This window comes from Phyllobates terribilis, unplaced genomic scaffold (assembly GCF_046119375.1).
Source record: "Phyllobates terribilis strain yellow unplaced genomic scaffold, ASM4611937v1 Scaffold_1__5_contigs__length_1240528914, whole genome shotgun sequence".
Lineage (NCBI taxonomy): Eukaryota > Metazoa > Chordata > Amphibia > Anura > Dendrobatidae > Phyllobates > Phyllobates terribilis.
In genome coordinates, this window is record NW_027362761.1 from 801,048,095 (window position 1) to 801,169,668 (window position 121,574).

At 43.8% G+C, this 121,574-nt stretch overlaps 1 protein-coding gene across 1 annotated transcript; it reads left to right on the forward strand.

The window, feature by feature from the left end:
- The first annotated feature begins 13,492 nt into the window (after nt 1–13,492).
- CCNI (cyclin I) lies at nt 13,493–95,688 on the forward strand. The gene is made up of 7 exons (XM_073637089.1): nt 13,493–13,828; nt 33,923–34,079; nt 78,088–78,222; nt 83,795–83,869; nt 86,338–86,478; nt 89,907–90,137; nt 94,026–95,688. Exons 2-7 carry the CDS (start codon nt 33,966–33,968, stop codon nt 94,479–94,481), a joined length of 1,152 nt encoding a protein of 383 aa, XP_073493190.1. The 5' UTR covers nt 13,493–13,828; nt 33,923–33,965; the 3' UTR covers nt 94,482–95,688.
- Nucleotides 95,689–121,574: the final 25,886 nt, after the last annotated feature.

Below are 121,574 nucleotides of genomic sequence, written 5' to 3' on the forward strand. Positions count from 1 at the left end.
CATCAAAGCCAGCTGAACCCACTGATTTCAGTGGTCACTGACTGAACTGATTGGAATCTTCTTTTTTCCAGGCATATAAGTTGCTGCCAGATGACTCTCATGGTGGCTTAACTCGCATTGCACAAAAATTTTGCTCCTTGTCAAAGTGTTTTATGTCAGAAATCTGGCAAAAACACTTTGCTCAATCTTGGCCGTTGTCTTTTGTCTTTGAATTCCATTGTATAGTAGAAATATTGCAGATTTCATCAAAAGTAGGGTACAATGCGAGTTTCAGAAACCCCATTCATGTGCTACAGGAAATAAAAATCTATTTTAAATCAGTAACATGCCCAATTTATTGTGAATTCCATGCAAAATATTTTATGAAATGTAGTGGGAAATTCTTCATACAAATAAGATTTTGTGAGGGTTCCCCTGCAGTTAAGTGAATGTAACCATGATTAATAGGCTTTGAGACAGGAACAATGCAGTCACATGATACAGTAACAGGACTGCAAAGACATGACTGATGTTTACACAACCTACATATATTGATAACCCTTAACCCCTTCTGGCAGCTGAACTTTACGGTGCTGTAGTTGAAGCCCTGTACTGGTAGCCTGGTGGTCCCTGGAGAGGGTGCCCAGTATTTTGATGACAGCTGAGCTCTGACTCGAATGGCAGTGATGATTCTTAAAGCTCTGGTTTTGCTTCTCTTCTACACACACTCCAGTTCATAACGTCTGCCTACTATTTGTGTTGAAATCCCTAGATATACATGCAAATTGCCTCTTCAGAGGAAAAGAGGACTTGAACTCTATAGCGCCACCTATTGGAAGCAGCAATCCTACAAGTCACAATCAACCCTTTAAGGAGTCTTGCAATATGACTTAGGATAAAAGCTAAATCAGAATCTCAATTTGCAGACACGGTGTTTCGGGATGTTGGTCCTCGTCAGTGCAAAGTATAAGAACTGATTTGGCTAGATGAGAGGCTCTGGACTGAGGTCTAAGGGGTCTTAGAAACATTACCCCTTACACTAGATATACAGAAACTTTGGTACATTAGGAGGAATTTATCAAGACTAGCGACTTGTACTCCATTCTTGGACCTAAAGCCAACTGGAGTAATGAGTGCCACATTTTTGAAAGGCTCACGCCTCTAAATAAAATTGTCATTTCTTTGGGCTGTGCACCAGAAAATTAGTCTATGCCAGTTATAAATAGTAGACTTCACTTAAAACATATGCTAGTTTTCTGGCATACATTATAATAAATTTGTTGCCCGGTGGTAGGCTACGATCCATTTTAGTAAAACCAATCACTTGTCTATGGGACAGTGCAAAAGAGCAAAATTTGTCCAAAATTTTGTGCAAAAATACCACTTGTTACAAATATTGCGAATGACAGTTTTCTGGTGTAAAGGGAATGATAAATTCCCCTATTATGTACAAAAAGCAGCCTTATTATAAGCCATCACATCTGAGACTTTGGTATTTGTAGATTGAGTTTCTCAGTTCTGTAGTTACTGATAATGGCAGCTGACGAATGCAAGGACAGTGCAAGGTTGTTAAACTGCTAATGGCAGAATAGTTACTCCTCAAGCCTTTACATAAAAACATTATTTACAAATTATGACAAAATTCAGCAACCACTGATTGGCTGCAGTGGTCACTCACGGAGAACACCGTGAGAGACTGCAATTGTTATAGCAAACCCAGGCCACATGTAAAGTACAATAGAAGGATGGTAAACCCCTTTAAAAGAGAGGTAGTGTTAAATCATTACTGTGATTCCTTTATTCTTGTGATTGTGGGGATCCAAGAGATCGGGTTGTCATTTATGAAAGCCATAAGTGACACTGAAATGAAACAAAATTGCAAACAAATGGTAAAAATGAAATGGAAAACTCAAAGAACAAATAATTGAGGAGCTTTCAAAAAGGGAATGAACAATCCTCAGGGACCGGCTGTGCAGTTGCTGGCTGATAATAATTGATCACAGTGTTGCTCATTCTGCTCTTGTTGTATACAACCCCAACTTCAAAAAAGTTGGGACACTGTAAGATGTAAAGAAAACAAGAATATAATAATTTAGAAATCTCTTATAGCCATATTTTATTCACAACATAACATAGAACACAGATCAGAAGTTGAAAGTTTGACATTTTTTTATATAATTTAAAGGGGACCTGTGACAAAAAATATGGGGTCAATCTGCAGGTTAATAGTGTTATTAACCTATCTGGCACCCATACTTAGCCGAACGCTGTGGGGAGAAAATTAACTTTATTTCCCCCGGCAGCAGCGTGGTTTCAGTCACCGCTCTGGGAGGATATAACTGCGCCCCCAGTCCTGATTGACACTGACTTTGCATTGGGGTGGGCTGTCAGTCAGGCTCGGTGGTGCGGCTACAGTTGAATCACAGTGTTCACAATGATTTCCAGTAGTATTCCTGAGCCCCTACAGTTATTTGCACGACTGAATCATTCCTGTCTTCAATGCCTGAATGTCTTCCGCTTGAGGGCCAGCAGATCACGAGCATCCAACAACTGTCGGCCTTGTCCCTTGTGTACTTGGATTTCTCCAGAATCTCTGAATCTTTTGATGATATTATGTACTGTAGATGGCGGGATATTTAAAGTCTTGGCAATTTTTACGATCAGGAACATTTTTCTGAAATTGTTCCACAATTTTTAGATGCAGCTGTTCAGATTAGTAAACTTCTTACCGTCTTTGCTTCTCATTCACTCTGTGACTTAGTGGAAAATTGACCCTCCAGCTGTTTTTCATTAGTACTACCTACTTTTCCAGCCTCTTGTTAACTCTGTCGCTACTTTTTTGAGATGTGTTGCTGCCATTAATTTAAAAAAGGAGTTAATTTTTTTTTAAAAATTGGAAAAATGTCCGACTTTCAACTTTTGATCTGTGTACTATCTTCTGTTGTGAATAATATGAAAAAATATATGGCTATGAGATTTCAAAGTCATATCATTCTTGTTTTCTTTATATTTTACACAGCGTCCCAACTCTTTTAGAAATTGGGGTGGTAGAAATCAACAAAAGTGTTGTACATAATAACATTAATAATCATCATTTAAGAGGTTGTCCAGTACTAGTAACAATGCCCTCATCGATTTAAATTGTGTAAAGAAGTCTTTTTGTAATTACCTTGCGTGGTCTTTATTGCCTGTGAGCGGCGCTATCACTGGCTGCTCACCAGGCATCACGTGGCCCCAGCTGCAGCACAACATCCACCACGCACTTTCCCTCTCCTCTGCTTTCGTTGGGAAAGTGCGCGGTGGATGCTGGGCTGTGACGCAATGTGAAACCCCACCCACAGCTCAATCAGGGGAAGGCGTCACTGAGTCACGCCCGACTGCAGCCGGAACTTGATGTGACATCAGTGGATGTCGGAGCCGGCTGCAGCCTGGGTCACGTGATGCCTAGTGAGCCCCTTCATCCCCAATCCTGGTATGCATGGCCCCCTCATCCCCAATCCTGGCATGCATGGCCCTTTCATCCCTAATCCTGGCATGCATGGCCCCTCCATCCCCAATCCTGCTATACATGGCCCCCTGATCCCCAATCCTGCTATGCATGGCCCCCCTATCCTGGTATACATGGCCCCCCCATCACTGTACACAGTCCCCGTACTCCAGCGCTGCGTCCTGTCTGCCTGCAGCAGCTCACCTCAGCATCTGTACAGCGCATGACATCACTGACATGCGCCCTCAGACGCTGAGGTGAACTGCTGGGATATTCACTCCTCTCCACGCCGCCGGGAATATAGTAGTGGAGAGGAGTGAATATCCATGTTCTTTAATAGTGGGCGTACAGTGTAATCAGCACCGCAGCTCCCGCTGAGGCTCAGTGATCCTCCGTGCCCACTACTAAAGAGAATGAATATTCAGCCTTCTCCACACCCACAGGAGTGGAGAGGAGTGAATATTCAATCTCTAATAGCGGGCACACACAGTCACCGCAGCACACCATGTACCGCTGCCCTAGTCTGCACAGCTGACCCCCCCATGTCCATGAGGCCTCATTTATCAGGCCCCCACCCCCGCTGTCATGGTCCCTGTGGTGTCCTGGAGGTGGCTCGGTGTGTGGCAGCGTGTGTGCGGAGCCGCTGCTGAGCCCTGGGGGCCGCTGCTCCTGCCAGTTATCTCACCGCACGGACGGGGCACTTCTCAAGCGGCTCTCGCTGGAGCTCTGCATCTGCACTATCTCCAGCTAGCCCGGGACGTGCTGCTGCTGCATGGCAGCCGGGTGTGGGTCATCACTGACAATGACTACATGGCGGCGTCAGGATCCCAGACTGGAGAACTGAGGAAGGCGAGTAAGATGGCGGAGAGGATGAGAGGCAGCGGTACATGGTGGGCTGTGGTGACTGAGGCAACAGTACATGGGGGGGGCTAAGCAGACTGGGGCAGCGGTACATGGTGGGCTGCGGTGACTGAGGCAGCAGTACATGGGGGGGCTGCGCAAACTGGGGCAGCAATACATGGTGGCTGCGGTGACCAAGGCAGCAGTACATGGGGGGCTGCGCAGACTGGGGCAGCGATACGTGGTGGGCTGTGGTGACAGGGTGCGCCGCTGTTAAAGAAAATGAATATTCACCCCTTTCCACTCCCATGGGTGTGGAAAAGAGTGAATATACATTTTCCTTTAGCAGCGGGCACACGTGGTAGCTGCAGCAGCTGGCTGCCTGTGCACACCCCCCCTCCCCACCACCGGGGTATACATACCGTACGTATACACTCAAATATAAGCCGAGGGGGACTTATTCAGCCTAAAAAATGGGCTGAAAAAAAATCGGCTTATTCTCGAGTATATACGGTAATTATAAAAAGACTTGTTTACACTATTTAAATCGATAGGGGCAATATTAACAGTACTGGACAACCTCTTTAATGTACTAATTTTTATTAGGCTCTGTCCATGCTGCACCAAGAGTAAAACTTAACGCACATTTGAAATGTTCTACAAATGAGCATTAGACACATAGAAATCTATAATAAAAAAAACAAAACTATCAGAAGCTTCCAAGCACATGAAATCATCACATGGGCAGTCCATAATGGTTTAAAGGCACAGTAATTTTAGTGTATGTAAACTTTTGACTTTGCCGTAAGTAATAAAAATGCCTTAAAACATTCTCTCTCGCTCATTATTCTGGCATTTGGCAAATATTAAAAATGATAATAATCCTAATTCACCTAAAAAGGGAAAGGTTTATTCTGATTTCATGTCAGATATTGAGAAAAACATGCATGTGTGTCTTTTTATATAGTGTATGTAAACTTCTGGTTTCAACTGTATATACATATATGTATTCTTTTTTCAACTGTATTTGTTAGTCCACTTAGGTGACTTAAACTTGCGATTGTTTGATGGCTTGTGTGATATACAGCAATGCTGTGGCATATAGCAAATATCACAGTCTCCTATGAACACCAGCCAAGGCTGGCTTTCACAGGAGTGCTGTCATGGGACACCAACAGACCCCTGGCTGTCATGGCAACCCATCGACGCCCCGCGATCACGTCAGCCTATGGAAGCACAGAACAGCGCCTTCCGGCACATTGTTGATGCCACTGTCACAGAATGACAGCGGCATTTGACAGGTTAAGAGTCTGTTAGAGGCAGATGATGGCTGATTTGCCATCATCTGCCGGCAAAGATGCGGACTCAGCTTGCGAGCCCAAATCAGAGTCAGGAAGATGTACCCTCTATGTCATATGTCGTTAAAAGAACAGCAGGAATGTCCATGTTAAACTAAAGGTATGGGCAGTATCGCGCTGTCATATTGATTTAATTCATACCTTTAGTTTAAAAATCTGCTGCCTGGTTTTCCTTAAAGCACACCTGTCAGTAGGTTTGTGCTTAATAAACCACATACACTGTCAGGTGGGCGACATTACACTGATTAATATGATACCTTTGTTGATGAAATCCGTCTTGTGGTTCTTTTTTAATCTTTATTTTCATTACTGAGATAATGAGATTCTCGTGCTATCGCTTGCCGATAGATGCTACTGTGCACGACTGGGCACCATTTTGCTGGGGGAAAAAGAAATTTGCCTGCAGCAATATGGCTCCCGCCAGCCGCGCTTGCGCAGTAGCTTCTCTCGGCAAACAAGAGATGCTACTGAGCATGCGCAGGCCATTTTGCTACATGTAAATTTCTTGATTTCTACCACGATTACACAAGCAGTATTTAAAATAGTAGGCAGGTCACTGAAAGCACGGTGTCCTGTCAGAAGCCATACAGCTGAATAAAGAAGCAGAGCACCAGATAAAGCCCCTCCCCAAAGGCCACCCCAAAGCACGAGCATATTATTATGTTAGAAAATAAAGATTAAAAAAGAACCACATGACGGATTTCATCAACAAAGGTATCATATTAATTGGTCTAATGTCGCCCACCTGACAGTGTATGTGGTTTACTGAGCACAATCCTGCTGACTGGTGCACTTTAAATCTTAATGATAAATTTTGGTGCTTTGTGCTTTAGGACAGCACTTGTGGGCAGGACTGTGGGTATGGTCTTCGGCTCAGAGGGCCCCTCCGCTGTCTCTGTGGCTTTCATTTAAATTTTGGGCTGGCGCCATCTTAGCTGTGGGCTGTGGTCTTCATAAAAATGGCGTTGGCACATGCACAGATCAACGGCGGTCTTCAGGACAATGGCGCCGGAGGTGGCGCATATGCAGAATAAGATCTCGGCTTGTCACTGCAATTTAAAGGGGTTTTCTAATATATATATATTTTTTATCTTGGGGGCATTCTCTGCATAAAAATAAAAAAATTGAGCCCTTCTTACCTCCAGCCGCTCCAGCTCTGCCTCTCTGTCATTGCCCCAGATGCCTTGGTTGACACAGATGTATTGATGACATCACAACTACATGATGTTAACACAGAAGCCAATCACTGGGCTGAGCGAATTTGTGCCAACTATATCAGTATTATGGCTGTATCCCATGGCTGGCTGCATTGGCCACGTCTCGGACCTCTCCACTTGTAGCCATGTCAAAGAAGACAGGGAGCAATAGAGCGGCAGGGGGTAAAAGTATGGCTCATTTTTACAATTTTATGCAGAGAATGTCTATAAAATAAATAAATTATATATATATATATAAATAACTGTTTAACCCCATCCACACTGTCAGCCAAATGGTTCAGTAGGATGCTACATGCTTCACAGCTTACACAATAAAGTAATGCTTTTGAACTTTTGTAATGAAATTGCAAACTGTGTTCTCTGTGGGGCCAACTTTAATTGTATAGGGGCCACATACATATCTATATAAAGCTATGTTATCACCCTTCACCTTCATCTACTGTAGGAATAACACATTTAATTTTGCCCACTTCATAATTTACATCTACACTTTGTATTTATTTGGCTGCCCTTCTCTGAACTCTCTTAAAGTCTTATATAATTTTATTATAGCCCAAAACTAGACGGTATGATCAAGAATCCATTGCAGTAGTGTTCTATAGACTGGTAAGAGAATAGGGACAGTGGCTAAATATGGGCACTACTATATGGACACTGTGTAGCTCTGCTACAAATGCAGTTCATGGCACTATTATAAATGCAACACCATATGTATAAAGTACGCATGTTTGTTTTTTGTAACAATGCAGCTTTTGGCTATGGTAAAGCCACTATATATTCTCTCATCGGGGCAATTATGCCAATCACACTCTGATCAGAGTGTGATCGTAGTGTGATCCGATGCTCTCGGATGAGGAGAAGATGGAAGAAAAACATTTCTCCATTGTGTTAGTCTGTGGAAATCAAACCACACTCAGATGTCATCCGAGTGCAGTCCGATATTTTCCATGGACTCATTGACTTGCATGGCCTAGCGCAAAATTCAGACATACTCCGATTTTTCCCAGAACTGGCTCTGTCCAAGGAAAAAAAAATCAAACATGTGCACGGCCCCATAGAATAACATTGGTTTGGGTGTGATCTGATGTTTTGTCGGAATGCACTCGGACCGATAATATGGTCGTCGGCATGAGCCCTTTATCTGTGCTTTTTTGTGCTATAATGGTGAGAACTATTGCTCAGAAAACAGAAAGCTCCTAAAATGAAAATATTATTTCTAAAGGATATCATGCAACAGATTATCAGATGTGGGACAATAAATATTGCATGTTTTTTTCCAATCTCAGTAGATTCTAGTTAGGTATTATTAATCTTGCATTAGCTTACATGCAGAGGTTCTAACGTTCACAGGGTTAACATTGTGTCTTATGGTGTATATATTATGTGATGTACAGTACACACAAGCAGCAGTCATATACCCAGTGTTGTGATGCTGTAGGCGGCGGTGGGTGTCACCCTGCACATGGTGAGCTGCTATTGGCTGCTCAGACACACCTCTACCCAGCTGACAACACAATGGGCGCTTGTGACCTGGTGCTTCTCGGCTTCTGGCATGGGACTAGTGAGGGGTGTGTCTGCAGCTCTGGCTTCATGTAACACACATCACACAAGTCTGATCCCTCCGCTGCACTGAAGAAATAGTCTCAACCTGAAGAACATCAAGGGTAGAGGGTCTCTACTCCCTCCCAGCTGTGTAATAACACCATATAAAACCTTGTATACACAGCACTGTGGCTGACTGTAAGGTTTACTGCTTTGTTTTCCCTTTTATATCATGAGATAATCGTTTTTTTGTGCCGTAAATCATTGTACACAAAAATAAAAATATTTTGAATTCAAATATTTAAGAGACAGCTAATGGGAAACACTTCCTGTGAGGCTGCATGCATGGAGCTTCTACCAAGACACATAGAAGACGTCTCATCAAATCTTTTTTTTTTTGCCAGATTTCTGCGAGGTTGTGCAAAAAAATGCGACTTTTTGTGCTTTTACCCCATTCTTGTCCCAGCTCTGTCAAAGTGGGCAGAGCTGGGGAGGGTTGGACAAGACGACCCGCACTCGTTAAATTGATGAGCAGCGCTGTTCGCTATGCCACAGCAGGGACTGGAGTAAGATTTGTGTAGAGGCCATTACGCGCCTTGCCTGATTGATGAACAGGCATGGGCATCTAAATAAATCAGGAGTGTTTGCTCCAACATGTCCCGTGATAAAGACCGGCGAGAGAATCGCTGGTCTGTATGAATTGGGGCCAAAGAGTCTTCATGGCTCAATACTAGGGAGCCGTAGAAATTCCATGTATTACCATATTGCGATTCTGTTTGGCACCAAATTACAGATACACTTTGACAAAAGTATTGGGACACCTACACATTAAACTTACAGGAGCTTTTATGGCACCCCATTCTAAACCCATAGGCATTTATATGTATCTAGTCGACCCTCTGCAGCTAATACAGCTTCCATTGTTTCTACAAGATTTCGGAGTGAATGGGCTTTTTGCCCATTCACCCAGAAGAGCATATGTGAGGTTAGGCACTGATGATGGATGTGAGGATCGGCCTTAGGTCACAGCCCCACTATCAGTATTGGGTCAGTATTTTTTCTCAGGCGTGGAAGCCAAAACCAGGAGTGGGTGATAAATGCAGAATTGGTGACTTGTTTCTATTATATCTTTTCTCTGATTGTTCCTCCTGGTTTTGGCTCCCACTCCTGAGATAAAATACTGACTGAATACTGACCAAATACCAATAGTGGGGCCGTGGCCTTACCATCTCTGTTGTAGTTTATCCCAAATCTGTCCTGTGGGGTTGACCAATCTCTTGCCTACTTTGAGCTAGTGACTGGCTGCAGCGGTCATGTGCTATAGACGGGAAGTCACTATTGCAGCCATGTCAACTATCAGTACTGGAGAGTGGCAGCACTGAAGCAGAAGTTGGAAAGTAATGATTTTATTTTAAAACAGATCTAGTGGTCGGGAGATTTGACTTTGAAATGGGGAATGTGTCAGAACTTTCCATTGGAATCCCCATAAATCTTCATACATTTCTATTAAAGTAACTTTCAAACATATCTGTATAAATCTTAGAAGGTCGTTTACCCTGGAATTTCCCTTTTTTACCAATGCTTCTTTACGGAAGTGGATGCTGACTAAAATGCACAATAAACCGACACTAACAATATCATTAAAGTAGTTTTCACTCTGAAGACATTTATAGCATATTAAAGGAAACCTGTTATGTGAAAAAAACGCTATTAACCTGCAGATATGGGGATAATCTGCAGGTTAGTAGTGTTCAGTTGCCATGCAGCCGCCGCACTGAAAGCCCTGCTGCCAGGAGGAAATTAAGTTTATTCCTCCCAGCAGCTTCCGGCTTTCAGTCATAGAGGCGCGGCTTCTGTCACTGCTAGTACACAGTGAGCGACGGCTATAATTGTGCCCCGGAACTTACTAACAGCTTACTCTGCAGTAGATCAGTGCTAAGTCGGCTGTCAGTCACTATATACTGAGCGGTGACTGAAGCTGCGCCTCTATGACTGAAAGCCAGATGCTGCCAGGAGGAATAAAGTTAATTTCCTCCTGTGAGTCGGGCTTACAATGTGGCGGCAGAAAACGATTACCTGCAGATTAACCCCATATGTGCAGGATAATAGCTTTCTTTCATATAACAGGTTTTCTTTCAGAAGAGGGGTGACCAGTCCTTACAGCTCAATCTTCATTTATATCTGTGGGAGATGCAGAAAAAAAATCAAACACAATGATCAAAACCCCATAGTATTTAGGCAATGAAGCATATCCTACACTATGCCAAAAAAAACAGTCTCTACTGAGAAACTTTCTTTAAATGTTTTTTTTCCAGTACAGTAAATGATGTCATATTACTAGGATATGACCCATACAATCTTTAATGGGGCTAGTTAAGTGAAATCAATATAGTGTCATATCCTCCTCATCTTCTTTTTTTTAAAAAGTAACATGGATGAAATTAAATTCATTATTTTCCACCATCTCACTCAACCCCCATTTAAAAAGAAAAAAAACAAGTTATCCCCTATCCGTATGATGACATGTATGCAGCATGTATCCTATGTGTGAGTTGGGCATTGTTCAGTATATAAGCGATGCATATGTCCAGCACATAAATGAAGGGGCACACACACAAAGCTTGCAGAGGGACATTCTGTAGTTATTCAAGCTGTTTCTGGTGTAATTTTTGTAGCCAATGCCAGGAGTGTATATAAAAGAAAGCAAAAGCATGAAGGAAAACATTGGCATACACCTCCTGTCTATACAGCATCACAATCTGCATGTGGAAATCCATAGCAGAAAAATCCATAAGTCTGCATCATCTGGCTTTGCAGTAAAATGTTTAGAACGATTTCCCTGTACTTTCTATGGCGGCTGCTGAACTTATCATCATTTCATGTAAACGTCTCACTGTCGGTGCAATGTACAGGTCACCCATACATTCGAGGAGGCTTTCCCTGCTGGAACTGTCTGAATGGCGTAGTTTGAACCTGGCACCACATTCATTGGCCAAGTATATCATACTGCAAGTCTACGTTCCATTTTTGGGAGCACGGACAGGCAAGGATACCACAAGTTTATTAACAGGTGTGCAGTGCACCTCTAAATAGAGTTTTGTGTGCATTACTTACTGCTGTTTAGGACTCCTGTGTTCATCCCTCTGCCATCAATCCGCAAGGTCTAGCCTTTACTCGCCATCGGAATCAATGAGCCTTTGGCGTCCATGACCATATATGCTGGTGATGTATGAACAAGCATAATAGATATGTAAATTGCCCGGGCTTAATGGTTGTGCCTGGGAACACTTTTGATGGGTAAAAGCCAATACATGACGAAAACACTACATTAGCAAAAATCCAGAACAGCCTTCTGGCAAGAGATCAGGTTTTGCTTCAGAAAATGAACGCTGAAAAAAACATGATGTGTTAACATAGCCTTATTCATGTACATAAAGTTCAGTAAAAAAAAAAAAAAAAAAAAAAAAAAATATCTCATTCTGGTTTAGGCACATAAAACGCTGAAAACTTGACACCTTTGTTTTTGGTGTGTTTTTTTCACCACCCATTACTTCCAATGGGTGAAAAAAGCTAAGAAAGAAGTGACAGGCTCTTTTTTTGCAAAAAAACATGCAAAGCACAAAATCCTGAACAAACAACAAAAAAAACAAAACATGATGGGTGCATAAGATTTCTGGAATCTCATAGACTTTGCTGGAATGGCAAAACGCAGCAGAAAATTTGCATTAAAAAAAAAACAAAAACATAAAAAACATGATGTGTGAACATAGCCTTACAGTTTCAGCAAAGTGGATGGGATTTATAGAAACCTCATGCCCACTGTGCTTCTTTTTAGCACAGCATAAACTGACCTGCCGTGCGTGTTTCAGATCCACAGCATGTCAATTTCTCATGCGCACACCCTGAGTTTTCTGTGTGGATTTTCCCCATAGATTTGTATTAGGTGCGGAAAATCTGCAGGTAAAAAAGACGCACATGCGTCTGTAGTGCGATTCCGTGGTAGGAACTGATGTAATCCGCACCTAAGTATAGTAATACAGTTTTGTCAAAGCCAAATACCAGGAAGTATCAAAAACAAAGCAGCTTTATTTATAGCATGGCACACCAAAAAGAGACAAAAACGCAACGAAAAACTAAAAGTAACCTAATTTGCATAATAGGTGCAGAAATTTTGCAACATCGAAAACTCATTGTGTGAATGTAGTCTAAAATATCAAATTTCATGACTGTTCACCTGCTGCAAAATATCCCCCACCCCAGGACAAGCACCACCATCACAAGTAACCAATGTCTGCCCATCACCTGCCTGTGGTTTGCCACATGCCCATATAGGCCGGGTTCACACATTGCGGCTGCGGTGCAATTTTTGAAAGTCACAGCAAGGACGCGACATTGCTGCAAATTAAAAAAAATGCAGCCTGGGAGGGGAAAAATTGATGAAAATTAGCCAATGCCGGACGGTAACGGAAGCCCAGCGTGGTAATATACGGCTGCTTTACTGGTCAATCGTGGACTGTCCGCGCTCCACAATGGGAAACCTTCAGCTATCATTTACGCCTATTTCTGGTGACGGTTTACTAAACTGATCACTAAGCGAGCACCTTTATACAGCGCTGCACTCCAGGGACGGGCAGCCTATGGTGTAGGGCAAAATGTCTCAGGTGGCATATTAATAAACCACACATTAACCCTTGTCTGCAGCCTTCTCTTTATCAGCCTGACACTATAACCATGCTGGATGCCAGCTATATGGCAGCACTATGGGGCGTGGCTTATAAAAAGGGCGGGGTTCGTACCTCAGCTTACTGATAAACTCCCAACCCTCCATGCCTAATATTCCTATAGGTTATTTCTGCAATCAGCAAGAAGCCCCTTGAGGCCGGAGACCACCCCACATGTGTCATGTCGAGTCCTTACTGCTTAGCACACTGTAGAGCACACAGTGTATCTGGCCCTATCATTATACCAGCCGCTGTATACCTCCGCATTCCTGGCCGGAGCTATCTCCGCCCACATTCATGTTTATGCCAACAAGCTCCTCCCCCTTCTCAGCGTTCTCACAGCAGATATATCCTTCCTCCTCCGCCCGGCCCTTCTTTCCCTCCCCACCCCCTTAGGAAGTAAAGTAGTCCTCCCTTCCTCTTTCTCTCTTTTTTCCCCTCATTCTTCTGATTTTACACCCCATCTACTTCCTCTCCCCCCTAAGAAGGAGGACAAGATAACGTCATCGGGAGAGGCAGTAATCATGAGCCCCCCCAGCTTCCAGAAGCCAGGAGGACACCCCCTCATATAAATACATGGAGGACATTATTTTATAAAGAAATATATTGTTTTTTTATTTCATTTTTTTAATGGACCGGATGATCTCCAAATGCAACAGTGAAACCTACAGCTTTGCAGGGGAGGTGAGCTCTGACAACCACTATAGAGATGTCAGTCTGTCATTCCCATTGTCATAAATGGGATGTAGCTGTGTACTGTGTTCTCTTGTGCACATTATTGGCACTGTATAGATTGGCAATGTATGCATTAGCACTGTATCCATTGGCACATGATTGGCACTGTATGCATTGGCACTGTATAGATTGGTACATGATTGTCACTGTATAGATTGGCACATGATTGGCACTGTATAGATTAGCAATGTGTGCATTGACACTATAGATTGGCACATGATTGGCACTGTATCCATTGGCACATGACTAACACTGTATAGATTGGCACTGCATGCATTGGCACATGATTGCCACTGTATGCATTGGCACATGATTGCCACTGTATGCATTGGCACTGTATAGATTGATTGTATAGATTGGTACATGATTGGCACTGTATAGATTAGCAATGTATGCATTGACACTGTATCCATTGGCACATGATTGGCACTGTATCCATTGGCACATGATTGGCACTGTATAGATTGGTACATGATTGGCACTGTATAGATTAGCAATGTATGCATTGACACTGTATAGATTGGCACATGATTGGCACTGCATGCATTGGCACATGATTGGCACTGTATAGATTGCGACTGTATAGATTGGTACATGATTGGCACTGTATAGATTGGCACTGCATGCATTAGCACATGATTGGCACTGCATGCATTGGCACTGTATAGATTGGCACTATGCATTGGCACTGCATGCATTGGCACATGATTGGCACTGTATGCATTGACACTGTATAGATTGTGACTGTATAGATTGGTACATGATTGGCACTGTATAGATTGGCAATGTATGCATTGACACTGTATAGATTGGCACATGATTGGCACTGCATGCATTTGCACATGATTAGCAATGTATGCATTGACACTGTATAGATTGGCACTTCATTCATTGGCACATGATTAGCACTGTATGCATTGGCACTGTATGCACTTTCATTCTGTGGCGTTCACTGTATTAATTATTCACATGTATTATAGAATGGATTGCAAGCTCCTGAGGTTATTGGCATCCTGTACCCTGAGCTTATCTTATATTCTCAACAGAGGAGAATCGGTGACATCATGCTGATGTCAGGCAGTGAAGGATCAGTGACATCATAATGTCAGGCAGTGCAGGTCAGTGACATCATCATAATGTCAGGCAGTGCAGGTCAGTGACATCATCATAATGTCAGGCAGTGGAGGATCAGTGACATCATCATAATGTCAGGCAGTGGAGGATCAGTGACATCATAATGTCAGGCAGTGAAGGATCAGTGACATCGTCATAATGTCAGGCAGTGGAGGATCAGTGACATCATCATAATGTCAGGCAGTGGAGGATCAGTGACATCATAATGTCAGGCAGTGGAGGATCAGTGAGATCATCATAATGTCAGGCAGTGAAGGATCAGTGACATCATAATGTCAGGCAGTGGAGGATCAGTGAGATCATCATAATGTCAGGCAGTGAAGGATCAGTGACATCAACATAATGTCAGGCAGTGAAAGATCAGTGACATCGTCATAATGTCAGGCAGTGAAGGATCAGTGACATCATCATAATGTCAGGCAGTGGAGGATCAGTGACATCATAATGTCAGGCAGTGGAGGATCAGTGACATCATAATGTCAGGCAGTGGAGGATCAGTGACATCATAATGTCAGGCAGTGGAGGATCAGTGAGATCATCATAATGTCAGGCAGTGAAGGATCAGTGACATCAACATAATGTCAGGCAGTGAAGGATCAGTGACATCATCATAATGTCAGGCAGTGAAGGATCAGTGACATCATCATAATGTCAGGCAGTGGAGGATCAGTGACATCATAATGTCAGGCAGTGGAGGATCAGTGACATCATAATGTCAGGCAGTGGAGGATCAGTGACATCATAATGTCAGGCAGTGGAGGATCAGTGAGATCATCATAATGTCAGGCAGTGGAGGATCAGTGAGATCATCATAATGTCAGGCAGTGGAGGATCAGTGAGATCATCATAATGTCAGGCAGTGAAGGATCAGTGACATCAACATAATGTCAGGCAGTGAAAGATCAGTGACATCGTCATAATGTCAGGCAGTGGAGGATCAGTGACATCGTCATAATGTCAGGCAGTGGAGGATCAGTGACATCGTCATAATGTCAGGCAGTGGAGGATCAGTGACATCATAATGTCAGGCAGTGGAGGATCAGTGACATCGTCATAATGTCAGGCAGTGGAGGATCAGTGACATCGTCATAATGTCAGGCAGTGGAGGATCAGTGACATCGTCATAATGTCAGGCAGTGGAGGATCAGTGACATCATAATGTCAGGCAGTGGAGGATCAGTGACATCATAATGTCAGGCAGTGGAGGATCAGTGAGATCATCATAATGTCAGGCAGTGGAGGATCAGTGACATCATCATAATGTCAGGCAGTCAAAGATCAGTGACATCGTCATAATGTCAGGCAGTCAAAGATCAGTGACATCGTCATAATGTCAGGCAGTGAAGGATCAGTGACATCGTCATAATGTCAGGCAGTGGAGGATCAGTGAGATCATCATAATGTCAGGCAGTGAAGGATCAGTGACATCATCATAATGTCAGGCAGTCAAAGATCAGTGACATCGTCATAATGTCAGGCAGTGAAGGATCAGTGACATCGTCATAATGTCAGGCAGTGAAGGATCAGTGACATCATCATAATGTCAGGCAGTCAAAGATCAGTGAGATCATCATAATGTCAGGCAGTGAAGGATCAGTGACATCAACATAATGTCAGGCAGTGGAGGATCAGTGACATCGTCATAATGTCAGGCAGTGGAGGATTAGTGACATCGTCATAATGTCAGGCAGTGAAGGATCAGTGACATCAACATTTTTTTTGTCTTGTGTTATTTAGCGAAATACTTAATGCAAGCTGACCATAAAAATGTGGTCATTTATAGGAATCACACTGTGAACCATGTTCTTCCTAACCCCATGGTCATGTCCACCTTCCACCAGTTGCCCAGATATCTTGCGCTACATCTCTTCATTTGCATCTTTAAAGGCATCTGTCAGTAGGATTGTCCCTCGTAAGCTGTCTACATGGACATGTAGGTCATAGGAAGCTGAATAAAATGATACCTTGATATCTGCAAGCTGATGTTTTATTCCAGGGGAATGCACATTTTTCTTATATGTAAATGAGCTGAGTGGTGTCACTAATCTAAGTTCCTTTCCCCCAGCATTATACTTACGAGTCAACGTCTACATCTTTTATCAGCGTCGCTCCATTGTTTTCTGGGAAATCTATAAAGCCCCCTTCTCGCATAGCGATCTCGCTAGCGAGATTGCTGCTGTGTCATGGTTTTGGTGACGCAACAGCGACCTCACCAGCAATGTCGCTATGTGTGACACTTTGCAGCGATCAGGTCCCTGCTGTGAGGTCGCTGATCGCTGCAAAGTGTCCTGGACCATTTTTTGGTCGTTGGCCTCCCGCTGGCCAGCACACATCGCTGTGTGTGACCAGCGGGACCAACGATCTGGCTGGTAACCATGGTAAACATCGGGTTACTAGGGGCACGCGCACTTCGTAACCCGCTGTTTATCATGGTTACCACTCTGCTACGGTGCGCGGAGGCTACCGTTCACCTTAGCAGAGTCGTATCCATGATTAACATCGGGTTACTAAGTGCGCGTATGCCCCTAGTAACCCGATGTTTATCATGGATACGACTCTGCTAAGGTGAACGGTAACCTCCCGCGCACCGTAGCAGAGTGGTATCCATGGTAAACAGCGGGTTACTAGGGGCACACGCGCACTTAGTAACCCGATGTTTACCATAGTTACCAGCCTGCTCCTGCTTAAGCAGCAGGCTGGTAACGGGGGCAGGACATCGTGGAACGATTCTTTCCACGATATCGCTGCTCCCCTGATCACTGGTGACCCTGCCTGTTTGACAGCTCACCAGCGATGTATTAGCGATGCAGCAACGATCCCTGACAGGTCATATCGTTGTCGGGATCGCTGCTGCATCGCTTAGTGTGACGGGGCCTTTAGAGTCAGAACGAGGCCAAAATAGGGCTCTCATAGACTTGCATTGAAAACTTGTGACCGTCACCTCTGACTTCTGGTCAGTCAGGAGCTGCGGTCACAAAATGGCGAGGCAGCATCGGAAAGTTGTCGTTAACAGCTCAAGACAGCGGCTGGTGAATATAATACTATGGTCAGTGAACTAAGATTAGTTGCACCTTTCCAGCGCTGAAACAAAACAAAAACGCTGCAGTGGTGCTTTAACTCCTTTACAGCCTGTGCTGTATTTGTACGCAACAGGCTGTAACCCCCGGTTCAGTGAGGGCTCCGGCGCTGAGCCCGCACTGAACCGGGCACATGTCAGCTGATTCTTACAGCTGACAAGTGCCCGCAACAGCCAGGGGTGGAATCGCGATCAATCTCTGACAGCGGCATTTAACATCACCGCGCCAGAAGGACGTCACTTACCCTGCCCATCGGTGACCCCGTCACGTGATTGCGGGTCACCGATGCGTGGGCATGACAACCCTGGGTCCGCAGCAGACCCCAGTGGTTGTCATGAGCTGATCGCTATGAGCGCCACCTACACTGTGTGCAGAATTATTAGGCAAATGCGTATTTTGATCACATGATACTTTTTATACATGTTGTCCTACTCCAAGCTGCATAGGCTTGAGAGCCAACTACCAATTAAGTAAATCTGGTGATGTGCATCTCTGTAATGAGGAGGGGTGTTGACTAATGACATCAACACCCTATATAAGGTGTGCTTAATTATTAGGCAACTTCCTTTCCTTTGGCAAAATGGGTCAGAAGAGAGATTTGACGGGCTCTGAAAAGTCCAAAATTGTGAGATGTCTTGCAGAGGGATGCAGCAGTCTTGAGATTTCCAAACTTTTGAAGCGTGATCACTGAAAAATCAAGCGTTTCATGGCAAATAGCCAACAGGGTCGCAAGAAGCGTGTTGGCCAAAAAAGGCGCAAAATAACTGCCCATGAATTGAGGAAAATCAAGCGTGAAGCTGCCAAGATGCCATTCGCCACCAGTTTTGCCATATTTCAGAGCTGCAACGTTACTGGAGTATCAAAAAGCACAAGGTGTGCGATACTCAGGAACATGGCCAAGGTAAGGAAGGCTGAAAAACGACCACCTTTGAACAAGAAACATAAGATAAAACGTCAAGAATTTTGCCAAGAAATATCTTAAGACTGATTTTTTTAAAGGTTTTATGGACTGATGAAATGAGGCGACTCTTGATGGGCCAGATGGATGGGCCAGAGGCTGGATCAGTAAAGGGCAGAGAGCTCCACTCCGACTCAGACGCCAGCAAGTTGGAGGTGGGGTACTGGTATGGGCTGGTATCATCAAAGATGAACTTGTGGGAGATCTGTCCCTACAATAGAACTAAGCTAGATCCCTACGATGTAACGGGGAACCTGATCCTGCGATCAGACCCGCTAAAGTCCTCGGCTAGTCTGTACGAAGACCTATAGATGCAAGAAAGGGATCCCTACAAGAACTAGGGACTGGGATAAAGTTGGACACCTCCTAGCAGAAATTGTAGCAGAAAAAGACAAACACACAACATAGAACATAAAGGTCCGAAGACCTAGCTAAACTGACTGAGAAAGGTAACTAAGCACCAGGCTAGCTTAAGAGTAGAAATTACAATGAAGTCCAGCAAGGCCAGGAGGGCGGAGCAGGATTAAATAGGCAAAAAAGGTCATGTGACCAGCAAGATAGAAAAAACCTAACAGGAGAGTTCTAACACTTCTTCAAGCAGTGGTACAGGAAGAAGTCGGTATCGTTCAAGAAAAACATGATTTTCATGCAGGACAATGCTCCATCACATGCATCCAACTACTCCACAGCGTGGCTGGCCAGTAAAGGTCTAAAAGAAGAAAAAATAATGACATGGCCCCCTTGTTCACCTGATCTGAACCCCATAGAGAACCTGTGGTCCATCATAAAATGTGAGATCTACAGGGAGGGAAAACAGTACACCTCTCGGAACAGTGTCTGGGAGGCTGTGGTGGCTGCTGCACGCAATGTTGATCGAAAACAGATCAAGCAACTGACAGAATCTATGGATGGAAGCCTGTTGAGTGTCATCATAAAGAAAGGTGGCTATATTGATCACTAATTTTTTTGGTTTTTGTTTTTGCATGTCAGAAATGTTCATTTCTAAATTTTGTGCACTGATATTGGTTTACCTGGTGAAAATAAACAAGTGAGATGGGATTATATTTGGTTTTTATTAAGTTGCCTAATAATTCGGCACAGTAATAGTTACCTGCACAAACAGATATCCTCCTAAGATAGCCAAATCTAAAAAAAAAAACACTCCAACTTCCAAAAATATTAAGCTTGGATATTTGAGTCTTTTGGGTTGATTGAGAACATAGTTGTTGATCAATAATAAAAATAATCCTCTAAAATACAACTTGCCTAATAATTCTGCACACAGTGTAGTGGTCAGCTCTCATAGCACAGGACCATTTCTGCTACATAGAGGTGATCTGCAAAAGCGATCAGACAAGTGCTGCTTCTAGTCTCCTATGGAGACTATAGAAGCAAGTAAAAAGTGGAAAAAAAAAAGATTTTAAAAATATTAAAAAAATATAAAAGTTTAAATCACCCCTCTTTCGCCCCATTCAAAATAAAATAATAATAAAAAACCCACATACACATATTTGGTATCGCCGCGTTCAGAATCGCCCGATCTATCAATATGAAAAAAGAATTAATCCGATCGGTAAACGGCGTAACGAGAAAAAAATTCTAAACGCCAGAATTACGTTTTTTTCGTCACCACAACATTGCAATAAAATGCAATAACGGGTGATCAAAACATCGGATCTACCCCAAAATGGTATCAATAAAAACTTCAGCTCGGCGTGTAAAGAATAAGCCATCACCCGGCCCCAGATCCCAAAAATGGAGACGCTACGGGTCTTGGAAAATGGTGCCATTTTTTTTTTTTGTTAGCAAACTTTGGAATTTTTTTTCACCACTTAAATAAAAAAGAACCTATACATGTTTGGTGTCTACGAACTCGTAATGACCTGGAGAATAAGAATGGCAGGTCAGTTTTAGCATTCAGTGAACGTGGTAAAAAAATAAAAAAAAAAACATCTGTGGTATTGCACTTTTTTGCAATTTCACCGCACTTGGAATTTTTTTCCCGTACACGATATGGTAAAACTAGTAATGGTGTTGAAAAGTACAACTCGTCCCGCAAAAAATAAGCCCTCACATGGCTATATTGACCAAAAAATAAAAACACTATGGCTCTGGGAACAAGGGGAGCAAAAAGCGAAAATGCAAAAACGGAAAATCCCAGGGTTGCGAAGAGGTTAAATAGGTGTGTGACATGTAACCATCACAGTACAGCAGAACTGAACTTTGTCTCATAACAAACACCTTAGCAGCTGCAGCTCTCACAGCTCTGCTGTATTGCAGCCCTGTCTGCCTGTGAGATGGAAGCTGAAGCTAAGATGAACCTGCAGATGTGTCAGGTATAATCACACACAGCTCTGCAGTGAGATCAGGAGAGCAGAGAGCGGCCATTACATATCATACTGGTAACATCCCCTTCATGTAAAATAATCTCTGGAGGCAGATTCTCATACAGATCAGTGTCCGGCCCATAGTCCTGAACAGCTCATTTACATATGAGAAAAACGTGGATTTCTCTGGAATAAGACATAGCATCGCAGATATAAAGGAATTATTTTATTCAGCTTCCTATGACCTGCATTACCCATATAGATGGCTTAGGAGGGTTGATCCCACTGACAGATTCCCTTTAAAGAGGACCTTTCACCAAATTTTTAATGTTGAAATGGACACATGATGTAATAGTGGCCGCAGAGTGGAATAAAACCTAAAAGTATTTTGCATCAAATGATCTTTCTTAAGTCCAAGTGGGTATTATCAGATAGTTTTCACTCGGAGCATGTACTTCTTCTGTATCATGCTGACCAATCATAAGTAGGCAGCAACACCCTGGAGATAGAACACTCTACCACAATAGCTTTGAGCAGGTTTCCTAGACAGTCAGATGTAATGATACAGCCCTGATCTCCTGATTTAACCTCTTATATGATTATAAAATGCAGGGAGTAGCATACAGATTACCAATACCTTTCAGATAAGGTCTCTGTGGGGGGAGGGGCAGCACAGCTGTGTTTAGTTTTGTCACATTACAAACCCTTCTATCAGCTCACCTCCTCTTATAGCACTGTCACCTTTGCTGTACTGCCCATTCCCCTACATTGCCTGTCCGGAGATGTCAGTAATCACACTTATGCCAGTTCTGCGCACATGCAAATTGCCTTTTTAGAAAAAAAGAGGACTTGAACTTTATAGCGCCACCCATTGGAAGCAGCAATCCTACAAGTCACAATCAACCCTTTATCGAGTCGTGCAATATGACTTAGGATAAAAGCCAAATCAGAATCTCCATTTGCTGACATGGTATTTCGGGCTATTGCCCCTCGTCAGTGCAATGTATGAGAACTGATTTGGCTAGATGAGAGACTCTGGACTGAGGTCTAAGGGGTAACGTTTCTCCTTGTGGAGAGTGACATACCGGCTCTGGCATGTCAAGGTAAGGAGGCTTATTTGCCGTGCAATGCTCCTCTGGGAAATGTAATATGCAAATTGTCTCTTCAGAGAAAAAGATCTGCTTACAGGAATATGTAATCCTTCTGCAGTGTGAGGCTCACACCTTTCAGAGAAGGTCATGATATCAGCAGAGCAGGCTGTCATACGTCTCACACAGGAGTAGCCTGCTCTGCTGATATCTTGACCTTCTCTGAAAGGTGTTAGTCATCTGTGCTCTACTCCCAGTATGTTCTAATCATGCAGGAGGTGAGACCAGGAGATCAGAGCTGTATCTTTACATGATGGGGGCAGGTTCTTTTTTCTCCAGTGTGTTGCTGCCTGTTTATGATTGGTCAGCATCATACAGGGAGAAGAATTACATGCCTCCAGTGAAAACTACGTGATAACACTCATTTGGACTTAACAAAATTTAACTCATTAGGTGTCAAATACTTTGCTAATATCTCCGCACTGGAGCTGCAAAAAAACCCCCAAAAAACAAAAATAGTATTCATTCCTCTCTGCAGCCTTTATTACATCATGTCCAGTTAAACATGACAAATGTTGAGAGGTCCTCTTAAATTGTCACCAGAAGAACTTGATAGACCTAATGACATATAAACAACTAATTCTACAATATACCTTTGAGTATTTATTGGGCCTACGTGATTTGCTATAGAGAAAAATAATGTTGGGGGTGAGGAAGTGGAGGTTGGAGAGTCAGTTATCAAAACTTTTGAAAAAGAAATGTGAATTTGTTTCCCATAATAATCAGATTTAAGGTCTCATTTTTTAGAGGCCCTTTTGAAAAGAAATAAACAATTTGGTTATGTACAGTAGTTGGTGCTTATCCTCTCGCAAGACCTGGTCCATTGGCGACGTCAGTAATATGTGATCACTGAGCAGAAACCCTGAGAACCGCCTTATGCCTGACAGCACACATGGCTCCTCTTTTAATTAGCCGGCCAGTGATGTCACACTGCAATGATGACGTCGTATCAGGCCAGCTAATCTAAAGAAGAGCTATGGATGCCAGGAGGTAGGAGATGGTTCTCAGCGCTTCCGTCCAACGACCACAGAATACTGAACGTGGCCGCTGGACCGGCTCCTGCCAATCACCTCGCACCAACTGGAATTGATTGCTAGAAACACTCTATAGTTTTTCTTTTTTATTAATTCTGATAATCTTCTCTAATTTATGAAACCTTTTAGAGAAGAAAACAATGACTTTGGCAAACACTAAATTAGTTACCTTTCTGTTCTAATCTTTATTTGTACAGTTAGAGCTGTGAGCTGATTGGTTGCCACTGTCATTTACACCCGTTCTTATGCATAACTTTGCTACACTATAGTTGCACCCAATGAGCCCACCTCATACACCTGCTACTAACTTGCGCTGTACATGTACAGCTGATGTCGATAAGGGGTTAAAGGGAATCTGTCACTAGGGTTTTGTCATCTGTTCTAAGAACAGCATAATGTAGAGACTGAGACCCTGATTCCAGAGATGTATCACTTTCTGGGCTGGTTGCTGTAGTTTTGGTAAAACCACTGTTTTATCAGCAGCAGACAATCACTAGAGGACTATCTGCTAGGTAGCCATCCATATTCATGAGTTCTGAATAACCCTTCCCCCACCACTGATTGGCAGTTTTCTGCCTATGCACAGTGAGCATAGAAAGCTGCCAATCAGTGGTGTGGGCGAGGATACACAGACCTCAGCATTCAGAAAACTGGTAAATCTACAGCAGATAAAACTGAGATTTTATAAAAAATACAGCATCCAGATGAGTAAGTGATACATGGCTGGAATCAGGGCTTCTGCCCCATACATCATGCTGTTTTCAGATGGGGTAACAAAAACCTGGTGACAGATTCTGTAAGTAGAACTCCCACAAGCTACAGTAATATAGTAGTATACACTTCTCTTAGGCTCCCATGTTAAAATAAAAATATATTGTGCAGTTTATGGTTTTATACCAGCCTGACAGAAGAGAAAAGGATATTCCTTTGGTTTGCGTTGGGTGATTGTGGATCTATGGATCCGTTTTATGTATTCGCCTAGAGTTTTTCTGGTGTATACAGCAAATGGACCCTTCATACACAATGTAAATATATCCTAACCTGCAAAATCTCACATGGCATATGTCAGATATTTCCAGAAGACCCTATTGATGCCAAAGGAGTGCCGTTTTAGGTATGTGTCAGTATCTCTTTTTTTCTTTTTCAACGGAATCAGAATGCTATTTTTCCCTTTATATAAAAGTCAAACCTCAAAATAAGTATACCACACAGTGTTTATTATGGATTGGAAGCCTACGGACCATTTGTGCCACAGTACGTCCATTCCGTGACAGACATCAGTAACTCCCATGGGATCCTTGTATGGAAGCAGTGTGAACAATGCCCATAGCTGTACCTTTTCCTGCATTTTTTTCTGCTGCATTTCTTCAGACATTACATAAAAATAATTCAAATCTGAAAAGCAAATGCAAATTTTAGGATTTGTTTTACATTTCTTACCCTTCTCATCCTATGATGCCTCCACATACAGTATGATGCCCACACAGCCCCCACACATAGTATGATGCTCCTCCACACAGTAAATGTCCCCAATCCCATACATACACAATGTTTTCCCCCCTCAAACACAATGTGATGACCCCCACAGCTGCCTACACACATTATTAGTATGATGCCCTTGCAGCCCTCTACACAAAGTATTATGATGCTCCCACAGCTCCCCCAACACAGTATTATGTTCCAAGAGCCCCCCCCACCCCCACACACACACTCACAGTATGATGGCAACAAAACCTCAACTCACAGTATGATGGCCCCACAACCCCCTACAAACAGTATGCTGCCTCCACGGTTTCCCCCAACTACTGACTGTCAACTGAAAAAAATGGAAATACTCTTCTAACCGCTATTCCTCCAATGCGTTGGTGTGTAGCATGTGGACTGAGGCTATGCACAGCAGGCGCAATCTAGTGACATTGTCACACCTCCTGCGCTGCCCTCAGATGCACAGGCTGAATAGGGCAAGAGGGAGCCAACAGCTCCTTGTCTCACCATTATATGGGCGGCACGGTGGCTCAGTGGTTAGCACTGCAGCCTTGCAGCGCTGTGGTCCTGGGTTCAAATCCCACCAAGGACAACATCTGCAAGGAGTTTGTATGTTCTCCCCTTGTTTGCGTGGGTTTCCTCCGGGTTCTCCGGTTTCCTCCCACACTCCAAAGACATACTGATAGGGAATTTAGATTGTGAGCCCCGATGGGGACAGCGACGATAATGTATGTAAAGCGCTGCGGAATATGTTAGCGCTATATAAAAATAAAGATTATTATTATTATTATTATTATATACACCAGTATCTGTACCCTGAGAATGCAGATATTGGTGAAATCAGTCTGCCGGGTGGGGGGCCTCCAAATGGTCCGCGTGACACTTTCCAGCCATTTTGCTGTCCTGGACTTCATGCTGGGTAGGAACAGCAGAAGGGCCGCATTTTGCCCATGTGGGTGTTTCCTCTCTGTTAACAATAAGGCTCCAATTCATTGTACATGCCGGTCTTAATGAAAGGGCATGGGGGGTTTGAGAAACCTAATACTTTAAAAGCGCATGCCACTTAATTAAGTAGGTGCACCTTACAAGTGGTGTGCGTCTTACTAGAAATCTTACAGTAGTCAGGGACTGAAGTCACATTCCTGGAGTAAGGTACAACACCGCTCATCATGAATTAGACGGGTGGGTGTTGTCTTGCTGTGTCCAGCCTGTGCTTCGCCCTCTTTGGTCAAGCTGGTCAGGACTGCCTTCAAAACACCAAAGTCTCAACACTTCTTGCGCATCTCAAAAATCTTGTGACTTTTCAAAGTGCTTTATGCCAGAACACTGTTGTAAACGCTTTCATGTATCGGCCACATAATGTTTTAGTGGCACATTAATAAAAAAATGTTTTTTTGTTTGTTTTTTTTCAAGACACATATTATTAGAACCTGTGTAGACGTATTCTGCATTTTGATCTGTATTCTCTTTTAGTTCTGTAGCATATACATTTTACTATATGGCACCAATTCATATATACTGCAATACCGGACACAGCACGTGGACAAGAGTGGTGCTCTTTTTGGTTTTATGAAAAGGCATTCCCTTTCTAATCCTGGATAACCCTTGTAATTGATTATACTGCACATGCACCTAGTACTGGCACACCAGGGAATGGGTGGTCTGTCACTCAATACCCCGAATGTATTTAGTATGTGGCACTATCGCATTCTGTATTTTATGCATAGCTCTCATTGAACATCTATAATATAACGGGAGATGCATGTCTCTGTCTGAAGCCTTTATAGACTGTGCAAGCGCAACACGCCTACGCAGTCTGGCTCCAGACAGAAGCACACATGGAGCCGTTACAGGTAAGAGGAGTCTATGGCGCCAGAGATCGCGGTATGCATAGACACTGAACGCATACCGCGATCTCCGGCACCATACTCACCTGACCGGGAGGAGCGTTGCCGCAGCGCCTCTCTTAGCCGGAGACCGGGGCAGGAGTGAGGCGTCACATAGCGCTATCCGGCGCCATTTTACTGAAGACACATTTGCCGGACAGCACGCGCGTACTCTGGTGCCACACTCCTCCCCCGGCCTCCTGCAGAACAGGACACAGCAGCGCTGGAGGACAAGGAAGAAAGGTGAGTATAAAGGTTTATTTTTTTGTTTGTGTGTTCCGTGTGAAAGGGATGAGGGGTGCCATGCATACCAGGATTGGTGGGTGAGGGGGCCACACATACCAAGATTGGGGGATGAGGGGTACCATGCATACCAGGATTGGGGGATGAGTGGTACCATGCATACCAGGATTGTGGGGTGAGGGGACCATACATACCAGGATTGGGGGGGTGAGGGGACCAAGCATACCAGGATGAGGGGTACCACACATACCAGGATTGGGGGGTGAGGGGTACCACACATACCAGGATTGAGGGGGCGAGGGGACCATGCATACCAGGATTGGGGGGTGAGGGGACCATGCATACCAGGATTGGGGGGGAAAGGGATGAGGGGTGCCATGCATACCAGAATAGGGATGAGGAGTACCATGCATACCAGAATAGGGATGAGGGGTACCTTGGATACCAGGATAAGGGATGGGGTGCCATGCATACCAGGATAGGGATGAGGGGTGCCATGCATATTAGGATGAGGGATTGGGTGCCATGCTTACCAGGTTTCTGGGATGAGGAGGCCATACATACCAGAATTGGAATGAGGGGTGCCATACATACTAGGATGAGGGATTGGGTGCCATGCATACCAGGTTTCTGGGATGAGGAGGCCATAAATACCAGGATTGGGGGGTGAGGGGACCGTGCATACCTGGATTGGGGGGGTGAGGGGACCAAGCATACCAGGATGAGGGGTACCACACATACCAGGATTGGGGGGTGAGGGGTACCACACATACCAGGATTGGGGGGCGAGGGGACCATGCATACCAGGATTGTGGGGGAAAGGGATGAGAGGTGCCATGCATATCAGAATAGGGATGAGCAGTACCATGCATACCAGAATAGGGATGAGGGGTACCTTGCATACCAGGATAAGGGATGGGGTGCCATGCATACCAGGATAGGGATGAGGGGTGCCATGCATACTAGCATGAGGGATTGGGTGCCATGCTTGCCAGGTTTCTGGGATGAGGAGGCCATACATACCAGAATTAGGATGAGGGGTGACATGCATACCAGGATGAGGGTTACCATACATACCAGAATAGGGATGAGGGGTACCATGCATACCAGGATGAGGGATGGGGTGCCATGCATACCAGGATTGGGGGATGAGGAGGCCATACATACCAGGATTGGGGATGAGGGGTGCCACGCATACCAGGATAGGATGGTGTGAACAGGATGGGGGCAGCACTAATACCAGGAGGGGGGCAGCACATACCAGCATGAGAGACCATATACCAATAAAAATGCTTGCCACCCGGGCGTAGAACGGGTTCAATAGCTAGTTGTGTATAAAGCCATCAAGAAGGCAGTCAGTCTGTCCGAGATTCTTGGGCTGCTTCCCTGTAGCTACATGTTCTCTTGTCTATCATATAGATACTCCAACATTTGCAGTTTGTGGGACATTTTGAATTTATTAAAAAGAAAAAATCTTGCCTTCACTATATTTATTAGTTTATAAATAATTTGTGTTAGCTATGTAGTGTAGTTTGCCGAGAGATATACAGTCAAGTCCAGAAATATTTGGACCGCGACCGGATCTTCGTGATTTGCATGCCACTGCCTCTGGAATGGTGCTTTAAATGTAATTCCTCTACCCTCTGTCTCATTCTCACCTGCTACCACCTTCATCCTTTTCCAGCGTCGTTGCTGTCCGACAAAAAGAGACCTGTCGGCAGCCCCAGTGTTTCATGGAGCTCGCCGGAGTTCACTTTTCATTTCATCCGGCTGCTTCTGTCTTCAGTCACATCATCTGCAAACATCAGTGACATTGGAAGCAATGCCTCCTTCATGTTTTACAGAGAATGTGGTGTGTTTTGGATTATGAGCCGTTCAAAGCCTTCTCCATACTTATTTCTTCACATTATTCTAGTATAGGTTGATCTTGGTTTCTTTTGTCTAAAGAATGCTTTGCCAAAAAAACACCCAAAGAAGCCAGCCCAGTTCTGGAAAAGTCTAATCTGGCCTTTCTATTTTTAAGGCTGATTAATGGTTTGCACCTTGTGGTGAACCCTCTGTATTTGCTCACATTAAGTTTTCTCTTTATGGTAGACTTAGATACTGAAACACCTACTTCTTGGAGAGTGTTCTTCACGTGGGTGGATGTTCTGAAGTGTTTTTTCTTCACCATGAAAAGGATTTTGAGATCATCCACAACTGTTGTCTTCCATGCAGGGCTGTGGAGTCGGTAAGCCAAACCTCTGACTCGACTCCTCCATTTCCATGACTCCGACTCCCTCATACATGGCTCATGTTTAATTGATAAATTTACTGTAGCACAGATTCATCTCAGCTAAAAGTCTAGACCCTTAGATCAGGAATAGTACAAACATTTATAGGACATTTCATAACTTTCCCAAATTCTTATGAAAAAATATTCCCCACAAACTGCATTGAACTACTGTACCCAATTTATTATATATTTTAGGAGTCGGAGTTGGTATAAAATGGACCGACTCCGACTCCACAGCCCTGCTTTCGTGGATGTCAAGGCCTTTTTGAGTTCCCTAGCTCACCAGTGCCCTCTTTTTTTGCAGAATGTACCAATCTATTGATTTGGCCACTCCTAACATTTCTGCTATCTCTCTGATGGATTTCTTCTTTTTTTTCAGCCTAATGATGGTCTGTTTCTTGCCCATTGAGAGATTCTTTGCCCGCTTGTTGTGGATTCTCATCAACAGCTTCCAAATGCTAATACCACCCCTGGAATCAGCTCCAGACCTTTTACCTGCTTAACTGATGATGGATTAATGAGGGAATAGCTCATGCAGCCAAGAGCTTTTGAGATAATTGTCCAATTCCTTTTGATTCCTTTAAAACGAGGAAGCTACATATTAAGGAGCTGTATTTCCTAAAACCTTATTCCAATTAGGATGTGAATACCCTCAAATTGAAGCTGAGAGTCTGCACTTTAAGCCCTTTAAACTTTATTAATTATTTAACTGTATCTTAAATATGTTTTGGTAAACAGCTAAAATGCCAAAACTTGTGTCACTGTCCAAATATTTCTGGACTTAACTGTAGCTGAATGGAATCCTGTTAAGGGAATCTGTCAGCAGGATTTCACCCCCAAACAATTTGTATGTTCATGTAGCTCTTTAAAAGACAAATCCAACATTAACCTTTACATGGGCAATTCATTACTGAGAAATCAGCATTTGAGTTGATATGCATATGAGATTGTAGATCTAAAACCTCTATCACTCCAGCTTTGTTCTCCTCCCAGTGTCGCCTCCTCCTGTTTGACTGATGTTTCCTTTTCCTGAAGTGACACAACATAGTGGCTGTCAGTCAAGCAGGAGGAGGTGGCGCAGGGCTGAAAATAGAGCTGTAGTGACAGAGGCTTCAGATGCACTAAAACCCTTCAGCCTCATTTGCATATCAATTCAAACACTGATTTCTCAGTAATAGAGGAACAGACTGGCCATGTAAAGGTATTGCTGACCTGTGTTTGAAAGAGCTAAATGAGCATAGAAATAGTTTGTGGGGGAAGGGGGGTGAAATCCTGCCTATAGATTCCCTTTAGGCCTCATTGAGATGTCCGTGTTTCACATATGTGTTCTCTCCATGATTTTTACGGATTGAACATGTACCCATAATAGTCTATGGGAATGTTCCCGCATCCGTGTACTTTTTGCGGAGGGGTTTCTGTGCAAAAATCACAGAGAAATTCTGGTGACACTCGGATGCAAAGCATTGATGACGCTCGTGCCATTTCTTTTGCGTACAAGAACCAAAACAGAGTGACTGAATGAGGCCTTAGAGAGCGCTGGTGGGGAGTTCCTTCTCCAGAGACACAAACTCTTCCAAGTGGGTGAAGTTTGATCTGCACCAGTTTTTGAGAACCTTATTTTCTTCTTGTAGACATCAGCAGGAATTCGTAGCAAAAGTTTGCAGAAGTGGAAGTCCACAAGCCACAATATGATTCATGTCTGTTTTATTAGGTTTGTGCTTCCTTATAAGTAGAAGATACGCATATATGGTTGCAATAGACATTATATTCGGAGAAAACCTGGATACTCCCAGCAGCATTCTTGATACTATGTAAGGCTTGGTCTAGTGTATTTGAAAGAGGGATAGACAACTACTAGACACCTTTGGCGTACCTTAAAAGGGTTGCCTGGGTTGTAATTTGATGGGTAACCCTTTAAACCCCGTCATGCACATTAGATGGCTGTTGACTGAACAATGGTTTGGCCGGCAGCCATAATGGCCGTCTTTCCCATACACAGGAGCATTCGTTTGGACAAGTGCTCTTGTGTTCTTTGAGCGATCCAACACCAGATAGACTTCTTTCCGCGAGAACAAAAAGATTGTCAGTCCAAAATCGGCAATGCCGAATCCTTAACTTCCCCGATAATCAATTGTCCAGGGCACCATACACACTAGTGTGACGGCTGAACCCCTCGATAATGGCAGCTTCGTCCGGCATTAGTCTAATGTGTATATTGGGCCCAAGGCTCTGCTCATATCTATGTTAAAGCGGAAAGAGCCAACAGGCCCAACAAATGATGATACAAAATTTTTTTTTTTTGTCAAAATATATAAACTTTATTATCCAAATGCAGACAGGTAAGTTGGTGAGTAAACATACACAAAAACTACAAAGTGTATTAAAATGAGGCGCCTGGTGGAAACAATCTCTCCATAGTCCTGTGAAGAGTCATTAGGACTCTTGAGAGTAACCAATTATGTCATATAATATGGTGGAATGTAACACACTACCAAGTATCATAAAAATAGTGGATACATAATTCCAGTGTACACCGTGCACTGTGTACACATGTAAAGAGTAATATACCTGTAAACAGGAAGGTTACCCTGCAGTCACCACCACCCACACGCCAGCCCCGACGAGCGTTTCGGTAAACGAGCCTTTGTCAAGGGGTATATCTATGTTAAAGGGGTGTGTGTCACAGTTGTGGCCAAAATTACCGTGCAAAATAGCGTGACGTTCCTTTTTAAATTCATAATAGGGGCTTGTACTGATATGTCAACTCAATACCAATTCTGTGTAGTTTCTTAATGTTTTTAAAATGTTCCCATACTCAGGCCATTGATCTGATCATGGGTCTTATTAGGATGGGCCAATAATATCAGATTTGTAGGGGTCCGACAGCCATGCTTTCGGCAAGGCAGTGCAGCTCATTCAGTATTTGAATTGCTTTCTCTACCTGCTCCCTACCTTCTTAGTACTGTGGTGCAGGGGATTGCAGCACTGTCATATTGAAGTGACCGGGACAATGGTGCAATATCATGCACAGTAACTATGTGCATAGCGTGCAGTTAGATAGCACGGTGTAAACATTGAAGAGCCTGCAGCGCTCTCATGAGAGGCAATCCCTGGAAACAGCTGATCCGCAGCGGTACGGAGAGTCAGACTCCTTTAATCTCCTCCTATATGAGCCGATCTCACTGTTGACAACTACATTTAAGGAATTACACGTTTCGAATTGGAGGTCTATTGCAGATGTTTGTTTTTTTTGTATATATAATAAGTGATTTTTATATTGCTGAGTAATTTGTTGATTTTGTTTGTTTTTTTTGCACTTTTGCTTTTTCTTCCCCTTCTTCCAAGAGCCACAACTTTCTTTTTTTTCCCTGTTGACCTAGCCATATGAGGACTTTTGGTGGGATGGCTTCTAGTTTTGAAGGACACCATTCATTTTACCATTCAATGTACTGGAAAACGAAAAAAACAAGTGCAGTGAAATGGTGAAAAAAAAAAATGCAATTCTGACTTTTTTTGGGAGGGGTTTATTCTTACGGCTGTCAGTGTGCAAACAAAATGACCTGATAAAATGATTCTTCATGTAACTGATTACGGCGACACCAAACTTATATAGGTTTTTTTACTGACGTGATGAAAAAAAAATTCAGGTGAGGGCTTGTTCTTTCCAAGTTGAGCTGATGTTTTATTGATACCTTATTGGGGTACATACAATGTTTTGATTGCTTTTTATTACATTTTTGGAACATATTTGTTGCGACATTCTGGCGATCAGGTGGGATCTCCCCAGTGATTCGCTGGAAAGGTGATAATTACTTCTGGCCAGACTACCCCTTTAGGAGCTATACTGGTGTTGGAGAATACAGTTATCTTGAGCATCTGAACTGGTTGTAAAATTCCTCTTAATCCTGAATCCTAAGCAGAATGTGCATCTAAATCCTCTAACCCACCCCTCCCGAAAAAAGCTGTCTGGAATTGATGCCTAGTCAAGGCTCGTTAAAGAGTCAAAACTTGACTTCTAGTGTGACAATTTCTCGTAAGGTGTACTTGAGAGACTGTTTCTTTCGCTGTGTAAGAGGACTAATTCTAAGAGGTTACGTTTTTCCTTGTGGAGAGTGAAAAGCCAGGCCTGGCGTGTCAGAGTGAGGAGACTTATATACACCATGCATGCTCCTCTGGGAAACTAAGTATTGCCTCTTTAGAGAGGAAGAGGACTAGAACTCTAGTGCCACCTATTGAAAGTAGTAATTGTAATAGTCAATATCGACCCGATGGTAGCTAAAATTTGTACTGTAAAAGTGTATGGGAGGTATGGCCTTTCCCTTTAAAATTGTGCCTTACATCATGTTATTATGATCTTTATCTTAGTACCATTGTAGTCATATCATTTCTGATGTTTCCTAACCCTATCTGATAGCAATCTTTATTTTTTTGCTGCTTGTACATTGTTCAACATGTCCTCTGTCTCCTCTTTTGCAGGTAGCTGTATCCAGTTGGGTGGCAGGCATATCCAAGGGGTGCCATGAGGTACTCTGGGCCCCTGGAGAGCCAGAGACTGTCCTTTCTTTTAGAAAGGGCAGTCTCTAGAGAAGCCCAGATGTGGAAGGTGTACGTGCATAAGACGCCAGCCAATCAGGTATGGATTTCAGGTTTATTAAACTTTACTAATGTAATCATTTACAGTACAGACCAAAAGTTTGGACACGCCTTCTCATTTAAAGATTTTTCTGTATTTTCATGACTATGAAAATTGTACATTCACACTGAAAGCATCAAAACTATGAATTAACACATGTGGAATTATATACTTAACAAAAAAGTGTGAAACAACTGAAAATATGTCTTATATTCTAGGTTCTTCAAAGTAGCCACCTTTTGCTTTGATGACTGCTTTGCACACTCTTGGCATTCTCTTGATGAGCTTCAAGAGGTAGTCACCGGAAATGGTCTTCCAACAATCTTGAAGGAGTTCCCAGAGATGCTTAGCACTTGTTGGCCCTTTTGCCTTCACTCTGTGGTCCAGCTCACCCCAAACCATCTCGATTGGGTTCAGGTCTGGTGACTGTGGAGGCCAGGTCATCTAGCGTAGCACCCCATCACTCTCCTTCTTGGTCAAATAGCCATTACACAACCTGGAGGTGTGTTTGGGGTCATTGTCCTGTTGAAAAATAAATGATGGTCCAACTAAACGCAAATCGGATGGAATAGCATGCCGCTGCAAGATGCTGTGGTAGCCATGCTGGTTCGGTATGCCTTCAATTTTGAATAAATCCCCAACAGTGTCACCAGCAAAGCACCCCCACACCATCACACCTCCTCCTCCATGCTTCACGGTGGGAACCAGGCATGTAGAGTCCATCCGTTCACCTTTTCTGCGTCGCACAAAGACACGGTTGTTGGAACCAAAGATCTCAAATTTGGACTCATCAGACCAAAACACAGATTTGCACTGGTCTAATGTCCATTCCTTGTGTTCTTTAGCCCAAACAAGTCTCTTCTGCTTGTTGCCTGTCCTTAGCAGTGGTTTCCTAGCAGCTATTTTACCATGAAGGCCTGCTGCACAAAGTCTCCTCTTAACAGTTGTTGTAGAGATGTGTCTGCTGCTAGAACTCTGTGTGGCATTGACCTGGTCTCTAATCTGAGCTGCTGTTAACCTGCGATTTCTGAGGCTGGTGACTTTGAAAAACTTATCCTCAGAAGCAGAGGTGACTCTTGGTCTTCCTTTCCTGGGGCGGTCCTCATGTAAGCCAGTTTCTTTGTAACGCTTGATGGTTTTTGCAACTGCACTTGGCGACACTTTCAAAGTTTTCCCAATTTTTCGCACTGACTGACCTTCATTTCTTAAAGTAATGATGGCCACTCGTTTTTCTTTACTTAGCTGCTTTTTTCTTGCCATAATACAAATTCTAACAGTCTATTCAGTAGCACTATCAGCTGTGTATCCACCAGACTTCTGCACAACACAACTGATGGTCCCAACCCCATTTATAAGGCAAGAAATCCCACTTATTAAACCTGACAGGGCACACCTGTGAAGTGAAAACCATTTCCGGTGACTACCTCTTGAAGCTCATCAAGAGAATGCCAAGAGTGTGCAAAGCAGTCATCAAAGCAAAAGGTGGCTACTTTGAAGAACCTAGAAGACATATTTTCAGTTGTTTCACACTTTTTTGTTAACTATATAATTCCACATGTGTTAATTCATAGTTTTGATGCCTTCAGTGTGAATGCACAATTTTCAAAGTCATGAAAATACAGAAAAATCTTTAAATGAGAAGGTGTGTCCAAACTTTTGGTCTGTACTGTATGTATGTATGTATGTAATGCTTAAAGGGAATTTGCCAGCAGGTTTTGACTCTATAAGCTGACAGCAGCAAGGAGTAGAGACAGAGACCCTGATTCCAGTGAAGTATCACTTGGTTTACTGGATGCAACAGTTATGACAGAGTCACAGTTTTTCTCTGCTGCAGATATAGCAGAGCTCAGTTAATGCTCTGTATATAACCGCACCCACACCACATCAACATAGTGACATAGGGAAGCTAATCAGTGTTGGGGGCAGGGTTGAAATAGGTTGCCCAAGGCAGCTTGTCCTGTAGTGATAATCTGCTGATAAAACACTGATTGTATTGAATCAGCAAAACACAGATTAGTAAGTGAAACATCTCTGGAGTCAGAGTCTCTGCTCTTACATCATTGCACTCTCAGATTACATAGCAAAAACTTCTGACATATTCCCTTTAAATGTTGATTAATGAGGACCTCACATCTCTCCTGACATGTCTGTTTTAGCAAATACTTCTATCCTCCATTAAAATAACAATTCTGGGATATCTTTCTGCCACTGCTATTAGCGGCTGATCCTCTGCCATTGCTTTTAGAAATGTCTGATGAAATTAACAACTGGGTGTAACCATTCCTCTTGTCAAAGAGGTGTGTCTCCACACCGTCAGCACTGATTGGACAGTGTGAGTATTTCAAAGTACATCCCTCCTTCTGATAACACCTAGATGTTAATTTATTTGTGAATTTCTAGGAGGAATGACAAAGGAATGGTGCGACTTAGTGGTCTAAGGAAATAAATTCTGAATTGTTATAATATGGGAAATACAATTATTTACTAAAACTGAGATGTCAGGACAGATAGCTGGTCCTCTTTAATATTATCTGGACTCCTAGTACAGTAGACCAATATAAGTGATATGATCTCACCTATCGCCAAATACCAGTCATATAGTACAAGTCCACACATACAAATATAAACGAAATAGCAATGTGTAATGACGGCACACTAGTGAAACAGGAACAAATGCCTACAGCTGCAGTTATAGCCTAAACGCCATGGGTTGTACCTATTCAGGCTATTATTGCAACATTTTATATTCATGTTAAAATCACTTTGCCTTTCCTATATCTCTAATACTGCGCAAAAGTTGTGGAAAAAATGCTGCAAAATAAGGATGCTTATTAACCATTAACCAAATGAAAAGTGAGTGACCAAAAGAGAAATCTAAATCAAACCAATATTTGTTGTAACCACCCTTTGCTTTCCAAACATCTAGGTACACTTGCACTTAGGTTTTGAAAGAACTTGGCTGAGAAGTTGTTCCAAACATCTTGAAGAGCTAACCAATGATCTACTAAGATTTGATGCTGTTGTGAAGCCAAAGCCGGTCATAACAAATATTTATTTGATTTAGATTTTTATTTTGTTCATTTAGTTAATTGATAAAAATAAACTATTGACATTTCTATTTTGGAATGCATTCTTACTTTGCAGTATTTTTTCCACAACTTTGTTAAAACGTTTGGCACAGCACTGTAAAAATGTTCCTAAAAGTTATGTATCTTCCACATTGAATATCTCTTTGTATCTTTAGTGACGGCTTTGCTGCGTTCCTCCAGTTATATAATCCCACATGTGGCTATACTAAGTTGCCTTTTTATAGCCTTCAGATAATGTTTGCAAGAAGCATGGCTCACTGTGAGGAATTTATAATTATAGGTTTTATTAAAAGCTCTAGACAATGCGTTATACAGTAATGTAGCTATATTTTTTTCTTTACACTGCAGTTTTCAGATTTTGACAGTTTAGATATGCTCATACTTGCCCCTTGGCGTCATGTAAAGGGCTGGCTTGTATAATATAGTATGTGCTATCATATGTGATCCCTGAGACTAGAATACAGATTTTCTTATTATTTTCTTATTTCTTTGAGTGTTTTCAAGGATGCCAGTAACCGTTCTAAATGTAAAATATAGCCGTGCCACAAAATACTTTCACCAGGAAACATTTATTACTTTATGCCTCTCCTCAAGTGACCCCAAACTGACTTGTATAGAACATATATCTAAAATGAATACACAAAAAAACAATATCAGTATATGAAGGGTGGGTTCTTTGAAATGTATCATTTCTGTTTATTCACTGAAAATGGGCAAAGGAAAAAACAAATTTATATTAATATTAAGTAGAGAAATATACTGAAGGTACAAGTCTTTCTTTATTTCTAGTTCTTTGTAAAGTATAAAATGTGCTTTTTGTATGAAATCACTGTACAGTCACACCTGCAACATTGACTGCATAGCTATTAGGCTGCGTTCACACATTGCGTATTTGCGCGCGCTTTTTCAAAATACGCAATGTGCCTTGTGTTTGCCAGCAAAGTGAATGGGAAATTCACTTTGCCGTTCAGACACTGTGTGATTTACGCAGCGCGAAAGCGCAGCTGCGTAAAGAATTGACATGTCAATTCTTTACGCAGCTGCGTCCCGCGCTTTCTCCTATCGTGCCCATTATAAGCGATGGAATTACGCAGCGGTGTTCACACACTGCGAAATTCCAGCGCTTTTTTATGGAGGCGCAGGAGAAACTAGGAATACTCACCTATCCGATGGATGGGAGAGCCGTCCTGTCCCGCCGCTTCCAGCATCTGCCGGAGAACCGTTCAGCTGACTGTAGCTTACCGGCTTCCGGTCAGCTGATTTACAAGCCGGTCAGCTGACAGTCAGCTGATCGCTTCACGGCAGATGCTGGAACCCGCGGGACCGGACCGGACGCCTCTCCCATCCATCGGATAGGTGAGTATCCATAGTTTTTTTTCTTTTAAAGCAGTGTATGTACTGCAGCCAGAAGCTGTCTGTATATACACTGCTAGGGGGACACTCACACGACACAGACTGTACACACACGACACACAGACAGGACACACAGACACATACATTACATTACATTACATTACATTACATACAGGTGTCCATGCTCCTCACACTTCATTTCTCCTGCACCTCCGTAAAAAAACGCAGGAAAAAACGCAGTGTGTGAATGGAGGTGCTTTTTTTACCTGCGTAAAAAAACGCAGTTAAGTTAATTGGCAGTAGAGTTAATACTGCCAATGTCTGAAGCATGCTGCCCACAGATTACACAGATTAGCTGACAAGTTCACTTTAAGTGTCACAGAAACTATATGACTGTGCCATGCCTTTTATTGGCTCTCACCAGCCATGCCACACTGTGACTGTACTACTGCACTGTGCTTTTTGTGTCATCACCTCCACTCACATTATTACCTGCTATAGTTGCCGTGTCGCTGCGCTTTGCTGTGTCTGCCGTGTCGCTGCGCTTTGCTGTGTCTGCCGTGTCGCTGCGCTTTGCTGTGTCTGCCGTGTCGCTGCGCTGTGCTGTGTGCCGTGTCGCTGTGCTGTGTGCCGTGTCGCTGCGCTGTGCAGTGCTGTGTGCCGTGTCGCTGTGCTCATGGCCGTGTCCCCTGGGTGTTAGAACGGGTCGAGACCCAGGCAGGCGTTCGCCATGTTCTGGGGATCTCGGAAATATACACGATGTACAGATAGGACGTATAGTATCCCCATAACTCCTTATGGAATTATAGCTGACTCAACAAAACAGTTTAGGCCATATGGTATCCACATGGCAAACAAGCCTTTGTTCTGAACTTGGCTGACTCGAGGTGTGAGATCTGTCACTCACAGTCTTTTGACACTTGATTCCCCCCCTGCTGCTACTAGGCGTTCTGTTACAGCTGCACACTGAAGGGGTTTTTATAATCTTATGCCAAATAGGATACAAATAATTGACATGAAATTATATTTCCAATATTCTTCACAGGGCTGTCTTTGTGACTGGTACATGACAATTCTAGAGACTTCATAAGGGACCTGTCTTCCTAAACCATAAGCCTTGGGAATCAGTATTAAATAGTAACTCAGCATTTTGGGTTCTTATTAAAAGTAAATTACAATAGGGCAGATTTACTAAAACTACCTGTTAGTTGGCTTACTTTGCACCAGTAATTTGCATCAAAATTTTGGTTCAATTCTGACGCACAATATTGCATCTAAGACCGCATTACACATTAAAACATTTCTAAGACACATAATAATTATGGTGAAGGCCATGTAAGAAACTAAGCCAGAATTGTGGCATATTCAGCTTAGCCAGTGTTCAGAAATATTTATTTTTGCTTAATGGCTTACAGCTTTTCTATTGTGTGCGGCGTTTTAATGCTCTCTTCTGGGTCAACTAGTTCTTCTAGTGCTCGCTTCTAGTACCTGATCTTTACAGAATGCCATTTATGTACACAATCCATCACAAGTTTAACAATAGCAATGCAACCTCTATTCTTTTATTTTAAGCACCTTAAGACTTTAGTCACATCAAGAAGTCATTGTAGTAGCTTTTTTTTTTTTTGCTACAGAGTTTGCCTATAACCAATGTTTAGGTTCACCATTGTGATAGGGGATTTTTGAGATTTCGTTCAATTTGGGAAAACAACTTGGCTGTTGAGACAATTGTTCTGCTGAAATGGTGACGGACCATTACCGGAACATGCCAGTCCCATGTCCCTGTGTCATCACTGCAACAGGAAGTAGAGAAGAGCAGAAGACATTGCGGCAATGGGACATTAGCTACAGGAATCTGGAAATTAATTGTATTGAAAAAAATAAATGACCCTCAAGACAACTCCTTTATAAGGAAAGTGGTTACATTATTCATTCTGCTCAAACCACGGGCAGCATAAATCAAAGACTGGTTCCTACGTTACAAACATACATGTTTTATTATGAAACCTTGCGGCATTCCAGAGCAAATCTTAGTTGAAAGCGTAGCCGGGGATAAGGCGAATAGTCCAAGAGGTGTGGACCAATTGGCTTTTCTTCATCCCGCATTATTGACAAGTCATTCCCTACACACATACAGTAGGGAGAAGCTCTCAGTCTAGCTCAGTGGTGTCACATCTCCACCAGTACCTGCTCCTGCAACTTCTGTTTCTGTCTCCAGGTGCCGCCGTATTCACTCTGCTGGTGGCGCTGGTGATAGAAACATCTTCCAGAAGCTCTGGATGGTGGGCCCTGTCCAGCCACTAAGGTTAGACTGGTTGGGACCTGTAGTGCCATCCAATCTGGCAGTATGGATGCGTGTGCTTCCAGCTGAAGGGATCAGCTCCCTGCTCCAGTCAATTGGAGAGCAACACACCCTACTAAAGTTTCCAGCTTTCTGCTGGAAGCTGCCAGATATAGCTTAGTGTTTCCTGGCTAGGTGTGCAGCTTCTCCTCCTGGTTTGTTTAGTGTATTCTTTTTTGACCCCGGCTTGTTTCTGACTGTTCTTACAGATCCTGATTTTGTCCTTGACGTGGCCTCTCGTCTGTAACCCTGCTTGGTGACCATAACTACCTCTTAGAGGGCAGCCCTTTTATGGTTGCTTTCCACTGGATCCTATTGTAAAATCAGATCTCTGTACAAGGGTTAAAAGGTGTTTGGATTTCTCTGGAGTCTGCCAGACGGAGTGGCTTGTGCCAAGTCTGTCTGAGGCAGCCTTTTGAGTCTGTGGCCTCAGGCAGACCTTACAAGTGGGTGGGAGAAGTCGGTGGGGACATACCTTTTCTACTAGTCACCTCGTCCCTGCACATTTGTGGGTAAAAGTTATATATTTGTATTGCAGAAGCTGGTCTCTGATTCCTGCTGCCCGTGGATCAGGCAGCATGAATCATGTGACAAATTCACTTTAATAAGGACATGGCGCTTGCCATATTTGTAATTATTTTATCTTGTGTAAATGCCGCTCTTCTCCTGAATCTGGCTTTGTTTTTCTTTTGAGCATTTGCCTCTCTATTGCTGAAATATGGCCCCCTCTTCCCTATATGTAAATCTAATTTTGTTAGCCAAGTGGGTGTGATCCTCAACTTGCCTCTGTGGGCACCTTCTCAAGGGTCACATATATGGAAGATGGGGCCTTATCTAGGGAAAGGAACAAAAAAAAAATGAAGACAGCACAGTAGAATTTACACAACATAAAACAAGTGATAGGTCCTGTTTAAAGGGGTTGTCACATGAAAATAAGCAACTGTGTAATATATCTTACCAGACAAATCTGCTTCTTTCTCTGCCAGGACTAATTATTATCAATATTCTCAATTCTGAGGTAAAATCTGTATTCAGTGATGATAGACTTTCCCATTACTGAAATAGGAGATGGCAGCTGCTACTGATAAGAATCTATGTAGATAAGAGATGGAAGGTGGGAGGAGCTCTGTCTCTAGCTCCTCTTATCTACATAGATTCTTATCAGTAGCAGCTGCCATCTCCTATCTCAGTAATGGGAAAGTCTGTCTTCATTGAATACAGATTTTACCTATGAATTGAGAATTTTGATAATAACTGATCAATTTAGCCAGAAAAAGAAGCAGATTTCCCTGATAAGATATATTACAAAGCTGCTTATTTTCATGTGTACGATTGATTTATGAAATAAAAATGACGGTTACGCTTTAAGGTCACATTTCATGATTGTGGCAGCCAGATCAGGTCTTTTAACTCCTTTCCGATGTGTGTTGTAATAGTACGGCACACGTCGGGTCCCTACCTTTAGTGCGGCCTCCGGCACTGAGCCCGCATATTTCCGGGCACATGACAGCTGATCTGTATAGCGGTCATGTGCTCTTAACAGTCGCGGATGGAATCGCGATCCACCCGTGGCTATTAACTAATTAAATGCTGCTGTCAATCTCTGACAGCGGCATTTAACTCGCGCTTACTGGAAGCGCAGAACTAATCTCGCTCATCGGCGCGCACCGTCACATGATCGCGGGTCGCCAATGGGTTGGTGTGACAACCCAGGGTTTGCAGGAGACCCTTGCAGTTGTCATTGCCAGAGTGCTATGAGCACCACCCAGCGGTCGGCACTCATAGCAAATGAGCATTTGTGCTACACACAGGTGATCAGAACATTGCTGCTTCTAGTCTCCCATGTAGACTATTGAAGCATGCGAAAAGTGAAAAAAAATGTTTTTAAAAATATTAAAAAAAATCAAAAAAATATGAAAGTTTAAATCACCCCCCTTTCGCCCCATTCAAAATAAAACACATTTTTTTTTTTTAACAAACTTAGTTTTTTAATGTTTGGTGTCTATGAACTCGTAATGACCTGGAGAATCATAATGGCAGGAGGTCAGTTTTAGCATTTAGTGAACATGGTAAAAAACAACTGTGGAATTGCACTTTTTTTTGCAATTTCACTGCACTTGGAATTTTTTTTCCCATTTTCCAGTACACGATATGGTAATATCAATGGTGTTGTTCAAAAGTACAACTTGTCCCGCAAAAAAAAAGCTCTCACATGGCCATATTGACTGAAAAATAAAAAAGTTATGGATCTGGGAAGAAGGGAAGCAAAAAACAAAAGCGGAAAATGGCCAGGTCATGAAGGGTTTAAAACATTTTCTATCCTATTACATTTTTCTCTTCTACAAGACACCAAAGTGGAAAAAATATGAATTTGAAAAATGCTTGAATCTTCATATTAGAAGCTTCATTATCTCTCCGTAAGTAATATGCACAGGTTATTTGTTGTGTCTAAATGCTCTGTTCTCGAGCTTTTGTCTTCTATAGCGATAGATGTCTGTATAATCTGTGACAGAAGTGCCCAATGTTTTCGAACCAGCGGCTCGCGTATCGGTAGAATGTTCGCACAATCCACAGCCAGAACAGTTGCATTACATGTGGACCAGTCTGGGGAACGTATTATTCCAGGTCTGATTTTTCTAATGTCCTGAGGCACACTTTTTAGTAATAATCTGTATTATGTGCTTATGGGAAGGTTATATTTGCTTCTGCACGTCAGAACTACACAATTATGGTTCACATTGTCTAAATCCCAGTCATTAAATAAATGGCGTGTCTACCAAGAGTTTTATTGTTGTATATACAAGAAGCACGGAATATAATAAAGTATTTAGCATACAGGTCTGCGCTTGTGTCCTTTTATGCTATAGTCCATCTATGGAATTCTGTAGTTTTATGATAAATGTACCGTAACTATAATTTTGGTGCTGTTCTTGCTGGCAGCATAGGTTTCCATTACCCATGACGGTAATGGTGTGTTGCATTATTTTGCATGGTAAAAAAACCCCAAGAACAAAAAGCCCAAAAGATCCCACTGTAGGTCAATGGAATCCTTTAGAATCCACAACGTCCTCTTCACATATGTTTGGCGATCTAGTTTTGTTCCGGAAAGTCATGTGGAACTGATACCAGAGTTGATGCCCTGCTGTCCTATGGGAGCAGTTTTAGAATCCATTGCATTAACAACGACACTGCTTACACCATTTGTCAGACCAAAATGTCATCAGTTGTTGGGCTGAGGACGACTTCTTTATTTCACAATGTACGGTATATCCGTATGGTGGATTATGTCGCTAATAGGTTTCTCTTGTAAACAAAAAACACATTTTTATACTGTCTACCTTTGCATGAAATGCCATAATCTACAATGCTATTCCTACCACAAAAAGGATGCCAACTAGTGATGAGCGAGTGTGTTCTGTTAACTCTTTCATACTCGCCGAGTTTTTACGGTGCCTAACAAACAGGCATTCCTCACATGTATTAAAGCTGTCAAACAGCCGCAAATCATGCACACGGAGTGACTCAAACATCACATTCAAGCACGCCGAAGATACTCGGAAAACACCCTAGCATGTTCGCCGAAAGGGTTAACAGAACACGCTCGCTCATCACTAATGCCAACATATGCCGGCTCAGAGTATGCCATAAGGTCACTTCCACCGGGCTACTGAGGCTATGGATAGCTATGTCGTATACACCAGAAGCGAAGCTTTCTTGGCACATAGGCTGAACAAAGGATCAAAATGAAATGTGAACAGGCCCGATCTGCAGACCTTAACTAATGACAGGAGGGAAATCTTTCTGTTTTCATGTTGGATTGTTCTGGTGAAGTTGGTTGTTCTCTTTCTCTGCCCCTTATTAGTTGATTAGAATTCAAACTTTTTCTATAGCACCAATATATTCTGCAGCGCTTCATAATTGGGGGAGTAAAAAGTAAAACTGGACCAGTAATCAAAAAATGAGACTGAAGAGAAATCCTTGCTCTTAATGATTGGTGTAGACCGTAAAAATCAGACAAGTACTATCCGTCGTTTTGACGGATACTACTCTTCCCCATGTTATCATATGGGGCTGGGCACATATCCCTTTTTATTTTTACCTCGGATGGCACTTGTACATTCATGTATATGTGTCCATGAAAAACATATTAGACCTCACTCGAATGACAGCCGAGTTCTGTTGGATTTTCACGGACAGACTGAATGGAGAAGATTGAGAATTTTTTTTGTTTTATCTCAAATGAGAGAAAAATGGTCGTGTGATCCTAGACTGAAAGCTTACGGTCCAAATGGAATGGGATGAGTAACCTAATGGGTAACCGCAAATTTTATCAAAGGGACGCCAGAAAGACCAACATAAACAAAATGGAAACCTAGAAGTGTGTCACTAGAGATTTATGCTAATGCATGCCGCTACAGATTATTGTGCTTGTTTTGAAGCAGGGCTGTGGAGTCGGGAGTCGTGGAGCTGGAGTCGGAATCGGAGTTGGTATAAAATGGACCGACTCCTAAAATATATAATAAATTGGGTACAGTATTCAATGCAGTTTGTGGGGAATGTTTTTTCATAAGAATTTGGGAAAGTTATGAAATGTCCTATAAATTTCTGTCCTATTCCTGATCTAAGGGTCTAGACTTTTAGCTGAATGTAATCTGTGTTTCAGTAAATTTATCACTTAAACATGAGCCATGTATGAGGGAGTCGGAGTCATGGAAATTGAGGAGTCGGAGTTGGAGTCTTGAGTCGGAGGTTTGGCTTACCAACTCCACAGCCCTGTTTTGAAGGACTACTATGGCCACCATAGCTATTCATTTTCCTGGTGTCATCATGCTGACTTCATTATCCCTTAAGATTGGAATGGTCATTAATGGGAGGCTGTCAGCACAGAATGACTGTTCAAACCAAGTACATTCGCTCAGTGCACCCTTGGCATGGCCAACCATATAAAGGGACTTGGTTTGAATAGTCATTTTGTGCTGACAAAGTACAGGCGCTCAGTGCACCCTTGGCTTGGCCAAATATTTCTCCACCCTCCTGTTCTTTGATTGACAGCTCTGGCTTTATAGGGCCAGAGAAGAGCGAAAATAGATGGAAACTATGCAGGTGGGAAGGTGTATATAAATGAAGCACTGAGCGCCTGTACTTGGTTTGAACAGTCATTCTGTGCTGACTTTCCCTTTCAGTTCACTTTCCCACTTACTAGTTTTCCATCTATAAAACCAGAGCTGTCAATCAAAGAAGAGAGGTAAGTTGTAGAGATAGAGGGAAAACCAGCAGGTGGGAAGGAGCACTTAAATGTTTGGCCCACGATGGTGCACCCAGCGCCTGTTTTTGGTTTGAACTGTCATTTCATGCTGACAGACTCCCTTTAAAATTAACCTATGAGCAGTGGCGTAACTTGAAGTTTGTAGACCCCAATGCAAAATTTCCAATATGGCCAACTATCATGGGGTGTAATAGTACTGGTGTTTTTAATTTTTCATATGAGCCATTGGGACCTTTCGCTCCCACCCCCTCCCCTTAGGCTCCAGGGCATGGATGCAAATGCAACCCTTGGACTCACAATAGTTCTGCCCCTGTGTATGATCTTCTGATAGACTGAAAGTCTAGTAGGACTGAACCCTGGCTTACCTGAGTGCCTCCCTTACAGTTGATAGAATGACTACATGGAGGAAAAGTCTGAGCCTGTAATTTCACTTAAGCTTGGTGACCTCTTCTAGTTCCTTTTTTTTGATATCTTGTAAATAAATTGGAAACGGTTTATTCTAACAATTATAGATGAGCAGGTCCTAGACTGGTCTGTAAAACTTTGAGCTAGTCTAGAATCATTCATGTAGAAGACAGATTAAGAAACGGATACCCTTCGTTGCTCTTTTGGCTTGCACACAGCCGAAGTGCGTTTCTTTCATACAGGAAATATGGCTCACTTCCATCAATGGTTTTTATCCTCATAATATATTGCAATCACCATATTATACAGCACTGTGTACTTACAATTGCTCATTTTACCTTTCTACCCAGCTATTTCTTCTCTTTTCCATTAGGTCTATGACATGACGTGATTAAAACTGACTAGGTGAACCCTTCTAAGCTTTATGTAGAAACAGGAGGTCAATTTTCCCTGCATCACTGTAAAGTCCCTGAGCAGAGCACACAGAGCAGAAAGAAGCAAAGAATTAGCTGGGTAGAAAGGCAAAATGAGCAATTGTAAGTGCGCAGTGCTGTATAATATGATTGCAATATATTAAGAGGATAAAAACTTTGATGGGAGAAGTGCTTCTTTAATGTGCTATTGCAAAGGTTTCTGCTGCAGCAAGCTACCTCCCAGTACTCCTGTTTTGTATTTCTTCCACCCTGGTCATTGCTGCCTTTATTTTTACTTTTAGAATTCCTTTAATAACTATTGTATATCTCTTTTCTATTCTAGGCTCACAATACATATGACATTGTAAAGAAAGTGATAGTATTATTACCCCATAGATTGATTCCTCGTATTGCGGCTCTGCCCAGGATGAAGCTGTTGGACCTTTCATGATGCAGTCTATAATTAGCTGCCCTATACTTTACAGGCAGCTCCTTTCGGTTTGGAATGGGAACCAGAAACGTACTTTTTCCCACGTTCATTGCTGGATCATGCGGAGCTTTAAAGTTGAATCCCAGGCCACTGTTTTCAATTCATGTTAGAAGTAGACTCAAAAGGTTGTAGGGTCAGTGGCCTAAGTACACAACACTACTTTTATTATTTCATTATCTTTCATTCAGATTGGAGGGGCTTTAAAACCCGGTACACAGCACATACTACATCAGTTCTCTGCATCTAAAGTTTTCCATACTCGTAGTATGTATTGTTTTTTGTCAGCCATGTGGCAGACAACCGGATGATCATATTGTAAAAACTTTTCATTAATGCTTAAGATACTTCAGGCAAAACCCCTCTGGCATTTTCCTAAAGTGTCTTCTTCCTCAAAATCTATGCTGTTACGCCAGGGTGTGTAAAGCTATGTTCACATGCAGCATTTTTGCTGTGCCAAAAACTACCCTCTTGGCAGTAAAAATGCTGCATTAGGCTGTGTGCCCGCTATGCATTTTTTAAACGTTTCCGCAGCTGCAATTCCGCTGCAAAAAGCGTTTAAAAAACGCTTGGTAGAAGGCCTGCCATATTTCCCTATGATAATCCTCATGTGCTTTGCACATGCTGCGGAGATTTCCGCTGCGGATTATCATTGTGGAAAAATCTGCAGCACTACCAATTATTTTGCGGAATCACGGCGTTTTCGTCTCCATTGACTTGCATTGAATCACATAATATCCGCATCACTACATGTGCACATGCGGATATCATGCGGTTCAATGTGCGGATGGTACCCTGGTTTGGAGAAGAGGAGACTCTCCTCCAGAGCCGGGTACCATAGTACCTGTAAAAAAAAAAAAAAAAAAAGAATAAAATAAAAAATATACATTATACTTACCTTCTGATCGCCCCCTATCTCCATAGCAATCCATCCTGGCTCGCCGGCAGCTCACGATGGTCTAAAAGAACCTGCCATGACGTCATTTAGTCATGTGACGGGTCACGAGACCGCTGACGTCGGTGGTCGCGTGACCCGTCACATGACTAAATAAACATGGCAGGTCCTTTTAGAGCACTGCTAGACACCGGGGACACCGGACAGATCGGATAAGGACACCAGGGGCCATCAGAAGGTAAGTATAATATTTATTTTTTATTTTTTACCATTCTTTTACGATCACACTATATAAATCCATGCCGGTTGCATGGATTTATATAGTGTGACCAAGTTGACAAGCACTTTCCAAGTGATGCTAAAATCGCTTGGAAAGCGCTTGACAACCCGCATGCGGAAATGCATGTGAAGAACGCTTCACATCCGCATGTCCCTGGCAGGAAAAACGCATGTAAAATCCGTATGCGTTTTTTTTCTGCCAGGGAGATGCAGAAACGCTCAGGAAAAATCTGGAGCATTTCTGAATCGTGGGCACTTAGCCTTAGAAATGCCCTTTTTGCGGCCTTTTCACTGTTTTCGCTGCCTTTTTGTCACTTTTTTTTGCATCATTGTTTGGGTGCGGATTGCATGTGTGGTTTGTCTACAGTACATGTTTAATAAGGTTAGTTTTATTCACCAACAACACTTCAAAAACGTGTGTTGCGTTTTTTGTAGCATTTTTTTATTGCTTTCTATGGGTGAAAAATGCTGCAAAAATGCATCAAAAACGCTGAAAGTATTGACATTTAAAAAACACAGTTGTCCAATTCAGTAAGGAAAAGAAAAAGCAAGGTGTGCAGGAGATTTCTGAAATGTCATAGCTTTTGCTGGTACTGTAAAAAGCAGCTTTTAATTTGCACAAACCTGCAGCAAAAATGCTGCATGTGAACATAGCCTAAGATGTACCCTTAGTTGCAGAAGGCCTATAGAGTGGTTCTCTTCAAATAATAGTATTGAAATTGCAGCAAAAACTTTAGTGCGTTCTTGAGGCGTTTCTTTCGGGTTACGGTGTTGTACCTTGTACAGCATGATACAACATAAAGTCTTGGTGACCTTTGCATCCAGACAGGAGACGTGCTGCACCTTGCAACACTTGGAGACATCATCAGAATATTCCCCTGTGCTCTAGTTGTGGCAAGTGAACCTAGACCATGCACTTCCCACTAGAAATGATAAGATAAGGCGAATGCATGCCTTTTTACCTCCACTCAAGCAACCCCGAGAGTATTTTCAGCTGCGTTCTTCATGAATCAATAGTTCCTGCTTTCAGAATTAATAGGAAATGTTCTGTGTTACTGTGCGTTCAGGAAATATTTTTTTTTAAATATTTGTCTTCTCTCTTTTCCTGTTGGCACATCCTTATTTGAACCTAGAGGTAAACGATCAGCTGCAGAGCATATGGGTATAGTATTACACCATACACTGACATTAGGAAAAGAGTATGTAGACTTTTAATGAGAAGATGTTACTGCTGAGGTCCATCCTCCATGTTCACACCTTTGGCTATTTTCTTTTGAGACATTAGAGTGAGACTATGCTATAGCCATTTATTAGATCTTCACTAGTGATGGGCGAGCACTAAAGTGCTCGGGTGCTCGATGCTCGAGTCGAGCACATTGGAATACTCGGGTGCTCGACCCGAGCACCGAACCCCATGTAAGTCTATGGGAAACTCGAGCATTTTTCAGGCGGCTCCCCTCGGTGGTCTGCAGAGGGCCGAAAAATTGCCCAAATCGATGGAAACAGTGCTCAAATGACATAGGAACAGCATGGGGAAGACCCCTGGAAGCATTTCTGACTCCCAGGTCACTGCTGACAACAATGTTGTCAGAGGTATTACGCCACAATAAAACATACAAAAACGATACAAAAATGGATTTTCCTGGGAAATATGTTAAGGAACATCCTTTCCATTATGACTTATATATAAGGCAAAATAAATATACGAAAACAAAAATACTCCTCTACACCTTGGGCTATGTTCACACGTAGCGTTTTTGCACTTTTGCATTTCTTTCAACAGTGACAAATAAATTCACCAGGAGATGTCATTTTAACATTTTACAACCTTATCTGGCCATGTGGTGTGTGAGACATGGTCAGACACATCCTGTTTCATTTATGAAGGATGGACTCTGAAAGTCACAAAGCCTATTTTTATAGGGCCATCAGGCGGCCTTTACTATTCTTAAAGGGCCAGCAGTCGGCCCTCACCATTGTTAGAGAGCCATCAGCCGGCTATGCTTTGTTGTTCCCATTACTAAAGACTGGGTCTCTTATACTGTTATTGCATATGCAGTGAGTGGCAGGGCTGCCCAATATTTGGACGCACCTCAATACCCCTTTGAAAATTTAAACGCACCCCAATACCCCTTTGAAGAGACTTGGAGGAGGGCCTCCTGAAAACAATGTTCCCATTATTAGGAAGTGGGTCTCCCATACTGTTTGCCTGTGCAGTGAATGCAAGGGCTGCCAAAAATTTGGACCTACTCCAATGCCCCTTGGAATAGACGTAGAGGAGGGCCTCCTAAAAAAAAATGTTCCCATTATTAGGAAGTGGGTCTCACATAGTGTTGGCCTATGCAGTGAATGCAAGGGCTGCCAAAAATTGGGAGGCACTCCAATTCACCTTGGAAAAGACGTGGAGGAGGGCCTCATAAAAAAATGTTCCCATTAGAAAGGAGCGGGTCTCATATACTTGTAATGCCCATGCACTAAGTGTATGGGCTGACATACATTTACCCCTGGGGGGTATACATGAACATACTGTATAAAAATTTTTACGGGCATCATAAACACCCTTTAAAAAATTATGTGGGTGTTGCATCACGGACCACGGTCACCCTGGTGATATGGTGGTGGAGGATGAAGAGAAGGAGGAGGACAAGAGCAAATAGCCAAAATCAGGAAGCGTATACCCATGTGTGGGTGTGAAAAGGTGCATGGGAATACACCTCCCAAAAAACCCCACTAGATTTGAGTTTGTTACACTGCTATCATTTGGTGGTGTTGAGAAGTCTGGCCCAATCCAGCCCTTGTTCATTTTTATAAGAGTCAGCCTGTCAGCATTTTCAGTTGACAGGCGGATGCACTTATCAGTTATAATTCCACCAGCGGCACTAAAAACCCACTCTGATAAAACGCTAGTGGCAGGGAAGGCGAGGACCTCCAAGTCGTAGAGAGCCAGTTCATTCAACGTATCCAGCTTGGATACCCAGTAATTATAAGGCACAGAGGAATCACGGAGGACGTTGGTACGGTTTGCAAGGTACTCCCTCAGCATCTTCCCAAACTTTGCACTCCTTGTGAGAGTACCCCACTCCTCAGGGCCTGTGCGATGGGAGGGGCTGAGAAAACTCTCCCAGAACTTTGAACTTTGACAGTGTTCTCCTGCCTCTGCTGGATTGGAGTTGTCTCTCTCGGCTGTACTCCTTGGTTGTCCAACTAACTGTGACCTCTGCCGCCAGCATTTTCAGATGGGAATTTTGTAATAGTTCCGCAACAAGGGCCTTCTGGTACTGCCCCATTTTTGTAGACCTGTCCGCCTCAGGAATAAGAGATATAAAGTTCTCCTTGTAGCGTGGGTCTAGAAGTGTCACTAACCAGTAATGACTGTCACCCAAAATTTTGAGAACACGAGGGTCACCGGAAAGGGAGCGTAGCATAAACTCAGCCATGCGTGCCAGACTGCTGACATGCAAGACTTCCGTGTCCTCACCAAGAGGACGACTGACCATGCTCTCCTCCTCCTCCCTGTCCCCAGGCCATCCACGCTGAACAGACGATATGACAGTTGTGCAGGTAGTACTGTCTATAGCGCATGAAACTAGCTCCTATTCTTCTCCTCCTCCTCTTCCTCATTGTCACCCAATCCACGTTGGAATGAGATGAGGCTGAGCTGTGTGTAATCACCCTGTATGGTTCCTTGCTCCATATCATCGTGCTCCACCTGCGATGCATCCTCTTTGATTGTGAGCAGAGAGCGTTTCAGAAGACAGAGAAGCGGGATGGTGATGCTAATTATGGCTTCATCACCGCTCGCCATCTTGGTGGAGTCCTCAACATTTTGGAGGATGGTACATATGTCTGAGATCCATGGCCACTCCTGAGGTTTTATGTGTGGAGTCTGAACTGAATACCGACTGCCTTGTTGAAACTGGTAGTGAACAACTGCCCTCTTCTGCTCACAAATCCTTCCCAACTTCTGCAATGTAGAGTTCCAACGCGTGGGGACATCACACACCAGTCTGTGAGCCGGAAGCTGCAAACTCTGCTGAAACACGGCAAGGGCGGCAGAAGCTGTAGCTGACTTTCTAAAATGGGCACACAGGCGGCGTACTTTGACAAGCAGATCTGGCAGCCCCGGGTAGGTTTTGAGAAACCGCTGAACCATGAGGTTAAGCACATGGGCCAGGCATGGTACATGTGTGAGCTCACTTCACAGCCGCCGCCAGGTTCCGGCCATTGTCACGACCATGCCTGGCTGTAGGTTCAGCGGTGTCCGCCACAAATCTGCCTGCTCTTTCAGAGCTGTGCACAACTCTTCAGCGTTGTGCGGTTTGTCACCTAAGCATATTAGCTTCAGCACAGCCTGTTGCCGCTTGGCCGAGGCAGTGCTTCCAGCTTGTGACTGATGTGGTCATTTCGGAGATGAAGGCTGAATAGGTGGAGGAAGCTGAGGAGGATGAGGTGCAGGGGCTGTAGACTGTGGGGGCAACCCTGATTGACCTAGGGCCCACAATCCTCGGCGTCGGGAGGATGTGTTCCGTACCAAGGTCCGACTGGGTCCAGGCTTCCACTATGTTAACCCAGTGTGCCGTCAGCGAGATGTACTGTCCCTGCCCACAAGCACTTGTCCACGTGTCCGTGGTTAGGTGGACTTTCCCTGTAACTGTATTGTTGAGGGCACGGCTAATGTTATGGGACACATGCTTGTGTAATGCGGGGAAATAGTGGCGGCTGGGGACAGAGTACACGAGCCTAAAAGGCATTATTTGGAGTGCAAGCAGTTGCGAAATGTGTGAATTTAGTAGTGTGGCCTGTGGGGCGTTATCTGCGTATTTGCGCTTGCGTTCCAAGGACTGGGGTAAGAGGCATCTTCGCATGCACTATGGACAGGGGATTGGCTTGCACGCACAACAGCGGAAGAAGCAGTTGTGTCACCAGCAGACACTATTCCTGGACCCTGGGATTCAGCCCACATAGTCTAGTGCTTTGCTGCCATGTGCCTGATCATGCTGGTGGTGGTCAGGCTGGTAGTTTTGCGACCCCTGCTGATGTTGGCCTGGCAGGTGGTGCAAATAGCCTTTTTGGGGATATCGGCAGAGTCTTTAAAAAATAACCAGACTCAGGAAGACCTAACAGTTGTACTGGCAACTTCCGTCATGGTGGTGTTACGGGGAACGGTTGCCCGCCTTCTGTCTGCGACCACCACACTGCTTCTTTCTGCCTGTTGGGGTGCTCTGCCTCCCTCCCCCTGTGTGCTTCTGTCCTCGCTCTGCATGTCCTCCTGCCAGGTTGGGTCAGTTACTATATTATCCACCACCTCGTCTCCCACTTCCGCACTCTGGTCCTCTTCCTGACTTTCTGGCAATTGTGTCTCATCATCGTCCACCTCTTGTGACACTTTCCCACCGCCACCTTTGTATGACCATGGCTGCTCAAATATTTGGGCATTGCTACATGCGATCTCCTCTTGCCCCGCTTCAAGTGGACCGGGCGAGAGGCCCGAATCTATAAATGGAAAAGTGAAAAGCTCTTCGGAGTGTCCAAGTGTGGGATCTGTTTTCTGTGGGCACTCGGCATGGTGGGAGGAAGGAGGTTCAGGGTGAGGAATATGAGGTCCAGACTCACAGCTACTGAGACTTGACCGTGTGGAAGACAAGGTGGTGGTGGTGGTGGCTAAGTGACTGGAAGCATTATCTGCTATCCAACCAATAACCTTTTCACACTGCTGTGTGTTCAATAGTGGTGTTTTGCGGTCCCCTATTAATTCGAACAAGAAGGTCGAGCGAGAAGATGTGGGTGACAATTTCAGCTTGCCCATGGCCTCAGTCTCTGCATGCACCATCACCATCACGTTCAGTTCCCCGTCCCTTGCCACGTGCCTTGCCCATTTTAAATGGAGGACAATATCTTCCACGCTCACTACAAATGGCTGAATTTGGAGCGAGCTTATATGTGATCCGTGTGACGGACAAACCACAGTTTTAAATAGCTGGCCTGTAGGTAACTATTTTTAACAGCGCCGACCTCATGTCAATAAGTTCACTGACACACTGCAACAAAATTTCAATGGAGGCCAGAAATGGCAATATTTTCAGCTCAATTATTTGTGATCCGTGTGACGGACAAACCACATTTTTAAATAGCTGGACTTTTAGCGCTGTAATATGGAAAGGACCTGGCTGTATTCTACAGTGCCAATAAGCAAATGGCACAGAAAAATGGTGTTCTCTGGATTGCTTTTTAAGCAAATAATCAAGATTAAGATAAAAAATATATATTCCTGGCCCCTGATTCCTGGGACTATTTCTACAAATACCTGTAAAAGCACCAGCAGACAGAACTGGAGCTCTTTTATTATAAAAATATAAAACAAACCATAAAAACACACTACACAAAGAACCAAGACACAAACCCCAACGAAACACAAACAAATCCAAAATTATAATGTCCAGTATAAATTATAAAGCAAAGCAAAAAATGTCCTACAATGTTCATAACATAAAGTCCATTTCCCAAAATCCCCCCAGCAAGGGAAGACCTTAAACCTTTTTTTCAAAAAATATCCCCTTCCAACATTCACTCCACATTCATACCTAAACCCCCAAAACAAAACAACAAACTGGCCCACTGCCAAAAACAAAGAAATAGGCCACCTGGCCGAAACAAAACTTAATACACAGCAAACCTTTTTTTTGTAGTTTTTTATATTTTTTTTTTTTTTTTTTTTTTCCCCACCACCATTTTTTAAAACACCCAAGGTCCCACGAAAGTCTGTGGCCTTATCACAGCATCTCTTTTTAGGTCCCACGAAAGTTTGTGGCCCACAAATAACGGGTCCTTTTTCCCGCATCCCGTAGGACGTCCATTCTCCCAAAAACCCCTCCCCCTCCCCCCCTGAAACCCCCTCCCCAACCTACACTAAACCCCCCCGTGCGCAAATTACACATACATACAATACACAAAACTATACATGTATATACAGTACTCAACATAACCAAAGCAAACACAACATAACAATAGCACAATATAAACAAATGACCATAACCATGAACAAAAGTCAGACCCAAGTTCAGTACTTGCAAGCCCTATATTCGGGTTTCCAATACCGTAAAACAAAAAACTATAATGTGAGGGGAGCAGCCCACCACCAGGAAACTGGAGACTACCGAGGTTCTCACCCTAATCTAGCACACAAACACCCTGTCCCTCCCTATTAAAGAAAAAGAAAAACCTGTCCCTACCGCCCTACCAATCTATCCCTACCTGTCCCTACCTGTCCCTCTCTGACCCTCACTACCAACCTAATGCTAACTACCTATCCCTAAAGACTGTCCCTACCTGTCCCTCCCTGACCCTACACATCCATCTGACCCTACAAATAAATATAAAATATAGAAAGGACTAAACTAACCCTATCACAGACACACATACCCTAACTCTCCCTAGGGCACATTAAATGAGAACCCCCTCCATAGAAGGGAAGCCCTCCCTGCACCCAGCCTCTCATACTCCAGCGAGCGCACTTTTGCCAGGTCACCCAGGATGTTCCTAATCACCTCTTCCCGGGGGAGGACTTTATGCTGGGTGGACACTAAACACCGTGCATTCCACGTGTAAAACCTAGTCACTAAACTAACTAAGAAGACAGTGCCCTGATCTCAGCCACCAAGGGACCTGAATGCCCCATAGGCCCACTCCGCATAGGAAAGGCCTGCCAGCCTAGGCCAGCCAATGGAAGCACCCACCCTACTGTAGACCTCTGTATTAAAGGGACATTGAAGCAGGAAGTGCTCCATGCTTTCAAGCATGCCGCCACACTCCTCGCGGGGACAATCCCGGTCATCAGAGTTCCTGTACTTCAGGTTGCCCCTCACATACAGTCTCCCATGGAAGCAGCGCCAAGTCAAGTCCCAAAACTTCAAGGGGATCCGCTTAGAGTTTAATAACCCGAGCCCCACCTCCAGATCCCGGCTTGGGCAATCCTTGAGGGCCAGGGGCTTCTGGAAGTGGGTCAACAGAACCCTATTGTCAAGTAACCTCCTTGACAAGGTCCTGATCTCCCACACTCCCAGACCCCACCGGCGGATCGCCTTCACAACCAGGGTAGCATAAGCCGGAAGATGCCCATGAGGCGTGCGAAGGTCCTTCACCCGCCCTCCTGTCTCCCATTCCTGGAAGAAAGGCCGAAACCACCCCCTACAGGAGAATACCCACGGAGGAGCCCTCTCTAACCAGAGGTTGGCGATGTTTGCCTTAAGAAAGGTGTTTACTAGAAACACCACCGGGTTGACCATACCCAACCCTCCTAGTCTCCTCGTGCGGTACGTGACCTCCCTCTTGATCAGGTTCAGCCTATTCCCCCATAATAGTTGGAAGAACAGGCTGTAGACCCGTGTCCAAAGAGGTTCTGGCAAGATGCAGACGCTGCCCAGGTATATTAATAAAGGGAGCAAATACCCCTTGGCCAGGTTAACCCTTTCCCTCAGGGTCAAGGACCAACCCTTCCACTGATCCACCTTCTGGGCGGCAATCTTAAGTCTGCCCTCCCAGTTTTGCTGGGGATAGTCCCCCGGGCCGAAACTGATGCCTAAAATTTTTGCTGTGGCCTGAGGCCCTGGGAGGGTGTCCGGGAGATCGAAACTTGGATCTCCCCCTCCCAGCCAGAGACTCTCACACTTATCCCGGTTGATCATGGACCCAGAAGCCACCGAGTAGCGCTCAACTTCAGACATGACCCAGTCCGCCTCCTCTCTCGAGGATACAAAGAGGGAAACGTCGTCGGCGTACGCCACTACCCTCAAGGTGGCCTCTGGCTCCGCCCGGTCCATCCCGACTCCCACCAACGGTCCGCGTTCCACTCTCCTTAAAAAGGGGTCGATCGCGAACACGTATAACAGTGGGCTCAGAGGACAGCCCTGGCGGACACCAGACCTCACCTCAAAAGGGGGTCCGACCCAACCGTTCACAAGCGGAAAAGTCTCTGCCCCATTGTATAATACTCTCAACCAATCAACAAACCTCCCGGGCAGACCGTACCTCAGAAGGACGGACCAGAGGTACTCATGGTTAACCCGGTCAAAGGCCTTCGCCTGGTCTAAGGACAGCAAGTACCCCTTCCAGAGACCTGCCCTGCCCTGCTCCACTGCCTCTCGGACACCGAGCACAGCACTAAAAGTACTGCGGCCTGGAACAGAGCAGTGCTGGGCCCCCGAAAGGAGCCGGGGTGCAAACTTCACCAACCGATTGAAAAGCACCTTTGCCAGAACCTTTCGGTCCGTATTGAGAAGCGCTATGGGACGCCAATTCTCAATACGGGACGAGTCTTTACCCTTTGACAGGATAATCAGGGCGGACTTCCTCATTGAACCGGGAAGAATGTCCGAGGAGAGACATTCATTAAAAACCTCAGTCATGAGGGGGACCAAAGAGTCCCTAAAAGTCCTGTAAAACTCGGATGTTAAGCCATCCGGACCGGGCGATTTTTTGGGCCGGAGCCCATCAATGGCCCGTCTCACTTCCTCTTCCCTGATTGCTTCTGCCAAACCATGAAGAGAGGGGTCATCCCCTGGTTCAGGGATGGTTTCAGCCAGGAAAGCCGACATCTCATCCCGATCTGGATCCCTCCTTCCCAAGAGATGCGAGTAGAAGGATCTGACCACCTCCAGGATCCCTGATTTGGATCTGTTCAGGGAACCTGTACTGTCGATCAGTCCTGTTACCATCTTGCAACTCACTGACATCCTGCAGTTCCTGTAGGGGTCGGGCGAGCGGTACCTCCCGAAATCCCTCTCAAAAACTAAGGATGTGTGCCTATCATACTGGCACCCCTTGAGCAAGGCCTTCACCCTGGAGATTTCCTCACGGTCCCCTCCAGTCGAGACGAGCTGCTCGAGTTTCCTCCCCAGCTCCCGATACAGGCGGTACCTGTTCAGGCCTCTGAGGCTCGAAAGCTGACGGAAGAACCCCGCAACCCTTGTTTTGAAGATCTCCCACCACTCAGACTTACTGCTACAGAGACCCAAGAGAGGTACCTGGCTCTGAAGAAATTCCTCAAAGGATTGTCTCACATCCGCTTCTTCCAACAGGGACGAATTCAGCTTCCATAGGCCTCTCCCTATCCGGGGAGTCTCTGCAACATTCAAAGAAAAGGAAATGAAACAGTGATCGGAGAATTCCACCTCAACAGCGGACACTGCAGAAGAGACGGCTTCCTCCTTTAAAAAAAACCTATCTATCCTAGACCTACAACTACCCCTATGAAAGGTGAAACCCCCGTGACCTGGGGTGTGCCGGATGTGGACATCCACCAGGCGAGCTTCGCTTGCTATGCTGTTAAGGGTATTACTATCAAAAGCCAGCCTTCGGTCTCCGGGGCCTCCCCTATCACGGGGTCTAGTTATAGTATTAAAGTCCCCACCGAAGACCACCTGTTGGCTGGTAAAAAGATAGGGCTTGATCTTCAGGAAGAGACATTTACGGTCCCACTCTGACTGTGGACCATAGATGTTAATGAGCCGGAGCTCCTGTCCCCCCATGAAGACGTCAAGGACCAAGCACCTCCCCATTTCTACCTCGATCACCCGTCTGCATTCCACCGAAGCGGCCTTAAAAAGGACCGCTACCCCGCTATACGGCTCGGCCGCAAGAGACCAGTATGAGGGCCCGCACCTCCACTCCCTCCTTGCTTTGTAAATGGCCCCCATGTCCATTAGTCTGGTCTCCTGCAAAAATAAAATGTCAGCCTCAACTCGGTTGAAAAAATCAAAGGCCATAAATCTGGCCGCATCTGACTTTATACTGGCGACATTAATCGACGCCAGAGTCAACGGGGTAGGTTCTGCCATCATGGGTGATTGAGTTAGACGGCCTTCTTTTTGACCGTACCCCCAGATTTTTTGTGCTCACCTTCAGAGGAGGAGCCAGACTCTCCCCTCCTCTTTAGTGACACCGAGGTGTCCATAGCACCCGTCACCACCTTCCCAGTACCGGGTTCCTCACCCCTGGACCCCAGAGCAGTCCCCCCCCCCCCCCCCAGAGGAAAGTGAGCCCTCCGGAGGACGGACCCCGCCGCTCCCTGAAGGCACCTCAGATGTTACCGCCGGTCCCTCACCCCCGACCTCCGACACAGCAGAGTCATCGAGGGCATGGAACCGGTTGGAGAGGGGGATCAGAGGGGAGCCGGTGAGCCCTTCCGTAGGCACCTTAGTGGCCAGGGGGGGGGCCTTAGATGTTTTTGCCCCCTTTCGGTTCCTCCTCCGACTCTTACTGGTCTTACTGTCACCTTTTGTTTTAGGCTGCTCCACCACCTCCTCGTCCAGACTTTCATACTGGGAGGAGTCATCAGAAGCAGCCACCTCCTCCCTCTCCATCCTCCTGATCTCCTCGTTCACCGCCTCCTCCCCCAGGGCCTCAGGGGCACCGGCTGCCGCTTCCGAGGAGGGTACAGACATCACCCCAGTCGCCTGGGGCTTATCCTGCCCCCTACCCCCACGGCGCCTCACCTGATGCCACTGGCGGGCAGATGTATTGGCCACGCCTTCCTTCACTGGCCCCTCAGCCCCTCTCCCGCCCCCACCTCCAGCATCAGCAGAAGATGAACCGCCAGGGACTCCCCCATGGCTCACCCCTGCCTGACCAGAGATGGCGTTAGAAAAGGAGCGGGGGCAGCGGCTGTACGGGTGACCTAGGTCACCACACAGGTGACACCTAATGTCACCACAGGCCGCGGCAAGATGACCTACCCCGCCACACAAGGCACATTTCTGTACCTTGCAGCCCGCGCTGAAGTGGCGGGGATCACCGCACCTGTGGCAGACCTTCGGCTGCCCCTGGTAAAAGATCAGGATCCTGTCCCTCCCCAGAAATGCTGAGGAGGGGATGTGGGTGACAGTACCGCCTGAGACCTTCAACCTCATCATGAAGGTCCAGCCCCCTGACCAAATGCCAAACTCGTCCCTGTTCTTTTTTGGGACGTCCGTGACCTCCCCATAGCGGGAAAGCCACGTCATAATATCGACCCCAGAGAGTGACTCGTTATTTGTCAAAACGGTCACCCTCTTTACGCCATTTTGGCGAGACACCGCCTGCACGGCAAAGTCTCGCCAGCCGGGCTCCCCCTTCACCAGTTCAAAATTCGACCAGAAAAGCTCTAGGCCCTCCGGTCGAACAAAACTGATGTCAAAGACGGGGGTACCAAAAGGATGGATCAGGGCAAAGATGTCAGTCGCCCTGAAGCTCATCTTCAGGAGGAGCTCCACGACCCTCGATCTTGGCGGGCACGCTTCACTGCCCCTCCACCGAAGACGGACCACATTCCTCCTGGCCACCCCCTGCCCGGCTGTCGGGAGGGACCACACTGTCTCCCCCTCCCTTTTATCTTGGAAGGCGGCCAGGCCATGTCTATCCAGCCAAAAGGCCAAGTCTACCGCTCTTCCCTCTACCTCGATCGTCCGTTCTCCCTTTTTGAGGGCCTCGAGGAAACGGCGCCGCAAGTCACCATCCCTGAGGTCCAGAGGTGAGGAAGCCCGCCCTGAAGATCCCGAGCCTCCAGCTACTACCCCCGCAAAACTCCGGGGACCAGCAACCGGGGGGGGGCAGATGGACCAGCCCCACCCCCACTACCAACAGACACACCATTCTTACTCCCTTCCACAGACACCTCAACACTTGTATCTTCAATCACAGCCACATCCATACCCACGCTATCCCCATCCACGTCAGTAGTCACACCCCTCGCCCCACTCTCACTCACATGCACACTGGGGTCACAGTTTTTTTTTTTCTGCAAGCATTTTTTCCCTGCAGCAGCACTGCCGCCACCTGCTGGCAGCACCTTCCCTGCCGGGGGGTTTTGGGAACCTGGTGCTGCTGCCATTTTTGCTGGCGCCCCTGCCCCAGATAAGCCCGTGGGCACAGAGGACACCGACAGGCAGGCACCTCCTCCGTTGTCTGCCGCAGCCGTGGCACCACTGCTCCCAGCAGTAGCAGCTGCCGGCGCTAAGCCCCGCCCCTTTTCGGGTGGAGCCACGCCCACTTGGGGTGGGGTTTCCCCGCGAGGCCACGCCCCCCGCACCAGGCAGCACGGTGGGGGCCCCAGAGGCCACACCCACCGGTGCCGTGGGTGACAGGGAGACCAAGCCCCCCGCACCAGGCAGCACAGTGGGGGCCTCAGAGGCCACTCCCACCGGTGCCTTGGGTGACAGGGAGGCCACGCCCCCCGCACCAGGCAGCACAGTGGGGGCCCCAGAGGCCACTCCCACCGGTGCCGTGGATGACAGGGAGGCCACACCCCCCACACCAGGCAGCACGGTGGGGGCCCCAGAGGCCACTCCCACTGGTGCCATGGACGGCTGGGAGGCCACGCCCCCCTAAGCCGGCCGCGCCGGGACCCCCGAAGCCGACCCGGAACTGGGTCTACTCACAGGGGCCCCTGGACCAGCGGCACCAGCTCTCAGGGGCATAGCACCCCCTACCGTCACACCCTTCACCACAAACAGCCTGGCCACCCCAGCTCCGGCGGCCGGCCCCAGGCTAGGCCACTCCCCCTCAGCACCCAGCGGCGGTGGAGCCCCCCGCGCTGACCCATTACTGGGCCCCTGCGCAGGGGGCCCCGACCTCGCCACGGATTTTGCCAGGGGAGCAAGCCCCACCTTTCCTTTATGAGCCGGCTCTGCCGGAGCCGCAGGCCCTGCGCCCTTCACCTTACCAGGTCTCTGGGTCCCTGAAAGTGATCCAGATTTAGTGGATCCGTGCGTGAGGGACCCAGACACCCCAGCACACGCCGCCGGAGATGCGGCCCCGGCTGTCGGTGCGCCGCCAGCAGAGCAGGAGGCAGCGGCAGATGTACAAGCCGCGCCCTGCACGCCAGCACGCGCACCAGGTGCCAGGCCAGACCTCCCTTTTACAGGGGATCCAGCCTGAGCACCACCACAGATCACACCCACCGTCGGGCCGCCCTCCGCGCCATGCTCCATATCAGACACTTTGGACCCACTGCCTCCATTACCACAAACAGAGGCAGCGCTCTGCGTGCCATGGCCTATGTTCTCCCCGCTCCCTCGCTGTGGACCCACAACAGAGTCCAAGCCGGGGTGGGTGGCGGGTGCCGCACAACGGGACAGGGGGGCCCCAGAGAGGGGGACATACACAAATTTATGTGCAATAGATGTTTTCTTTTTTTTTTTTGCTTTTCTCTTCGTCCCCCTCCCGGGTGCCTCATCCTCGCAGATCTCATCCCCGAACGTAAGCTGACCAAAACGTACCGGGGACTCGATCTGCTGGATCTGCTGCATGATAAGGCAGCCCCCCTCACTGCTGCTACTCCCATCCTCCTCATCCTCCCCCTCGCTCCCGCTGCCCTCTGAAGGGCTAGAATCAGACTGGAGAGCCATCTGCTCAGGGGCTATCCCGCTATGCGATGCCTGGAGATCACTTACCAGGCCACCAGGCGGTGGGTAGGGTGCGACCTCCTCCACGCATACCTCTTCTTCCTCCTCCTCCACCGCCTGGCTGGGGCCCTGCGACCCCTCCAGAGCCCCACCGGTCATGGCTCTGAACCGGTCATCATTAAGCAGCTTCTCCATGAAGGGTCCACTGCCCGCCAAGATGGTGCTCCTGCGGTCTTCCAGGTCTTGAATGGCCCGCTTGATCTTCCGGACCGCGGCGGATAGCTCAGGCTTCTTACTGCCAGAGGCCCTCACGGACCTCTCCTGAGCCACCCTCAACTCCCCCCAGAGGGAACTTAGCTTCTTTGTGGCGTCCTCATACTCGCAGAGGTGCGCATGTATACGGGAGGCATAGGTGACGATTGCCTCCCTCGCCACCTTGGTACCCCAATCAGGGGGCACCGCTGCAGCACCTCCGCTCGTACTCGACCCACCTCCGGAGGGAGGAGCCGCCGCGGTCATAGCCTCGGGGGTCCTCCGGGTCCTCATGCCGGACCCCTTGCTGTCTTGGCCAGATCTTGTTGCCTTAGCCGGCTTGGTGTTTCTCCCACCCCCCGCCAGCTTGGACCGGGAGGTGGGAGCCGGGGGCCCAGCCCCGGAGGCCAGTCCCACCACAAGCTTTCCTTCCTGGGAAGGGGGCAGACAAAAAGTCCCAGATGGAAAAAAAAACCTCCCTTCCCAGGAGCTCTCTCCACAGCAGCCAAACAGTCCAGGAAGCACACTCAGCACAGCTCGCTGCAGGCTCCACCTCCACCACTTCCTGAATGAAGCTGCAACAGGCTGAACTGGAATGGACCCTCTTGCTATGTGCACTGCAGTCTGCTATATACCCTGCCTGCCTGCCTATATACACTGCCTGCCTGATATCTCTGCAGTTGGATTAATCCTCAGAAGGACTGTTAGTTGAGATGGATATGTGTCTCTAATATAGTTTGGTACACCGACACTAACTAAAAACAAGCAAATCTCTCTCTAGCTCAGCAGCTGCTCTCCCTACACTGCCTGATTCCAGAGTGACTGTGACGAGCATGGCGGCGCCAGGTCTGATAAAGACCTAATGACGCTGTGCGGCCAGCCAATCACAGTAATGCCACAACCAACATGGCTGCGGCATTACAGTGTTTGGAAGACAATCCCTGCATGTTCATTGGCTCTGTAAAGAGCCCCAAACATGCAGGGAGGGGACCCGAGCTCCCGCCGAGCAACCCCGGAAATACTCGCCGAGCATCTCGAGCAGTGAGATGCTTGGGCGAGCACCGAGCAATAGTGAGCATGCTCGCTCATCACTAATCTTCACGTGTCCCAATGTGCATGCTCGCTATGAGACAAAGTTTTATTGCCAAATTCTCCAGTGGTACCAAAGATCTTCTTGATTGTCCGTGTATTCTCACAGTTGCCACAATCTGGTGCTTACACTCCTTGTAGAAGAACGCCCACTGTTGTCCACCGACCTTCACGTAAGGATTCAGTCCACCATTGCCAGAGTTGTCCCATTAGCAACAGTTTTCATACAATCCGCATAAGAAATGCTCAGCCTGGGTTACACACAGTAATTATTGGCTCGGTCCAGCCAATTATGATAAATTGTATATATCCTATGAATTGTAGAACGTGTATACACTGATCAGCAAGGGAAACCTGTTATGGGGAATACCTGTCATGATTTTAGAAACACACTGCAGCATGAAGATACAGAGCTGAAATCCGGTCATGGTCAATATCTGTGAGTTTTCTCCCAAACTGCTAAAATTCTGCTTTAATTGGCCCCCACATTATCTTGCCAAATATTATTTTTTTTAAAAATGTTCAAAATGTTTTAACAATTCTGAGGTTTTCTGCTTTAGCGGTGATATGTCCATCCAGATGGCGCAGAAATTACAGAGAACGGCAGGGTGCCTGTTAATAGAGTGAATTGAATTTTATTCTTTTTCTTCATTGAAACCTCTGTTTATTATTGGCTGAAGAGTCCAGTGGGTGGTCCTGATCAGCGATTGACAGCTGTTTGTAAGCACACTAATATTATTATTATTTATTATTATAGCACCATTTATTCCATGGCGCTTTACATGTGAAAAGGGGTATACAGAATAAAACAAGTACAATAATCATGAACAATACAAATCACCGACTGGTACAGGAGGAGAGAGGACCCTGCCCTGCGAGGGGTCACATAATAGGTTATCAATTATTAAAGTGCCACTAATGTTAGTTGCCTATCCCTAGTATTATACTTACCAGCCGCTGTTTTCATCCATATTCAGCACCGCTCCGGTTGTCTTCTGTTGGTTGTGTGTCGGATCGCTCCAGTGTTTGCTAGGGGATCCAGAAGTCACAACTCAATGTAAGTCTAAAGGGGCCCGAACGGGGCCAGAATGGGGCTCCCATAGACTTACACTGAGAACTTGTGACCATTACCTCTGACTTGTGGTCAGTCAGGAGCTGCGGTCACAAGATGGCGCCACGGGATGAGAGCTGAGGAAAGCAGCTGGGAAGTATAATACCAGGGTCAGGGATCTTATGTTAGTGGCAGCACACCAGCACTGAAATGAGCATAGTTTTCAATGAATAAAATAAAATGTATCCTGAATCTTTTCCCACAAACCTGTATATAAAACTTCTCGGCTTCCTCGGCTCTATAAGATATTGGCCATATATTGCACAAACTGACAGACTCCCTTTAATTACCAAACATGCCATTACTAGGAAGTGAGTACTTAGCTGTGTCCATTGTCAGATAAAGGGATGGGGGAGGGAAACATTAGCCGATGCTTTTATCTAGTCATATCCAGTCATTCCACGTGAATGAGCTGTGGTGCTGCAGACACCGTGTGAACCACCAGCGAATGCTGCTGCAGCTCATTGCTATGTACAGTTGTGTGTCCATAGATGACCACAGAGGAGGCAGAAGAAACAAACATGGCATCTTGTGGCATTTCACTTGGGCTCTGTGGGCATTTCTGTTTAACTTGAACTTAAACTATCACTGTTCTGAAATGGTATAATAAAATTTACACAAAAAAAATGAAATGGGGCCCGCACACCTTTACTGTTAAATTAATATGCAGGTGCACCAATACGCTGTAGCCAATATACAAACATACAGGTGCATCTCACTAAATTAGAATATCATCAAAAAGTTAATTTATTTCAGTTCTTCAATACAAAAAGTGAAACTCATATGTTATATAGAGTCATTACAAACAGGGTGATCTATTTCTAGTGTTTATTCCTGTTAATGTTGATGATTATGGCTTACAGCCAATGAAAACACTGAAGTCATTATCTCAGTAAATTAGAATATTTTATAACAACAGCTTGAAAAATGTTTTTAAAATCCTAAATGTTGGCCTACTGAAATGTATGGCAAAAGAGAAAGAAGGGGATATCAGCTCACCTACTTAGAAAACAATTCAGATGCAGTTGAAGTTCAGACTTTCAGCTTTCATTTGAGGGTATCCACATTAAAATTGGATGAAGGGTTTAGGAGTTTCAGCTCCTTAACATGTGCCACCCTGTTATTCTAAAGTTATTCCAAAGTTCAGTTCTGGTACCAGAAATTTACCTGAACTTCAACCCGAACACCATTGAAAACAATGAGGACCCGAACTTTTGAGCCAGAAAATTCTCTTTCTCTCTATCTCTATCTCTAGCAACAGTCTTCCCCCGGCACCAGACACTAACTGTCCATTTCGAACCTAAAAGTTTGTGTTTGCTCATCTCTAATAGTGACCCATAACTTTGAGCTGTTTTTTTGTTGGTCTATGAAACTTCTTTCTGTTTAAGAAGTAACAACAAAAAAGTTACTTTCCATTAGCTGGATCTTAGTCGGCTTCATTCCTCTTCAACCACCTTTGGTCGCAACTGCCTGTTGCAGCACCATTGCCATGTAATGACTGCTTTGTAGCACCACCACATTCCCTTGGAGACTCTGAGCTGGTCAAGACCAGGTGTTTCACCATTGCTACATCGCTTCCAAAGCTTTCTGCGTTGACCATTGACCTGGACATGACCGGAAGCTTTCAGGGATGCCTACGGGACCACCAGGGAAAGCAAACAAACCTTAAGGAGACTTTGGCATGATCAATGACCCAGTGCTCCGGTCTAACTTCAGGCTGGGTTAGCTGTCTGTGGCGTCTTGATGCAAAGTACTTAAAAATTATATGGCTAATGTACAGCAATGGATAATTCCCATTAGTGGATGTAGTAGATAAAGCAGAACAAACCCCTGTTTTGTATAATCCTTTAGCCATGGAACAGCTGAGGCCTACATCTCTAATTCAGCCTGGACAATTTCTACCACAATTTCTAGCACAATATCATTATTAAGGATGGCAATAGTACATGGTTCCATATTTTTTGAACCAGTCTGAGCTATTGTGCTAGCTTATTTCCTGGGCATTAGTACTATTGTGCTCTTAATGTGCTCATGTAGGGACTTTTCCTTACTGGCTATGTTACAGTGAAAGCACATGGATCTGTGATAACGTTGTACATTACGTGTCTGACTATAGAATACATAGAGACGGGGACATCGCATGATTGAGCGCAGTGTAAACATGACTTATGCCTATCATCACATGGGAGAGCGTCTGCCTCATCCACTATGGACCCATAAGATAAATGGGCAATGTGTATTTTATCATCTACCAAGTACATTGAAGGCCTTTTTCACTTATTTAGATCTGTTCTTCAGTTTACTATTAGTATGCTACAGTGCCTACAAGTAGTATTCAACCCCCTGCAGATTTAGCTGGTTTGATAAGATGCAAATAAGTTAGATCCTTCAAACTGCAAACGAGAGTAGGTTTTATGAACAGAAGCATAAATCTTACAAACCAAAAAGTTATGTTGCTCAGTTGAATTTTATTAAATTTTAAACATAAAAGTGTGGGTCAATTATTATACAACCCCTATGTTTAATATTTTGTGGAATAACCCATGTTGGAAGATGAAATTACGACCCATCTTAAGATCCTTGATGGAGGAGCGGAGGTTCTTGGCCAAAATCTCCAGGTAGGCCGTGCTTTCCATCTTCCCATGGATGCGGACCAGATGGCCAGGCCCCTTGGCTGAGAAACAGCCCCACAGCATGATGCTGCCACCACCATGCTTGACTGTAGGGATGGTATTCTTGGGGTCGTATGCAGTGCCATCCAGTCTCCAAACGTCACGTGTGTGGATGGCACCAAAGATCTCGATCTTGGTCTCATCAGACCATAGAACCTTGAACCAGTCTGTCTCAGAGTCCTCCAAGTGATCATGAGCAAACTGTAGACGAGCCTTGACATGACGCTTTGAAAGTAAAGGTACCTTACGGGCTCGTCTGGAACGGAGACCATTGCGGTAGAGTACGTTACTTATGGTATTGACTGAAACCAATGTCCCCACTGCCATGAGATCTTCCCGGAACTCCTTCCTTGTTGTCCTTGGGTTAGCCTTGACTCTTCGGACAAGCCTGGCCTCGGCACAGGAGGACACTTTCAAAGGCTGTCCAGGCCGTGGAAGGCTAACAGTAGTTCCGTAAGCCTTCCACTTACGGATGATGCTCCCAACAGTGGAGACAGGTAGGCCCAACTCCTTGGAAAGGGTTTTGTACCCCTTGCCAGCCTTGTGACCCTCCACGATCTTGTCTCTGATGGCCTTGGAATGCTCCTTTGTCTTTCCCATGTTGACCATGTCTGAGTGCTGTTCACAAGTTTGGGGAGGGTCTTAAATAGTCAGAAAAGGCTGGCAAAAGAGATCTTTAATCCACACATGTGAAGCTCATTATTCTTGGTGCCTGAACTACTTCTTAATACTTTAGGGGGACCAAACAGAATTCTTGTGGTTTGAGGGGTTGAATAATAAATGACACTCTGAATTAACTTTTAACGTTTTTTAAAAAAAAAAAAAAAAAAAAAAAAAATTTTGCTGCAGTGCATTTCCCACATTTCCTACAAATGTCACAATGCCAAGTTAATTCCGCATGTGTCAACCAGCTAAATCTGCAGGGGGTTGAATACTACTTGTAGGCACTGTATATTTTATGTAAAAAAATTCCATTTTCTTATATTTTTAAGGCCTCATGCACGTAATTGTATAAGATATTGTGATGTTAATATAGATCCACTTAAACTACACTCATATTTTCTAAAGTTACCTGAATATATATATACAGTCATATGAAAAAGTTTGGGCACCCCTATTAATCTTAAGCTTAATGTTCTATAAAAATTGGTGTTTTTGCAACAGCTATTTCAGTTTGATATATGTAATAACTGTTGGATACAGTAATGTTTCTGCCTTGAAATGAGGTTCATTGTACTAACAGAAAATGTGCAATCTGCATTCAAACAAAATTTGACAGGTGCATAAGTATGGGCACCTCACCAGAAAAGTGACATTAATAGTTAGTAGATCCTCCTTTTGCAAAAATAACAGCCTCTAGTCGCTTCCTGTAGCTTTTAATGAGTTCCTGGATCCTGGATGAAGGTATTTTTGACCATCCCTCTTAACAAAACAATTCCAGTTCAGTTAAGTTTGATGGTCGCCGAGCATGGACAGCCCTCTTCAAATGATCCCACAGATGTTCAATGATATTCAGGTCTGGGGACTGGGATGGCCATTCCAGAACATTGTAGTTGTTCCTCTGCATGAATGCCTGAGTAGATTTGGAGCGGTGTTTTGGATCATTGTCTTGCTGAAAGATCCATCCACTTTGTAACTTCATATTTATCACTGATTCTTGAACACTATTGTCAAGAATCTGCTGATACTGAGTGGAATCCATGCGTCCCTCAACTTTAACAAGATTCCCAGTGCCAGCATTGACCACACAGCCCCAAAGCATGATGGAACCTCCACTAAATTTTACTGTGGGTAGCAAGTGTTTTTCTTGGAATGCTGTGTTTTTTTGCCACCATGCATAACGCCTTTTTGTATGACCAAATAACTCAATCTTGATTTCATCAGTCCACAGGACCTTCTTCCAAAAAGAAATTGGCTTCTCCAAATGTGCTTTTGCATACCTCAGCCAACTCTGTTTGTGGCGTGCTTGCAGAAACGGCTTCTTTCGCATCACTCTCCCATACAGCTTCTCCTTGTGCAAAGTGCCTTGTATAGTTGACCGATGCACAGTGACACCATCTGCAGCAAGTTGATGCTGCAGCTCTCTGGAGGTGGTCTGAGGATTGTCCTTGACTGATCTCACCATTCTTCTTCTCTGCCTTTCTGATGTTTTTCTTGGCCTGCCACTTCTGGCCTTAACAAGAACTGTCCCTGTGTTCTTCCATTTCCTTACTATGTTCCTCACAGTGGAAACTGACAGGTTAAATCTCTGAGACAGCTTTTTGTATGCTTCCCCTGAACAACTATGTTGAATAATCTTTGTTTTCAGATCATTTGACAGTTGTTTTAAGGAGCACATGATGCCACTCTTCAGAGGAGATTCAAACAGGAGAACAACTTGCAAGTGGCCACTTTAAGTAGCTTTTCTCATGATTGCATACACCTGGCTATGAAGTTCAAAGCTCCATGAGGTTACAAAACCAAAAAAAGTGCTTTAGTAAGTCAGTAAAAAGTAGGTAGGAGTATTTAAAACAAGAAAATGATAAGGGTGCCCATACTTATGCACCTTTCAAATTTTGTTTGAATGCAGATTGCACATTTTCTGTTAGTACAATAAACCTCATTTCAAGGCAGAAACATTACTGTATCCAACAGTTATTACATATATCAAACTGCAATAGCTGTTGCAAAAACACCAATTTTTATAAAACATTAAGCTTAAGATTAATAGGGGTGCCCAAACTTTTTCATATGACTGTATATATATATAAAATATTATATATATATGAAATAGCTGACAGCTATTATTTCTTACTCAACCATAAACATATTTTTATTTTAATGAGGAGAGAAGATTTGTTCACTGTCAAACACCGCTGTTGTTATAAAGTATTGATAATGACCTTTGTGTTTTCATTGGCTGAAAGCCATAATCCTCAACATTAACAGAAATAAACACTTGAAATAGATCACTCTGTTTGTAATGATTCTATATAATATAGGAGTTTCACTTTTTGTATTGAAGAACTGAAATAAATTAACTTTTTGATGATATTCTAATTTAGTGAGATGCACCTGTATCTCATACAGGATAAAACAAAAACAACTATTTTTATGTATTCTGCTCTTGTAAACATTGAATATTGTCTATTTTTCATGCATTCTTTGTTACGGTCTTGAATTAGTAAAGATGTGACAGAATAGAGCTGGTGAAAGCGTCACATTATATTACCAGTCACAGGACTGCCTTCTACTAAAGGCTCGCACACACACTGGCATATAAATCGGATGTGTGCAATGCGAGAAAAAAAAAAATCGCATTGCACTTGTTATTCAATGAGTCCGTGCTCATCTGCGAGTTTTTCCTCAGCTCTAATTGAACTGAGAAAAAAAAATGCGGCATGCTGCAAGTGGATGCAAAAATCGGATTGCACTCGCCAATGCAAGTTAATGGTTGGGAGAAAAAAATCGGACGGCACACACACCATGCGTATGTTTTTACACACACATTTCATCAGCCAAGTACAGTAAATTCACAGCCAAAAAGGTCAGAATAGATAGATATACTGTACTAGCTATAGAACCCGTTCTGCGCCCGGGTGGCGAGCATTTTTATTGGTATATGGTCTCCCATGCTGGTATGTGCTGCTCCCCTCCTGGTATTTGTGCTGCCCCCATCCTGTCTCCACCATCCTATCCTGGTATGCATGGCACCCCTCATCCCTATCTTGGTATGTATGGCACCCCTCATCCCTATCTTGGTATGCATGGCACCCCCTCATCCCGATCCTGGAATGCATGGCACCCCTCACTCCCAATCCTGGTTTTCATGGCACCCCTCACCCCCAATCCTGGTATGCATGGCACCTCTCACCACCAATCCTGGTATGCATGGCACCCCTCATCCCCAATCCTGGTATGCATGGCACCCCTCACCCCCAATCCTTGTATGCATGGCTCCCTCGTACCCAATCCTGGTATGCATGGGCCCCTCACCCCCATCCTGGTATGCATGGCACTCCTTATCCCTATCCTGGTATGCATGGTACCCTTTCCCTCATCCCTATCCTGGTATGTATGGCACCCCTCATCCCTATTCTGGTATGCATGGCACCCCTCATCCCTATCCTGGTATGCATGGTACCCCTCATCCCTATTCTGGTATGCATGGTCCATCATCCTAATCCTGGTATGCATGGCCCCCACACATCCCTATCCTGGTATGCATGGTACCCCTCATTCCTATCTTGCATACATTGCACCCCTCATCCCAATCCTGGTATGCATGGCACCCCATCTGTCATACTGGTATGCATGGCCCCCTCATTCCAAATCTGGTATACATGGCACCCCTCATCCCACTCCTGGTATGCATGGCACGTCATCTCTCATCCTGGTATGCATGGCACCCCTCATTCCAAATCTGGTATACATGGCACCGCTCATCCCCCAATCCTGGTATACATGGCACCCCATCCCTCATCCTGGTATGTATAGTACCCCTCAACCCTATCCTGGTATGTATGGCACCCCTCATCCCCCAATCCTGGTATGTATGGTACCCAATCCCTCATCCTGGTATGCATGGCAACACTTATCCCCCAATCCTGGTATACATGGCACCCCATCCCTCATCCTGGTATGTATGGTACCCCTCATCCCTGTCCTGGTATGTATGGTACCCCTCATCCTGGTATGCATGGCAACCCCATCCCTCATCCTGGTATGCATGGTACCCAGCATTCCTATCCTGGTATGCATGGTACCCCTCATCCCTATTCTGGTATGTATGGTACCCCTCATCCTGGTATGCATCGCACCCCTCATCCCAATTCTGGTATGTATGGCCTCCTCATCCCAGAAACCTGGTATGCATGGCACCCAATCCCTCATCCTGGTATGCATGGCACCTCTCATCCCTATCCTGGTATGCATGGCACCCCATCCCTTATCCTGGTATGCATGATACCCCTCATCTCTATTCTGATATACATGGTACCCCTCATCCTGGTATGCTTTTCACCTCATCCTGGTATGCATGGTACCCCTCATCCCTCATCCTGGTATGCTTGGCACCCCTCATCCCCAATCCTGGTATGCATGGCACCCCATCCCTTATCCTGGTATGCATGGTACCCCTCATCCCTATTCTGGTATACATGGTACCCCTCATCCTGGTATGCTTTTCACCCCATCCCTCATCCTGGTATGCATGGTACCCCTCATCCCTATTCTGGTATGCATGGCACCCCTCATCCTCCAATCCTGGTATGTATGGCCTCCTCATCCCCCCAATCCTGGTATGCATGGCACCCCATCCCTCATCCTGGTATGCATGGTACCCCGCATTCCTATCCTGGTATGCATGGTACCCCTCATCCCTATTTTGGTATGTATGGTACCCCTCATCCTGGTATGCACGGCACCCCTCATCCCCAATCCTGGTATGTATGGCTCCCTCATCCCTTATCCTGGTATGCATGGCACCCCTCATCCCTATTCTGGTATGCATGGTACCTGGTACCCCTCATTCTGGTATGCATGGCACCCCATCCCTCATCCTGGTTTGCATGGTACCCCACATTCCTATCCTGGTATGTATGGTACCCCTCATCCCCCAATCCTAGTATGTATGGTCCCCTCACCCCCCAATCCTGGTATGCATGGTCCCCTTATCCCCCCAATCCTGGTATGTCTGGTACCCCTCATCCTGGTATGCATGGCACCCCTCATCCCCCAATCCTGGTATGCATGGCACCCCTCATCCCCCAATCCTGGTATGCATGGCACCCCTCACCCCCCAATCCTGGTACCATACATCCCTATTCTGGTATGCATGGCACCCCTCACCCCCCAATCCTGGTACCATACATCCCTATTCTGGTATGCATGGCACCCCTTAATCCTGGTATGCATGGTCCCCTCACCCCCCAATCCTGGTATGCATGGTCCCCTCACCCCCCCCACAATCCTAGTATGTGTGGTACCCCTCATCCTGGTATGCATGGTCCCCTCAACCCCCAATCCTGGCATGCATGGTCCCCTCACCCCCCCCAATCCTGGTATGTGTGGTACCCCTCATCCTGGCATGCATGGTCCCCTCAACCCCCAATCCTGGCATGCATGGTCCCATCACCACCCAATCCTGGTATGCATGGCACCCCTCATCACCCAATCCTGGTATGCATGGCACCCCCTCATCCCCCAATCCTGGTATGCATGACACCCCTCACCCCCCAATCCTGGTATGCATGGCACCCCTCACCCCTCAATCCTGGTATGTGTGGTACCCCTCATCCTGGTATGCATGGCACCCCATCCCTCATTCTGGTATGCATGGTACCCCGCATCCCTATTCTGGTATGTATGGTACTCCTCATCGTGGTATACATGGCACCCCTCATCCCAATTCTGGTATATATGGCCTCCTCATCCCAGAAACCTGGTATGCATGGCACCCAATCCCTCATCCTGGTATGCATGGCACCCCTCATCCCCAATCCTTGTATGTATGGCTCCCTCATCCCTATCCTGGTATGCATGGCACCCTATCCCTTATCCTGGTATGCATGGTACCCCTCATCCCTATTCTGGTATGCATGGCACCCCATCCCTCATCCTGGTATGCATGGTACCCCGCATTCCTATCCTGGTATGTTTGGTACCCCTCATCCCTATTCTGGTATGCATGGCACCCCTCATCCCCCAATCCTGGGATGCATGGCACCCCTCATCCCCCAATCCTGGTATGCATGGCACCCCTCATCCCCCAATCCTGGTTATGCATGGCACCCCTCATCCCCCAATCCTGGTATGCATGGTCCCCTCACCCCCCAATCCTGGTATGCATGGGCCTCTCACCCCCCAATCCTGGTATGTGTGGTACCCCTCATCCTGGTATGCATGGTACCCAGCATCCCTATTCTGGTATGTATGGTACCCCTCATCCCAATTCTGGTATGTATGGCTTCCTCATCCCAGAAACCTGGTATGCATGGCACCCAAATCCTCATCCTGGTATGCATGGCACCCCATCCCTCATCCTGGTATGCATGGTCCCCTCACCCCCCCCCCCACAATCCTAGTATGTGTGGTACCCCTCATCCTGGTATGCATGGTCCCCTCAACCCCCAATCCTGGCATGCATGGTCCCCTCACCCCCCCCAATCCTGGTATGTGTGGTACCCCTCATCCTGGCATGCATGGTCCCCTCAACCCCCAATCCTGGCATGCATGGTCCCATCACCACCCAATCCTGGTATGCATGGCACCCCTCATCCCCCAATCCTGGTATGCATGGCACCCCCTCATCCCCCAGTCCTGGTATGCATGACACCCCTCACCCCCCAATCCTGGTATGCATGGCACCCCTCACCCCTCAATCCTGGTATGTGTGGTACCCCTCATCCTGGTATGCATGGCACCCCATCCCTCATCCTGGTATGCATGGTACCCCGCATCCCTATTCTGGTATGTATGGCCTCCTCATCCCAGAAACCTGGTATGCATGGCACCCAATCCCTCATCCTGGTATGTATGGCACCCCTCATCCCCAATCCTTGTATGTATGGCTCCCTCATCCCTATCCTGGTATGCATGGCACCCTATCCCTTATCCTGGTATGCATGGTACCCCTCATCCCTATTCTGGTATGCATGGCACCCCATCCCTCATCCTGGTATGCATGGTACCCCGCATTCCTATCCTGGTATGTTTGGTACCCCTCATCCCTATTCTGGTATGCATGGCACCCCTCATCCCCCAATCCTGGGATGCATGGCACCCCTCATCCCCCAATCCTGGTATGCATGGCACCCCTCATCCCCCAATCCTGGTTATGCATGGCACCCCTCATCCCCCAATCCTGGTATGCATGGTCCCCTCACCCCCCAATCCTGGTATGCATGGGCCTCTCACCCCCCAATCCTGGTATGTGTGGTACCCCTCATCCTGGTATGCATGGTACCCAGCATCCCTATTCTGGTATGTATGGTACCCCTCATCCCAATTCTGGTATGTATGGCTTCCTCATCCCAGAAACCTGGTATGCATGGCACCCAAATCCTCATCCTGGTATGCATGGCACCCCTCATCCCCAATCCTGGTGTATATGGCTCCCTCATCCCTATCCTGGTATGCATGGCACCCCATCCCTTATCCTGTTATGCATGGTACCCCTCATCCCTATTCTGGTATGCATGGTACCCCTCATCCTGGTATGCATTTTACCCTATCCCTCATCCTGGTATGCATGGTCCCCCCACCCCCCAATCCTGGTATGTGTGGTACCCCTCATCCTGGTATGCATGGCACCCCATTCTGGTATGCATGGTCCCCTCACCCCACAATCCTGGTATGCATGGCACCCCATTCCTCATCCTGGTATGCATGGTCCCCTCACCCCACAATCCTGGTATGCATGGCACCCCATTCTTCATCCTGGTATGCTTGGTTACCCCTCATCCCCCAATCCTGGTATGCATGGCACCCCTCATCCCCCAATCCTGGTATGCATGGCACCCCTCATCCCCCAATTCTGGCATGTATGGTACCCCTCATCCCCAATCCTGGTATGCATGGCACCCCCCACCCCACAATCCTGGTATGTATGGTCCCCTCACCCCACAATCCTGGTATGTATGGTACCCCTCATCCCCCAATCCTGGTATGTGTGGCCCCCTCACCCCCCAATCCTGGTATGTATGGTACCCCTCATCCCTTTCACGCTGCTCACACACAAAAAAATAAACACTTATACTCCCCTTTCTTCCCTGTGCTCCAGCCCTGCGTCCCGTTCTGCCAGAGGCCGGGGGAGGAGTGTGGCGCCGGAGTACGCGCGTGCCCATACTGCGCTGTCCGGTGCCATTTTGCTGAAGACCTGGTTTTGGCTCCCACTCCTGAGAAAAAATACTGACCGAATACTGACCAAATACTGATAGTGGGGCCGTGGCCCTAGTTAAGGTGTGGCTGTCAGGCGAAAAATTAAGTTATTTTCTCTCGGAGCTGCCAGCTTTCAGTTATGGAGGCGAGCACGGTGTGATTAGAGTCATCACTCACTGTACTGTGAGCAGTGGCTGTAAGAACACCCTGGAACTTTGGCAGCTGGTTCTGCAGTGCATCTGTGCAGAGCTGGCTGTCAATCAAAAGTGCTGGGTCGTGCTTACATCCGCCCTTCACAGTATAGTGAGTGGTGCTGTCAGTGATGACTATAATTGCTCCCCGCAATGCCCCTATAACTGAAAGCTGGCATCTCCCGAGAGTAAATAAGTTAATTTTCTCCTAGTAGCCACACTTTCAGTAAAGCAGCCGGGTAGCATTGTAACACTAACTATTTGCAGATTAACACTATATCTACAGATAAATAGTGTTTTCCAAGGAGATAGGTTCCCTTTAAGGTTACAGGAGGTAGAACAGATGTATCTAGACTTTTGTAGATTGTGGCTACCAAATACATAAATGTGACACCAATTTACTTGTTTTTAAAAATCCTTCTCCAGTCTCAAGAATGGAGGTTTGTTTTTAAATTTTATTGGTTTCAGCTTGTTTCCTAGTTTACTAACCACTGCTGCAGTCTGTCAGAGGTGGTTAGTCTCCTAGGTAGTGAGTTCAGTGCTTGCAGGCGCAGCTCTGAAGCTGGCCAGATCCCCTGGATTGAGCCTCCGGGCCCTGCAATCCTCCAATGCTGGGGAGGTAAATCTGCCTCTGCTTGTTGGATGGGAAAGAGCATGGATCTGGCCATCGGCGTAGCCATGTCTCTGGTTTGATCTATCAATCCGTAGGATCATAGGGGAGCAGCGCGCTCCTGAATAAAATCATGGGAACAATTTTAACTTTAGGTCAGCTACAGTGGCACCGGCTTAGTGTATGCTCTGCAAGGACTACGTGTTAATTTATATGGGTTGCTCTGGTACCCTAATGTAGAGAATGCTATCAAACATGATGTCAAAATTTGTTTCTGAATTTATTCCTCTTTTTTATCTTTGTCTACATTCTTTTTTACAGGATGCAGCTGTTTCTCCACAGCAGCGGGAAGAGGTGATCCACTGGTTAGCTGAACTGAAACACCAGTTCCATGTTTACCCAGAAACCCTTGCTCTGGCCATAAGTATTTTGGATCGTTTTCTGGCCTCTGTAAAGGTGATCAGTCACATTGATTACTGACTAACTGTGTGAAACACTGAAATATTATTTCCAGCGTATAGGTCTTTTCATAAAAAAATGTAATTTATTAATCCTTATTAAAATACATTGTAAGGTTAATCCGTGATAACAACCGCAGCAAAAGTTAGGGGGGGATATTTTTGCTTACGAACGGATTTGCAGTACACTGCGGCGGCCACTACCACTTGACGGCGGAGCCCCGCAGGGGAGCGCTTCCAGATAAAAGCTGATCAGCGGGGGTGCCGCGTGCGGGACCCCGGCCGATCATACATTGATGCCCTATCCTACGGACGGATAGAGCATTAATGTAAAAGTAGTGGACAACCCCTTTAAAGCTTTTACACCAGAAAAGTGGCGTAAAAACTTTGAAAAGTCCAAAAAATTTTGCACAACAGGGAGTTTGCAACTTTTTGCATTTTACACCAGTGTGAATTAGGGGAGTAGCCGAGTTGGGGCATAGTCACATCCGCCTGTCGAATTCATCAAATGTGCCTGACTGGAGTACCATTTCTGGTGGCGTGCTCCTCTTAATGAATTTGGCGCTTTCGACGCCAACAAGACTGTGACACTTTGACACTGTGGATCATCAGCTCCTCCTCACTATGCTCCACTCTATAGGCCTCAAGGAAACCGTTCTCTCCTGGTTCTCCTCCTACCTCTCTGACCGCTCCTTCACTGTATCTTTTGCCGGCTCCTCTTCCTTTCCTCGTCCCCTTACTATCGGGGTCCCGCAGTGCGCAGTCCTAGGCCCTCTCCTCTTCTCTCTAGACACTGCCCCTATTGGACAAGCAATCAGCAGATTTGGGTTCCAGTATCATCTCTATGCTGACGACACCCAAGTATACACTTCTTCCCCTGACATCACCCTTACCCTAATACAAAATACCAGTGATTCTGTCTGCTGTCTCTAACATCATGTCCTCCCTCTATCTTAAACTTAATCCTTCTAAAACTAAACTTCTTGTGTTTCTCCCCTCTACTAACCTAACTCTACCTAACATCGAAATTACCTTGGAGAGTTCAACCATAACTCCCAAGCAGCACGCCCGCTGCTTTGGGGTCATATTCGACACTAGCCTTTCCTTTACTCCCTATATCCGATCACTCAATCGCTCTTGTCACCTGCATCTTACAAACATCTCCAGAATCCGACCTTTTCTCTCCTTTGAAACTGCTAAAACTCTTACTGTCGCTCTTATTCACTCTCGTCTGGACTACTGCAACTCTCTTCTGATCGGTCTCCCTCTTACCAAACTTTCTCCTCTCCAATCCATCCTGAATGCGGCAGCCAGGGTCGTATTTTTGTCCAGCCGCTTCACTGATGCCTCCACCTTGTGCCAGTCATTACACTGGTTGCCCATTCGCTACAGGGTCCAATATAAACACATCGCTCTCACCCACAAAGCTCTCTACAGTTCTGCACCACCTTATATCTCCTCTCTCATCTCTGTCTATCGCCCTACACATACCCTCCATTCTACAAATGACCTAAGACTAACATCCCCCATAATCCGAACCTCGCACCTCCGTCTCCAAGATTTCTCTCGTGCTGCGCCAGTTCTCTGGAATGCTCTACCCCAGACGATCCGATTGATGCCTAGTCCCCATGTCTTCAAGCGCGCTTTAAAAACCCATTTCTTTAAACAAGCCTACCACCTCAAATGCCCAGTAAACTAACTTTCCCCTGTTCCCTCCTAAATATTATTCAGAATCTGCACCCTACTGTTCATCTGTCTCCACACCCTCCATGCACACGATAACTGCACTCGATACTTGATTATTGCACTTAAACATATGGGTTGATGACCGGATCATGCAGCCTTATATGAAAATCCCTATTTATTATAATTGCTAGACCTGAAATAACAACCACTTTTCACCTATTGTGTCCCCCCATTTCCTTGTAGATTGTAAGCTTGGGAGCAGGGACCTCACTGCTGATGTAACTGTTTAAACTGTCTCACCTTGTACTGAATTTATTATCTGTACATGTCCCCGCTTAATTGTAAAGCGCTGTGGAATATGTTGGCGCTATATAAATAAAAATTATTATTACTAGTCTTAATAAGACTGGCTTAAAACAAGCGTGTGCTTAACCAGTCTTGATGAATCTGCCGCCTAGAATAAATAATCTCAGTCCTCACAAATATGAGCCGGCATTGTTACCCGGTCTAGCTTCATGGTGCTGGTGGCTCTAACATAGTAACATAGTTTGTAAAGCCGAATAAAGACTTGCGTCCATCAAGTTCGACCTGTTAGTTCTGTAATTGCTAAAGTTGATCCAGAGGAGGGCAAAAACCCCAAATGATTTGGCCAATCTTCACCTGAGGAAAAATTCCCTCCCGACTCTGAAACCAGCAGTCAGAATAAATCCCTGTATCAACCTACTATTTTATTTTATTTTTAAGTATATGCTGAAATCTGCCTGGTATCTAGAAATGCATCCAGTCCCCGCTTGAACTGGTGTAGTGAATCCGACATTACCGTCTCCTCACTCAGTGAATTCCATATTCTCACTGCTCTTACCGTAAAGAACCCCTTCCTATGCTGGTGCTGAAACCTTTTCTCTTCCAGTCTTAGTGAGTGCCCTCTTGTTACCGTAATATCCCTCCTTTTGAACAAATCCCGGGCAAGATCTCTATACTGTCCCCTAACATATTTGTACACATTTATTATGTCCCCCCTCAACCTTCTCTTTTCCAGGCTGAATAGTTCTAGTTTTGCCAACCTCTCTGGGTATTGCAGTCCCTCCATTCCCTTTATAAATTTTGTTGCCCTCCTTTGTACCTTTTCAAGCTCATTTATATCCTTTCTATATATTGGGGCCCATAACTGAGCACAGTATTCCAAGTGTGGTCTGACCAGTGCTTTGTACAGTGGAAGAACAATGTTCTCATCCTTTGCAGCTATACCTCTTCTGATACATCCCATTACCCTGTTTGCCCTTACAGCAGCCGCCTGACTTTGGGCACTCCAATTTAGTTTGCTATCAGTCAAGATGCCCAAGTCCTTCTCCATCTCTGAATTCCCCAATGATTTCCCATTCAGTGAGTACTGGTGACTTCCATTTTTCCTTCCCATATGTATGACCTTACATTTCTCCTCGTTAAACCTCATTTGCCATTTAATGCTCCACCTACCCAGCTTATCCAAATCCCTCTGTAGGTCTGCACTGTCCTCTTTTGTATTAATTGTTTTACATAACTTTGTGTCATCTGCAAATATTGATATTTTACTATTTATCCCGTTGACTATGTCGTTAATAAAGATATTAAATAACATTGGGCCTAGTACAGACCCCTGTGGTACCCCACTAGTGACGCTTACCCAATCTGAGTATATTCCATTTATAACCACCCTCTGCCTTCTATCCTTTAGCCAGTTAGCTACCCACTTGCAGACATTTTCCCCCAGCCCCATCATTCTCATTTTGTATACCAACCTATTATGTGGCACGCTATCGAACGCTTTTGAGAAGTCGAGATACACGACATCCACTGGTTCCCCCTGATCTACTCGAGAGCTAACCTCCTCGTAGAAGTCAATCAGGTTTGTTTGGCAGGAGCGATTCCTCATGAATCCATGTTGGTTCGGGATTAAAAGATTATTAGCATCAAGATGCTCCGTAATTGCCTCTTTAATGAAGCTTTCAAAAATTTTGCCCACAACGGACGTCAGACTCACCGGCCGATAGTTTCCGGCGTCACTTTTCGCTCCCTTTTTGAATATTGGCACTACATTCGCCTGTCGCCAATCAAGTGGCACAGACCCAGTCTCAACAGAGTCCTTAAATATAAGATATAACGGTCTGTCTATCACATTACTTAGTTCCCTTAGTACCCGTGGGTGTATGCCATCAGGTCCTGGTGATTTGTTTATTTTAATGTTACTGAGGCGTTTCTGTACCCCAGCTTGGGTTAGATTTGTCATACTTAGTAGAGGATTAAGTTTGTCACTTCTCATTTCTCCTGTTAGTTCAATTTCCTTTGTGAAAGTTGTCGAAAAAAAATTATTTAATAGATTAGCTTTATCCTCATCTTTCTCTATGATTTTGCCTTCCTCACTTTTTATCGGTCCAATATTATTCGATTTAATCCTTTTACTATTTATATACGTAAAGAACAGTTTGGGATTTGATCTACTTTCCCTAGCAATACGTCTCTCTGTTTCCTCCTTCGCTATTTTTATTTGTTTTTTACAGGTTCTCGTTTTTTCCTTGTAACACATTAGTGCTTCCTTACTGTTTTCCTGTTTTAATCACTTGAATGCCTCTTTTTTGCTATTTAACGCCCCTTTTACGTTCTTGTTCAACCATATTGGTTTCCTCTTATTTCTGGCCCTTTTATTCCCATACGGTATATACCTCTCGCACTGAGTATTCAGAATTCTTTTGAAGGTTTCCCATTTACTATTCGTATTCCTTTGATTAAGAACTTTGTCCCAGTCAATAAGTTGAAGGCTTTCTTTCAGCTGATCAAACTTCGCCCTCCTAAAGTTTAAAGTTTTTGTTGTTCCCTTATTGATAACCCTACTGAAGGGCATTTTGAAGTCGATAATATTATGGTTGCTATTACCTAGGTGCCCCCCTATCTGTACCTCAGTTATTCTATCAGGCCTATTAGTCAATATTAAGTCCAACACGGCCTTCCCTCTCGTTGGTTCCTACACTAGTTGGGAGAGATAATTATCCTTAATATTTGTCAAGAACCTTTTTCCTTTCTGAGATCTACAGGTTTCTGTTTCCCAGTCAATATCCGGGTAGTTGAAATCCCCCATTACAATCACTTCATTATGTTTTGCTACTTTGTCTATTTGTCCTAATAGCAGATTCTCATTCTCCTCTGTTATATTTGGTGGCTTATAGCAGACCCCCAGTAATATTTTATTATTATTTTTTGCCCCCTCTATCTCTACCCACATGGACTCGACCCCCTCTTCTCCCTCTCCTATATCTTCCCTTAGTCTGGGTTTTAGACATGACTTTACATATAAGCAGACTCCTCCGCCTTTCCCCTGTTTCCGGTCCCTTCTAAATAAACTATAATCTAATAAATTTACCGCCCAGTCGTAGCTATCGTCTAGCCAAGTCTCTGTTATACCTACGATGTCATACCTCTCCTCCGATATAAGCGCCTGCAGCTCATCCGCCTTATTGGTCAGGCTTCTTGCGTTGGTCAGCATGCAAGATAAAACTTTGGGGTTATTTAGCATCCTATTCTTCTCTAACGATCTAACTGTACTATCCCCACCCCCCTCTCCACCCTCATTATATTCACTTCTCCCCTTCCCCCTTGCTTGCCTCACATCCCACCTATTTCCTTGGTTCCCCCCCCCCCGTCTCTAGTTTAAAAACTGCCACCATTTACAACTTTATTATATTTCCAGCTGTACCCAAGCTATGAAAATACTGACTCCACTCGTACCAGAGGGGGACTTGGCGTCCAATATAGCACTGATATTTGGATACAGCCAGAATTCTTAAACTGGTTAATTTCAAGCAGTAAAAATAATGAACATTCAGTGATAATTGTTTTGTCTTTATTGGCAGGCCCATCCAAAATACCTGAGGTGCATTGCAATCAGCTGCTTTTACCTTGCTACCAAAACCGTTGAGGAAGATGAAGTAAGTTGCTCAGCTTCATTTCTGTTAGAGATAAGCGAATGGATTTGCAGGACCCCGGCTCAGCGCCCATACCACTAATCTATAGCTGACGGACCGCCTACGTGCCAGCATCCCCGGCTCTTCTGTCGATTACCGGCTTTGCGAGATGTCACTTGTGCATCACGCTGCAACAATGATGTCATACCAGGTCTACAAATCGGAAGTGGTACCAGGGATTCCGGCAGGTAGGAGGAGGCTCACAAGGCTCCAGTCCTGCAGCCACAGAGTACTGACATGGCTGCCGGACCAGGGTCCTGTGAATCGGTTGGCTTGTCTCTACTAACTATATGTCCTGCTTGGGTAAATTGCAGTCATGTTGTCCTGGTAACATGGAAGGTAGTGAACCTCTTTTCTAAAAACATAATTTCTTTGAAGCCTCACTAGGATGCTAGGATTTGTATGTGGTCATCTTCTTTATGGTCCTCCATGTCTAGGATTGTAGCTTACTTCCCTTTGTCTTTAGATGTAGAGTTTGGTTGGATTCTACTTATGATGTCTTCTAAAGCTGTTCTGCACCGAACCATTATACCATTATCAACAAGTTTCTGATTTTCCTATCACACTGGACTAAATGTCCCTGTAGGACAGATGGACAGGAGCTAGAGAGATTCCACAAAGGTGTCAGTAATTTAATTTATTTGAATTTTTTTTTTTCTGTTTAACCTCTTGGTGACCATCAATACGTCTTTTTACTGACCTGTATTTTAAGAAAATATCATTCCCCGACGGGTGAATTAGCAGCAGCTGTCTGCTGTACACTGCAGCTGACACCCTGCAGCATCAGCCACGATTGGTGTTGACACCGACCATGTCCGTCTAACCCTTTAGATGCAGCTGTCAGTAGGGACTACGACATTTAGATGGTTAACAGAGTGTGGGAACTCCCTTTTTAACCCCATCGGCACCCTGAGATCATAATTGTGTAGTCCTGATGATTTTAATGGCAATTCACAGCCAAATAAAGGCCTTAGAGCCTGCTGGCTACAGTGACCTGTTCAGAAGATGGCAACATTTAGGTGGTAAAAATAACATTCCCGTCATGCCACATTGCATTAATTCCTGAAAAGCCCCGGAAGAGTTAATAAACTATCTTACAGCAGATGTGAATATGTTGAGGGGGGCAGTTTATAAAATGTTAACACTTTTGGGGATTTTCCAATATATTGGTCCTCCTAAGTCGCTTCAAATCTGAATCGGTCCCTAAAAAAAAAAAAAAAAAGTTTTGTACATTTCCACGAAAAGGTTAAAAATTACTACATTTTTAAACCTTCAAACATCCTAAAAAAATAAAAGAACATTTTACAGATGGTGCTGATATAAGGCACATATAAGGTAAAGGTTATTTATTATCTTTTTTGTGTAGTGTGACTGTCTGGATTAAAGGGTGTAACAAAGTCACTGGCAGTGTGTCGGAAGGGAGATATGTGTCACAGAGGCTGTTGGCCTCAGTGATGTGAAAACATGGAAGTTTCTCCTGCACATTAAGTGCAGAGAGGGTTAACGACCCAGGTTTACAAGGGAATGTTTTTAGTGGATGACGAAGTGCCGGGCGGGACGTCATCCACCATATTACCAATCCAGGGAGTGCTCTGGGCTTTAAAGAGAATCTGTCACCCCCTGGGAGATTTGAGACCTCTAATATGGGCATACAGTTTATAGAAAAGTAAATCTATACATACCTGTATGGCCCATAGTAGAGGTCTGCTTGCAGTGAAATGGAGCTTTATAAAATCTGTCTTCACATACTTGGCGTCCCCCCGGATGCCAAGAAATTCCCGCCTATCTGTATAGTTAGGCCAGAAATCCCCGCCTGTCTACTTATTTAGCATGTTCCAGCCAAATGGGCTGTGTTTTTTCTTTACTACCGGGTAGATTATGACACTGAATAAACTAACCCGAAATTTAAAGAGACAGTGTCCTGTGTCTACCTCCGCCTACAGCCGAGCTTGTCGCTTTACCACAAGGGATAATCATTCATAGTTTGATCACTGCTAATTTTTTTAAAATTTTTGTCAAATTTCTGATATTTATATAAATAAACACAAAAAACATCTCAACCTAAATTTACCATTATCATAAAACCTAATGCATCATGAAAAAAACAATCACAAAATCTCTGGGATATGTTGAAACATTCTAGAATTATTGCCACATAAAGTGACACATGACAGATTTGAAAAACTTGGCCTGGTCAGGAAGGGGACAAGCTAGGCGTAAACATTAAAATCCGCCAAACCCACAATCTAATGTGTTGGGGGCACTATGAAGGTGAGCAGGATCACAAGTGTTGCAGTTGACTCCTTTTCCCACTGAAAATGATCTTGGATCAATCTGAGAGAGAATTATTCTGCTAACCGGGTTCTGATGTGAATTTCTCATTGATTTTAAGCTGGAATTGTGTATTCAGATTGTGTTTGTGTCTCCTGTAGAGGATTCCAGTCCTCAGCATCTTGATTCAAGAAAGCTCCTGCGGCTGCTCTTCATCTGAGATTCTCAGGATGGAGAGGATTATTCTGGACAAGCTGAACTGGGACCTTCATACGGCTACACCTTTGGATTTCCTTCACATTGTAAGTAACTGTCTTATTTGGAGTATAGTAATGTAAAGTCCATACTTTAATGAATGTTGGAAAGGCCTATCCCCCAGGTAATTTGGCGCACAACAAACTGCATGAAATCACTTCTTTGACTGCTATTCACTGTAAGTTTAACCAGTTCCTGACAATGGAAGTACTGGTTCATCCAATGTTGAGTCTCCATTTTTGATGCGTGCTCAGGGGCTGAGCCTGCATCATATCTGGCAGATGCTGGCTGTGTTACATAGCCGGCAATTGACTGTATCAGCAGTGAATGGAGCTGAGCTCTGCTGGTTGTCATTAACCACTTAAAGGGAATCTATTAATATGGGCATACAGGTTATATACTGCTGAAAAAAGTCCTACCTGTGTGCTTCATATCAGATGACTTGTTTTTGATAAATCATCTTTTATCACTTTATATAAATGCCCTCTTCCAGGCTATGGGGAGGACGTTCCCTGGAAGATAACTCTGCCTCCAGAGATTATTTTACAGGAAGGGGACTAAAAAATAAATAAAAAAAAGTTTAAAAAGATCTGAATCATCTTCCTTTTCCCCATTAAAAATAAAGACATCCATCTGTAAAACTATATTTCTCAAAATATAAAGTTAATTAACCTGATTGGTAAACGCCTTTAAAGAGAAACAAAATCAAAAAATAACTAAATTGTGAGTATTTTTGGTCGTTGCAACTCTGTAAAAAGATGCAATAAAAAGCAATTAAAACGTATTTACCTTTAAAATGGTATCAATAAAAATCTGGGTTTTCATCGCTATGTCCTCATACAGTTCCATAGACATAAATTATGAAAACATTACAGGTCTCAGATAATGGCGACACAAGCAACATTGTTTTTTTTTACTAATTTTTTTTCACCACTTACAAAAAAAATTTCTTCTGTAAGTTTGGTATCGCCGTAATCCTACTCGTCTGGAGAACTCTATTGCCAGGACATTTTTACAGCGCAATGAACACCAAAAAACAAAGCCCCAAAAAAGCAATTGCGGATTTACGTTTTTGTATTTCTTTTGCACTTGGAATTTCTTTCCCGTTTTCCAAAACTTAGCATGATAAAGTAAATGGCAACTGTCACACAAAAAATAAGCCCTCATGTAGCTATGTCAATGATAAAAATAATAAAGTTATGGCTCTCGGAAGATGGGCAGGGGATACGGAAAACACCACAAATGGAAAATCACCCAGTCAAGAAGAGATTAAATGTTGTAGGAAACATTAACCAATATTCGGATTTGATGTCGTGAGTAATCACTTGTGTGTTAGGTATGTATGCGTTTCAGATCACAAAGTTCTCATATTATTACAATGGAGATTTTATGACATGGGGTACGCTGGTTAACCTTCAACCTGGCTACACCCTTTCCCAAAACCTTTGCAAAGTGTGGAGACCTTTATGGTCATATCAAACTGGTAAGATGGATTTTAACTTGGATTAAACACCAAAATGTGTCATATCCGACAGCGATCAGGATGCACATGTTTGGAAAATTTCCGTTCCCCCCCCCAATTTTTATTTGAATTTTTATTATTTTAACAATTTTTACAAAGAAACCATAGGGATTTTCTTTGTTTTCCCTTTGTTTGTTTAATCTGCTCAGATTTTTGTATTCTACTTATTTTCACAGATTACACGTGCAAAAGCCCATTAATTGGCAATAGGACACCTGCAGCAAAAATCCAGCTGTCAGCCTTGGATTTCTGCTATAAAAATACATGTGGGATTTAGGCAGGGTTCAGACGGCTGTGCTCAATCTCGGGCCAGTCACAGCCGCAAATCCGTAAATCAAACCAGAATAATGCATGATGTGATTTTTTTTTCATCAGACCATGTGGAAAATTGACCATATGCACTGGTTTACTGTCTATATTGGGTACATGTTCTCTCAATGTTCGATCTGTGGTGCACCTCTGTATAACATGCTTGTCTGAACGAGCCCTTAGTGCTGACTTGTCACAGAATCTTGTAGGATGTGGTCTCCTTATGGGAATTTTTTTACCTATATGTATGCGTTTTGGAATAAATGTAAATCTTGCAGTTTGGTTTCAGCACTAAACTTATTTATGACTCGATTTATAAAAAGTGGGCTGAACTTTGATCACAAATTAGATTAGAGAAGATCAGGAAAAGAAAGAAAGATCAAAAGTTCAAATGCTGTTGTCCAAACAGGCTGAAGAAGCCAAATAGTTCAAAAAGTATAATGACACTCTGTTGCAAAATATCTTTTTAGCCATTTATGCATATAAGTAAAAAATATAATGTATTTTTTGGACAATAAGACACAACTTAGTATAAGTCGCACACCAGGTTTTGACAGCAAAAAATAGGAACAACATATATCCTGCAAAATAAAACTTCTCTGAAGGTGTAAAGTGGAGGGATCAATATCACTAATTTTAATCCACTGGGGTAGAATCTGGAAGTAATAGATTTATTGTTAGTGTTTCTCTGCAGCATGTGTATCATACACATAGCTTTACAGCACGCACGTTATATACACTCTGTAGTGCTCACATATTACACAACACTGCTGCATTCAAAGTATGTGCACACTCAGCTATATAGACACTCAACTCTGCCACATACACGCACAGCTCAGCTACACACACACACACACACACTGTATACATTATCACACGTCCGCCTTGATCACTGGAAGCTGCTTCCAGACTAAAAGATGCACATACTTTTTAGCAAGATTTTGTTCTTGCTAAAAAGTGCGTCTTATAATCCAAAACATACAGCAGTTGCCTTCAAACGTGGCAATATTCTTTAAAGCGATTTTGAGGTTTTAATATTGATGAACTATCAATATTTGAATTGAAGGGATCTGATCCTTGGGACTCCTACAGATGAGCAGAATTCTAGACTGTGCGGTTCTTCGCTGCAGTAACTTCTCTTATCCATTTGGCTTCGGCACTGCCGCTCAGCCTCATTCACACATGTATTTTAGTACTTTCATTCTGCTAATCAAGTAGGGGTTCTGGGGAATGTTAAAATCTAAAAACCCTTCTTAAAATAGCTCTCTGTATACCACAGGGACATGTTAACATCTGGAGATACAGTGGTGAAGTTGGTATTCTGCGCAGCTGCCTTCATATGAGGGAAGTGAATCTGATTAGGCATGCATGAGAAGGCAAATATTGCCTTATGTAGGCTTAGACACTTTATAAAATATACCACTTTAATGATTTTTTTAGGTAGTAAAACTTTAATTATTTGCCTATGTTTCAAGAATATGAAAGTATTTCCTTATTGATTATTATCTACACAAATAATCGCTCGTCTATGATTTGATAAGCGATTAAATTTGCCAACATTGACATAAATTATGTAACAAAGTAACGTCTTGATATTTCAGAATGTTATCAGTTACCATCTTGTTTTCTCATCCCTGTCTCCAGTTCCATGCAATGCTGCTGACGACCAGCCGAGAATTATTAGACAATATGCCTGAGGTGAACCCATCGCAGCACGTAGCTCTGCTGACCCGCCAGCTCCTACAGTGCATAGCCTCTCACCAGCTTCTACACTTCAAGGGCTCCATATTGGCCCTGGCCGTCCTCAGCTTAGACATGGAAAAACTGCTTCCTGATTGGCTCGCTCTTACTATCAAACTGCTTCAGTCTGCACAGGTAAGCACCATGTCTTGGGTCCTGGGCCTCGACTCAACAGGGTAGGTATGGTAAAACCTACCAAATAGGTAAAAGGTGCCGTCTTTGAAAGCGATTTTGTTTTATCTAAATATGTTGTATATTCTGTTTTTTGTTTGTTTTTTTAGAGGCCAAAGCTCTGTTTTTTCTGATAGAGTTCTAACTTCCCTGCATGGACAGATAGATCTAAACGAACTTGCTGTCGCTTCCAGGAAGTTAGAACTTGCTGTCGCTTCCAGGAAGTTAGAGCTTGCTGTCGCTTCCAGGAAGAGCTTGCTGTCGCTTCCAGGAAGTTAGAGCTTGCTGTCGCTTCCAGGAAGTTAGAGCTTGCGGTCGCTTCCAGGAAGTTAGAACTTGCGGTCGCTTCCAGGAAGTTAGAGCTTGCTGTCGCTTCCAGGAAGTTAGAGCTTGCTGTCGCTTCCAGGAAGTTAGAGCTTGCTGTCGCTTCCAGGAAGTTAGAGCTTGCGGTCGCTTCCAGGAAGTTAGAACTTGCGGTCGCTTCCAGGAAGTTAGAACTTGCTGTCGCTTCCAGGAAGTTAGAACTTGCTGTCGCTTCCAGGAAGTTAGAGCTTGCTGTCGCTTCCAGGAAGTTAGAGCTTGCTGTCGCTTCCAGGAAGTTAGAGCTTGCTGTCGCTTCCAGGAAGTCAGAGCTTGCTGTCGCTTCCAGGAAGTTAGAACTTGCTGTCGCTTCCAGGAAGTTAGAGCTTGCTGTCGCTTCCAGGAAGAGCTTGCTGTCGCTTCCAGGAAGTTAGAGCTTGCTGTCGCTTCCAGGAAGAGCTTGCTGTCGCTTCCAGGAAGTTAGAGCTTGCTGTCGCTTCCAGGAAGTTAGAGCTTGCGGTCGCTTCCAGGAAGTTAGAACTTGCGGTCGCTTCCAGGAAGTTAGAGCTTGCTGTCGCTTCCAGGAAGTTAGAGCTTGCTGTCGCTTCCAGGAAGTTAGAGCTTGCTGTCGCTTCCAGGAAGTTAGAGCTTGCTGTCGCTTCCAGGAAGTTAGAGCTTGCTGTCGCTTCCAGGAAGTTAGAGCTTGCTGTCGCTTCCAGGAAGTTAGAGCTTGCTGTCGCTTCCAGGAAGTTAGAGCTTGCTGTCGCTTCCAGGAAGTTAGAGCTTGCTGTCGCTTCCAGGAAGTTAGAGCTTGCTGTCGCTTCCAGGAAGAGCTTGCTGTCGCTTCCAGGAAGTTAGAGCTTGCTGTCGCTTCCAGGAAGAGCTTGCTGTCGCTTCCAGGAAGTTAGAGCTTGCTGTCGCTTCCAGGAAGAGCTTGCTGTCGCTTCCAGGAAGTTAGAGCTTGCTGTCGCTTCCAGGAAGTTAGAGCTTGCTGTCGCTTCCAGGAAGTTAGAGCTTGCTGTCGCTTCCAGGAAGTTAGAGCTTGCTGTCGCTTCCAGGAAGTTAGAGCTTGCTGTCGCTTCCAGGAAGTTAGAGCTTGCTGTCGCTTCCAGGAAGTTAGAGCTTGCTGTCGCTTCCAGGAAGTTAGAGCTTGCTGTCGCTTCCAGGAAGTTAGAGCTTGCTGTCGCTTCCAGGAAGTTAGAGCTTGCTGTCGCTTCCAGGAAGTTAGAGCTTGCTGTCGCTTCCAGGAAGAGCTTGCTGTCGCTTCCAGGAAGTTAGAACTTGCTGTCGCTTCCAGGAAGTTAGAGCTTGCTGTCTCTTCCAGGAAGTTAGAGCTTGCTGTCGCTTCCAGGAAGAGCTTGTTGTCGCTTCCAGGAAGTTAGAACTTGCTGTCGCTTCCAGGAAGTTAGAGCTTGCTGTCGCTTCCAGGAAGTTAGAGCTTGCGGTCGCTTCCAGGAAGTTAGAACTTGCGGTCGCTTCCAGGAAGTTAGAACTTGCTGTCGCTTCCAGGAAGTTAGAGCTTGCTGTCGCTCCCAGGAAGTTAGAGCTTGCTGTCGCTCCCAGGAAGTTAGAACTTGCTGTCGCTCCCAGGAAGTTAGAGCTTGCTGTCGCTTCCAGGAAGTTAGAACTTGCTGTCGCTTCCAGGAAGTTAGAACTTGCTGCATACTTGTGTACATTGTGCTCAGTAATAACAGGATACAGTATGCTCCTTTTTAGAGTCAGCAGCTTTTAAATCTATGTCTATGCAGTGGATTTGGATCTTTGTATGAGACAGATAAAGCTCTGAAAACGAAAAAGATTTGTTCACCACTTGGGGACAGTTCAGTGGCTATAAATGTAAGAATGGTCACCTTATTACTGTTCAGTGCGGTTTAGAAACTCCACTGAAAAAAACAGTGACTGCAGCATTCACAAGTAAGACCAAATTGAAAGATTTACAATTGTTTTAACTGTTTGATTTCTATATACACATGTTCTACAGTCTCTATGTATCAGTGTACATAGCAAGCTACGGAATGATTTAAAGGGAATCTGTCACCAGGTTTTTGCCATGTAATCTGAGAGCAACATGATGTGGGTGAAAAGAGCATGATTCCAGCGATGTATCACTTATTGGCCTGCTTGATGCAGTTTTGATAAAATCCCTGTTTTCTTTGCTGTATATGCAGCAGAGCTATGAGTGCTGAGCTGTGTATAGTCATATCCCTGATTGGTGAAATTCCTGTGTACGTTGTACATTGTCAGCAAGCTGCTAATTAGTATTGGGGGTGGGGTTACAAAGATTAGCTGGATTTCCTGGCATGCAACACCTAGTCCTGCAGTGATAATCTCTTGCTGATAAAACAATGATTATTGAAACTATAGCACACAGCCTAATAAGTGACACATCACTGCAATCAGACTCTCTGCCTCTATAGTATGTTACTCTCAGATTAAGTAGCAAAAACATGCTGACAGATTCCCTTTAACAGAGAATCTGTTGGTGAGCTTGGACTCTAATACTATCCTATCCTAAACTATCTTCTAAGCTGATATATGACCACATTAAAGTTCACCTTGAAGGTCAACTTAGAAGATGGTTTAGAAGAAAAGAGATAAAGGTCACACACCATGCCGTTAGATTTCCTCGTTCTCCAGTCTGTTATTTAGTATTATTATTAATAATAATGATAATAATAATATTATTAAACGGTTACAATTTTTAACAAAGCTCAATATCAAAAATTATTTTTAGCCAATAATATATTCACTTAAGTAAATGTATATTTTTAGGCACAGCATGAGTTGTGTGAGAAGTCCGTTGTAATAATGATCTGCAAGCTCTCCTCCACACTCCAGCAAACTGATAGACTGATTTCTCTCTACGCACAATAACAGAGAGAAACTCAATCAGCACCCAGCTTGCAAATTGTGAATACATCAGTCTCCTGCCTTCACAGCAAATCTACAGATTAATGTACAATTTCTTAGATGCTAAAGTACTTGAACCCATAAAAGGAAGGTGGGGCTTTTTTAGATTCTAACTTCCTGTTGTTTCAGGAAACAACACATGTATAAAGCCACAACAGTCAGACCCTGGCCCTATCTTTTGTATTGAAGCATCTAGTGAGCCTGTGCAAAGGTCATTGTGAGGGGATGGGGAGCGGGGTCAGCTGTGATATCACCTACTGTGATTCGTGGATCCTGTGTTATCATCTGTGTTTAGATGTGTTATTAGTCACTATAATCCTGCCTCTGATGATAAGGAGCCTTCTGAAAAACTATTCCAGAAAGGACAGGAAGTCTAAAAAAAAAAGTCCTATTGGCCAGTTTGAATTTTTTATGTTGTAATTAAAATCATGTTATCAAGAAAAAAAAAAATGGAACACAAAAATCTGATTTAAATGATGGTTCATGTTCTGATGATAGCTTCCTTTTAAGCGACAGACCAATGAAATAATTGTGTGCCCCTACTTTATAATGACAGCATAAACAAGCTGCCAGGTTTCTTGTACTCCAGTCTGTGCTGAGGTGTAGTAACGCTGCTAATATGTGTGATCTGATTTCTTCTAGATGGATAGCACCCAGCTGTTTCTCTGTCGGGAAGAAGCATCACGGCACCTTTCTCCTCTGCAGGCTTCCTTGCCTCCCAATGCTGTATATGTCTACAGTCCCCTCAAGCGGACACTGTTGACCTGCAACAGAGGAGAGTACCAATTCCGTCCCTCCCCTGTCCCAGGCCCCAGAGTCCACCAGAAGGGCAAAAGCACACCAGGATCTCTTCTGAAGGGAGCGACTTACTTCTACCAGCGTCTAGCAGCTCCTGTAGCGTGCAAGCAGGCCTCCACCAAGAGGAAAGTGGAGCAGATGGAAGTTGATGACTTCTATGATGGGATCAAGAGGCTTTATAATGAAGATAGCACTGTTGAGGTTGGGGGCATGGAGATTGCTGCATGTAATGGTGGTCTGTCCAGGCAAGAGGGCAGCATATCCCCTTGCCCCCAGTTGCAAGCAGTGTCTGTCATGTAATATCAGCACTTAAATATTGCAAAGCCACATGCTAGATTAGGTTCCTTTTGACACCTTCAGATGTGGTGGGGTACCGCTAGCAGTGCAGTGCATTGCAGGCCCCCTAAGCACGAATGGTGTTCAAACCACACTAATAGCTATAAAGTGTAGTCAAAGGCCATGCTATACCAGCTCTGGACAGAGGTCTACAAACCCTGCCTGATTTCTCATGCTGCTGATTCTTGTTCCATCTCTGTCATTTAAATAAAAGCTTATAAAATATAGTGAGGAGAAAACAAAAAGTACAAAAAAAAAATACCAAAATAACCAAAAACATTGACAAAAAAATTAGCAGAAGTGTTTAACCTTCTAGTGCTGTCAGTTCCATTGTGTTCTGCGAGTATATCTACTGTATTTTGTGCACCTTGACATTTCCCTGCAAGCCTGTCCTATCTTGTGTTCTAGACTTGTCCTCCAGTAGAGACTCTTATCTTGACCTTCTTCATTTTCATCTTGTGCTATTGCTTTCCTGTGAAATCTGACCTTACACTGAACCGATTTTACTTCTTATCAATTTAACAGACAAAATAATAGCTAGGAATTCACTTTTTCCATTGTCAGTTCGAAATGTTTTTGGCTTTTTTTTTTTTGCATTTTGTGGGATAATAAATGACACCTACAACACACAATAATTGGTGTTTAATTAGGTCTAGAAATTGCGTCCTTTCTGTCATTCCAAGCATTGGGCCCTGCAGTTCTTTGCTTGTACTGAGCTGGCCATATGTATTCTTGCAGTCAGGGTAGTGTGATATATATTTTTTTTCCTTCCAGGTCTGCACCCACCAGATCATTTTCAAGCATTTTTGAAGTTTAGGCAACTAAAAAAAAAATTATTAAAAAAAATAGCTTTCATTTGTAGTTGTGTTCAGAATGCACCATGATGCCACCATGCCTGGTTTGGAGGAATGTTGTTTGCATATTTTGCATTCACAAGTCACTTATTTTTCCCCTGGGACAGTGTTATATATAGTTTATTCACTTGAGAAAAGATGAAATAGTTTGCAATACCTTTTCTATGTCCCAGCATGCATATCTATTCTTTCTGTAAAACCGTCTTTCACAACAACCTACTTTAGAGATCACTGCTCAATCTGGAGCAGGCATGGCCGTTGGAATCTAACTCTCATGTAAGGTTTTCCTGGTTGCAATAAAGTAAATTGCCCTAACAGTCTCCTCTGGTTTCTTCTCGGTGTGTCGGGTTGATTACTTTAAGCTGTATTGAGGGGATATTCTGGCTCCGCTCACTTCCGCATTGGGAGATGTCTGTGATGTCACGTCTACTGGACTGCGTACATGTTCTGATACCTGCTGGGGCACGTGCGCTATAGGCAGTTGTCGTGCACCTTTCCAATTCTGGTGAATATCTGCCGATCACACATGAAACCTGGCAGGTATCAGTAGAGTTGACGTTACCGGCCCACTGACCTCCAACATAGAAGTAAGTGAGCTGACGTACCTCTTTAAGGCCCTTTCAGAAGAGGGACAATAATTGGCCAAAAAAAGTGCTCAGAAAAACAATTCTTTCCGATTTGATCCACATAAACATGCTGCCTATATTTCATCATTGTTGGCAGCAAATGTCCGTGCAATGAAAGGATGTGCTGCTGGCTAAGGGGCATGTTGTATGGGGTCAAAGCGGTGATTCTGCCTCAATAAATTGTATCGTCCATGTGAAATAGCCTTTAAACGAGTTCTGTTTGGCTTAGGATATCATTTACCGGTACTTGTGTAAATGTACCTTAAGGGTATGTGCACACTGAGGATTCATTCAGACATCAGTTTTTCTTGTACGAGTGCTACCCTTGTTTTTCACTAATACCATTCATATCTATGATAGTCTATGGGGTTGTTCAAATGTCCGATTTTTTTTTTTTTTTCCCAACAGTCCAAGTGATCCATTTAAAAAAAACAGAGACCTGTCAGATCAAAATCAGTACTGCAAGTCTAAGGGTCCGTGAAAAAATCGCCTGCACTCGGATGACATCCAAGTGCGGTCTGATTTTCAAGGTCTGTCAGAAAGGAGAAGGTGGAAAAACTTTTTTTTCCTCCATATACAAAAAAAACTGTTGACACTAATCACATTGATCAAAGTCTGATAAAAATAAATCTGTCTATTTTTCTTGTACATTGAAAATATTGATGTCTAAATGAGTCCTGATGATGATCAAGAGGAGCATCTTCACGTTCGTTTCGTGTGCCTCTCCAGTCAGGGTCTGGTGTAAGTAATCTGGCGTAAAGAATGAAACAGACTTACAAAACTACCAATAAAGTGAAGGATATGGCAGGTGTGTAACATAGTGAAATATCCCCACTTATTAAAAATGAACCTTTATTAATATCTATTAAAAGGGAGCTCCGTAAGCAATTCCCAAAAGCAACAACATCTACATGTGTGTGTATATATAGTGGCCCAAGTAGTTTAGATATCTATTAATAAGCCACACAAAAACTGGACTGAAAAGGGTTAGATAGATAAGGGCCTAAACACTTTTCCTGATAATGTACACTATCATTATCCCTACCTGACGTGGAGGTTGGCACCCTAGATAAAGCACGCAAGTTTGGCGCCCCTGCTCACCGTCATCTTGCCCTAGCTCAACCTGTCCCTTTCCGTCCTCCTCCCTGTCTTTGTACAGTACCTTATGTAGGGTTTACCCATAAATTGAATGGGTTCAGTATAGATATGCCGCGTTGTAAATCCCACATTTCCTTAGTTAATCTGCCAGCTTGGTATCGGCTCAGAATTTACGGCATTACTTTGTACATATCTAATCGATACCCCATCATCTAAAGTTTATTCTATACTCTTCCCTTTCCCTCTCCCTCTTTTTTTATGGTTTTCCCTTTACTGTACGGCATGGAGGTATGGGAGTGGTAGCATATATATGGGCAAAATATCATGGCTGATGTAGTATATCTTTACTCTAGGGGAGCCATGGAGAGGTTTTTGTTTCCTGTCCCGTCTTATATCCTGCTTTGTATATTATGGATAGAATCATGATTAACATGGGGTAAAACCTCTACAGTACCATCTTTTGCCTATGGGGGTTATTTAGGACAGTGATAAATACACCCAACTTAGGAGTCCTCCTTCCCCAGGTACATACGCACACTAAGGGGTTAATCACTATTCCCTAGACAGCCCCTTTTATATGCACGATAATGAGCTATGGTGCTGATGTTTGAACCCTGCGCACATGCTAGTATGGAGACGGATTGGCTGCTATGGGTGATGCGCATATATGACTTGGTGCATGCGCTGAGAATGTCGTCTGATTGGCCGACGACCATTTCACCGGGTGATGCGCTGGGAGACTCTGCATCTATGGGGATGATACCTGATTGGTCTGCGGTGGCCATTTTGCCGGTGCCCTGATTACATGTGCGCTGATGCAAACTATGGAGACAATGGTCTCTGGCCAAGCAAGTCCTTTACCGTATGCAGTCATGCCCAAAAGTTTTGGCACTCTTGAGATTGTTCCAGGAAATGAAGTATTTTTCCCAGAAAATGTATTACAATTACACATGTTTAGTTATACACATGTTTTATTTCCTTTGTGTGTACTAGAACATCACAAAAAAAAATGAGGGGAAAAAAAGGCAAATTGGACATAATTGCACACAAAACCTCAAAAATGGGCTGGACAAAATTGTTGGCACCTTTTGGCCATGACTGTATCAATATACTCTACTATACTCTACTATACTCTTGTGACATTTATTATCTGGTCTTTTACCTCTTGTGCCTCCAATCTACTTTTGAGAACATACTTATAGTAGCCCTTTTTAGTAGACAGACATGCTGTAATCCAGGCATCATGACTCCAAGAAGCCGCCTTGGACTACCCTATAATGCCTCCTGATGAACCAGCATTGAGAATGGGGAAACGCGTTGAGGTTGCGGTATACTCGTAGCTATATGGGGTCCTTTCCATTTAAGTGACAAATTGTGTCTGTTCTGTGCCTCTGTTTATCTTGTTTACCCCATATGGATTTAACCATATAATTTGTATATCCCTACAAGGATGTATTATCTAGGAAAAGTATTTCGTCCCTTCTCTACCCAACCTCTTTCAGTCCTGTTTTTGTGTGGCTTATTAATAGATATCTATATATACACATGTTATTAATAAACATTCATTTTTTATAGGTGGGGATTTTTTATTATGTTAGACGTTAGGAATTAAATGTTAATAAATTACATGATCTGAAGCTTCATACCGCCATCGCGCCCCTATACTACCCATCTCTGCCCATTTTGGCACAGCTCTGTGAAACTGATGTAAAACACCAAAAGTCGTAATTGTTTTTGCAACTCTGCATTGCACAAACATTGTGCGATTTTTCAAAGCAATTTATATTAGAATTCTGGTATAATCACTTTCGATTCAATGGTTTTTATTAAATGTAAATATATGCAAAGGGAAGGAAAGGGGGGAGGTAAGTTAAGGAAAAAATGGGAAGGAGAGTTATTGCAGGAGGGAATAAGGTAACGTAGGTGGAGGGAATGGAAAGGAAAACTCCAGATTATATATTAAGTCCAAAGTTTGACACAAAGAATTGGTATAATCGCTTTAATGACTTGGGACCTCAGTAAAAAGTTTTTACTGAGGTTTTTGAGCAGAATCTTTGCAGAAAGTCTCAAGCTTTTGAGGATTTTTTGTTTCTGGAGGACGATTTAGAGAGTTTCTGCTCCAAAAACTCCTAAAAAAAAAAACAACAAAAACCTCACTGTGCCTTTGGGTAAATTCAAACAGTTTCAAAGAGTTTCTGAATCAAATCCACACGAAACGTGCAGATTTAGCTGTGGATTTCCCTTTTCCAATCCTAACAGCTGATGACTTACTCTCTGGCTTATCCCCGTGCGCTCTTGTGGGGATATTTGCCTCGTCCTTGCAGGGCTTTGTTCGCTGAGCTCCAGTGATAAAGTGTGGATTTTACGTCAAATTTTGTAGGTACAGTACAGACCAAAAGTTTGGACACACCTCATTTAAAGATTTTTCTGTATTTTCATGACTATGAAAATTGTACATTCATATTGAAGGCATCAAAACTATGAATTAACACATGTGGAATTATATACTTAACAAAAAAGTGTGAAACAACTGAAAATATGTCTTATATTCTAGGTTCTTCAAAGTAGCTACCTTTTGCTTTGATGACTGCACAGTTGTGTTGTGCAGAAGTCTGGTGGATACACAGCTGATAGTCCTACTGAATAGACTGTTAGCTGCTTTTTTCTTGCCATAATACAAATTCTAAGTAAAGAAAAACGAGTGGCCATCATTACTTTAAGAAATGAAGGTCAGTCTGTGCGAAAAATTGGGCAAACTTTGAAAGTGTCCTCAAGTGCAGTTGCAAAAACCATCAAGCGCTACAAAGAAACTGGCTCACATGAGGACCGCCCCAGGAAAGGAAGACCAAGAGTCACCTCTGCTTCTGAGGATAAGTTTATCCGAGTCACCAGCCTCAGAAATCGCAGGTTAACAGCAGCTCAGATTAGAGACCAGGTCAATGCCACACACAGTTCTAGCAGTAGACACATCTCTTCAACAACTGTTAAGAGGAGACTTTGTGCAGCAGGCCTTCATGGTAAAATAGCTGCTAGGAAACTACTGCTAAGGACAGGCAACAAGCAGAAGAGACTTGTTTGGGCTAAAGAACACAAGGAATGGACATTAGACCAGTGGAAATCTGTGCTTTGGTCTGATGAGTCCAAATTTGAGATCTTTGGTTCCAACCACCATGTCTTTGTGCGACGCAGAAAAGGTGAAAGGATGGACTCTACATGCCTGGTTCCCACCGTGAAGCATGGAGGAGGAGGTGTCATGGTGTGGGGGTGCTTTGCTGGTGACACTGTTGGGGATTTATTCAAAATTGAAGGCATACTGAACCAGCATGGCTACCACAGCATCTTGCAGCGGCATGCTATTCCATCCGGTTTGCGTTTAGTTGGATCATCATTCATTTTTCAACAGGACAATGACCCCAAACACATCTCCAGGCTGTGTAAGGGCTATTTGACCAAGAAGGAGAGTGATGGGGTGCTACACCAGATGACCTGGCCTCCACAGTCACCAGACCTGAACCCAATCGAGATGGTTTGGGGTGAGCTGGACCGCAGAGTGAAGGCAAAAGGCCCAACAAGTGCTAAGCATCTCTGGGAACTCCTTCAAGATTGTTGGAAGACCATTTCCGGTGACTACCTCTTGAAGCTCATCAAGATAATGCCAAGAGTGTGCAAAGTAGTCATCAAAGCAAAAGGTGGCTACTTTGAAGAACCTAGAATATAAGACATATTTTCAGTTGTTTCACAATTTTTTGTTAAGTATATAATTCCACATGTGTTAATTCATAGTTTTGATGCCTTCAATGTGAATGTACAATTTTCATAGTCATGAAAATACAGAAAATTCTTTAAATCAGAAGGTGTGTCCAAACTTTTGGTCTGTACCATACTTGGAATTTCAATTTAGTATGGAAAATGTATAAAATCCACAGTCTCTGTGGCAGGCAGTGAATTTTAAGATCCACACCGCAGGTCAACGACTGTGGAAAAATTAGATATTAGTTCAGACTTCATCCACTTGGCAGATACTGTAATCCTCTGTAGATTTTACCAGTACAAGTTCAGTGGTAAAATCCAGTGTTCACGAACCTTGGAAATTCGCCCTGGATCTTCAATGTATGTTCGTTAGAACAAAAAGTGTAGAAGCTATAATACACAACAACAAACTGCTCTTTGTAGTTTCCTTTCCATTGATTCTATCAGATATAGTAACCCATATGAGAAATCTAAAATAATTTATATATGTCCCTGGAGAGACACCATTTTCCGCTATACAAACCTCAGAACAGAGCTCTCTCTGTTGGGCCTCATTTACACTTGCGCATTATTCATCAGTATTATCAGCCAAAACCAGGAGTGGAACAAAAACAGGGGACATATTGACCAAAATATGGCTGTGTGAATGAGGAATAGGGCAAGTGTATGTATCCCATTGTTTTCAATATGAAATCCGCATTGTAAGTCTATAGGTGCGGATTTTTCCAACACATATTTTAAAAACCGGCTGGCCCTACAGAAGAACAGTTGTCCAAACCAATATATATCAGTGGGAGCAAACAATGATCCTATGTGTACAGCGTCCTCGTTTTCACCCTGACAACAGTTAAAGGTGCATTTAGGTAAAGGTAATACCGGATTTATACCTAAAATTGAGTGATTTACAGAACCATAGCTTGGAAACCCAGTCATAATGTTATGGCTGATCGGTGTAAAATGAAAAAAAAAAAGATGTGACCAAATATTACTTTGCTATTAAAGGGGTGGTCCACTACTAGGACAACCCATTCTCGATCTGAATGTTAGGCGCCGATAAAATATAAAAACTCATGCTCCCCTCCCGTCCTGGCACCTTCCAGCGGTGTCGGCACTCGCAGTTCCAGGGTTCTCGTGCGGTTATGACAAGTGAACCCGGCGCCCAATCAGCGCTGGCGTCACTGTCCCCACCTTCGGACATATGGAACATCAACAGTAATCCAGAGTGGCGGCTGCTCTCTGACTTCCTCTTGATGTTCGATTAGTCGGAAGGTGGAGGCAGTGACGCCAGCGCTGATTGGGTGCAGGGCTTACGTGTCATAACCGCACGAGAGCCCCGGGACCGCGAGTGCCGACACCACTGGAATGGCGGTGGCACAGGAGGTTAGTATAGGGGCGCAGTCAGATGGCCGTATTACTCGCGTGAGGATCGCAACACATCACAATGCTCGGACTGGCTCTCGGCTCTCCTGACCTGAGCATGACAACATGTATTCTATGCAGCTGTCACGTTCAGGTAAGGAGAGTTGACAGCCATTCAGAGGATTGCGATGCGATCCTCACGTGAGTAATACGGCCATCTGACTGCCCCCTAAGTGCTTTTATTTTATTGACTTCAAATAAGAAGAGATTTTCCTAGTAGTGGACAACCCCTTTAAAGGTGGTTTAACCAATAATTAAATGTAAGACACTTACCCTTTAACAAGCGATATTGGTTTTTTATAACCTTGGTGCATGAATAAATGTAGTAATTATGAAGATGTCAATTGTAGTAATATGGCTTCCTAGGTTTTGTCTATTATTTATTTTTACAGACATTATCATCACTGTCCCCATTGGGGCTCACAATCTACATTCCCTATCAGTATGTCTTTGGAGTGTGGGAGGAAACCGGAGAACCCGGTGGAAACCCACGCAAACACGGGGAGAACGTACAAACTCCTTGCAGATGTTGTCCTTCCTGTGATAAGAACCCAGGACTACTGTTAATATTATTATTATTTCACACAGAACCATTTTGAAAGTCTCAAGTTTAAAAATCTTGGTTTCTGAATGACATGATAGGGCTGGATGACTAGCAGAGATATTTTTAGGAAAGCTCTGCCTTTGTAGGCGTGCTTAATTGTTGGACTCTCTCCAGATCAGAAACTGGACACGTTTCTAGAAGAGGATCCTATTCCTGAAGGAAATTACTTACAGATGTCTTATCAGGCAATCGGTCTCCCTCTGGTGGCACAAGAAGGCAACGGCTGTTTGTGTATTACCACCTCAATGGCTGATGTCTAGATCTTTGATGAAAGAGTTGGATATGCGACCAACAATTCTCTCTTCTGTGGCTGGCTTAGGCTAAATTCACATTTATATGGTGCATTCCGCTGACTGTATACACCTGAATTCTTTTTTTTAGACTATTCATATGTAGTCACGACTAGTGTTATGGTGACTACATTTTCTCAGGTTTATGCTGTATTGTTTTGTTTTTTTGACACTTTTTTTTTTGTCCACCCCCTCATCCCCACCTAAAAAAAAAAAAACATGCAATTTTTTTTCTCCATTATTCTCAGTGGGAGACATATTGAAACATATAGGAGATTATTTCAGTACATCTGAAATATATACTTTTTTTTAAATTAATTTATTAATATCTTCCAGAAATAGACTCTTCACCTCCCAATAGAATTCACTCTGAATTCAACAGTTTTAACCAGTAAAAACTACTTTGGAAAAAAATGTTATTTTAAGTAAAAAAAAAACCCCTGTAGATTATGTCTTAAACGTATACATTGACATTTACGCAGATGTAGGACAATATGTGGCATTCTTTTGAAGAAGTTTGTATATCTGCAGCATAGATGACGTATAAACGTGAACCTATCCTATGGTGGTTGGCAAAAAAAAATCACAAAATCATCCTACGCTACTAAATCAGGTGTCCTGCACTGTCATAGCTTCAGATGACAGCTGACGAGATTTTGTTAGCACATTCGGACATGTAGATCAAGTGTGTAAGCAGTGGGGAATAAGGTACATCCTCCGCTAAGAGCAAGACACTGCAGATTAAAGGGATTCATAAAATATCCTGATAACAGGGGATGTGACAAAATTCAAAAATAACCATATACTTGCATGGCAAATACTCAGCCACTTTAGCGCCATCACTATTGTGGTCCCACTGGGGTTTGTTAGCTTTCCTGTAGTGATCATGCGTTGATAACACATGTGTAACTGATGCAGCCTCGGGTCAAGCGGCCACCATACTAGCTGGAATGGGAGTTATCATCCCAAATTGGGATTTTGTGTTCTGGGGTCTGGATCACTTGAAATCTATCATACAGTGTGGACCACTGCGATAGATTTGGGACATCCTCTGCCTGGCTCGTCTAGTTTTCAACAGTCTAAGTTTAATAGACTAGTGATAAATCTCCCGTATGGTTTTCAGAATAAAGTCCAGTATTAATAAGTAAAGTTAAAGGGATTATCTCCCATGAAAACATTCAACCACCTATCCACAGGATAAGCGATAAATGTATGCTTGCTATGAGCTCCACCTACCGCTAAAACTAAGCAATCGCTGTCCCCACGAACCCCAAAACACAATGTTTTTGTGGCAGTTTTTTGAGCAAGTTTCAAGAGCAGATCCAAAGAAAATAAAGCCAATTGATATTTATCTGCTTTTTAAGATACATTTTTGTATTTAGTTAAAAACAACTGAAAATGTGGGTACAGCCTAAAGGCCATAGCTTCTGTCAAAAGAAATCTCCGTGCATCAATTCCAAATATGAGTTTATTGTCCAGCATCGTTATAGCACCAAGAACAAAGGGTCTTCTAATACACATAACCTCTGCCAATGGGGGACAGTCATCAAGATACTGAAATCTTTTAGTGAAAACCCAAGACCGCATGAGAAGTGCTTAAAATTATTTAGGCAATATTTTACTTTATCAATGTTAAATTCTTAAAAAAAAACCAACAGAACAAAACCATCTGCAAGGTCATGATATACACTCCCAACATTGAAATTCCAGCACCAAGAAGGAAAAGTCGTGCAATTATGGAAATCAAAGGACATGACGATGTAAATGGTGAAAAATGGAAACACAATTTTCAAAATATCTTGATTTATTAAATATTAAGTATAAGCACCACACACACAAATACATGCACTTACACTTCATGGTATGTTATCAATGAGGTTATTAATGGTTGTCTGACTTATGTTCAAATGCACATGAGCATGCAAAACATCAATATCCGCAGCAGGAAGCTCCCTCTGTAAATGCTGATCAATGAGCTCCCAGATGTGTACAATGGGAGTCCAAATGCGCTGCAGGCAATGGTAGCATCTTTAGGCCAACCTGGCTGGTCACAGTAGCACAAGCAACATGTGGTTTGGCATTGTGTTGTGTTGAAAAATGTTTCCCAGTACTTTGTAGAAATACCATTGGTTACAGAACCAAATCCGTGTAATGCCAAACCTTTAGTGTATCTGAAATAAAAGAATTCAGCTACCATACATTATGCTACACCATAATCCTAGAAGTAGGACTGGTGTGATATTCCCTTGTTAAGGCCTCTTCATAGCGTGGCCCAATTGGTCGCCAGACCAATCTCCAGCAATCGTTGCATCTAAGACAGAAACAGGACTCTGTGCTGAAGCGGATAGATGTCTTCCAGCCTCCCATCTTGAAACTACATGGGCAATGCCATAAATAGACCATCATACCGGTCCTACTCCCGGGATTATGGTGTGGAGTTGGATAATGTACAATAACAAGTCAGTTTTATATTGGGTGAAAAATACTATTTGCGCACACGGTAGGGCTCGGAAGGGAAGCAGCACCGTTTCACTTTTTGAATGGAAAAATGGCTGGAATTGAGAGCGGACGCCATATCGCGTTTGGAGAGCCGTAAAGCCACTGATGTGCCTAAACAATGGAAACCCCCTACAACTGACCCCATTTTGGAAACTACACCTCTCAAGGAACTTATTTAGATTTGTGGTGAACACTTTGAACTTTTTTTTTATAACATAGAGCCGTGAAAATAATAAATCTAATTTTTCCCACAAAAATGTTCTTTTAGCCCAAAATATTTTCATTTTCAGAAGAAAATGGACCCCAAAATTTGTTGTGAAATTTCTCACCCAGCGATACTCCATATATTGTCGAAAACTAATTATGAGGCATAGTGCAAAGCTCAGAAGGGATGAAGTTCACATTTTGCTGGAATGGCTTGAAGGTGCCATGTCACGTTGGCAGAGCCCCTTAGTTGCCAGAACAGCAGAAACCCCTCTTAAGTGACCTCATTTTACAAACTACCACCCAATTGATTCATCTATGACCCCATCTCGACCCCACATGTGCCTCACAAAATTTTATACCATTGGGCGGTGAAGAAAAAATAATTATATTTTTACCACCAAAATTTTGTTTTAGCCCCAGATTTTACATTTTCACACAGGGAAATGGGTAAAAATGGCACCATAATTTGTCCCACAATTTCTGCGCTGAATGTGGAAATGCCCCATATGTGGCTGTACAGTATATGCTTAACCATATGGCAAGACTCGTGAGGGACGGAGCGCTATTTGCCTCCTGGAGCACAGATTTTCCTAGACTAGTTTGCGGACTACATACATAGAGGTCCTAAGTGGTAGAATAGCAGAATCCCCACTCAAGTGACCCCATTTTGGAAATTATACCCCTTTGGGAATTTATCTACAAGTGTAGTGACAATTTTGACTCCATGGGTGTTTTCCAGAAACAAGCACAGTGGATGCTGCTGAGTGAAAATTGTAAATCTGCTATTGTAGTGCCCAGTACATTATGCCCAGCTCATGTTTCTGGAGACACGCACCGTAAGGTTATGTGAGCACGATCAGGATTTGCTTGTAGAAATTTCTGCAGTATTTCTGCAAGGTTCTGCACCTCTTGGCAGCAAAAACGCTGAGGAAAATCTGCAGTGTTTTTCATGCGTTTTGATGCGCTTTTGGCTGCGTATTTGCCATGCGTTTTTTCCAATGCATTGTATAGGAAAAACGCAGGCAAAAACACACAAAGAATGGACCTGCTGCTTCTTTTAACGCACATGAAATTCTCTAAGGAAAAATCCTGATCATGTGCACAGATCTTGCACAATAGAATATGCTGGGATAAGGTTTGCAATGCGTTTTTGGGGCCATTTCCGCATGGATTTACTGCATCAAAAACGCACAAAAAACGCACCATGTGCACATAGGCTCTCATCGCTACAGAAATGCCAAAGATGTAGATGCCAATTGTGGTTTAGTCACACTGTGGGGCTCAGAAGGGAGGGGGCATTTGCGAGTGCAAAATTAGCTGAATTTCTTTTGGAGGGACGAGAAGCCATTTTGCTTTTCCAGAGCCTTTGAATTACCAGTAACGTGGAAGCCCCTTATATTTCCATTAACAGATGATGGACCTGAGTAGGGACTTGCTTTTTTTGTGGATTGATTTGAAGATTTTGTTGGGAACATTTTGGATTATGTTTATCCTGTGCTCTACACTGAGCACTTACATCGGGGTTTCCATCTAAATTTCAGAGTGACATGATTTAGATGAAACCCCTGAGGGATCCATTCACTATAATGAGGCAGTAGAGTTACTTTGGACTCCATCTGGCCGACCGCACTTTTATGCATGCCTAAAAAGATGGACACCATGGGTTCATAGTCTAGACGGCGTCCACAGTGTCCCCATCTGCCTCATTATAGGGAATCTTCCCCCAGGATTCTGTCTGAATCACGTATTTCAGAGATTTACACGGATTCCCCAGTGTAAGCGCTCAGTGTAGAGAACAGGATAAATGTGAGCCGAGTCTCTCTGCGATCTTTGAGAGGCAGAATGAAAAAATCAACAGCAGGTCAAAAATTGGTTTTATTTATTTTTTACACTATTCCTCGTGCAGAATAATTGATTAGACGACTTTATGCTTTGGGTCAGAGCGATTACAACGATACCAGATATGTTTTTTTTTTTCTGTTTGGCTGGTGTCACACAATAAGGCTTGCGTGCCCACTATGCGTTTTTCAAGCGTTTTTTCCGCTGAATTTCGGCAGCGAAAATGCTTAAAAAACGCTTGGTAATACATGCCCCATGGTCCCAATGATAATCCGCATGTGCTGTGCACATCCTGCGGAAATTTCCGCTGCGGATTATCATTGCGGAAAAATACGCAGCATGTCCATTAATTTTGCGGACACGCAGCGTAATTGCCGCCATTGACTTGCATTCAATCGCATAATATCCGTGTGAGCACATGTGCAAAAGCAGATATTATGCGATTTTATGTGCGGACGGTACCCGGGTCTGGAGGAGAGGAGACTCTCCTCCAGACTCGGGTAAGATAGAACCTGTTAAAAAAAGAATTTCAAATAAAAAATAAAGATTATACTTACCTTCCGATGGCCCCCGGTGTTTTCTCCGCTGCGTCCGGTCTGTTGTATGGGTCGCGGTGGTGTGAAAGGACCTGCCATGACGTCATTTAGTCATGTGACAGGTCACGTGACCGCTGAAGTCGGCGGTCGCGTGACCTGTCACATGACTAAATAACGTCATGGCAGGTCCTTTAACACCACCGCGAGCAGTGCAAGAGACCGGACACAGGGGAGAAAAGACCGGGGGCCATCAGAAGGTAAGTATAATCTTTATTTTTTACCATTCTTATTCTTTTTTTTTTAACTATTACTTGGTCACACTATATAAATCCAAGCCGGTTGCATGGATTTACAGTCATGGCCAAAAGTTTTGAGAATGACACCAAAATTATATTTTCACATGATCTGCTGGCCTCTGGTTTTTATTAGTGTTTGTCTGATGTTTATATCACATACAGAAATATAATTGCAATAATATTATGAGTACCAATAGGTTATATTGACAGTTAGAATGAGTTAATGCAGCAAGTCAATATTTGCAGTGTTGCCCCTTCTTCTTCAAGACCTCTGTAATTCTCCCTGGCATGCTCTCAATCAACTTTTGGACCAAATCCTGACTGATAGCAGTCCATTCTTGCATAATCAATGCTTGCATTTTGCCAGAATTTGTTGGTTTTTGTTTGTCCACCCGTCTCTTGATGATTGACCACAAGTTCTCAATGGGATTAAGATCTGGGGAGTTTCCAGGCCATGGACCCAAAATCTCTATGTTTTGTTCCATGAGCCATTTAGTTATCACCTTTGCTTTATGGCAAGGTGCTCCATCATGCTGGAAAAGGCATTGTTGGGCGCCAAACTGCTCTTGGACGGTTGGGAGAAGTTGCTCTTGGAGGACATTCTGGTACCATTCTTTATTCATGGCTGTGTTTTTAGGCAAGACTGTGAGTGAGCCGATTCCCTTGGCTGAGAAGCAACCCCACACATGAATGGTTTCAGGATGCTTTACAGTTGGCATGAGACAAGACTGGTGGTAGCGCTCACCTCTTCTTCTCCGAATAAGCTGTTTTCCAGATGTCCCAAACAATCGAAAAGGGGATTCATCAGAGAAAATGACTTTGCCCCAGTCCTCAGCAGTCCACTCCCTGTACCTTTTGCAGAATATCAGTCGGTCCCTGATGTTTTTTCTGGAGAGAAGTGGCTTCTTTGCTGCCCTCCTTGAAACCAGCCCTTGCTCAAAGAGTCTCCGCCTCACAGTGCGTGCAGAAGCACTCACACCAGCCTGCTGCCATTCCTGAGCAAGCTCGGCGCTGCTGGTAGTCTGATCCTGCAGCTGAAACAGTTTTAAGATACGGTCCTGGTGCTTGCTGGTCTTTCTTGGGCGCCCTGGAGCCTTTTTGACAACAATGGAAGCTCTCTCCTTGAAGTTCTTGATGATGCGATAGATTGTTGACTGAGGTGCAATCTTTGTAGCTGCGATACTCTTCCCTGTTAGGCCATTTTTGTGCAGTGCAATGATGGCTGCACGTGTTTCTTTAGAGATAACCATGGTTAACTGAAGAGAAACAATGATACCAAGAACTAGCCTCCTTTTAAAGTGTCCAGTGATGTCATTCTTACTTAATCATGACTGATTGATCGCCAGCCCTGTCCTCATCAACACCCACACCTGTGTTAATGGATCAATCACTAAAACGATGTTAGCTGCTCCTTTTAAGGCAGGACTACAATGATGTTGAAATGTGTTTTGGGGGTTAAAGTTCATTTACTGGGCAAATATTGACTTTGCAAGTACAGTAATTGCTGTTAAGCTGATCACTCTTTGACATTCAGGAGTATATGCAAATTGCCATTACAAAAAATGAAGCAGTAAACTTTGGAAAAATTACTATTTGTCTCATTCTCAATACTTTTGGCCATGACTGTATATGGTGTGACCAAGTTGTCAAGAACTTTTCCAAGTGATGCTAAAATCACTTGGAAAAGCGCTTGATAACCCGCATGCAGAAATACATGCAAAAAACGCTTGACAAAATCTTCTACCTGGCGGGAAAAACGCATGTAAAATCCGCATGTGTTTTTCCTGCCAGGGAGAAGCGTAAAAAATATGCAGCATTTCTGCATCGTGGGCACATAGCCTAAAAGCCTTTGTTGATAAGGCAGCTTTATTCTTCGGGTTGCTACAATTACAGCGATACTACATTTATAGCATTTTTTTATGTTTTGGCGCTCTTACACAAAAAACTAATTATTTTTGCATCGCTTTATTCAGAGAGCTATAACTTTTTTATTTTTTCACTTATGGAGCTGTATTGCAGCTTGTTTTTTGTGAGACAAGATGACGTTTTCAGCTATGTAATTTTTTTTACATTCGTATCTTTGATCGCGTTTTATTCCACCTTTTGTTCGGCGGTATAATGAAAAAGCATAGTTTATTGGCCCCATTTTTTTTTTTTTTAAATGATGTACACTGAAGGGGTTAAATAGTTTAACAGTTGTTCCACCTGCAGAACCACTCCTTTATTGAGGGTGTCTTGATAATTGCCAATAATTTCCATCTATTGTCTATTCCATTTGCACAACAGCATGGGAAATTGATTGTCAATCAGTGTTGCTTCCTAAGTGGACAGTTTGATTTCACAGAAGTTTGATTTGCTTGGAGTTAGATTCTGTTGTTTGTGTCCCCTTTATTTTTTTGAGCAGTATATATATATATATTGCATTGTGAAAGTATTTGGCCCCCGTGAACTTTTCTACCTTTTGCCACATTTCTGGCTTCAAACATACAGATATAAAATTCAAATTTTTGGGGGAAGAATCAACAGCAAGTGGGACACAATCGTGAAGTGGAATGAAATTTATTGGATATTTTAAACTTTTTTAACAAATTAAAAACTGAAAAGTGGGGCATGCAATATTAATCGGCCCCTTTACTTTCAGTGCAGCAAACTCACTCCAGAAGTTCAGTGAGGATCTCTGAATGATCCAATGTTGTCCTAAATGACTGGTAATGATAAATAGAATCCACCTGTGTGTAATCAAGTCTCCTATAAATGCTCCTGCTCTGTGATAGTCTCAGGGTTCTGTTTCAAGTGCAGAGAGCATCATGAAGACCAAGGAACACACCAGGAAGGTCCGAAATACTGTTGTGGCGAAGCTTAAAGCCGGATTTGGATACAAAAAGATTTCCCAAGTTTTAAATATCTCAAGGAGCACTGTGCAAGCGATCATATTGAAATGGAAGGAGTATCAGACCACTACAAATCTACAAAGACCCGGCCGTCCCTCTAAACTTTCATCTCGAACAAGGAGAAGACTGATCAGAGATGCAGCCAAAAGGCCCATGATCATTCTGGATGAGCTGCAGAGATCTACAGCTGAGGTGGGAGAGTCTGTCCATAGGACCACAATCAGTCGTACACTGCACAAATCTGGCCTTTATGGAAGAGTGGCAAGAAGAAAACCATTCCTCAAAGATATCCATAAAAAGTCTCGTTTGAAGTTTGCCACAAGCCACCTGGGAGACACACCAAACATGTGGAATAAGGTGCTCTGGTCAGATGAAACCAAAATCGAACTTTTTGGCCACAATGCAAAACGATATGTTTGGCGTAAAAGCAAAACATCTCATCACCCTCAAAACACCATCCCCACTGTCAAACATGGTGGTGGCAGCATCATGGTTTGGGCCTGCTTTTCTTCAGCAGGGACAGGGAAGATGGTTAAAATTGATGGGAAGATGAGACAAATACAGGACCATTCTGGAAGAAAACCTGTTGGAGTCTGCAAAAGACCTGAGACTTGGACAGAGATTTATCTTCCAACAAGACAATGATCCCAAACATAAAGCAAAATCTACAATGGAATGGTTCAAATATAAACGTATCCAGGTGTTACAATGGCCAAGTCAAAGTCCAGACCTGAATCCAATCAAGAATCTGTGGAAAGAGCTGAAAACTGCTGTTCACAAACGCCCTCCATCCAACCTCAATGAGCTCGAGCTGTTTTGCAAGGAAGAATGGGCAAGAATTTCAGCCTCTCGATGTGCAAAATTGATAGAGACATACCCCAAGCGACTTGCAGCTGTAATCGCAGCAAAAGGTGGCGCTACAAAGTATTAACTCAAGGGGGCCGAATAATATTGTACGCCCCACTTTTCAGTTTTTCATTTGTTAAAAAAGTTTAAAATATCCAATAAATTTCGTTCCACTTCACAATTGTGTCCCACTTGTTGTTCATTCTTCCCCCCAAAATTAGAATTTTATATCCTTATGTTTGAAGCCAGAAATGTGGCAAAAGGTAGAAAAGTTCAAGGGGGTCAAATACTTTCACAAAGCACTGTGTATGTATATATATATATATATATATATATATATATATATATATATAATAAATGTGTATTTTCATGTAAAAAAAATAAACTGTTACACTATTTAACCCCTTCAGTGTACACGGAAAAAAAATAAATAAATAAGGGGCCAATAAACTGTGCTTTTTCATTATACCGCCTGAGGCTCTCAGAAGAGCTCATTAGGCTGGAAAAGGTTACAAAACCATATTTAAAGAGTTTGGACTCCTCTAATCCACAGACAAATTGTGTACAAATTGCCTTGCCTGTAGGTGGTCGACTAACAAAGATCTCTCCAAGAACAAGGTGTATAATAGTCCAGGAGGTCATAAAGGAACCCAATGTAACCTAAAAGCAAGGCCTCTCTCATGTTAGCTACTGTTAACGTTAATGAGTCAACCATCAGAACACTGAACAATGGTAGGACTGTAAGGAAAAAGCCACTGCTCTTTAAAAAGAATGTTGCAACCCATCTACAGTTTACTAAAGATCACCTGGACAAACCAGAAGGCTATTTGAACAATGTTTTGTGAATAGATGAGACCAAAATAAAGCTTTTTGGTTTAAATGAGAAGTGTTATGCTTGGAGAAAAAAACCCGCAGCATTATATGTGAAACAATGTGGTGGTATTATCGTTGTTTCTGCCTGTTTTTCCGCATCTGAACCAGGATGACTTCGATATTATTGATGGAATAATAAGTTATGAATTATACTAGCAAATTTTAAAGGAAATTGTCAGGAAATCTGTGCATGAGCTGAATCTCAAGAGAACATGGGTCATACAGTAAGACAACTACTATGGAAATTTTCTTGCATTTCGTCTAAACGTTCTGTGCGTAACGTGTCATCTGAAACTATGTCGTTAACACGTTGATATTGAGAAATGGGTAGGGATTTTTAGCAGAGGCAGGGTGACCGTTAGTAAAATGCAATAAGTTGTTACGATCTGTGTTTCAAACAAATAAGTCAGTAACAAAATAACCTGATCCCCATTACTGACCATGGTATCAAAGAAAATTAATTTTACTTATGTCCGAATGAATGGTGAATTGTAGTTCAGGGAGGATAGAGTTCAGATAGGAGTGAAAATAGTGTAAGGAATTAGGTAGACCAGACCAAATACAAAACACATCATCTATGTATCTTTTCCACAGTTGAGAATATTGATAGAATGATGGGCACGGGTAAAACCTGGACACATAACAGTTTGCATATGGGGCTGCCATATTTGACCCCATTGCGGTCTGTTGAATTTGTAGATTAAATGTGTCCTGGAACAAGAAACAGTTCTCTGTGGGGATTATCTGTAGTAGTTCTAAACAAAATTGTGTTTGAATGTCATAGGTAGATGTACTGAGTTACTATGTCTCCTGCCGTGCGACCAGATCAACTGATACATCCAAGTTCCACCGGTTATTTAAACCTCCAGCCTCTACATAGCACACGCTGGCCTTCATGTGCGCCATACCTACAATGGTTTCTCCACTATCATTCTGCGCTATACACCACTTAAGCCTCTTGCTGTTTTTTATCATACTTACTTTTCTAGCAATCCGGTATGTACTATAAGTGTCTGGCATATTTCTGTCTATCTTAGGTCTATTTTTTAATATTATCACTGATCCGTTTACCCTGTCTCTTTTGCTGCACCTTAGTCCTCTAGTGGTCAACGCTGTTGGTACTCTTTTGGCTTGGGCTGTACTTTTCATACTTATCCTATTCCTGTCATATCCTTATATCTATTATTCCTGATTTTCACTGGAATTAATGTAATATTTGACTATATGCAACTTGCAAATACTGTTTTTTTATATGTCATTATTTTTAATTTTTTATTTTCCATTTTTATTTATTTTTTTGTACATATCAATTTATCTATATGCGGATTATATAACATTTGTCTTTTATATAGTATATCTAAGGAAAGTCTATGCTAAGACCGAATCGTCATAGGTTTGCTGTGCATTGCAATGAAATTACCTTGTTACATGTTATTTGAGTGCCAAGTTCTTCATATACAAATCATAGTTCTGACCTAAATCTTATAAAAAAGTTGTGGAAGGACCCGAAGCGAGCAGTTCATGGAAGAAGACCGATCAACATAGTAGAATTTAAGCTGTTTTGTAGGAAGAAATGGGCTATATTTCCTCCAAGCTGATGTGCTGGACTAATCAACAATTAACGGAAACGTAACTGATCACACCAGATACTGAAAGCAAAAGTTCACAAATACTTTTGGCACTCATAGACCTATGACATTACTTAATTTTTCTCATTTTAAAAATGACAAAGTGGGATATTTTTTCTCGTTTCTCTGATTTGTTCTCTTCATTTTAGGACATCAAAAAATCTGATGAAGTTTTAGGTCAAAATTATGAAAAATTCTGAAAGGTTCCCAAACTTTCAAGAACCACTGAACATGTAATAGCTGGTGCCCATACAGCTATTTCGGGTGATTTCACCATGAAGGGGTAAGAACGCAAATTTATGTCAATGATGGGAGAGTTATGTTCTCCGGGAATGAAATATTGGCCCTTTTGGATTTTATGGATTCCTCTTCCTCCACACAATACCTCCAGTTGGAGGGGACATACAGTACAGACCAAAAGTTTGGACACACCTGCTCATTTAAAGATTTTTCTGTATTTTCATGACTATGAAAATTGTACATTCACACTGAAGGCATCAAAACTATGAATTAACACATGTGGAATTATATACTTAACAAAAAAGTGTGAAACCACTGAAAATATGTCTTATATTCTAGGTTCTTTAAAGTAGCCACCTTTTGCTTTGATGACTGCTTTGCACACTCTTGGCATTCACTTGATGAGCTTCAAGAGGTAGTCACCAGAAATGATCTTCCAACAATCTTGAAGGAGTTCCCAGAGATGCTTAGCACTTGTTGGCCCTTTTGCCTTCACTCTGCGCTCCAGCTCACCCCAATCATCTCGATTGGGTTCAGGTCTGGTGACTGTGGAGGCCAGGTCATCTGGCGTAGCACCCCATCACTCTCCCTCTAAGTCAAATAGCCCTTACACAGCCTGGAAGTGTGTTTGGGGTCATTGTCCTGTTGAAAAATAAATGATGGTCCAACTAAACGCAAACCGGATGGAATAGCATGCCGCTGCAAGATGCTGTGGTAGCCATACTGGTTCAGTATGCCTTCAATTTTGAATAAATCCCCAACAGTGTCACCAGCAAAGCACCCCCACACCATCACACCTCCTCCTCCATGCTTCACGGTGGGAACCAGGCATGTAGAGTCCATTCGTTCACCTTTTCTGCGTTGCACAAAGACACGGTGGTTGGAACCAAAGATCTCAAATTTGGACTCATCAGACCAAAGCACAGATTTCCACTGGTCTAATGTCCATTCCTTGTGTTCTTTAGCCCAAACAAGTCTCTTCTGCTTGTTGCCTGTCCTTAGCAGTGGTTTCCTAGCAGCTATTTTATCATGAAGGCCTGCTGCACAAAGTCTCCTTTTAACAGTTGTTGAAGAGATGTGTCTGCTGCTAGAACTCTGTGTGGCATTGACCTGGTCTCTAATCTGAGCTGCTGTTAACCTGCGATTTCTGAGGCTGGTGACTCGGATAAACTTATCCTCAGAAGCAGAGGTGACTCTTGGTCTTCCTTTCCTGGGGCGGTCCTCATGTGAGCCAGTTTCTTTGTAGCGCTTGATGGCTTTTGCAACTGCACTTTGGGACACTTTCAAAGTTTTCCCAATTTTTCGGACTGACTGACCTTCATTTCTTAAAGTAATGATGGCCACTCGTTTTTCTTTACTTAGCTGCTTTTTTCTTGCCATTATACAAATTCTAACAGTCTATTCAGTAGGACTATCAGCTGTGTATCCACCAGACTTCTGCACAACACAACTGATGGTCCCAACCCCATTTATAAGGCAAGAAATCCCACTTATTAAACCTGACAGGGCACACCTGTGAAGTGAAAACCATTTCCGGTGACTACCTCTTGAATCTCATCAAGAGAATGCCAAGAGTGTGCAAAGCATTCATCAAAGCAAAAGGTGGCTACTTTGAAGAACCTAGAATATAAGACATATTTTCAGTTGTTTCACACTTTTTTGTTAAGTATAAAATTCCACATGTGTTAATTCATAGTTTTGATGCCTTCAGTGTGAATGTACAATTTTCATAGTCATGAAAATACAGAAAAATCTTTAAATGAGAAGGTGTGTCCAAACTTTTGGTCTGTACTGTACATGGTAGGCTAGAATACATGAGATTGGCAGCCAATACCAGATTAACTACTGGACCCACTCAGCGAAATTACAGCAACACAAGAGATCTAAATAACTTTACTGTGAACAGTAGAAGAGACAGGGACAGGCATCACAATACTGTAGCTAGCATCACAAAAAATGGGGAATTGGGTAAAAGATAGACCTGCATTAAGCATCTGTAGGAACACTGACAGTGAAAATACCATATTTGATCAAATTTTTAGAGGAAAAGTTTTGTCCAATGTCTTAAATAAATAAACGAAATGCACCAAATATGATTTGCACCAAATATGATAAGATTTATTATAAGACTCACATACCTGAGCTATACATTTCTTTATCATCCCATAGATTTTACATACTTTTCACACAATTTTCACAAAGTTGGTAAAAACATTTGAACAGGGTGGAGCACATTCATAACCAATGGAAATAATATATAGTAAACTACTAAACTGCCCTGTGTGCATAGACCTTAAACTACAATGTCTCCACGTTTGCACCTAGAAGGGCTCACATTGGGTCACAGTGGTGGTTTAAATAGAGGCAAGCCCAAAATTGTCAATTGGTGATCAGTTGTCATGGTGGGAACGGGTTTCAGCTGCAGCCATGTGGAGAATAAGGGAGGATCTACAGAATAACAGCACTCAGGTAAGTAAAACTGAGGAGATGTAGAGCTTCATGGCACTGGACAAAAGCTGAACTGTCTTGGTTGGCTTAGAAAATGTCCCAGATGGTATGAATACAATAGAAAATCCATTGAAGGATTTTAACACCATTTTTGAACTCCGCATTTAACATCTGTAGAACTCCGATACCCAATTATTATGAGCACTTTTAGTCACTGTGCTTTCGACATGCTTTTTTATTAAATGTACTTGTAGACAACTCTTAAGCCTAGGAAAAGAGCACAAGGGAATTGTGAGCGTGTCATTTGACGTTACGTTAGTAGTGTCCAAAATGCTGTTCTCAATAAAATATCACACCCTTACACAACATTAAAGATAGTAATATTTTATCTGCCAAACAGCCATCTCTATCTCTGTCCATTTAAAGCCGCGGTCATCATAAGCATATGCAAAATCATCTGTTTCTCATACAGAAAAAAAAAAATTTTTTGCATCTGTATCGTGTTACGTATGTCCATTTTTTTATGTACATATTGCATCCATCTCCAGTTTATGCCTGTGTGAGCCATCCTTAAGTCCGCCTTGGGCATCCATATGTCTTACAGTTTTTACATGAACAAATTACTAAACAATGAAAGCAAAATACTGTTTGGTATCTTAATAATTGTAATGCATCCATGAAAAATGCAAGACATACGGATGGAAACCTATGGATGGTGATCCGCTCTATAAGCACCCATTGACTTATAATGGGCGAGTCTTATCTGGAATAAGGACTAAAGTAGTACATGCTGCGATTTTTTTTTTACATGCTGCGATTTTTTTTACATGGAAACCAATGGCCCATGTGTAAAAACATAAATGTGCACTATCACATTGACTTTAATAGGTTTATGGTAACTTACAGTATGAATGAGCCCTAAAGAGAACCTATCAGTCAATTCAAGCTGCCCATACAATAGGCAGTAAAAATCACAGCCTGGCCGCACGATTGTAGCCAGGTATGTTTTTCTCTGTAACACTCTGGCTAAGGATCATGGGTAAAGACGAGACTAATCCGGTGACCGGCTTTTCACGGCATCGCTCCAGGTGATTGACAGGTCTTTCTTATGTACACACATGGGCTTCACCGGACTTGTCTCGTCTCTGTCTTAGGTCCACGGACAGATTTTCAAATAATGTCAAAACTTGGCGAAAAAAAGTATGACATCTAAGACCAGCTTTTTTCACATCAATAATGACGACCGTATTCAGCAGTGCTGATCTCAAGTACAAATGTTGTGTTGTCAACTAAGCATTCCAGCATTAGATATCTGTATCAGTGGCAGAATCATAACAACATATGCCGTATCACTTTAGGGAGCGTATTATCCCTCATAGTACTCAAAATCATTTTAATAAAGAAAATAAAGCTTCAATTTTGACAGATTCATCAATGCTTTTAACACATATAGGAAAGATGGAGGATATTTGGTACTGAAGCTCAGCCCATTAGCTATTTTCTCACTTAAGGCACCCTTCATTAATGGACACTTTGGCCCCGATTCACCAAGACCATCATTGTTCACGCTGTTCTTTATGAGGGGGTGTGCTGGAGTCAAACATGCAGCGAACACCTCGGTGTGCTCCTCGCCACAAATCCTACTGTACATGAATTTGACAGGCAGCGGTCACCACGCCCATCTACCGCCCCTGTTTCGCCAGTTTTGTAGGAGCTGGGAGAAACTGGCATAAGAACAACAAAACTTGCAATATTTTGTCGCAACTCCGAGTTGCACCTAAATTTTTGCAACTTTTCAAAGCTTTTATGCCAGAATACAGGCAGGAAAGCTTTGATGCATTGGGCCCTTTGTTTTCAATGATTTACTCACAAGGCCTTAAAAAAAAAAAAACTTAAAGAGAACCTGTCGTAACCCCAAAAGATTGTAACTCACATATATAGAGTTAATCTGCAGCTTGATAGCAATACAATGCTATCCGGGTACCTTACTGACAGAAAATGCTTCCGGAAGAAAATGTAACTTTATTCCTCCCAAGAGCTGCTGGCTTTCAGTCATAGAGGTGTGCATTGAACGGCTACAGTCACCGCTCACAGCATTGTGTGCAGCAGATGTAAGCATACCCTGGCACTTTTGACAGCTCATTTCGAAAAGATGCGCTGCAGAGTTAGCTGTCAATCAAAGTGCCAGGGTGTGCTTACAACTGCAGCTCATTGTGTACTGAGCAGTGACTGAAGCTGCGCTGGCCAAGCCTTTATAACTGAAAGCCGGCAGTTCCTGGGAGGAATAAAGTTCACTTCCTCCCAGTAGCCAGGCTTTCTATAAAGCCGCTGGACAGCATTGGAATGCTACTAACCTGCAGATTAACTCTATATCCGCAGGTTAATAGCGTTTGGAGACATGACAGGTTCCCTTTAAAGTCTCTAACAACTTCTAATGTACTCAATCCTCCCATCTCTTGAGATTTCTTTATTAAAAAAAAAAAAGACAAAATACTGTCTAATTTCACAGTTGTATTATGGCTGTTTTGTACAAACCTGTACTATAGTAGAGTTGCCATCAGTATGAAAACTTTACATCTAGGGAAGAACCAATGTAACCTGTACAATGGCGTGCAGAGTCTGGGCAGCTTAATACTAAAGGTGACTATACACATAAATTAATGTTGGTGGGACTGGCCTACCACCTAATTTATATGGTATCGATATGGATGGGTTCAGTAGACAGTCTAATGCGTATGTGAGCACTTGAGAGACGATTGTTGGCAGAAACAAGGATTCGGCATGTCCAATTTTGGATTGCTGATTCTTTTGGTTTCTAGAGATAAGCAGAGATGTCTGGCAGTGGCTATTGCATAGAGAACACAGGAATGCTTGGTAAGTGCTCCTGCGTATAGGACAGTCAGGCGAGATACAGTACAGACCAAAAGTTTGGACACACCTTCTCATTTAAAGATTTTTCTGTATTTTCATGAGTATGGAAATTGTACATTCACACTGAAGGCATCAAAACTATGAATTAACACATGTGGAATTATATAGTTAACAAAAAAGTGTGAAACAACTGAAAATATGTCTTATATTCTAGGTTCTTCAAAGTAGCCACCTTTTGCTTTGATGACTGCTTTGCACACTCTTGGCATTCTCTTGATGAGCTTCAAGAGGTAGTCACCGGAAATGGTCTTCCAACAATCTTGAAGGAGTTCCCAGAGATGCTTAGCACTTGTTGGCCCTTTTGCCTTCACTCTGCAGTCCAGCTCACCCCAAACCATCTCGATTGGGTTCAGGTCTGGTGACTGTGGAGGCCAGGTCATCTGGCGTAGCACCCCATCACTCTCCTTCTTGGTCAAATAGCCCTTACACAGCCTGGAGGTGTGTTTGGGGTCATTGTCCTGTTGAAAAATAAATGATGGTCCAACTAAACGCAAACCGGATGGAATAGCATGCCGCTGCAAGATGCTGTGGTAGCCATGCTGGTTCAGTATGCCTTCAATTTTGAATAAATCCCCAACAGTGTCACCAGCAAAGCACCCCCAAACCATCACACCTCCTCCTCCATGCTTCACGGTGGGAACCAGGCATGTAGAGTCCATCCGTTCACCTTTTCTGCGTCGCACAAAGACACGGTGGTTGGAACCAAAGATCTCAAATTTGGACTCATTAGACCAAAGCACAGATTTCCACTGGTCTAATGTCCATTCCTTGTGTTCTTTAGCCCAAACAAGTCTCTTCTGCTTGTTGCCTGTCCTTAGCAGTGGTTTCCTAGCAGCTATTTTACCACGAAGACCTGCTGCACAAAGTCTCCTCTTAACAGTTGTTGTAGAGATGTGTCTGCTCCTAGAACTCTGTGTGGCATTGACCTGGTCTCTAATCTGAGCTGCTATTAACCTGAGATTTCTGAGGCTGGTGACTTGGATAAACTTATCCTCAGAAGCAGAGGTCACTCTTGGTCTTCCTTTCCTGGGGCGGTCCTCATGTGAGCCAGTTTCTTTGTAGCGCTTGATGGTTTTTGCAACTGCACTTGGGGACACTTTCAAAGTTTTCCCAATTTTTCGGACTGACTGACCTTCATTTCTTAAGGTAATGATGGCCACTCGTTTTTCTTTACTTAGAATT

Excerpts from the sequence above, each read along its gene's own strand:
- CCNI (XM_073637089.1), top strand. The coding sequence starts at position 33,966 with ATGAGGTACTCTGGGCCCCTGGAGAGCCAGAGACTGTCCTTTCTTTTA. Across the intron at positions 34,080-78,087 it reads ATAAGACGCCAGCCAATCAG|GATGCAGCTGTTTCTCCACA; the intron begins GTATGGATTTCA and ends TCTTTTTTACAG. Across the intron at positions 86,479-89,906 it reads CTTTGGATTTCCTTCACATT|TTCCATGCAATGCTGCTGAC; the intron begins GTAAGTAACTGT and ends CCCTGTCTCCAG.